This window comes from Microtus oregoni, unplaced genomic scaffold (genome assembly GCF_018167655.1).
Source record: "Microtus oregoni isolate MIOR12 unplaced genomic scaffold, Mior012 000028F_ref0000031, whole genome shotgun sequence".
Taxonomy (NCBI): Eukaryota; Metazoa; Chordata; class Mammalia; order Rodentia; family Cricetidae; genus Microtus; species Microtus oregoni.
The window spans coordinates 4,882,386-5,023,699 of NW_024543087.1; the positions used below are offsets into that span (position 1 = coordinate 4,882,386).

Genomic DNA, 141,314 nt, shown 5'->3' on the forward strand with positions numbered 1-141,314 from the left:
CAGTATGAAATATGCACGTCTTCACACCCATGTGTGAACGCACGCACACACACATGTACACACACACTTTCTTTAAAAAAAAAATGAAAGTTGGGGCTGGAAAGATGACTCAGTGATTAAGAGCACTGGCTGCTCTTCCAAAGAATCTGAGTTCGAGTCCCGGCACCCACAGAGCGGCTCACAACCAGTCGCAGGGACCTGCCCTCTTCAACCTCCTTGGGCACTAGGCATGCACAAGGTACACAGACATACATGCAAGCAAAACATCCATATACATAAAGTAATTTCTTCAAATGCAAATTCCAGCATCATAACAGATATCCTGAATCAAAATCTCAAGGGAGCTGTTGAGAAATCTACCTGTATCTATACATACAAATTTTGGTTTTTTGTTTGTTTATTGGGGGCGGGGGTTCAAGACATAATTTTTCTCTGTGTAACAGTCCTGATTATTCTGGAAATCACTCTGTGGACCAAGCTGGCCTTGAACTCAGAAATCCGCCTGCCTCTGCCTCCCAAGTGCTGGGATTAAAGGTGTGTGCCACCACCCCCGGCCTGTCGTGTGTGTGTGTGTGTGTGTGTGTGTGTGTGTGTGTCTGTGTATACACACATATACATATATATTGTAGAGATGAGGCGATCAGGCTGTGTCCCGCCACCCAGCTAGCTTTACCCCCGAAATAATTACACAGAAACTGTATTCATTTAGACACTGCCTGACCCATTATATCTAGCCTCTTACTGGCTAACTCTCACATCTTGATTAACCCATTTCTATTAATGTGTGTAGCACCGGGAAAGATTCTAGCCTACATCCGTCTCGGGTCGAAGAATCATGGAGTCTGTCCTGGAGAGGAGAGCTATGGCATCTGCCTCATTGCCTTCTTCCCAGCATTCTGTCTGTCTATTCCACCCACCTATGTTCTGACCTATCAGGCCAAGCAGTTTCTTTAATAATTAACCAATGAAAGCAACACATAGAAAGAAGACCCACCTACATCAATATATAAATCAAGTAGATAATTGCTTTAGATCAGTGGTTCTCAAAATTTCTAATGCTGTGATCCTTTAATATAGTTCCTCATGTTATGGTTATGATTAAAGTAAAATGGTGTGTCCCCGAGAGTGGCCCGCTGGCCCAGCAGGTCCCAGGCAGGAAGCCACGCGGGTGAGAGACAGAGACACACCATGCAAAAAAGTGAGTATTTATTTAGTGGGTTATGGAAGGCAAAGGGAACGGGGGTAAAAGGAGAAGGGGGAAGAGCAGAGAGAGGCACAGAGAGAAAGAGAAACAGAGGGGGGAAGGGGAGAAGTGGGGAGAAGGGAGAGAGGCAGAAGCTGCATCTTCAGGAAAGAGCTGGAAAGGAAGCAGAAGGAAGATCTGCTTGCCTCAGTGGGTGGAGGGGGGGAGCTTTTCTCTTAAAGGAACAGGACAGACCATTACAATGGTGGCCCCAACCATAAAATTATTTTCATTGCTACTTCATAACTATAGTTTTGCTATAGTTAGCTGGGCGGCAGTGGCGCAAGCCTTTAATCCCAGCACTCGGGTGGCAGAGGTAGGATCCCTATGAGTTCGAAGTCAGCCTGGTCTACAGCCAATGGCTACAAAGAAACCCTGTTTTGAAGAACAACAACAAAAAATTGCTACTGTTATGAATTGTAACATAAATATCTATTTTCCAAAAGTCTTAGGAGCCCCTTGTTGAAAAGGTGGTTTGAGCCCCAAAGGGGTCATGACCCACATATTGAGATTAATTAATCTAGATTAATGAAATACAACAATATGAAACTTCAAATTAAAGCCTATGTGTATAAAAGGTATTTTGGATAGCTTGGCAAACTTTAACAGGAACTGCTAGATCCTTGATAAACTTTCCTTCTCCCAAACAGGATCTTCTTATGCAGACAGGCTGGCATGACCCTTGTACCCCTGCCTAACTGCTGGGATTACAGACATGCACCAAACCTGGCAGGAATTTCAGTAATGTTCTTAGATTCAATAACATAGTTCAAAAATATAATAGAATGTCCTTAATCCTAGGCTACATTAAGTTCAAGTATTAAAAAGTGACTTCCCATGCCTCAGCTTACTTTTTGCGGGGGACAACAAATCAATTTTCAATGGCTCCAGGTGGAGAGGAGCCGTTGAGACAGAACACTGGGGAAGGGACAGTCACCACACTCTTCTATATTTCTGCAGGCTGGACATGTCTGAACACACGGTTGAGGGACAGTTACTAGGTTTCTGTGGAGTAAAGCATGAAGCCTGTTGGATGAGGTAACCTCCGCTCTCCTGACAGGCCTCAGGGCTGCCGCCGGCATATCAGACATTCTGTGGGGCTTTGGTGGCACCACAACTGCTGTCCCAGCCCAGCCCAGATGGCCCTTGTGGAGAGCAGGCCATACTGACCCCTAGAGGTACTCTGGACACTTGGGCCAGAGCAACCCTAGCCCCACACTGCCTGTGCCCATAACCAAACCCATTACATGGGGTTCAGCTCAAAGGGCAAAGCCCCGTTTGGCCTTTTCTGGTAACTTGACTGAATACAGGAAATCTACCTCTGTGAATCCAGCTCCATCAGCTCCACCAGGACAAACTAGAGTGAGGCTCAGGGGCTTAAAGACAGAGGTGTGTTGTAAAGACTCACAAGACAGAAATAGGCAAAGTGCTGAGGGCCAAGCAGGAAGGAGAACCATTGTCGGCAGGGCTCAGGGCTAGGGTGGGCCGTGTCCTGCCTGTCACTGACAAATCCCTGACAGAAGGAAGCAACTTCAGGAAGGGCTTCTTGAGCTTTACGACTGCAGGAATTTCAGTCCACCATGGCCCAGAAGTCACGGCAGCAGGAATGGCTGTCTGCCTCTCCTGCAGGGCCCTAATCAAAGGCCTGGAAGGAGGACAGAGGTTCCGCTGTCTAAAGTGTAGGTGCAGAAACGGCAGCACAGCACGTAACTCAGGGTCTGGCTCTCTCTCCCTAACCTTAGTAACTTAGCTTTGGCCAAGTGATCTCAATCCGGAGACCAGAACTTGAAGATGTCACAGGAAACTGAGAAAGACTAAGGATTAAATCCCCTCCCTTAGCAGAGCCCTCCCAGTCTACACATTCCTTCAGACCAGGAGCTGGAAGGGTAAAAGGTATACAGGGCAGCGGCCCAGGCTCAACCTGAGAACCCGAGGGAACCCACTAAGGTAACAAATGCTAAACTAACCCCCTCAAGTTTGACCGGTCACAACGTCACGTCTCTGACTCAAGTGAAGCCCAGGAATCTACTGTAACGGAATCCAGAAAAACTGACGGCTACACTGAGGGCCACAATGACCTGATCCAAAGGGGAGTTCTAACCCTTTGTTTTGGGCCCTCTTAATGAAACACAACTCAAGCCCCGCTGTTGTACACATAAAAAGTGAGGTCAGTGCTAAAGAGCACGGGCTGCTCCTGCAGAGGACCCCAGTTCAGTTCCCAGCATTGACACGGTGGCTCTGTAAGTCCATTCCAGGGGGTCCAGTGACCTCTTCTGACCACTAAGGGCAACAGGTGCTCACGCTGCGGGCACAGATGCATATGGGAAAACAGTCATAAAAAGGTTCAAAAGGAAAAAGAATGAGACCTGGCACACTGTGATGTTACATTTTTATCTCTATTTTTCATAATAACCAGGAAATACTTCATAGGAAATAAATACTGATATAGTCAAGATTCTTCACCATCCAGGAGGAGAGGCAGGAGTGAGGGAAGAGACCCAAGACCACCAGCAAGTCGTGCCAGCAAGCAGAACAGAGAGAGGCTCAGCTGCATGGATTCAAGCAGGGACCCAGGACACAGCCCATTGAGTGCCGCCCCTGGGGCTCCTGGAGAAACACCCAGGCCCCACCATCACCTCTCTTCTGAGGAGACAAACTAACAGATTTTTTTGGTCACAGTGACATTTTTGCTTTTTATCCTTAGCAGGACTGGCACAAGCTAATGGGGAACAGTAAGATAAAACAGAATGGCATTAATCAGCTGGAGTGCCCTACCCAACTTTTTCTGTTTACTCAAATGAAGGAGCAGAACAGGGTCAACCAATGCCTTATCTTTATTGTGAATCTGGAGCATTTCTATCAGAGGCAAACAACACATCAAAGATCTCCCCGGTTCCACTGCTCGGAACACGGCAGCCGAGTGACAGAACCAGACATGTCCTTCCCCTGGAAGCCACTGGACTATCTACACCTAGGACAGCTCAAGACTGTAACCCACGACAGCTGCCCCCTCCCACAGGAGTGGCCCAGGATCTACCTCCTATGGTGTGCTGGCCTGGCAGACAGCAGGACCATAGGCACCTGGTGACTCAGCACACACCTTTCTTGGGCTCCTCTGGAACGCCCTGAGTGAAGGAAGAAACAAGCCTATCTGGCCCCATGGGATCCCTGGAGGGAATCGCAGGCTCTGGTTAAACCCACAAACCATCTCCATCTTTGCTCTCTTCTTCCCAGCTCAGGTATTAAAGTGTCCCTGCCTGAGGAGACAGCAGAGACAGAGCCTTCTCAGCAAGCAGGGCCTCGGCCCAGGAATTTCCCATGGACACAGGTGATGTGGGATTCCCCTCCGCATGCTGTGAATAACACTGGTTAATAAAGAAGCTGCTTTGGGCCTATTGCAGCGCTCAATAGGGCAAGGCGGGAATTCCAAGCAGATAGAGGAGAAAAGAAGGCGGGCTCAGGGAGACGCCATGTAGCTACGGGAGGAGAAAGACACGGCACACCGGTACCGGTGAACCACAGCCTCGTGGTAAAATATAAAATAATAGAAATGGGTTAATTTAAGATGTAAGAGCTAGCTAGAAATACGCTTATGCTATTGGCCAAGAAGTATTGCGATTAATACAGTTTCTGTGTGATTTCGGGGCTGGACGGCTGGGAAACAGACAAGCAGCCTCCGCCTACACATAGGTATATACTTGAGTCAAACTCCATCCGACCTGTCTTAGCTCGGAGAGCACTTCTGTAGAATACCAACAGGGAAGATCAGTTCTCTACGCCTCAACATCCCCACATGTAGAATGGGAACAGAGGATTCTGCACAGAGGCTCAGTCAGACAACGCAAGCAAAGCACTGCCTACAGAGCACACTAGGAAAGGTTTCAACAGACAGACAGAAGGACATCAGGATCATGGGAGGAGAAGCAAAAAGTACATCCTCAGTGTATTTGGACAGGATAGGAGAGGAATTCTAAAAGCCACCTCCACCAACTCAGATCCTAGGGAAAGAAAACCCTGAGTTTTAAGCTCTTAAGTCTTTGGAGGGATGTTTAGTCAGGATTCCATCATTTCTTTAAAATAAGTCTGCTAAAATACGACTGCCTAGAGAGGGAACGCCTGTTCACTCATTACAGGCGCTCAGCGTACACCCGGACTCTAGGACAGGTTTTCCCGCTGGGGATCCACCTGTTCCTTAGCCTTCAGTTCCTCTAGCTTCTTCTCATAGCGACTCAGAAAGTAATCGTCAGGTTCGACCCCCGAGTTCTTCAGAGTTTCCAGGACCTTCTCCAGTCTGGCCACAGAACGGGCCCCGTCAATCTTCCTTGTACTTAGGTACAGAGTGAACTCCTGGAAATCCAAGAGCTTACAGGTATCCACAGAGCAAATGTTCCGGATGTTGGTGGTTCTGTCCAAACGGGGGAAAAACACCAGACCTGACATCTTCTCTAAGTCCTGCAGGCTCACCTGGAACTCAGTTAACTGGGACTGGAACCCAATAGCTGTATTTGGCACCACAAAGGCCCCCAGTGCCAGTGGTTCCGTAGATTCCGGGCTTCTGCGAGCCAGAATCACCTTGTAAAGGTGTGAAGGAACTGCCACGTTGTCCTCACCGATCACCTAAAAACAAAGCAGCCCAATTAGTGGCACTGATCTATGCCAATAGTTCCCAAGGTTTTGTTCCTACGTCTTAGATGCATTACCATAAAACCTCTTGTGAGCAGCCTCAGTGTACCCCAGTGCAGAGCCCAATGCTAAGGAAAACCAAGAGATTCAAACAAAGACAGTTCCAACGAGTCTTTAAAGTAATGCTGCCCCAAAGATCAGGACAGAGGAGGAAGGGCACTAATCATTAAGTTTTCAGGGGAAAATGCTGTTATTTTCTCTTTATCTCCAATTCAGAGTTTTTGGCCCTTTACATAGGAGAAGCCAAAGCTGCTGGCTTCAGAGTCTCAGCTCCCATAATAAAAACGGCCCTGGCTTAGCAAACTCACCAGCAGCTGCCATGTCAACAGAACTTTCTAGATCACTTCGATCGCAGCTCACCTTTTCACAGTAAGCACATGCAACTGCTTTTGCTTAGTTTTAAATGTTCCTGGACTACCAGACATTGAACTTGTAAATTATGCTGTCGTCAAATCAGACACAATGAGGAAGGCCGAGGAGAAAACACGTTGGCTGTGTAGGTTGGCCGTACTAATGAAATAACATTATGAACCTCTTCAAATGTCCTCCCAGTGTGCTTAAAAGCCTCATCTGTTGCCTAAAAAACAAAAGCTGAATGTCCATTTACTTAATGGTCCCCGATAAAATTACACAAGCCAAACAAGCATGCCTGCAGTGTGCCTTCCAGGGCCTCCTTCGGCCCGTATCTCCCCCTGATCAGGCAGTTCTAGCTGCAGGTTCCCTGTCAGAAGCTCAAATAAGACAGTGAGATCAGAGCCAAAAAAGGGTTCTTCTCTGATTTTTATAAGCTCCTATTCACACCGCACACAGCCCACAACTCCACGGCCATCTACTGTCTGTCACACACTGCCACAACCAACAGCAGGACTTCAGGGAAGACCGAGCCACAGGAATGACATCCACAACCAACAGCAGGACTTCAGGGAAGACCGAGCCACAGGAATGACATCCACAACCAACAGCAGGACTTCAGGGAAGACCGAGCCACAGGAATGACATCCACAACCAACAGCAGGACTTCAGGGAAGACCGAGCCACAGGAATGACATCCACAACCAACAGCAGGACTTCAGGGAAGACCGAGCCACAGGAATGACATCCACAACCAACAGCAGGACTTCAGGGAAGACCGAGCCACAGGAATGACATCCACAACCAACAGCAGGACTTCAGGGAAGACCGAGCCACAGGAATGACATCCACAACCAACTGTCTGTGAACATTCTGAAAGTGGTGGGGGGCTCAGTAGGAGTGAGGTTTATGCAACCACGCGGTCCATAGATTCAGATTTCTTATTCCCAAGAGTGACTTGTGCCACTAGACAAGTGAGCTCGGAAAGCTACTGCATGTTCACACCAGGCTTACAATCCCCAGTAGCATCCCCTAACAATGTTCAGGGGTCCTGAACCTGGCCACGAGCCTTTAATCCTAGATCCTAGCATTCAGGTGAAGGCATGAGGATCAGAAGTTCAAGGTCACCCTTGGCTGCTCACTTAGGGAGCTCTAGGTCAGCCTGGGCCATGTATCTCCTTTTAAAAGGAAAAGGGAGGGGCACCAGCAACTCCTGAAGGGGAGCCAGTGCCCACAGATCACCCTAGAGGCAGAACGTGGCCAGATACTAAAATATGACGGATAATGACGATAAGGGGGCTTGGGGGCCAGAATTAAGGGCATAGTGACTATGGAGCCATATTCTCAAAGGGGTATAAATTGAAATGAGCTTCAAACGCTATGTATGGTGGTTAGGGACACAGTTGGTAAGCAAATTACTGCTGCCACCTGGTGGGCTTTCCATATCACTGCAACACAGCACAAGAACCTCCAGCTCCTTGGAGAACCTTCTACACATCCACTTCACAATTTCTACCTCAACGGCTCCTGTCCACAGACAAATGGCTACTTTCTAAAATACTTAACTGGCCATGTACACTGGTTGCCAACCAGAACTTTTAACTGAGTTCCTTACATACCAGCAAAAGGCATAAACGTTTGACATTTTACATTTCATGGTCTCACTGCATGGAAATGTGCCATTTCTATAGTTCTGGATCTCTCAAACGCACACAAGCTAAAACAGCTCCGATGCTGCAGTCTTGAGGGCACTCCCAATCATTCAGATCCATCTCAATCCTGACACTGGTCATGGTCAGAGCCATAACATGCGACTCTTCTAGTCATGGCCTTCCCTACAAGCAGAAAATGAAATCAGGGTGGCGGTGGCGCACGCCTTTAATCCCAGCAGTAAGGGAGGTAGACTTAGCTGGAGCTCTGTGAGTTTGAGCCTGGTCTACAAGAATTAGTTCCAAGACAGCCCGGGCTGTTACACAGAGAAACTCTGTCTCAAAAAAAGCAAAAAGAAAACAACTACTGACAGACTCCAAAGCTCCAGAGAAATCCTGTCTTGGAAAACCAAAAAGAAAAAGAAAATGAAAGCAACTTGTTTTCTTGTCCAAGTCAGTCTACTTTGTTCTCAGCACATCTAAAAGAGGCTGGGCCTGTTTGGAAATTCAAAAACCTACTGTTTCTTCCAAGATTTATAAGCCGCGTAGTGCCCGGAGCTTGCTTCCTCCTTCTAAGACACAGAAATAACAACCTAACCCTGTCATAACCACAAAGAACCCCCCAGTTCCAGAAGAAATTGGCAAGAAACAACACAGGCTCAGCCTGCTATCTGTACTGTCACAGAGTTGCTGTGTCTTGAGTAAAGTTCTTAAGATAAATGTATTTCCTGACATCATTCCCGAGAAGACAAGAAAGGAAGACATCAGACCAAAAATAAAACTACCACAACACATCAAGAGACCACACCCTCAAAATGCCAATCACATGAAAGAAAGGTACACGGTAGTCTGGAAAACGGACTCAATCCCTACCTAGGACAGGAAGAACACGCGAGGAGACAAGGAAAGTGAAGTCACAGAAATATTGGTGCCCTGTGTCACGGCAAAGCTAAAAGACACCTGTTGGTAAGGCAGCTCAAACTAAATAGAGCCTCCACTTACGGGACACTGCTCCAGGCAGTGGGCAGATACGTAAATGACCAAACTTTCCCTGGACTTCCAGGTTCCAGGAACAGATTTCTGATTTGCTTCCTTCCTAGGAGGAACTGGCAGAAATCTGGGTTGCGGCTGGCAGGGAAGGGCAGACTGTTAGACACTGCTCACGCTCCACCTCGCATCAGGTCATTTACAACGTTCCTGCCCAAATCCTCAGGTATGGTCCACTCATCTGGACTCAGGCTCTCTTGTAACGGACACCTACCTCAGAGAAAGCACATGGCCAGCTCAGCTCTGCTAAGGATGACTCTGATTCGAGCTGTCAGATGGGTCACTTCTCATAACATCACTGCTACCAACCTCCCTGAGGCTCACCCGGACTCCCCCAGATTCTAGTGGACATTTCTGCCTGGCTGTAAGGAACCCTCTTGGCCCATTTTGTTATTTCTGCATGCTAGCAGATACCTCTGGCCTCCGCCCACAGCAGCTTCCACTGCTGATGGACTTAGCTCTGCAGCAGGCGCTCAGCTGCCCCGTGTCACTGCGAGAGCCTCCAAAGACGCCACTGAGTGAGCCTCAAGTGTCAGAGATCCAGGTCTGCGTCTCCCCATCAACCTCAACCGGGGAGGCCTGGGTTTGCCTATCATCCTGTTTCTTGTGTGGAAAGGAACAAAGCCTCATTTTGGTAAGGGCTGAAGTGAGGACAGACGGACGGCAGGGGGAAAGGTCCTCCCAGGACGCCAGCTCCTTTGCTGCACCTCTCCAAAGTTTAAGCGCATACATGTGCCAGTGCCTGCACTGCAGACCCAGGTACCCCACGTTCCCGAGGCAGAGTGTGTATGGCTGAAAACAAGTAGCAAGCCTTACACGGCCATGTGATCCAGAATCGTCAAGCACCCCTTGGAGACGGAGCTCAAGGTTCACACTGTTCCTTCAGAGGAACAGGCTGCTCTCAAAGGCTGCTCAATGTGTGTCCCCTTCCAAACAGCATTAAAAGACACCACTGGACCACAAATGCTCAATTGGAATTGATGGTTCTAATTGAGGGTTCACATGCTAGAACTGTCTGAATTTCTTGTCTGGACATTCAGGCTTCTGCCACCAGGCCCAGCCCTTCATCTTTTCTGCTTCTTCTACATAGACGGACTGTTTCTCAGCACAGGTGCCTCTCCACTCCCCCTGCCACCCCTACCGCCCCTCCCAGCCTCACCTTCCTCAAATGTGCTTTCCTTAGTGAAATGCTCACATATGCTTCTATGCGTGCACACAAATGCATTTTTTTTACTCAGTTAAATTCTTTTTTGGTGTTTTTTTTTCCCTTTTATTGAAAATTACTAGCAGGAGGTAGTGGTGCACACCTTTAATCCCAGCACTTGGGAGGCAGTAGCAGGCGGATCTCTATTAGTCTGAGGCCAGTCTGGTCTACAGAGTGAGTTCCAGGACAGCCAAGGAAGGTGGAAGGAGGGAGGGAAGGAGGGAGAGAGGGAGGGAGGGAGGGAGGGAGGGAGGGAGAGAGGGAGAGAGGGAGGGAGGGAGGGAGGGAGAGAGAGAGAGAGAGAGAGAGAGAGAGAATAGCTTTTTCTCACACAGCACATTCTGATTATGGTCTCCTCTCCCTCTACTCCCAGCTCCTCCCCACCTCCCCTCGCAGTCAGATCCACCTCTTTCTGACTCTCATTAGAAAACAAACAGGCAGGGCTGGAGACAGCTTATTGGTTATAGCACAGGCTGCTCATCCAGAGGTCCTGAGTTCAATTCCCAGCAACCACACATGGTTCACAACCATCTGTAATGAGATCTGGTGTACTATCTGGCCTGCAGGCAAAACACTGTACACATAATAAATAAATCTTTAAAAAAAAGAAAAACAAACAAGTTTCTAAGGAATAAAAAGATAAAACAAAACTATATGTTGGAATAGGCTGCTTAGTTAGGTTTCTACTGCTGTGAAGAGATGCCATAACCAGGGCAACTCTAATGAAGGAAAACATTTAATTGGGGGCTGGCGTACAGTTCAGAGGTTTAGTCCATTAAGGTCATGGTGGCAAGCATGGTGGCACACAGGCAGACATGGTGCTGGAGAGGTGGCTAAGAGTTCTAAATCCGAATCCACAGACAACAGGAAAGCAAAGTGAGCCACACTGGGCCTGGCTTTAGCATCTAAGGCCTCAAAGCCGGCCCCCAATGACACACTTCCTGCAATAACACCCACCTACTCCTAATAGTGTCACTCCTTGTGAGCCTGGGGGCCGTTTTCTTCCAAGCCACCACAAGGACAAAACAAACAAACAGAAGGAAGAGTCCAAGAGAAGGCACAAGAAACAGATTCAGAGTCACTCATTCTCACACTCAGGAATCCCGTAATAACACAAACCTGAAAACACACTATATATGAAAGAACTTGAGAGTTAAAAAGAGAGAGGAAAAAACATAAATAAAATTTTAAAATGAGATGATTTTTCTAAAAGCCCACACATGACATTTCGGGACAGTTTTATTCCTGGCTGGCCACTACCCCTGGGCATGCAGCCCACCCTTACGAGCAGTTTGTTTCCCCAGTGAACTCTGTGGAGAAAACTAAATTTTCATTTGCATGTGGTTATCAACTGAAGATACCCTCTGTGTTAGAGATGAGGGCCAATTAAATTCTTAAAATAGCAAAATTTTCTTTCCCTAATTAAATTATTAACAGACGATATCCTGCCCTCATGCTAACAGATACACTAAGGAGTTTCGGGTTGAAATTTTTAGTTGGAATCAAGTTTGATCTGAAAAAGAACACCCAAACTAGCTAAACCTATGTTATTATAGAGAAATCCACTAGTGAAAACAAGAAGTCCATTAAACTAAAGTCACAAGGCAGGTCTCCGAGGAAGACAAAAACTAGATGACCAGAGGATGGAGTCTTATCAACACTCAACTTCCGTGTATACATATGACGCATAACGGTGACCAAGGATCACACACACCCTCCTCAGAAGACACAGTGAAGAAAAGCCTCCCATGTCAACACTCAACTTCTGTGTATACATAAGACGCATAACGGTGACCAGGGATCACACACACCCTCCTCAGAAGACACAGCGAAGAAAGGCCTCCCAAACAGTGAGCTCTGAGGTAGAGAATTCCGCTCTACTCTTTGGGGCTCTCTCCACCCACTATAAGTGCTGAACACACACAAGCAAACAGCAGCAGAAAGCAGACTTGAGAGTCAGCTTGTCATCAGACCTCAGAAGCAGGGCTCCAGGGGAGACGTACTGTGTCACAAAGCAATGGCCTTGTTCTGTTCCAGGATGAAGCTAACAATCTAAAGGAATGCTTCTCAAACCTGCCGGTCCATGTAACGCTCCCTAGGGAGCTTGACAGCTATGCAGATTCTGGAACCATATTCCTAGAGTTTAGGATAAGCAAAGACTAGAAAGTTTACCTACATTGCCTCTTCCAGAAACTGAGGCTGAACCCCAACATAACACAAAAAAGAATATCAGAAAAGGGCCTGGGGAACTTAAGACTAAGTAGATCTAAGCTAAGTGTAAAAAGCACACAGTAACAAAGACTGTTCTGAGTTTACCAGTGGCGTACCCATCACCAAACTACCATTCCCCTTGAAATATGCCATCAGCTTTGGGCCAGCCTCCTGTTTTTCCTCCCACCTCCTCTCCCACTTTCTGACTCGTGATCACATTCATCAGACCTCTGAGGCCTGACTGTACCAGGGTTCGGACCTCCAGCCGTCCCTCCCATCTATACTTAAACATCTCATCATTTAAAATGTGTATGCTCACGACTTCCAAGCTGATCTAGACACCAAGCCTGACCTCTGAGGTCCAAACTCACTCATCCTGCCTACTCAGCATCCCTGAGTGGTCATCAAATCTCAAAATGACAAAGTGTACTCTATCCCTGCTCATCTCGGACTGAATGTGACTAGACTCCTTCCTCCTCCCCTGAGCAGCCCCTGGGAGCCTCTGCCTCAGCACCCCTGCACGGAGCAATTTTCTCTCAGAGCTCCACTAGCCCCTCACTCGACTGTCAACTCCTATTCTCGCAAACAGCCAGTCAAACTAGGTTTTGCGAATGTAAACCAGATTACACTACTCTCCTGATGGAAACCCTGCAGGCGCATCCTGCATCCACAGTCCAGGCTTCTTCCCATCTTCCCTGGCCCACAGCTGCTGTCACACTGCCCAGAGTGCCGTTCCCTGACTGCCAAGCTCGGCTTCTCTCTCACTGTAATTAGGTTTCTGCACAGGTGTTACTCACCCCAAGTGACCAACCCTACCTTCTCTCCCTCCTCCACCATCCTTTACCACTCGTTCTTTAAGGTCCTTGTTTGCCTTTTCACTCTGGATGAGAAGCACCCTAGAGCTGTCCCAGGTATACACTGGAAGCTTAAAAAGACGTGGAATAGCTTAGGTACGTGGTGTGTACCTGTAGTCCCACCTGCCTGGGAGGCTAATGCAGGAGGATTGCTTGACCCCAGCAATTCCAGAACAGCCTGGGCAACACAGCAAAACTGTCTTTAAAGGTAAAGCAATAAATAAACACACTGAATGAAAGGAAGAGGAGGAGGAAGCTGGGGAAGGAACACAAAGTTAAAGGGGTCCAAGAATAATATCTTAAAAAGTTGATTTCTCTTTTTAAAGAGTATGACACTAAATGACCTGAACCATCTGAAACAGAAAATGAAAGTGCGTCACACATTCTTAGAAGCAGCAGCTGTGGCTCCCTCACCTCCCATTCTGTTTTTGTCGTCTGTCTTCAGGGGGGCACAAAATGGCACAGAATTATACCTACTTCCTATAGATCCAAACACATGACTCACACACACATGCAATGCTGTAAAAGCTGGTTTTATATTCTCATCAGACCCGAACAACAGGTCTAGATAGGAATGCAAAAGGAGAAACGCCAGTGGTGTGGAAAGTCCTTCAGTGTAAATGTTGCTTTTATTGGTTAATGAATAAAGCTGTCTCGGCCAGAGGCTTAGCAGAATAGGGCAAGGCAGCAATTCCAAGCAGATAGATGTAGAGAAAGAATAGGCAGAGTCAATGAGAAGCCATGTAGCTGCTGGAGGAGACAGAGGCCGAGACTTTGCCCAGTAAGACACAGCCACAGGTTGATACACAGATTAATAAAAATGGGTTAATTTAAGATATAAGAGCTAGCTAGAAAGATGCTTAAGCTATCGGCCAAACAGTATTGCAAATAATATAGTTTCTGAGCGATTATTTGGGGTCTGGGCAGCTGGGAATGAATGAACAGCAGCCTCCACCAACACCACCAACACGCCACAAAGTGCTGAAGCTGAGATAAGAATATGCATTCCTCCAGGCAGTAGTGGAGCAGGCCTTTAATCCCAGCACTGGAGGCAGAGGTACCCAGGTCCCTAAATTCAAGGCCAGCCTGGTCTACAGAGTGAGTTCCAGGACAGCCAGGGCTGCACAGAGAAACCCTGTCTCAAACAAACAAAAGATCAGTAGGCCCTATAAACTAATAGAAACACGGAATGATACAAGCTCAGAAGCCCAAAGAAGGACAAATAAAGCTTTAAGATAAAAACAAAAACCAAGACCATCACTCAAAATCCACCCTTTAGGAAGTTGACCCTGACTGACCTCACGAATCTGATCCCTGGGCAGAGAGGAGTCTCTAGAAACTCTTCAGGTGACTGACCACCCTAAAAGTCATCCACTGATAAACGAACAGCCAACTCCAGTGTAACCAGTCACTGACGGTGCATGCACTCCAGTGTAATCACAGTCACTGACGGTGCACATACTCCAGTGTAACCACAGTCACTGACGGTGCACACACTCCAGTGTAACCACAGTCACTGATGGTGCACGCACTCCAGTGTAACCAGTCACTGACGGTGCACACACTCCAGTGTAACCAGTCACTGACGGTGCACGCACTCCAGTGTAGCCACAGTCACTGATGGTGCACACACTCCAGTGTAACCACAGTCACTGATAGGAACACACTCCAGTGTAACCACAGTCACTGATGGCGCACACACTCCAGTGTAACCACAGTCACTGATGGGAACACACTCCAGTGTAACCAGTCACTGACGGCGCACGTACTCCAGTGTAACCACAGTCACTGACGGTGCACGCACTCCAGTGTAACCACAGTCACTGACGGTGCACGCACTCCAGTGTAACCACAGTCACTGACGGTGCACGCACTCCAGTGTAACCACAGTCACTGACGGTGCACGCACTCCAGTGTAACCACAGTCACTGACGGTGCACGCACTCCAGTGTAACGACAGTCACTGATGGCGCACACACTCCAGTGTAACCACAGTCACTGATGGGAACACACTCCAGTGTAACCACAGTCACTGACGGCACATGTACTCCAGTGTAACCACAGTCACTGATGGGAACACACTCCAGTGTAACCAGTAACTGACGGCGCACGCACTCTAGTGTAACCACAGTCACTGACGGTGCACGCACTCCAGTGTAACCAGTCACTGATGGGAACACACTCCAGTGTAACCACAGTCACTGAAGGTGCACACACTCCAGTGTAACCACAGTCACTGAAGGTGCACGTACTCCAGTGTAACCAGTCACTGACGGCGCACGTACTCCAGTGTAACCAGTCACTGACGGTGCACGCACTCCAGTGTAACCACAGTCACTGATGGCGCACACACTCCAGTGTAACCACAGTCACTGATGGGAACACACTCCAGTGTAACCACAGTCACTGACGGCGCATGTACTCCAGTGTAACCACAGTCACTGATGGGAACACACTCCAGTGTAACCAGTCACTGACGGTGCACGCACTCCAGTGTAACCAGTCACTGATGGGAACACACTCCAGTGTAACCACAGTCACTGACAGCGCACGTACTCCAGTGTAACCACAGTCACTGATGGGAACACACTCCAGTGTAACTAGTCACTGACGGTGCACGCACTCCAGTGTAACCACAGTCACTGACGGTGCACACACTCCAGTGTAACCACAGTCACTGAAGGTGCACGCACTCCAGTGTAACCACAGTCACTGACGGTGCACGCACTCCAGTGTAACCAGTCACTGACGGTGCACGTACTCCAGTGTAACCAGTCACTGCGGTGCACACACTCCAGTGTAACCACAGTCACTGACGGTGCACACACTCCAGTGTAACCACAGTCACTGACGGTGCACACACTCCAGTGTAACCACAGTCACTGACGGTGCACACACTCCAGTGTAACCACAGTCACTGACGGTGCACACACTCCAGTGTAACCACAGTCACTGACGGTGCACACACTCCAGTGTAACCACAGTCACTGATGGTGCACGCACTCCAGTGTAACCACAGTCACTGACGGTGCATGCACTCCAGTGTAACCACAGTCACTGACGGTGCACACACTCCAGTGTAACCACAGTCACTGACGGTGCACACAATCCAGTGTAACCAGAGGCACAGCAGCATCCTCCCATGTTTTCAATTCTGAATTTCACACAGACTTTGCAAATGCTCTAAGAGCTCCATCCACTGTCCACCTATGCCCACCAACTGTTAACAAGTTCCTTGATTTCTTTATCATTCTCTTGTCTGTTATCCCTAAACTTATTTAAACTAAGTCACAGACCCACTGCTTGATCCACAGGACATTCTGTCTTACAGAGACATTCACTCACACAGTCACAGACCAATGACCAAAACCAGGAAATTGAGAACCAACCAGTCTCCAAACCTCAAACGTAACCGGCTGTCCCCAAATACTCCTCGGTAGCCTTGTTTTCTTTCTCTTTCTTTCTTTCTTTCTTTATTGATTGATTGTTTAAAGATTTCTGTCTCTTCCCCGCCACCGCCTCCCATTTCCCTCCCCCTCCCTCGTCAGCCCAAAGAAAACTTCCCACAGGGTAGCCTTGTTTTCTGTCTCTAAGACCACACTATAGGTTTTGTCTTTACATCTCAGTCAGGACTCCTGATTCAAGGTCAGTGGATGGTTCCCCAACTATGACATGGCCCCTCTCTGTGACGAGCACAGTGTGTTTTATAATGTCCTCCCCTGGGCTCCACCCACTATTTCCACACCATGGGAGTGAATGCCCCACATTTTTGCAGAATTCTCCAAATGTCACCCTGAAGTGCCAACTTCTCTAAGTCCCTCTGCTAGAGATGCTAGCCGTGGTCCTTGGGTTAGGAAGGTAAAGTTAACACTTCTCACCTTTTGACCATTGAGTGACTAGGGGACGGGAAGTGTTCTGTTCCTCACAGAACTGCTGCCCACGCTCTGGCATTCACAGATGATTTCCGCTTCAATCACTGGTTGCTGTGATGGCCGCACTCCGGCCAATTCCCTGGCTGACACCAGTCAGGAATGTCCCCTGCAACCTGTGTGTTTACTCACCTGTGGTATTCTGACCTAACCCCAAAGGGTTACACTCCTCTTGGCTTTCCTATTCAGTCAGATATGGTAAGCAAGCGCTCCTTCCAGCTCATTCCTGTCCTCCTGATATGCCCGTTTTCCTGAGCACTTCCTTGGCTGAGGACGAGATGTTCCATTTTTGTACTTTCCCCTACGCAGACTCTGAGGGAACCAGCCACTTCGCCAAAGTGCTGGGGCCATTTACCAAGAGGTGATTTTTAGAAAGCCAGATCTGCTGGTGGCTAAAAGCCTCTATCACTGCTTCTAAGACAGCTCGGCACAAAGTAGGACACACGTTTTTATAAGCTGTAGTCTAGAAAGTCATATTCAGTAAGAAGAGCAAAACATCAAACATTGATGCATCTGAACAACACAGGTCACAGAAACACCATGCCACTGTATATGCATATTTATGGGTTCCATTTGCTTTTTTATCTTCTTGGGTATTGTCTTGGTTTGGGAAAAGGAGGGTTGTTGTATTAGATTTTTGTCTGTTTGAGAACGAACTTAAAGTCGGGTGGATAGAGAGGGGGAGATGATCTAGAAGAACTTGGGGGAGGGAAAGACTATGATCCAAATATATTTAAATTTAAAAAATTGTTTTAAATAATAAAAAATGTCAAAAACTACATCAGACACTGATTAAAAGTTAATTTTCCTTTTATATTGAGTAAAAATTTTATTACACAGCAAGCTATTTATATAAATCTCTCAATTTCATAAATCAAAACCTAAGTAAAACTGTAACTTAATTTCAGGTTTACAGTCACCAAACTTTTTGGTGGTGAGAGTAAAAGGATCTAGGCAAAGACAAGTATAATTATATCAAAAACAAAAATAACAGGCAGTTCTAAGCATTTTGGTTCTAAGATTTTTTTTTTTTTAAAGACAGTTTCTCTGTGTAGCCCTGGCTGTGCTGGAACTCTGTTGACCAGGCTGACCTCAAACACAGCAATCCACCTGCTTCTTTCTCCTGAGTGCTTGGATTAAAGGTGTGCGACACCACTGCCTGGCAAATTCTAAGATTATTGTAGCCGCCTGGTCTACAAGAGCTAGTTCCAGGACGGGCTCCAAAGCTAGAGAGACCCTGCCTCAAAAAAAAAAAAAAAAACCAGCAATAAAAATAAATAAATACTAAAATTAAATTAGCAATTTGGTCAGAAGAGAAAACTGAAACAAATTAGTCTTTCTTTTTCTGGTTTCTCAGTAGCTTTGGAGCCAGCCCATCTCTGCCTCCCAAGTGCTGGGATTAAAGGCGTGCGTGTACCATCGCCGCCCTGCACGGATTAGTCTTAAAGAATGAATTTTTCTGCTTTCCTTCATCACCAATAAGAATGACTGGGCATAATGACCAAAAGAAGTCCCCAGCGTAACTTTAAGGAGAGTGAAGCAGGCTGTCCCAGGGACCTACGTGAAAGCACATTCGGTGCTGAAACCGCACGGCACATCTGGTCGCAATCACAGATGCATGCAGACCACACACCCATCCTCCTGGCACAGTGCATGAAGAGCTCCAGGCACATGGTGTCAGCAGAACACTCAGCCCTGCTCCTGCACTCCTGTAAGATGCCCACAACAGCAGCTACGGTCTCTCGTGTCTCTATGTCATTAGAACTTCTCACACACGTGGTCTGCTTCCTGCAGTCCACAAGTGTCCTGTGTCTTCAACATTAAAAAAAGAAACTCTAAATAAAGCTGAACAAATGAAATTAAAAAGCAGAGCATCGAATGAGATTACGAGTCCTTGGAACAACACAAGTACGAATGTTACAAGTCCCTACCTACCTGGTAACTAACTGTTTTCTTCCCATCGCTAGTATGAGGTAAGGTCAAAGGTCCTGATACTATCCAAACATCTTCAAATCTCTCCGTCAGTTCACGACAATACATTTCTATCCTGAAAAACCATCAAAACATGTTATATGTTTACAGGCATACATGTAAGAAAGCAACAAGTCTGGGCTGGAGAAATGGCTCAGAGGTTAAGAGAACTGACTGCTGTTCCGGAGGTCCTGAGTTCAATCTCCAGCAACCACATGATGACTCCCACCCATCTGTAATGAGATCTGGTGCTCAGAACACTATAAATAGATTTAAAAAAAAAAAAAGAATAAAAAGAAAGAAAGCAACAAGTCACCCAGTCCCTAGGAAAGACACCAAGAATCTATCTCATTTAAGAAATTAGCTTAGGAATACCTATAGTGGCACACACCTTTAGTCCCAGCACCAAGGATGCAGAAGCAATTGGATCTCTTATGAGTTCAAGGTTAATCTGGTCTACAAAGAGTTCCAGACAGGCCGGGGCTACACTGTGAGACCCTGTCTAAAAAAAACAATTTAAAGCCAGAAGGTAGTGGTACACATCTTTAAACCCAACACTCGGAAAGCAGAGGCAGGCAGATCTCTGAATTCGAGACCAGCCTGGTCTACAAAGCAAGTTCCAGGACAGCCAGAGCTATACAGAGAAACCCTGTTTTGAAAAAAAAATTTAAAGCAGTCTTTTGAACTTCAAACTATTAAAAAATATATCAAATCGGGCTTGATGTTGTACACCTTTAATCCAGTACCCAGGAGGCAGAGGCAGGAGGATCTGTACAGGTTAGAGATCAGCCTTGCCTACACCGTATCAAGACTGCAGCTATGCAGGCTTATCCCATCTGAAGCTGAAGGTCAGACTTACATGGAGACGCTTCTCAGACTGTCTCCAGCATTACCTGGAAAAGTCAAAAGCTAAACCGCAATTCCCTAAACCACGGCTGTTTCTAGAAAATCAATCCTGAAAGACTGATGGAGCCAAACGGTCAGTTTAGTAGTGGCACTTGTCACCAGAATGTATCCTAAAACACTAAAGAGACGAGAAACACAGACTCCTTTACCTAGCTTACCACAGGAACTGTTAGGTTCTGGCCGCCCCAGTGGAAGCCATCTACACAGCACAGTGCTAGGGACAGAGACAGGTTCACAACACAATCAACATGGTAGGGATAAGCACTTTTTGTTTTGTTTTTTGATTTTTGAGACAGGGTTTTGCTGTGTAACAGCCCTAACTGACCAGGCTGCCTCTGCCTCCGAGTGCTGGGATTGAAGAAGTGCAACACCACTTTTTATAATGCACTAGGCCGGGATCTGAAGGAGATGGCAGCTCTTGTCCCCATTCCTCTCCGTTGCTTTCACAGTGCAAATGCCCAGCTACAAGGTGAAGCTCTCCTCTCTACAAAGATCTCCCCAGGGAAAAGAAATGTAAAGGGCCCCCACAGGTGTGTAATCAGCAACACAACATGGGAAGGGGGAAGAACATTCCAGAGCTTCAACAAGCTGGAAGGAAGAGCTTCACAGAGGAGTGAGAGGATGCACGAGTTAACTCTGAACCTCAGCTGGACAACCCAACAGCAGCAAATACTCGGGGGAACAAGCACCGTCAAGCTGGTACCAGAGATACTGCACATTTATAAGTGCAATTGTGGGTTACATTTTAAACCAATTCTTTTCTCCTAAAAATACAATGTATGATGGCATATGTTATAATCTGAGCAGGTGGGAGGGGTTAGGATACATGGATGCAGCAGATGTGCGCTGACTGGAAACTACTGGTCTTTACAGACTCCTCTCATGGTTTTTGTGAGTCTGTGTTTGCATACAAGCACATGAGTGCAGGTGCCACAGAGCCCGGCAGAGGTGTTAGAAGCCCTGGAGCTGGAATCTCAGGCAGCTGTGGGCTAGCTGGTACGGAAGCTGAGAACCAAACTCCTGTCCTCTGCAAGAGCAACGCTGGCTCTTAACCACTGAGTTGCCTCTCTGGCCCCTGGGTTTTTAAGTATAGGGCATTTTCTTAATGCTTATTTTTTAAAATTTATTTATCTTTTTATGTGTGTGTTACCTGCATGTATGTAAGTGTACATGTGAGAACCGGAAGAGGACACTAGGTTTCATGGAACTAGTGTCACAGGCAGCTGGGGCCATCACGCTGATGCTGGACACTGAACTCAGACCCTCTAGACGAGCAAGCATGCTCTAAGTGCTGAGCCATCTCCCCAGCTTTATTTTCTTTCTTTTGTTTGTTTGGTTTTGGTCCTTTGGGGCTAAGGATGAAAGCCACGGCACCTACCCATTTGAAGCAAGTAGTCTGTTGATGAACTACACTTCTATCCTTATTCTGAACCGTAAAATACAAGAAAAGCACACCTGCCTGAAACAACCTCAACCAGTGTTAGTCCCAACGCCTGCTGAGACCACAGGACAGATGTAACAATGTTAAAAGAAAGCAGAAGGCTCAGATGTTCTGGTTTCTACAACTAAAATGGTTAACGGCTGTGCTGAACTGCACCACACCAAATCTTTCTCTCACAAAGTTCAGAAACAGGCAGTATGCTGGTTCACCCCTGCCACCCCAGAACTTTCAAGGCTGAGGAAGGAGAAGCCCAAGCAGGTGGCCAGCCTTGGCAATTGACAGTGCCTCCCCCAAAAAGCTTAGAAACTTAAACAAAGAGCCTTCCCTGGACACATGGCTCGCTACTACCAGGAATGTTACTTTGAGTCACTTCTCTCAAAACCTGACTTGAACAGAAGTGAACAAAGACAAAGAGGCAGGCTATCTTCTCTCAAAACCTGACTTGAACAGAAGTGAACAAAGAGGCAGGCTATCTTTTGAAGTCTGCTCCCACACAGCCAAGGGACGGGCCTTTCAGCCAGGAGAGCATCTGGAAAGCGAGAGACAACGCATACATGCCCCAACAGTCTCATCACACCACGCTCATCCACACCTACCTATTCCAGTAGCCAGAATTGTTATCGAAATCCTGAGGCACAATGTTAGAAAGGTAGAAGGTCTCCGCCATGGCCTTCTGTGAAAGAAAAGGAAACAGCATGTTATTCTGGCATGCCTTCCTTTCAAAGGCTCCACAGCAGGTGCTGATAGCCCCAAATTAACACCTCATCTCTAACAGCTAGGACCACAGGACCACTCATCAAGGCTGGAATCCGCTGAGGCCAGCAGCCACTCTGCCACCCATCCACATCCCAACCCACAGAGACTTGCTTAGATAAACAAAGGCGTAAATATTCTAAGACAGAGAATTCTGTCATTTATGCAATATAACAGCTCCAGGGTCAATGAGATTGCTCAGCAGGTAAAAGTGCTTGCCCCATGAGCTTGTTACCCCAAATTTGGTGCCTGGAACTAACAAAAAAGTGAAAGGAAAGAATTCTACAAGTTGTCCACATACAATTCATGCACACATACACGCACTATATGCAGAATAAATTTAACTAAAAAAAAAAAAAGACTAACCCTTTCTCAAAAAAAAATTAATTAATTTTTTAAAAGACTATAAGATGGATACAGTGGCACATGCCTATCATACCTGCGCTTCAGAGGTGAAAACAGGGGATCAGGAACCCAAGGTTAACCTAAGCTACATAACGGGCTCCAGGACAGCCTGTACCACATGAGACTGTCTCAAATAATAAAAGTATCAACTACAATAAAAAATAAGAACTACAGCCGGGCGGTGGTGGCGCACGCCTTTAATCCCAGCACTCGGGAGGCAGAGGCAGGCGGATCTCTGTGAGTTCGAGACCAGCCTGGTCTACAAGAGCTAGTTCCAGGACGGGCTCCAAAACCACAGAGAAACCCTGTCTCGAAAAACCAAAAAAAAAAAAAAAAAAAAAAAAAAAAAATAAGAACTACAATGTAAATAGTTTAGTGTGCCTGGCTTTCCCAGCATTTGTATCATCCAAAAGCATGTTCATGAGCTCCAGTGACTAAAAGTCTCCAAAGAGAGCTGCAGAGTAACTTCTGGAGGAAAGGTTAACTTTCTGGGATTTTATTTAAGGTACAAACAACAACAACAAAACATTTAATTCAAAAGTGGCAGAGAAAACGTCCTTTTCTCCCAGTTTCTAGCCACCACAAACCCATTCACGTGGCATGTCTGTCCAACGTACACAAAGCTGTTTGAATGACCGCAGTCACCAGCTGCCATCACCATATCCATCCATTCAAGGGCGGTCCCAGCCTGACCAGCATGGTGGTCCTGGCCGCCACTGCAGTTCTACCCTGGCCACCACTGGGGTCCCAGCCGCCACTGTGGTCCCAGCCTGGCCGCCACTGCAGTTCTACCCTGGCCACCACTGCGGTCCCGGCTGCCACTGCAGCCCCGGCCTGGCCGCCACTGCGGTCCCAGCCTGACCGGCATGCCGGTCCTGGCCACCACTGCGGCCCCAGCCTAGCCGCCACTGCTGTCCCGGCCGCCACTGCAGCCCCGGCCTGGCCGCCACTGCGGTCCCAGCCTGACCGGCATGCCGGTCCTGACCACCACTGCAGCCCCAGCCTAGCCGCCACTGCGGCCCCAGCCTGGCCGCCACTGAGGTCCCAGCCTGGCCGCCACTGCGGTTCTAGCCTGGCTGCCACTGGGGTCAGATGCACAGCCACTTTGTCTCAGCTTTTCTAAAGCTCTCAAACTTTTAAAAAGAAGAATGAGTAGCTGAGCCCCTAGTGGCTTTTCTGCCCCCTTTACATTTAGAATTTAGTTTTCAGAGGCAAGAGACAGACAGACAGACACGGACATCCTCAAGCTTTATGTTCCAGTCCCTAGACCATCAGCCACACATCCTCATCCTCTCAAAAGTGTGCCTACACTGGAAAACTTGTTATTTCCTGCTGGGGCCATGTGTCCTCGTGACCAGCCACTTCCAACATAGTCCTCATTGAGGGCACTGAAGGCTGAAGGGACACTGGGATCAGGCTTGAATTTACAATGTTTTCTGTCCGCGTCACCTGAAGAAAAAACACACAAAATGCTGATCAGTGGGTCTCTAAGACAGGCAAGTGGGCTTCTGTGAGACGGTACTCCTTCAAGTGGCTGTATTAGGGACCACATGTCTTAAGCTCCTAAAATAGTTGATCTATTTCATCTGAGTAAGCCTTGGTCTAGGACAGGCTGATTCTCACGCAGGGACACTAACTCTCACACTCAGACTCTGGCCTTTCAGTGAAGAAACCACCCTGGACAGCAAGCCCAGTGAAAACAAAGGTGAGGGGACAGAAACCACCACGGAATAAACGTGAAAAGGGACCATCAGGTCAAGACCTGCACAAGCTCAAACCAGACAAAGACCCGCAGAGGGGCGAGGGGCATCACAAAGCTCCACTTCTCACTGAGGGCTACTGGGAGAGGACAGTGGGAGGTGGTGGTGCACTCTCAGGAGGCAGAGGCAGGTGGATATCTGAGTTCAAGGACAGCCTGATCTACAAAGTGAGCCCCAGGACGGCCAGGGCTGTTACACAGAGAAAACCCTGTCTCGAAAAATAAATAAATAAATAATAAAAGAATTAAATAAATAAGATGCCACAGGACTATAGACCATTTACTCTAGTCATGGCTATATGCCCAGAGCTTCGTACCACTGTGCGACACTTAGTGGGTGTTTAAAAAAAGACCTGTTGAGGACAGGCTCCAAAGCCAAAAAAAAAAAAAAGCCCTGTTAAGGTAAAGATGGTAAAGATGATGCTCACTGCGTGAATATTTAGGATGGGGTCTTGAAACTCAACTATTGAAACACGGATGTTCTCAGCCCCTGAACCAGCTGGAAAGGATCTTGGGCTCCTTGGAGACTAAACTTGATCCATTTAATCAGAGAGGAAAAATAAGCATCATATTCAGTGTGTGCTGTGACAGGCTACAGTTGAAAATATTCTCAACCATCCCCTTACTCTAAACTTGGAAACCCTTTCATCAGTGCCTGCACTCTGTTCCAAGAACCCACCTACGATCTTGTCCTTGGATATATGCTCAAGGACCCATCTGGGCACCCGCTTTGCCTGATCATAAGACAAGGCATGGTTAGTGTAGCGCCTGGTCTCCGTTCCGGTCAGAGGAAATCCAAACTGTTCCAAGACAACTTTTTCTGCAGATTCTAAGAAAGAAAAAGAAAATAAATTAAAAAAAAAAAGAAAGAAAAAGAGGGGGTGAATAAAATACAAGTAATTAGTGACTCTTACTAAGAACAAACGACTACCAAGACAGCGGTACCTAAAAGCAAACGGCTCAAAGGTCTCAGCAGGAGTGATTCCCAAAGCTGAGGGGCAGGAGGCTCTAACAAGACAGACCTCATTTGTGCAGTTATTCAGTCAGAGAAAACGGCCAGCAAAATCCCCTGCCTACGGCCTGCTGTGTACTCATCAAGCCTCAACTCTAGGGGGTGTGTATTTGGTTTTGGTGCTGGGGAATGAACTCAGGGTTCTCACTCGTGTTAGGCAGAATTCCTGAGGGCCACATTCCCAATCCTTCCATGTTTCAGTCTGACAGAGGGTCTCGCTGCATGGCTCCGCTAACTGTGAACTCGCTCTGTGGTCCAGGCAGGCCTTGAACTTTTGTTCCTGCTTGCTGCCTCCACCTACCACAGGTTGCTGAGTTTACAGGGATGCGCTGCCACCCTCAGGACTCTCAAATAAAGGCCTGGCAAGAGGTGTGCAGGGTGGAGGCGGGCACAGCTCAGTGACAGCGCTGGACAAGTGCTAGTCAGTTCCTGGTGCCAAAATAAACAAGGACCGGATCTTACTAGCTTCCCAAATCCGTCTGCACCTCAAACTATAAGGAGACCTCAAAGGAAAACCATCACGTCACCGCTATCAGTCACTGATTAAACTGGATGGGAAAGAGGCTTCTACTTAAGGAGGCAAAAATGGCCATAACTGTAGTTTCTCATCACCATGGTATCCCATCTGCCTGGCTAAATATTCGTTTTCATTTTTCTAAAGACCAAAACTCCAGGAGTGGGAGCACACACCTGTTACTCCAACAGGTTTGATGCCTGGCTGGGTCAAAAAAAAAACCTAAACAATCCCTCACTGACACTTCCACCATGTTTTAATCCAAGGAAAGACTGGGAACCCAGTACTTTCTCCTAGTGGGAGAGAGATAGAAAGAAGAAAAAAAACCAAAAAACAAAACGAGCTCTCGCCTAACACCGAGCCAGTTACTTCCCAGGCACCAACCACCAGAGACGTCCTCCGGCACAGTGGCAAGTATCAAAGAAGCTGGTTGTTCAGCACATAGCACATCCTGGGACAAGCGGGGCCTGCAGGTGCCCCCGGGGGAACGTAAGGACTTACGTACTCTGAAGACTGGGTAGTCAGTCTTCACAGAAACTCCTTCAGACATGCGTGCTGTGAGGGCTAATGTCAATTTGATAGAATCTAGACTAAATCACCTGAGACAGGCCTGGGTATGCCTATGCAGGGGTGTGGGGTGTGGGAGGGGATCATGGTTGCACTCAGTGACCTGGGAACCCCCAGCTTAACTGTGGGCGGGGTCATTCCCTGGCTGGGAATCCCACACTGTATAGAAAGGGGCCTAGCAGCAGCGGGCATTCATTCCTGCCTCCTGATTGTGGAAGCGGTGTGGCCAGCTGCTTTAAGGTCCTTCCCCGCCATAATAGGGGCTGCACCTCGAACTGGGAGCAAAAACGAACCATTCTCTTAAGCGGCTTTCGTCGGGTATTTGCTTGCTTGTTACAGCTACAGGAAAAGAAACTAAGACACTTACTGAAGGCCAGCTCTGTACCAGGTACTGGGCTGCACCTAAGGTGGAGAACAAACAGAGTCTCAGCTCGAGCTGGCGCTTAGGACAGAGGGCAATGACGTGGAGGCCGGGGGATGGCGCCCGCCCGCAGACTCACCGTGCGGCTCGCCGTCCCGACGCCGGAGGAGCTGCAGCGCCGTCAGTCCCGCGCCCGCCGCGCCCACGACGGCCCCGGCCAAGAAGCCATTCAGAAACCGCAGCGAGTCCCTGTGGCGGGAAGCGAAGCTCTGAGCAGCCATCGCTCCAGAGATGCCAGCGCGCTGCCTCTGCCGCGCCTGCGCACAGCGGGGGTCCGAAGCCTGAAAGGTCCAATCCCAAACCCAGAAACGATGCGCGCACGCGCGGTCTGGAGCCGCCTCCCAGAAGTCTTCGCCGCAGGGGGACTCGTGCGCCCCCTGGTGACCAGCTGGGGCAGACGCGCCTGTCTCCATCCCTGGTCCGGGCCAGGTGATGATGATGGATGAGTTGAAAGCGTCGTGACTTGCAGGCTTAATCGTGTGTGCATGGACTGTCCTCAGAAGAAAATACCTTTAGACTCCTTTAATAGTGAGTAAATGCGTTCTCATGATCCAATTCGTTGTGATTCCGAAACCTATACCACATTGGATCTGTTTGCAACACCTGGCTTCAAAGTCAAAATACACACACTTAACTTCTTAAGCTATGGTGCTTGTACCTCCTATCGAGTTTCTTGGCAAAACAGTACTTATGGTAACCCAAGACTCTAGACCAGCGCTCAGAAGTTAAAATCCCTGCCAAACTACTCGGGCGTGGCACCCCATCATGTCTCCTCTTTTGTGTCTGAACCAGCAAAACTGCTTATCTGGTAAAAGTACTGGCAACCAAAACTGACACCAACACTCAACCCTTGGAGTCTACTAGATGGAAGGGGAGAACTGACTTCTGAGAGCATCCTCTGACCTCCACAGCTGTACACCTCATGACAGGGAGAACTGACTCCTGAGAGCATCCTCTGACCTCCACAGCTGTGCACCCGATGACAGGGAGAACTGACTCCTGAGAGCCGACCTCTGACCTCCACAGCTGTGCACTTGCCCTCCTACATGCACAGGTGTGCACAGCCAGACAGAAACAATTGAATGTGATAAGATTATAATCGGGTTTGGTCGAGCTATCCATAATCCAAGATCTAGGAAGGCTGAGGACGGAATGTCTGAGTTCAAGACCAGCCTACACTACATAGTGAGCTCCAAATGGATCTCAGCTACACAGCCACACCTATTTCAAAAAAGAAGTTAAAATCACCGTTCCATCATCATCACCTTAGACAGGACTAAGACTGAGGAGGTAACACATAAGATGTGTGCCTTCAAGCACACTGTAAATGTTAGCCTATTTTATGACACCACTATTTTTGGTTTTAGAATATGAAACTGGTGGGGGCTGGAGGGATGGTTCAGTGGTCAAGAGCATTGGCTGCAGCAGGGCGGTGGTGGCGCACGCCTTTAATCCCAGCACTTGAGAGGCAGAGGCAGGGGATCTCTGTGAGTTTGAGACCAGCCTTGTCTACAGAGCAAGTTTCAGGACAGGCTCCAAAGCAACACAGAAAAACCCTGTCTCCAAAAACAAAAGCAAAAACAAAAAGAGTATTGGCTGCTCTTCCAGAGGACCCAGGTTCAATTCCCAGCACCCACATAGCAGCTCACAACTGTCTGTAACTCCTGTTCCAGGGGATCCAACAAGCTCACACAGGCATAGATGCTGTCGAAATACCAATGTACATAAAATATAAATACATTTTAAAAAACGAATTGGCAAATGTCCACTGATAAAGGAAGAACATCTATTTAATAGGACTACACTCAGATGAATGGGTCCTCGAGGACCTTGCAGCATGGCCTCCAGCCTCTGAGGTGGACCTAAAGTCTTGTTACAGTACACTGCTATTTTCCGCCTGGAGACAGGGACTCACATATCCCAGGATAGTCTTGAACTCTATGTAGCTGATGGACTTGAATGTCTGATCCTTCCGCCTCCACCTCCAGAACGCTGAGATTCCAGGTGTGTCCCACTATGCCCAATTTAGTCAGTTCTGGGGGCTCCAACCTAGAGCATGCTAGGCAAGCGCTCTACGAACTGACCACATCCCCAGCCAATTCCCATTTCTTCACTGGAAACCCAGAGCTTTCATCTGACCTCAAGGGCAGTCACTCAGCAGGAGGCCATCTCTGTGACTAACCGAGGAAATTGAAGCATGGTCTTCAAAGCCTCGCACAGACAAAGCTGTCTGAGGAATTTCTCCCGAAGAATACCTCTGGTGAAGTCGCGTATGATTCCATAGGTCTCTGACCCTGACTGCTTGAGCTGGCTTAGCCGCCCTTTCTATGGAGCCAGAGGCCGAGTTCTCTCTCCAAGTAGTAGCCTGTGATTTACCCACCTCCGTCCATCTACAGACTAGTTTCCAGCCCAGTAAACACACAGCAACTGTATCTGGTCCCCCCACAGAGCAATTACAGAACAAATGCTTAAGTACAGGTCTGGAGACCTTGCAACTCAATGGCCCCAGCTCTTAAGGCTCTTGAAGTCCACTTCCTGCCTTTTCCCAAGATAGGTGGCCACCTCACAGGTCTCCTTCCAGTACAGCCCCTTTTAGCCTAGAAATTTCTGTCTTGTGCAATGGAAAACCCTGATAATACAACCAAAAAAAAAAAAATACTCGTCAGTGGCCATGAAGGCTACTTTGGAAGCTGCCATCAGAACTTGTTACAGTCATCCAAGTGCAAAGATGAGGTAAGTGAACCTACAGGGAGGCTCACAACAGGCTAGAACTCCATCCCAGGGAATCTGACGCCCTCTTCTGGCTATCGTGTGCACAACACACAGTGCACAGACAGGTGCCAGAAAAACACCCGCTTTTTTTTTTTAAAGATTTATTTATTATGTATACAACATTCTGCCTTGATGTATGCCCGCATGCCAGAGGAGAGTGCCAGATCTCAGTACAGATGGTTATGAGCCACCATGTGGTTGCTGGGAATTGAACTCAGTACCTCTGAAAGAGCAGCCAGTGCTCTTAACCTCTGAGCCATCTCTCCAGCCCACCCACTTTTTTTTTTTTTAAGTACAAAGCACACAGGTGAGTTTTTCGTCATCTGGATCTTTTACTTGAATGTCACCGTACATGCCACTTGGCCCCAAGAACTGGAAGGACCGCTGCTCTGGGACAGTGAAGCATCCTGGGGACCTGCTTGCCCACCTAAATAAAAGGACTGGACCAGTTTTTAAACTGTCCAAGGGAGTCCTAGTCTTCCCTGGGATGCTTGAGATTTATCAGTGGGGTATAAGGCGGTAATTCTTGAGTTCTTTTCTACTTCTCAAATTTATTTTAACAAACTATTCACAGTGTGGTTTCTTTTCATGAAAGTTCCTTTGCTATAGGGAAGCAGCCAGGTAAGCCTTAAAAGCCAGTCTTAAAGATTTTCCAACTCCTTTGCCAAAACTGTGAGTTTTGCTGGACCTGGCGGCACATGCCTTAATCCCAGCACTGAGGAGGCAGAAGCAGGCCAGTCTCTTAGAGTTCAAGGCCAGCCTGGTCTGTGTAACAAGTCCAGACCAGCCAGGGCTACATGGTGAATCACAGTCTTTAAAAAAAGAAAAGGTTTCTCTAGATGAACAGAAAAAAAAGAAAAAAGAAAAGGATTCAGTTGTTGGTTTTTTTCAAGACAGGATTCTCTTGAGTAGTCCTGGCTGTCCTGGAACTCACTCTGTAGACCAGGCTGGCCTCAAACTCACAAATAATTACCTGCCTCTAGCTCAGAATTCTGGGATTAAAGGCGTACACCACCAGGCTAAAAATCTCTTTTCTGCACTCACTGATGAAACATTATCTGAGAGACTAGAAAGGGCCAGAGGTTGCACAGCAGGCCTGTAAAGGCCACTGAAGAGTCTTCCAGCAGATGCTTACTTAAGAAAGGGTGACTTACAAGGCAGCTACCGCCTGGCCAGAAGCAGGACTCAAAAGTAATGCTTCTCCACTTAAAACCGTGTCTGCAGAGAGCAGCAGGCTGGTTTCCGAGGCTGTGTTCTCTGCAAGGCAACAGAAACCAGTGTTGCTCTACTCCTTCGGGGATTTGGGCTCTCATTTGGTGCTGATTTTCTCAGTGGCTCAGCGGTTACCCCACACCTAGCCAGGTCTGGAGGGCAAGTCTCGTGCACCTGAACCTGGGCTTCTCTGACCCACTCCTAAGAATTCTGCTCAGCATGGGCTGCAAAGCAGAGGAAGGCTTGAGGTGGCCTTCCTGGCACTTCCAGAAAACATCCTCCTATCTTTCAGGAACTCACCCTTACTCGCAGAATAGTCCATTTAGGGGATGACCCCAAGGCCCTGGCCATTTTGCTTCCATCTGCCAAGTACTCTGCTGGAATGTGGTGCCACTAGCTATGGGGCTGTGGTTGGTTTTTAGTTTTAAAAGTTTCATGTATGGCCGGGTGGTGGTGGCGCATGCCTTTAATCCCAGCACTCAGGAGGCAGAGACAGGTGGATCTGTGTGAGTTCGAGGCCAGCCTGGTCGTCCAGGACAAGCTCTAAAACTACAGCAAAACCCTGTCTCAAAAAAAAAAAGTTTCATGTATGATTACTAGTGTGTCTGTGTATGCCCATGCCATGGCATGCATGTGGGGGACGGAGGACATCTTTGCTGACAGCAGTGGCTCAGTGGTAAGAGCACTCACTGCTCCTGCAGAGACCCCAAGGGCCATTCCCAGCACCCATGCTGGGCAGCTACAGCCACCTGGAGCTCCAGTTCCAGAAGATGTAACATCTTGCTTCCTCAGAATTGCACTCAGATGCAAATACTCCCCTGCACCTCACACACACACACACACACACACACACACACACACACAGTTTAAAAATGAAAAATACCCAGGGGGTAGTGGAACACGCCTTTAATCCTAGCACTCAGGAGAGGCACGTGGACCGGAGTACAAGGACAGCCTGATCTACAAAGTGAGTTAGTTTCAGGAGAGCCAAGGCTACACAGAGAAACCCTGTCTTGGAAGAAGGGTGGAGGGGCTGGAGAGATGACTCAGTGGTTAAAAGCACTTGCTGCTCTTCCTGAGGATCTAAGTTCAGTTCCCAGCACCCACATGTCAGCTCACAACTACCTGAGTAACTCCAGCTCCAGGGGATCTGATCACCAGTTTTGGCCTCCCTAGGCATCCATACACAGCATACAAATACACATATACAGAGATACTCACAATTTTTTAAAAAAAAAAGAAAAGAAAAAAGACAAGTTTACTTATTTATTATTATTTATTTTCATATACAAAAAGATAAAACTTGAAATAGTTCTAGATTTTTCCTCCTATTCTGTTGGGGGGTGTGGCTGCTCCTTCACACAGGGGGAAAAACTACATTCACATCGGTTTGTTTGAGGACCCAGTGCAGTATTCAAGCAGCAAAACCCCAACTTAGCAGATCTAATTTCAAACTTGACACTCGTTTCTAAAATTACCACAGGAAAAAGGAGCAAAGATCCACTGCAAATGAATGAACTATGATACAATGTTCTTTCCAAAACATTTGCATTTCACAACTGTAATTACATGGATGTCTGCTTCAGGCCATTGTGTGTGTGTGTGTGTGTGTGTGTGTGTGTGTGTTATATATAGATATATATAAATCAGCACACTTTTCAAATCCAGACAGGGTAACAGCAACAAGCTTAACTCTGTATATATATATATTTATATATATATATATTTTTTTAAAGACATGATACTTTAGTATAACTTTTGTTAATTCAGTAGTACAAGCTATTTTCTGATCTACAAAATGTTTGTTTTATAGCTACAAGGGTGGAAAGTGTCCCGCTACATTTACACCTCACAGATTCTGGCAAACAAACAGTACTCAATTGAACTGGAGCCCCAAGCTAGAAGTTTTTAGTTTCAGCACTTGAGAGAGCTTCCTCGTCTACACAGCCTGAAATCATAGACTAGTCACACTTGCAGACTTTGCAATGACTCGTCGTTTTAAACTGTGAGAAACAGATGAATCCAAGCTTTTGATTACAATTCATATATACAAGTTAGATAACACAGCTCAGTGAGACTTAGCTACCCATCCTAAGGGCAGCACACACATTCTCCACTAAGTTAGACAAGTCTTAAGTTTTTTTTTTCTTCCAAATAATGTACAAATTTAGAAGTAGCTGGTAAAACTGATATATAAGATGGTAAATAAAAAGTGACATTTTCTGTTGGTTCCAACACTGTCCCTGCAAAATTCGATGCTCTGCTCTATTTCCAGCTCACTGTCTGTCACATGCCAAATGCTCTTCTCCACGGGAATGGACATCAAACTCGACGCAAGGTGAGTTTGCAGTACTGCACAACACTAAGACAGATTCAAGGGCAGTTGTGGAAAATGAGCAGCGGGTGAAAATGTGGCCTCTAACGTCACCGTTGGGACCATGTCGCGTTCATAAGCAGATTCTCTCGCACAGTTGAAAATGGCATCGTGTGGATTTGTGTCATGGCACTGAAATCTCCAAGTTTGTTGCTAATCTGCAGTAACCCTCGCCTTCAGTTCTCAAGTACCACCCAACTGTCTTTGCATTTTTATAGAATTCTGGAAAAGAAAAGTGAGGGAAAGCAAGCTGCTGGCATTTTAATAATTGCGTTCTTGTTGGTGGGCCTAGCATTTCAACTGAGGTCTCTGCCCACGTGACAACTGCTTGCTCCCAGGAGGCCTCTGACAACTTGTGTTTCCTACTCTGGTCTCTGTCACGCTTTTCCCTTATAGAGAAATTATTTGGCTAAACTCATACACTTCGCTCGTGGCAGTGCTCTGGGAAAACCCCACTAGGGCTAAAGCACTTGCAAGGACTGAAGTCAGCAGTCCGCTAAGCAGGGCAGACACCAGACACCCGGAGGGCTGAGTTGAAACCCACCAGGTGCAAGCTGACCCTAGTGTCCCATGGTCAGCGGGACAGCAGGGCAGCCCAGGGCAGGCAACTCATGGCTGAGTTACCTCTTTTAATCTCACCCTGCCGTCTGTGCCCCAGAGACAAAAATTCAGGTGATGACAGCTGGTTAATTAAGCTTTCTGAACTGGTAAAAAAGGCTCTTTAAAAATATATATATATTTATTTATTTAAAATACATCAAAATGACAAGCAGCCATATCCCACAAGGCCTAATTCCACAGCAACATACACTACAGACATCTTCCCAGAACACACTGTGGCAGTGGATGGGGTGGGGGTGGGGCTTCTACCCTGCTGTTTGACGGAATGTTCTAGGTCTGAGCTCTGGAGACTGGAAATGAGGGCGTTACGAAGAGCTGGTCTTTGGAGCTCACTTGCGTGCGAGACCAGCTAGTTAGGTTGCTCTGCTTATTCAGACACGGGAGAATACTGAACACGGCAGAATGCACAGGACACAGGAAGCACCATTCGGATGACATGCCCAACCAGTTCCCCACTCCCCCCCGCAGCGCCAGGACAGGCTTGCCAGGAGCCCCTGGTCCATTTGGGAAGAGTTTTGCTTTAAAACGAGTCAGTGCCCACACTCAGTGGGCCTCCTGCACATGTGGTAAGAGTCGGCAGTTATCAAGAGAGCCCAGGTGGAGACACCGTTCAATGTGAGGTCTGAGGTAACCGGTTCTTAAAGTACCCGGATCACACAAGTGCATCCAGAAATCAGGGCTGGAAAGGGAGGCAGGGAAGGGGCGGGGGCTAGAAGAGACAAGTAGAGAAAGCTTACTGCAGTTGCTTTTGAGGAGTGGGTGACAAACCAAGGCACAACAGAATTACATTCCGAGACAGGCGGCTGGAGAGCACAGAAGTCTTCTTTTATGGGGAACAGAAGCAGGGGAGCTGGCTTCCAAAATGCAGCTAGAGCTGGGACTAAGTGTCCCTAGCAGAAAGGGGATAGATAACACGTAAAACAACATTCTAAATCAGGATGAAGAGACCACGGCTGGCTTGAAAGAGCACACTAAGGCTCTCTTAGCGGGAGCACCCATCCAGTGCAGTGCTCTAAGCAGCAGGCTGGAGCCAGCAGGCAGGGTATAGGGAGGAGGTCTTCGGTTGAACCTCAGAACTGGCCATGGGACATGATTTAGCTGAATTATCCACCTCCCCATCCCTATGCAAAGTCCCACCCACTCTCCCCAAAATCAAAAGTTGAGATGAAGGCCAGTTAGGCCTTGCCAGAAACCCTCTGCGGGCATCTGAAAGACACCCCGCTCTGAGATTGGGGTACTGAGTTTCCTCTGTTGGTTCCTGCTTCACAACAGAGCAGAAAGCAGCCCTGATCAAAAGGGACAAACCGTGCCTGGGAACCCTCCACTTAGTTCCTGCATTATATCCATGAGCCCCACCGTTTCCAAAGAATTGCTCAGTATGGTCCTAGATGGTTCTGGTTAGCGGAACTCAGGCCACCAAATCCCATTAGAATGTTTTCTGTGGCTCAAATCTTTCTCTAGATGCGTCCTTCGGGGCTTCAGGTACCTTCCATGAAAGGAGCAAAGTTTCAACCTCAGAACCCCTTGTTCAGCATAAATTAAACCCACTACAAGCTCCTCCCTTCGCCCGGCCACTGTTCCCTCCACAGGCAGGAAGCAGGACCGAGGCCTCACTGCCCTGAGTGGAGCTTGGGCAATGGGGACCCGTAAATCGACTCCGGGCTGCCAGGGTATCCAGGAACCCATGCAAGCGCTAAGCTCCAGCCCTCGTACTCCAGTGTGCGCACGATCCTGAAAGTAAAGCTCATCGGCTTGGATTACAGAAGCGATCTCACTCCAACTCACTAGTTTATAAAAATAATCTGTAGTACAAAACAATCTCCACACTGCGTGGAGGCTACCGTCACGTGACAGAACTAAATAGATGGGTGGAGCTACGGACTTTGTAAGGAAAACTTCAAGTGACGTCTCTTAATAGAACTACTCTTATTTACAACACTATCTACAACACTGATGCAGAGTGGTCAGGAGTCAGGGAAGGGTGGGCGCTCCAGAACTCGAGGCAGTGTTTGTTCACTCACATAAAACCCACCTTTGCTTGCCCCTCCCCAAAAAGACTAATGGGGTCGCTCGCCTCCTAACTGTAAACTCAAACACGCAGGTTACAAACGAATGTAGTACGTCTCAGCTGCAGGTGTCCAGATCTCCCCGATCCGACAGCAGCCACGCGCACCCATGCGGCAGCCTACGCTAACTCAGCCTACACAGTCCACGGACAGAGGCCTGGAGAACAAGAGGCCGTGCAGAGCCCACTGCTCCATGCTGGCGTTTTAATTCTTTAGGGAAACGTTGCCAGGTGCTTCCGTGGATGGGGAAGTGGCACTCGCTGGCCTGGGCACTAAGGAGACAGGCATAGCACCGCAAGGTCAAAGTTTTCCTTCCTTCATGCCTGGAAGACGCCAGCATGAAAATGCTAAACTTGGTTTAGAAAAAAAGATGTAGGCGTTCCCGATCTCAGTTCAAATTGTCAGCCCAACAGTAACTTACAGCAATCGCAAAGAAGTCCAAATAGCAATATCCCAAGAGCCCACCAAAGAACTTGGGCTGATTTATTGATTGAACTAATTTTTTAAAATGTGTTGGAATCAACTAATTGATTCCCAAGGAAGTGTTTTAAACTTAATTTAATGTTCTATAAAACTAAATCATTATCCCAAAACACTTCCCTAAACCTCCCAGAGCAGAGGTCTGGGGTACATTCCCAGTAGAATTGCTGGCTACAGAGCTACCCCAAAGCACACATAAAGAACTACACATTATAAATCCTGGGTGCACGGAAAGTTTGGCGTCTAGACTGTAAAGGACTCATCGGCTGAACTACTCAGCCTACTTATCTAAAACAATGTTAGCTGGGATTTAAGCTCAACACCAGGCCAAACAAGCCAGCTGGTGAAATTTAGCCTTTACAAACAGCCAGTGATGAAGGGGAGGTCCCGTCACCCACGCTGAGAGGAAAGGGACACCTTGCCGTCACCCTTTCTGGCCCAGTTCCCCAGTTAGCAGAAGGATGGTTGGACGGCACACAGCACTTCTGGGAAAGGTGTCGCCTACTGCTCCGGAATCACCTCTCCAGAGGCGCCACCAAGTCCAAAAGGATGAAACAGGCGATGGTAAAGCTTGAGCTGAATGAAACTTTCCTGTGATCTGGGACGCATCTACGAGCCAAGTTCTTGAGAACAGTGGCAGGAATTCAACTATAGTACAGTGAGCTTTTGCTGTATTAATTATTTAGGAAAAACAAGACATCCTCCTACCCAGCAGTATACACTAAACTTCACACACTACAAAAGTGAAACCCTGGGAGTGAGAGAGAACCAGCCAATCCTCTAGCTCTGGGTGGAACAGTCACTTCTTTGCCTAAGCAGCTAAGGAACCACCACATGCCAGGCTGAGCCAAAACGCATGGCAAACATTAAATAGATGTAGGCTGGCCACCAAGAAAATTCCTTCATAAAGCCCAAGGCCTAGGACAGAGTAGCAAGACAGAGAGGGTCACGGGTGTTGTCCAGGCAGGCAGGGAGGACAGAGCATGGCAGGATCATACACTATGCTAGAAGCACAAGCCTTGTCAGGAAGGCTGACCCAGCTGCACCCAGCCAGCCTGGTAGCCTTGTGATGAGAAGCAGGTCTGGCCTTTGCTGTGGAGGTCTGAGCAGAAGGGCCAGCACGTCCCCGTGCATCTGGTGTTGGGGGCACCAGGCCAGCCCATGTTAGCCCAGACGCTAATGGCTGCCTATGGTCTTCCTTGCCATTCACGAGGGTCTTCTGCAGGGCCCCACGACACGGCAGCCCTGTCTTCATTTGCTTTGTCCTTCTCTGACACAGCCACAGAAGTCTCTGGCAACGGATGACTGCCTGTTATCACAGGGATTTTCAACCAGAACATTCTCTGCCAAAGCCCACGGCCACAGGAGCCTATCTGGACCACAACATACAGTGAAGGGAAAAGAACTCTCCAGCTGCTTCTCTCCTGACTGATCTCATCCCTCTGAACACACGGGGACTTCCTCAGGCTTCCAGAAGCTTAGGGACAGGGGACTAGAAGGAAAAGTGACATAAAATCTGTGAGAGAGTGGAAGGCAGAGGCCCCATGACCCCACTGGACACAAAAAGAAAAGGAGAGAGAGAGAGAGAGAGAGAGAGAGAGAGAGAGAGAGAGAGACAGAAATGAGGGCCACTCTGGAAGAGCACCTAGCTCCCATGAGCAACTGGGTGTGTTACCCGAAGGCTCAAGGCGGTCTCCAGCCCCTATTCACAGACACCACCACCCCGACTCTCCCTTCTCCAGGCCACACCGAACAGGTACCCCCTCGTGACACTCCATTCTGGTGCAAAGCCCTGACAAGGACACTGTTGTGGCTGGACACAGGGTCAGCAAAGTGGGAAGCCACCCACAGAAACGGTATCAGGCCTGCCCTGACTGGGATGTTCTACACCAGAGCTCAGCCAGGCCAAGATGCTATGACAAAACCAAGCCAGCACACAAGAGAAAAACACCCAGGGTCACAAGAGCACACGGGAATCTAGGTTTAGTGTTTGGCACAGTGTGTGACTGGTGACTGGGTCACTCCCACAGCGAAGGATCTACATTTCTTAGTGGTTTGTTAAGGGTCAAAAGTAGAGCTCTCCACTGCCTGAGAAGAAAGCTAAAGAAAGCAGATATGGCACTTTTCAATAAATATTTAAAGCTTCTTAAAGAAAGAGGTGGGAAGGAAAAGCAACTGCTGTAAGACCTGTTTCGCCAGGAAAAGGTTTTCTGAGAGAAGGAAATCCCGAAGCACAAAGTCAGGCGGGGGAGGAGGGGACACAGACAAACAAAGTCCATGTCCCCCCAACTACCTGGCCAGACCACGGTGATTCACAGAAACGAAGACCAAGGTCTGAGAGGGAAGTCAACTGGCCTTCCTCAGCACCCTGTACACAAACACCCACAGAAAAGAACAAGCCCAGGCTGCCCCGGGCACCACACACCACAGGCTGAGGGAGCAGCTGCCCAGCTCTGAGCTGCGCCCTCCCAGACTTCACAGCATAGTCACAGGCTGAGCCGAAGGAATTAACCCTCCAGTTCTACCTCACCTGGGCCTGAGGGCTGTGGTTCTGCCAAGTGAAAGTAGGGGTGTCATGCTGAATACTACCCAGGGGACTTAAGGAACAACACCTGGCCCTCTAAGCAACCAAGGAGGAAGTGGCTACCCTCAAGACAGAGATGTGCTGTTTAAATCCAGTCTAACCCAACGCGACGCATGCCCAGCCAGCTCAGACAGTGACCTACGGCTGATGACTGCTATTTACAAGAAGCTCCTAGCAAACAAAATGGTAGTGCTGGCTAGAAGACACAAGCTTTTTTCTTTTTCTCTATTTCTTTTAAACTTCCTTGTCATAAAACCCAACTCACATTAAAATATACTTCCTACAAGACAACACAACTAACAAAATATATAATTAATAAAACATACACAAGTAGAAAATTCTGAGGTATTTCTGGTTTGAGGTGGTCTGTGGTCGTGAAGTTACTTCCTTTACATTTTAAAATTTAAACCTCGGAAGCCACACAGCAAAGGATGTGTATATATGTGGATGTGTGTGTTCTGTCTGAAAAAAAAATTTAGCATGTTTCATAAATAAAAAAAAAATTCCAATGTCGAAACAGCAGCATTAGGAACATTCACCGCCTGGAGCAAGGTTATGGCGTAAGAGAAAACAGTTTTAGAATATGCACCATGCACCGCTTTAAAGGGTCCAGAGAAAGCCGTGTCCAGGAGCCTCAGACAGGAGCCAATAATGCTGCTGCATGGGGCCAAGCCAGAGCTGCAGGCCAGCAAGGCCCCCACCCAGGGATCCTCTGGGCCACTCATCCCATGCAGTGGGCCCCACAGGCATCTCCCCAAATTGCCAACAGGAAACTGCAGTTCGGTGTCTCTTCCATAAAGATCCACAGTATCCATCATGTCTAACGAAGAACATCCACTAAGCTGTAATGCCCCCACCTAGTCTTAAGACGCCAGCAAGGTAGTATTTCCTCCTGTGGGCAAGCCCAAGTTAGTATGAAGAAAACAGGCAGGCAGAGCAGCCTGGCCCCGCTCCCGGACTTTCCCAGACCCTGCCTGTGCTTGCCATTATTACTGCTCGGCCCCCAGAAGGTCCTTGCCCTCGATCCCTGGTTACCTGAGAAAACAGCCTCCATAGCCAAGGGTGTTGCTCCAAATGTGCCCAAGTCCAGTGTAGCTCCGCTCCCAACCCGCCCCAGAAACATCCTCCCTCCAACTTCGGTCTAGACCATCCTCCTTCATCTCTGTTTCCCTCTGCTGGGTCAGGATGACACCCATCAGATCCATGAAGACACATCTGCCATTTCGTAAGCTCACTGCCTGAAAAGGGAGAAACACAAAATAAAGGGGTAGGGGGACCCTCTTCTGAGCAAGGGTATGTTCATGTAACAGTCTTCAAAGGTTCCTCTAGTAGAGATTGCAGCATTGAGGTTCCTAGGACAGGAGATGGGTTTCTTTGTGTTACAGACGCTGAGACGACAAAAAGAATGCTGGGGGAACAGATCCCGAAGGACAGGAGGTGGCTGAGGCTCTTCAGCACGGCGCTGGTTCTGCATTCACAGCTCAGCACCTCAACGCCTGCTGACGTGTCCGCTGTTTGCGATACAGTAGAACAATATGCTGGTAAAAACTGATCCAATCCAAAAATAATATTATTAATAATAATTATAATAATAATAAAAGTCAAGGTAAAATAGCAGCTGCATTTTATGTGTTTGTTGGTTATATGGGATTTCCAAAACAAAACACAACTTTTTTCCTTTTGTCTTCAGATCCACTGAGTCTGGAGAGACGCTCGTATCCTAGGCTTAGATGCTGGACTCTTTAGGGGGCAGATCCACATTGGTGACGGAGGTCACCAGAGAGACTAGACAGTCCGAGGTAGTGCCGTTGACCGACCTCCTGATGAGGGACACCCGCTCCTCCACGCAGCCCGCAGAAAGGCGAGCCTCGGCATCGTGGTCCCAGCACTCCTCAATGGTCACACAGAGCTGGGCCAGGCCCTGCAGAGCCGGGGGGGGGGGGGGGGGATCCTTGTTAGGGCAGCAAGTGACGATGTGTCGGGATCAGGCAGAGCCGATGGCCCAGCCACGGCCACTGCAGGTCGATTAGAAGGCTACACACTGTAGGCCTCCATAGTCCTGCCCTCCTATCAGTCACCTCACTGAGTCCAGGCCTCCCTTAGAGACCCACAAAACTGTGCGCTAAACTTCAACACAGGAAGAAGAGGAACTCCTGTTCCCCCGGAGCAGCTGCGGCACTAAACTCAAATCAAATGGTACACAAATCCAAACACAAAGGCCCAACATTTAGCAGTTGAGCCACAGTGGGGACAAGAAGGAGGTCAGGGTCTACCTTATTCCCCACAACCTCAGAGATACATCCCTAGGGTCCAGGGAACATGGCGCCCTTTCCTTGTTCCTACGCTCCTAGGCTCCTGTCATACAAGGCAGGTCCCTTCGCACACACCCCCAGTCTCCTGAACCCCGCTCCCTCACCGGATGCTTCAGCCAGTGATCCTTAATGGTGGGCCTCATCTTCTTGTGGACAACCACCTCCTGCAGTTCCTCCAGTGAAGGGTGCTGGCCAATCTCCTCCTCAAAGGGCAGCATGTACTCATCGACAGGCCCTGAGAAGTGAGAGGCTGGTGAGATCACTCGACGTCCAGCTCCCAGTCCCCAGGCCAGGACGACAGAGTTACCACCCACTCACCGTCTGCAGCCTTGCAACGAGAAACCAGCTCCCACAGCACCAGCCCCATAGCGTACATGTCGATGCGCAGGAAGGCATCTCTCTGGAAGTTGATGGCTCCCTCCAGTACCTCAGGGGCCATGTACCGTCTCGTGCCAACCTACAGGAACACAAAGGAGGGCAGGGTCTCCAGAGACCAGCTACACTCAAATACATACTCAGCTGGGAGAACCGCGGCCTGTGTACACCAGACCGATTAAGACAGAAAGTCAAAGCATAAAGCCCTGCTCCATCAGAGTTAAGATCATAGCTGATGATAACTGTAGAAACATCACCAAGTGGAAACAGTACTGACAAACTAGCTACACGGGTCCCAGAACACCCCGACAAGCTACTCCAAGGCTTTGTGCTCTACCGAGATTACTACTTGAAGCAAAGCCAGGCACTAGGAAGGTGAGGCAAGAGATCCAAGTTCCAGCCCCGCCTGAACAACACAGAGACCCTCTAACAAACAAGGAGATGGAGAGATGGCTTAGCTCCTATGGTATTTGTCACTCAAGCATGAAATGAGTTTGGATACCTAGGACCCGCATAAAGCAGCTTGCCTGCAACACCAGCACCTGGAAAACAGGGCGAGGTCCCCAGAGCAAGCTGGTTAGACTGATGCATGAGATGCCGGTTCAAGGGAAAGACCAGCCTTCGTATGCAAGGGGGCAGGTGATCAAGCAAGACACCCAGTGAGTACCCCAGACTTCCCCAAAACTGACCCCTAAATAAAACATGCATGCATGCACGAACGCGCATACACACACACATGCACGCACACACACGCATGCATGCACACACATACACACATATACACATACACACGCACACACATGAAATGTATTTTTGAAAAATAAATAATTACAACAGAAAAAGACTAAAATACAGGAGTAGTGGCCGAAGCCCAAATGGGGATCCTGGATTGCTCAGCTGCCTGGTTAGAGGAAGCTTCGCCAACCTCCAAGCCTTGGTTTCCCCGCTGGTGAGACAAGAACCCCGGTTCTCTGAGTTCCCAGGCAGCTCCACAGTCAATCTGGCTGAGCGCAGGAGCAACAGCCCTGTGCCGGCTCCTAACTCCGCTGTCCAGACTCCTTACCTGCCCATGGGTGTCCCCTGGAGGCTTCCCCGGCTCAAACCGAACAGCCAGGCCAAAGTCTGCCAGCACAGCAGTGAGGTCACTCTTCAGCAGGACATTCTTGCTTTTGAAGTCCCTGTGGAGGCCCAGAGTCTAGCTGAAGCTCATCAACACCCAGCCCGCCGTGAGCTGGAGGGATCAGGACCCTCCTCCCACTATGGCTCTCACAGTGCTAGAGCGTGGGTGTGCAACTCCCATCTTAAACCATCCCCAACTCTCCGGGGGAGGGAGGGAAAGCTGCTTGGGAGTCCTGCACTGCCCCCTCCAGAAGGCTTCTGCCAGAGCCTGCAGAACAGGCTGTGGTGGCTGGGCAGATCCTAAAAGTCAGTCCAAAGATTCTCAGAGGACACGGCACACGAGTCTTCCGAGAAGTTCTCAATGTTTGGAAAGGAACAAGAGTCTAAAAGCTGCTTGCCACAGCTGCACGGCGGGGCAGAGCAGGGAGTGTGTGGCCTCAGCTCTGCCGCAACTCGGGGTCCTCAAGCCCCCAGTCTCCCCAACTTATCTCTCAGCCTGGCTGTGAGGATTAAACTGAGGACCACACAGACGCTTCAGGCCAGCCCTACATGTACTAGGTGCTGCTGCTAGGCTGAACCATGTGAGCAAGCGCCAACCTTTGCCTCACACACAGCCTTCTCTCACTACTATCAACACCATCGGGAACCCTTCAGCTTTGAAGCCAACAGTCAACAGGGAGGCTCATCCCTCCCTCAGTCACAGGGCCAGACTGAAGTCGTTCCGGGGCCTCCACGAAGTTGCAGTCTCTGTGCTACTGCTCCACCCACAGCTCCACCACCTCTACGGTGGGACTGACAGATCAGCTTCACCTCACCCGACTGGAACAGGGTTCAGGGAGGTGACATTTTTTGAGTGTTTGGAACAGCTACTGCCAGAGTCTTCTTTTGGGGGTGGAGGGGGTGAGAAGGGTCTCATTGTGTGGCCTTGGTTGACCTGGAATTCACTGTGTAGACCAGACTGGTATTAAACTCACAAAGCTCCACCTGCTCCTGCCTCCTTAGTGCTGAGATTAAAGGTGTGTATTATCCAGCCTGGCCCCAGTGAGTGCCAGTTAATTGCACACAACAGTGCCAAGTTAACTAGGTGGCTCTTAAGGTGAAATTCAAGGCTGGCATGATGGCTCCTGTCTATATGCCTAGAGTCTGGAGGCCATGGAGTCATGATAGCCTGAGCTATATAATGAAACGCTAACTTGAAAAAAAAAAAAAGGATGGTTGAGTGATGGTGGCACACACCTTTAATCCCAGCACTTTGGAGGCAGAGGCAGGAGGATCTCTCTAAATTCAAGGCCAGCCTGGTCTACAAGAGCTAGCTCCAGAACAGGCTCCAAAGCCACAGAGAAACCCTGTCTCGAAACACACACACACACACACACACACACACACACGGGGGATGGCTCAGAAATCCTAAAAGATCCTAAGACAGTTTTACGAGCCCTGTATCATTTCTGTAATAATCTATCGTTTGCCTTTTTAAGCTCATCCTGGGAGTAAAATGCCATCGCCATCATACATAACCAAACACACAAGCTATATACCAGCAAGCATCAGCAAACATAACCTACACAGATTAGATAAATAGAGTCCTTCTAAGGATACAAAATGCTCTTGACCAACATCTGAGAACTAGAAAGGCCAGCTCTCCTAAGCAAAGGAGTCAGCACTTCCTCATGTGCCCAGCAGAGGGCTCCAGAACACTGGCCTGGAGAGCTAGCTATCCTGGAACACAGGAAGGCCAGATTTGCTCTGACACACCACAGGGAGGCGCCTCTGGTTTCCAACACTAGCCCTCTGGGCAACCCAGCACAAGAGCAGGAAGAGCTCCTTAATCCAGGTACCTGTGGGCAATAGAAGGCTTGTGGCCCTCGCCACGGCACCAGGGCACATCCTCGTGCAGGTACGAGAGGCCTCGTGACATTGTCTCTGCCACATGACACAGTTCGTTCCAGGTGATAATGTTCCCCTTGAGGTAATCCGTGAGGGAGCCCTAAAAGAAGGCAGCACAGACTGTGGGCAAAAGCTCCAAATGCAGGACAAGATGCAACCCAACCCAGCCTCTGCAATACGCAGAATGCAGGACAAGATGCAACCCAACCCAGCCTCTGCAATACGCAGAACGGGCAAAGTGATGATTCTTGCCCCAGAAAGTGGCCCAGAGTAACAGGTGCACCTGGTACAGGGGTCATCTACCCTAATCACAAAACCACCACGAGACCCATCTGTCCGCTGGGGTCTTTCCGGCGGGGGGAGCTCACCTTGTCGTGGAAGGCTGTGATGAGCCACAGCTCCACTTCCAGGTTGGAGCCTCGCTTCTCGGCAGCAATGAACTGCAACAGGTTCTCGTGCTTCATGCCTGGCGTGCTGAAGATCTCCCGTTCGCTCTGCCACGACTGCTTGTCCTGCGGCAGGGAGGCAGCTCAGTCCTGCCCCTCGGAGCCCCACGGCAGGACAGCCACCCAACACACCCATCTCCATGCCCAGTCCCTGGCTTCCCCACCTCAGCAGCTGTAAGACACATCTGGAGAACCAGGCCAACGGCAACCCCTGAGGAGGCTGACACCAGCACCCCGATCTACAAGTGGGACCACAAATGCTGAGGAGGTACCCAGGGTCAGTCCGCAAGCACTTGATTTGCTAAGCAAACTGGGCAATAGCTACTTGGGTTGCCTGGTGTCTGAAGCCTCTGAGGAGATCATAAAGTCAAAAACCAAACTCAGGACCCAGGGAGATAACTCAGGAGGTAAAGTCCTGCCTGACAAACACGAAGACCCAAGTTCGGATCCCCAACAGCTACACGCCTTTAATCCCAGCACTCGGGAGGCAGAGGCAGGCGGATCACTGTGAGTTCAAGGTCAGCCTGGTGTACAAGAGCAACCCCAGTGCTGGAAGCAGGAGGGGCAGAGATGGAGGATCCCTGGGACTTGCTTGCCAACTGGCCTATCCAATCAGTGAGTCCCAGGCTCAGTGAGAGTCCTTGTCTTGAAAAAAATTAAAAAGTAAGACGCTGGAGAGATGGCTCTGAGGTTAAAAGCACTGGCTGCTCTTCCTGAACACCCAGGTTCAACTCCCAACACAACATATACAGGGAGGCTCACCACTGTCTGTAACCCCAGTCTCACGGATCCAACATCCTCTTCTGGCCTCCACAGGCAACAGGTATGCATGTGGTAAGCAAAGACGCATGCAGACAAAACACCCATACACATAAAAATAAATACTTCTTATTAAAAATAAAGCCGGGCGATGGTGGCGCATGCCTTTAATCCCAGCACTCAGGAGGCAGAGGCAGGCGGATCTCTGTGAGTTTGAGACCAGCCTGGTCTACAGAGCTAGTTCCAGGACAGGCTCCAAAGCCACAGAGAAACCCTGTCTGGAAAAACCCAAACAATAAATAAATAAATAAATAAATAAATAAATAAATAAATAAAAATTTTGTGAAGTCTACGGAGAAACCTTGTCTCAAAAAACCAAAAAATAAAAAAATAAATAAATGAATAAAAATAAAAAAATAAATTTGTGAAGGGCAGAGAGCCAGGCATGGTGGTACACACTTTTAACTCCAGCACTGAAAGTGGGAGTGGAGGCAGGTAGATCTCTGTGGGTTCCAGGCCACCAGGACTACATACTGAAACACTGTCTCGAAAAAAAAGGTGGGGTGTAATAAAGGAAAAACTCAGTGTCAAACTCCAGCTTCCACACACAGACCTGTGCAAACATAAACATGTAAACCACATACATAACATGGAAGTAAAAGCGAAACCCCAAACCAGCATGGGTCAAAGTTTGGACCACGGAGAGAGAAGATGGCCTGAACACTCACCTGCAGTGGGAAGATCTTTACAGCCACGAAGTCATTCATGAGCTGAGCCTTCCAAACACAGCCAAAGCGACCCCGAGCCTTGATCTCCAGCAGCTGCAGCGGCTTCAGGCCCACCAGAGGGGATGGGGGTGGAGGTCCGGGGTCCTGGGAAAGCAAGGACTAAAAGGAGTCTGTCCAGCAGTCCCTCCTCCCTGCCCTGCCCCCACGCTGACACCGGCTCACCTCATGGACATCCACGTGGCCGTAGGGAGGCTTGCGATGCCGATACATCCAGAAGGCCAGCAGGATAATGAGGGAGAGGCCCCCAATGGGCAGCAGCGAGTAAGCCAGTACCGTGAGCAGGGTGGGGGCTGTCGGGGGTGGCTCGTAGGTGACTGGGAGACACACGGAGCCCTGTGTCACACAGTCCGCCCATTCCAACACTCCAGTAGGTCCTGTAGCCACTCCCCACTGGCTCCAGGGTGCCCCACTTAGACCCCTCTTCCCACGGGCTCCTCACCTTCTGGGCCTCCAGGCTCCGGCAAGTGGGTGAAGCGCTCGTTGCAGAAGTTGCCTTCACAGCAGCAGAAGTACACCTGGGGGTTTTCCTCAGTGGCCACACACTCCTGCCTGAAGGCCCAGAGTCCACATTACAAACTCTGGGACAGGGAAGGCAGGACTCTCCCGGCCCCTCCCCACAGACAGAGCAGCTCCCGGGAACACCAGCAAGCAGGGTTCACCCTCTTCCCTTGTAGAGCGACCCAAGTCTAAGAGGGACAGCCAGGTTAGACAGACACTGAAATGCTGCCTGAGTTCATCCTGGGCACGGCAACACAAGCCGTTTTCCAACTCAGGTACCCTGAGATCAGGGGGTGACTTCAGCAGCAGGAACGCGCCCCCTCGCATACCTGTCGTAGCAATTGAAGTCATCCAGCCAGCAGCCCTTCTTCACGAGTTCGATAGTGCCCGAGCTGTTGCGCCAGGAGGCGTAGCAGTGCAGCCGCTTGTCCTGCTCGCCCTCACAGCGCTCCAGGCCGCTCTGGTTGGTGCGCTCTAGCTCCCAGTTGGCGTTGTAGTAGATGCACTCCCGAGTCTCAGCCTCCCCGCGCCCGGAACCTGCGCCCCCCAGAGAGAAGCTGAGCACTGGCCAGTGACACCTGGAGAAGACAGCAACCCACCCCTCTGCCCTGACACTGGACCCTCACCACCCACACCCAGCACCTGGAGGACCAGGCTAGGGTTTTCTTCCTCCATTCCCTGCCCACACCAGCCCATAACCACGGAACTCCCCGCACTCGTTCTTGTCTGGTACTGCAGAACATCTAAGCTTATCCGAAAAGAGGAAAGCTCCCGGGGTCACTAGGGGACATTTTTCTCAGACAGGAGGGCTAAGCTGCAATCACAGATCAACTTTGCAGCTGGGTTTGCCACACCCACCCACTCTTACACATTCTTTCCCCAACAGGAGTTCCATCCAGATAGCTGAACACTCCTCCACATAGCCTATTCACCCAACCCGTCTGTCATCAACCCAACCAACCAGTCACAGCACCCACAAAGACCCCATTAGACTTTGGGTGCAGGATGAAAAAGAGTACACAAGAGCCAGAGGAGGCCGGCCCTGTCTTGGTCCCTCATGACAAGGGGGTGGTATTTACTACCTCACTTCCAGAACCCTGTGAGGAAACCCTAAAGGAAAGTGTATTAATTTGGCCTGTCCACACCCCGCTTCCTCTAACTGCCAGCAGACCTGAGGGCGGCAGCACGATAAGCTCCTGATTGAATTCCAGGGCCCAGTGCAGAGAGGGGGGTCCTGACTGGTTATTCACAGAGGAGTCTTCACTACGGCAGGTCAGGTCGCAGCCACCATCACATCTCCCAACCATGGTAGGAGGCTCCTTCCAGGGTGTCCCAGACTCGGGCAAACAGCCAATCTCAAAGTGTTAGGCAGGACCCACAAGTTCAAATGGTACCCAATCAGAATGGCAGTACCCAGCCTAGCCCAGATAAAAGGTCTCAGGATCCAGAACAGGGCTCAAATAAAGGTAGGCACTGGCTTCTCCCAACCAGGACCTCACTCACAGAGACACACGCTAGCGTCCCCAGTCAGGAATCTGTTCAAGCACAGGGCTTACATCTGTGAGCAAGATTCTGAGGGGGAGAGTGCAGGCTTTAAAACAAAGCCTGAACAAGTGCCCAGAGCCTGGGAGGCATGTTTATTGCCGACATACCCCAAGCTACTTGTGGCAGTAACTGGCAATGGAGCTCAGTAAAGTACCCAGTCCAGAGAGAGCTACTTCTCTCCAACCTGGACGAGCAGCCACGTTAGCATGGAGTTCCTGACATGTCCAAAAAGCGTGTGAGTAAAACAGTCCAAACAATGCCCAGGAGGAAGTGAAGTGTTGGCGCCACGAACACTTGGACGAGGAGAAGAAACTATTATTATTAATTATTTGTGTGTGTGTGTGTGTGTGTGTGTGTGTGTGTGTGTGGTCTTTTGAGACTCGGTTTCTCTGTGTAGCACTGACTGCCCTGGAACTCACTCTGTAGACCAGGCTGGCCTCAAACTCAGAGATCGGCCTGCCTCTGCTTTTTCTGGGATTAAGACATGCGCCACCATGCCGAGCTGAGAAGTAGAAGATTGTTCATTTGTATGTGTCCTCAGCCATTGCTTCCTAGATGCTCAGCTTCCCCCACAAGACTGGAAAGCTGACCCCGAACACATGGGTAGGCGCACATGGGCCGAGTTCTGTGGGTACACTGGTTAAGGACTTTGAAAAGAAGTGGCTAACAAGGCTAGGTGGCCTCAGTGTGAAGCACTGCCCCTGCAGACGCTGAGGACAGACCACGGGCATCGTGGATGTGTGGCTCCATGAAGCCTAGGCTCAACCTCCAACTCCGGAGGGCATCCACCTCCACTGTGACAGCAATCAGCCCCTTCTTCAGGGTCGGGAGTCACAGGGGAACAATACACACAGAGGGGCCTGAGGCTGCTCCAGCTCCTCTCTCCAGACCACGGTCAGGCAGGAGTCCCTCTGGCACTTCCTGGGAAGTCCACCCAAAGGCTCAGGATGTCACCTGAGCAACTGACCAGACCCCTCAGACTCCAAATCCCGCTCTGCAGCTTTGCCTGCTCTCCTAGCCACTCTGTGGAGCGGTGACCGACAGCCCCTGCCTCCTAGGGTTGTGGTGATCCTTCCAGTCCAGACCTCACACCAAGCCAGCCTGCAAGCCTTGCAACCCATGTGACATTCCACACCCCTCCCACACCACACCCAGGTTGCTGCCAGCTGGAGACCCAGGGGCCTCCCACGTCCTCTCTCCTCCTAGGCGCGCTCTCTCTCTCTCTCTCTCTCTCTCTCTCTCTCTCTCTCTCTCACACACACACACACACACACACACACACACACACTGGCTATTTACAGCCAATGGCAGAATTCCAACCACAAGGCCACCTAGCCTTTTAATAGATGAAGGCCTCCCGCCCACACCCCCTGCAGTCAGGTCAGGAGTCTCTTCAACTGGCCTTCCCTGCTCACCCATCCCACCAGTCCCCAGGACCACAGCCAAGGCAGCTAGGGATGGGGAACCTGGAGGAAAAGGGTGGGCGAGGCTGCAGCATGAGAAACACACGCACAGTGCATGTGCATGAACACTGTGGGGCAGACACTGGGGAGGAAAGCCCAACAAGTACCTACAGTTTACCTTAGAATCCACCACCCAGGAGCTGAGGACACAGCTCAGTGGTTAAGAGCCCTTATTCTTACAGAGGACAGCATCCACCTGCAACTCCAGTTCCAGGGGACTCCAATGCCCTCTTCAGGCCTCCATGGGCACTGCACATACATGGTACACATGCATGCAAAATAAAAATACTCAAAAAATAAAATCTTTTTTTTAAAAAAAAAACTAGGCAGATCTCTGTGAGTTCTACCTGTAGGTGTGTGCCAAGCAAACACCCACTTGGCACTTAGCTAGCTCATGCCACACCCTGAGCACTCTACAGATCACAAGAACCCCAAGGGGCCACCTCACAGAGGCAGAACTGACGCACAGTGGCTCTGCAGCTACTCCCTTAAAGTCCCGTGCTTCAGTAGGCCCGCCAGTGTGATCGCCAGTGTGATCTCACCCTAACTCCGCTGTCCTCCAGCTGGACCCTCAGGCTATGGGCAGCAGTGACGTAAGCACCACAAAGCTGCCCAACCTCTGTGGGCATTTCCTCTCAGACACGCTGCGACATCCTTCTCCAGAATAGCTACACCGGTTTGTGAGCAGCTTCCCTGGTCAGAGCCTCATCCACGCTCCCGTGACACTGATGGCACCTGCCCGACTACAAACCTTTCCAGGGAACCATTCCCATTTCCCTCTGTGTGGAAAGGCTGGAGAGCTGGCTCAGCAGTTAAGAGCACTGCCTGCTCTCCCAAAGGTCCTGAGTTCAACTCCCAGCAACCACCTGGAATGTGAGCTGGTGCCCTCTTGAGAAAGCGACCTGGTCAGACTTCTCATTAACTTAGACGATGAGACCCAACATGGACAGGTTCAATAGAACTGCTGTATACCTTGTATACTTCAGCATTGCCAGGGCATAAATTTCATTTTCTAACTTTTGGAAAGTCTATGTTCTTGGGAATACCCTGCTGATAACTGCATCCCACCCCCACCCCAGCTTGTCACGTCACAAAGAAGGATGCCTGTCTGGTGCTAAGACGCCTAGGACGTTTCCTGTGTTTTCCCAGGTTCTTTTCCTGCCCACTTCTATTTTCTACAATTCAATCTAATGCTTTCTTAAAACCAGACATGTGTTCTAACAGTCATGATTTAATTTTTTTTAATTCTTTTTCTTTTTTTCCTTTCCAGTTCTGGAGATCAAACAGCACTTCACGCAAGCTAACAAGCTCTACCACTGTACTGCGCTTAAAATGTCCTACGTTGCCACTTTGACCTGGAAGGGAAAGTTCACTTCTAGTAAAGTACCTAGTCTGAAGTGTAGCGCTTGGGCTGTAAGTCTGAGGCAATCAGCCTTCCTGCCATCTCTCCCTGGAAGTGGTTTAACTCCAATACCTTTCCGTTTTCATTAATATTTGATCCTCATGGGAATAAAATTTTAATGTTTTATATTCAGTATTTAATATTTTTGCTGCCTGTATCTATCTCCAGAACATTATTTGTGGTTTTTACAGCCAAGATTGCTTTTTTGCTGCTACAATGGGATCTTGAGACTAGATATATTAGCTACTTCAGGATTTATTCTAGCTTATCGCTTGAGGGGAGGAAGTCTGCAGGGATGCTTGCATCAGAGGCAGGAGTGTGAGGACGCTTACAAGAAGGGCGGGGGCATAAGGATGCTTGCAGCAAGGGCGGGGGTGTAAGGACGCTTACAGCAAGGATGGAGGCGTAAGGATGCTTGCAGCCAGCATGGGCACAGGTGTGAGGATGCTTGCTCACTGGGATGGTCCAAGAAGTAGTGACAAGGTTTAGAAGTAGGGTTGAGCTACCAAACCTTAAGGCCACCTTCAGTGACCCGCTTGTGGCTAAGCTGTGACTCCCAAGCGCTCCAGAACTGGTGAAAACAGCAGCACTAGGGAATAGGAAACAGTATTCCAACACATGAGCCTACAGGGGACAGGTCACACACCACAACGAGATTTCTTACTGTTTGGGGATTCAAATGCTACAAACGTTTTGCTTGGGCTTTTCTTTTTTTCCAGGATACAATCTTATCTCTGGCTGGCCTCAGACCTGCGATCCTATCCTAACCTCCCTGGATGAGTTGTGTGCCACCACCTCTAGACTTGTATCGGAAACTTAATCCTCGATGCAAAAAGGTTGAGATGAACGGGGGAGGGTGGCGGTGGTGGCGCACGCCTTCATCCCAGTACTTGGGAGGCAGAGGCAGGTGGATCTCTCAGAGTTCGAGGCCAGCCTGGTCTAAGGCTCAAAGCTACACAGAGAAACTGTCTGGAAAAGAAAGAAAGAAAGAAAGAAAGAAAGGAGGGAGGGAGGGAGGGAGGGAGGGAGGGAAGAGAAGAGAAGAGAAGAGAAGAGAAGAGAAGAGAAGAGAAGAGAAGAGAAAAAAGGAAAGGGGGATGGGTCATGAGGGCCCTTACTTCATAGGTGGATTAATTAGCAAGAGTGGGTTGGTGATCATGGGGTAAGTTATAAACAGCCTCCTCACTCTCCCGCCATGTGACTCCTTCTACTGCATGAAAGATCGCTAAGGCTCCCATAAATGTTAAAGCCACGCTCCTCACCTACTGACAGACTGTCCATGTGTGGTACTGCTACAACAGCAGCAACGGGCTAAAATACCCACGTTAGCTTCTTTCTCATCACTGCGACCCTAACAAACAACCTAAGGGAGAAAGGGATTGATTATTTGGGCTCCTGGTCCATCACAGCAGGTGAGGTGCTGAGCCTGGAAGCCAGTCCATAGCTAGCTTTCTCCTTTTCTCTTTTTAATTTAGTCCTGATCCAGGGTGGGCCACCCGAGTCCAACCTCCCTGGAGATACCCTCAGACACATCCAAATGTGTGCCTCCTTAATGGTCTTGGTTGCCTCTTAGCCCAATCTTGCTGACGGTGGAAATTAACGATCACCTACCTGCCCCCCTTTCATATTGTCCAAGTCATGTCTCTTGGTAATTCTTTAAGATCTCACTCCCAACCCACCGTTTCTTCATTTCACTGTCTAATGTTTCTCACTTTCTTTTTAATTACTTATTGTTTCATGTGCACTCGTTTGCCCGCAGGCTTATCTGTGTGAAGATGTCAGATTCCCTGGAACTGGAGTTACAGGGAGTTGTGGGCTGCCAGGTGGGTGCCGGGAACTGAACCAGGTCCTCCGAAGAGCAGCAGTGCTCTTAACTACTGAGTCATTTCTTCAACTCCCTTATTTTTATTTTGTAAGACACGGCTTCTCTCTGAAGCCCAGGCTATCTTGGAAGTCACTAGGCAGAACAGGCTGGCCTTGAATTCAGAGTTCCACCTGCCTATTCCTGTCAAGAACAGTACCAGGCTTGCAAAGTATACACAGAACCCAGGGTTTGATGCCCAGCACCTAGAAAATAAAGAATAAAATAAAAAAAAGCCCCACACCTGTGTGTGTGTGGACCAGGAACAGAATGCAGGACTCCGGGACGGAGAGCAATGCCCTGACACCAGACCATCTCCACAGCCATCGCCACCATCCTGGGCCAATTCTGATACTCTGCTCTTTGGTCACTTCCAGATCCCCTCTCATTTATTTTTTACTTACTTTTATTATTTTTAATTGTGTGAATAAGTGCAAATGAGTATAGATGAGCTTCAAAGTCAGAGGCATTGGGTTCCCCTGGAGCTGAGTTAGATGTGATTATGAGCCCTGCATGGTGCTGGGAACTGACCTTGGGAACATCTTTAATTTGATTTAGAGTTTCCCAGAACAGGATGATAGGAACTTTTCTAACTTCCAGTTCATGCTTAGAGTGACAGATTCTTAGAGGAACTGCTCATGCCTCCATCCGCTCCCCTTTCGCCCTAGGCTGAGACAATATATGATCTCGCTGCTTTGTCAGCCACAGGCTGCATGGTCTCACTAAAGGCAGGACGCCAAGGAAGCTTAAGGCAGGAGGCCCCAACCTCAATTCAATGTCTACTGAACCCGTGTCTCTAATTTATGGAAATGGGCAAGATTACAGGAATGAGCAATTTTTAGCAAGGTGTGTGTGTCTGTGTAAGAGTATATGCCCGGGGCTGGAGATCTGGCTCAGAAGTTAAGAGCACTTGACTGCTCTTCCAAAGATCCTGAGTTCAATTGGTGGCTCACAGCCATCAGTAATGAGATATGGTGCCCTCTTCTGGCCTGCAGCAGACATGCAGACAGAATACTGTATACATAATTAATAAATAAATCTTTTTTAAAAAAAAAAGAGTAGGGGGCTGAAGAGATGGCTCAGTAGTTAAGAGCATTGCCTGCTCTTCCAGAGGTCCCAAGTTCAATTCCCAGCAACCACATGGTGGCTCACAACCATCTGTAATAAGGTCTGGTGCCCTCTTCTGGCCTTCAGACGTACACACAGACAGAATATTGTATGCATAATAAATAAATAAATATTTTTTTAAAAAAAAAAGAGTATGGGCTGGAGAGATGGCTCAGCAGTTAAGAGCATTGCCTGTCTTTCCAAAGGTCCTGAGTTCAATTCCCAGCAACCACATGGTGGCTCACAACCATCTGTAATGAGATTTGGTGCCCTCTTCTGGCCTGCAGGGATACAGGCAGGCACAGTACTGTGTACATAATAAATAAATAAAATTTAAAAAAAAAAAGAGTATATGCCCTAAAACTGGGCGGTACTGGCGCACGCCTTTAATCCCAGCACTTGTGAGGCAGAGGCAGGCAGATCACTATGACTTCGAGGCCAGGCTGGTCTACAAGGAGAGTTCCAAGACAGCCAGGGCTACACAGAGAAGCCCTGTCTCAAAAAAACAAAAAAGAAAAAAAAATCAAAACAAACACGTGTACCTGCTGTGCACACGAGTACCATGGAGGTCAGGGGTGCATGTAAGATTCCCCAGAGCTGGTGTTACAGGAGTTTGGGAGTCATAGGATGTGGTGCTAGGAACAGAACTCGAGTCCTCCGGAAGAGGCAGAAGTGATGAACAAACAAGGGACCACGTCTGCAGCAGAGGACAAACAAGCGAGGCTGGTGGAGGGGCACGGCGTGTCCAGCATCTTCATGCTCTTCCCTCGCGTTCCCACGCACGCAGCTAGCTACTGCTCTTAGCTTTTCAGACTTTGCCACTCATTTGTCCACTATAAATGCCACAGAGAACCCAAGAGCATTTCCCAAAGCGACAGGAAAAAACCAGGACACCTCACATCACCTCTAGACCAGACTTCATCAACAAGTCCCTGACAGCACTGTTCCACAGAACAGGGTGTGGTCCAGGGCCTTCTGCCAGCCCTATAATTCCTGAAGAACACTGGCATGTGCCCGCCCTACCAGGTGAACACCGGGACTACAGGAATACATCCTGACTCCGCTGCACAGAGAGCTTTACACCAAAGCTGAACCCACAGAAAGGAAAACTCAGAGCTGGGGAGTGGACAGAGAAGAGGAACTGACCACACAGACCCCCCGACTGGCCATGGACAAAGCTGGGCATCAGGACTCCTCCACCACAGAAAACATCCAAGCCTTGGCACTCATGGCATCAAATGTCACCGTAACAATTAAGTAAAAAGGAATTCAAAGACAGAGGATGGGCCCGTTCGGGCAATCAGACCCCGACCCTCATGGCTGGAGGCTGCCTTGCCCAAACCGGTAGAGACGACTAATTCCTGGAGGCATATAACAGACTCTGGGCCAAAAGGAGCAGGCCACCTCAAGCCGGAGGCACACTGAAACAGAGTGAAGAGGGCACAGCAAACATAGGCACTTAGCTCTCATAGCTGAAGCTCCCAGGACCCAGCCTATCACCCTCCACACAGACCAGAAGGTCCTCCTCAGCAGAATCTAACTGGCTCCCCAAACTATCTAATCAGATCTCCACCTATAGGCTCAGCGCCCTCAACCTGCATTCTAGCCCATCCTTAACCTAAATGGCACATGCTAAAGAGCAGGGATAGGAAACCAGAAGGGCAGGGCTGGAGAGATGGCTGAGCCGTTAAGAGCTCTTCCAGAGGACCCGGGTCCAATTCCCAGCACCCACATAGCAGCTCACAACTGTCTGTAACACCCACAGACAGACATGCAGGCAAAACACCAATGAACATTAAAAAAAGAAACCAGTAAAGAAAACATTTTACCCCTATAAAAAGTAGGATAGACAGCAGTGTGTGTCTGTGTGTCTGTGTGTGTGTGTCTGTGTGTCTATGTGTACACAAATGTCTAGTAAGAAAAAAGTGCTGCCTACAACGGGTAAGTAAGCTGACTGACTGACCTTCCAACAACGAGTACCTGCAAGCTAGAAGACAATACAGTAAGACAAAGCTTCCTACTCACAGATCCACACCCAGGTAACTATCAGTGAACTGCAGAGGCAGAAGAGAAAAAAGAAAAAAAGATTCGAGGTTGGGAGATGGCTCAGTGATTAGAGTACAGGCTGCTCTTGCAAAGCACCCAGGTTCTATCCCCAGCACTCACATGACTGCTCACAACCATCGGGAACTCCAGTCCCAGGGATCCGATGCTCTCTTCTGACCTCTATGGGCACCAGGCATGCATATATACATGCAGGCAAAACACTCATTAAAAAAGAAAGAAAGAAAGAAGAAAGAAAGAGAGGAAAGAAAGAAAGAAAGAAAGAAAGAAAGCCGGGCAGTGGTGGTGCACGCCTTTAATCCCAGCACTCATGAGCCAGAGGCAAGCAGATCTCTGTGAGTTCGAGGCCAGCCTAGTCTACAAGAGCTAGCTAGTTCCAGGCAGGCTCCAAAGCTACAGAGAAACCCTGTCTCGAAAAACAAAAAACAAAAACAACAGAGAAAGAAAGGAAGGAAGGAAGGAAGGAAGGAAGGAAGGAAATCTGCCTCCACCTACCTTTTATCAAAATGTACTGGCACCTAGTTGGGGGGGAGCATGCGTTTAATCCCAGCACTCGAGGCAGTTGGATCTGAGTGAGTCCAGGACAGCCAGGGCTACAAAGACCCTGTCCACAAACAAACAAACAAACATAGTTCTGAAGAGCTGGGGAATAGCTAAAGTTGAGGGCGTGTACTGCTCTTGGAAAGGACTGGAGCACAGATTCAGACATGCACACACACATAATTAAAAAAAAAAAAAAAATATATATATATATATATATATATATATATATATATATATATATAGTAATAAAGGGTAGACGCCACCAAAACCAGGGATAAAGCAAGAAGGAAAACAGAAACAAAACTTCAAGTTGCAAACACAGATGTAACTGATGAGTATGTTCTGGGTGGTGGTGGTGAAAATCGCAGGATGAGAAACCAGGCGAGGATGGGAACCCTCTAGCTGAGCCCAGAACTATGCCGGGTGGAGCAACTCCACACCAGCAAACAAGCCCCAAGGAACTGGTCAGGTATGTCAGCGGCTGCTCACCGCAGAGAAATTCATTCCGTCAATAGAATTACCTGTTGTAACAAACTCAAACAGCAGCAGGTGGCACCAGCAAAATCAATGTCTTTGAGAGGAACAGAGCAGAATCTAGAGTCTCTGTAGCTGCCATTCACTACATGGATATTATCCCCATTTCAGTGGCTGTAGGCCAGCCTTAAGACAACTGATGCAGGAATTAGCAAAGAGGCTAAACTAACACATTTCCAACGCGCAGAACAAATGCATCTGGGGGCTGTGGGGCCAGCCAGCTCAGCTGGGAGAGCTGCCTAGTCCTAGCCTGCAAATCCACACTCTTCCTAGCTACACAACACCTGTCCTTCAGTCCTTCAGAAAAGGGACTGGCCCTGGTTAGCAGAGGAGGAAGGCCCTGGTTTAATTGTGTGTGTGTGTGTGTGTGAGAGAGAGAGAGAGAGAGAGAGAGAGAGAGAGAGAGAGAGAGAGAGACGCTTAATTTAAAATTCACAAGGGGCTAAAACTTTATGACAGTTTGGATCTGAAGCTTCCCCTGCAGAGGTGGTGGCGGCGGGGGGGGGGGGGGGGGGGGGGGGGGGGGGGGGGGGGGGGACGGACGGACCATCCCCAGCTGGAGACAGACACTCAGGAAGCAGAGCTCAGCAGCCCTGGGTAGTGCTCAGAGGGAAGTGCCCTTGGGGACGAATCTCACTGGCCCCTTTCCCCCCTTCTTCCCTAGCTCTCCTGACCGCTCTGAGGTAAGCAGCTTCCTCCCACCCTTCCAAGTCACTGCCTCCTCACAGACCTAAAGCATCAGCGCCAAGCTATGTCAGAAGGAGCAGCGTCGCTGTTGAACAGGGATGTGATGACCCCAATCTGCAGCGCACCCAGGTCGGCTTCTGCTGGTTGTGTACTGAAAGCCATTGCCGGTCACTAAAACTGGGCAACAGTAGAAACAAACTGAGGCCTAGGAGGCGGTAAAGCCTCCAGAAGGCATTGCTGGGTGCTTCTGGCTGACAATAAAGACATTATTAGCCTCAGAACATTTTAATTCAACATTAGGATTTGTCTGGCTCTTTGAATAACAAATTAAAAAGGGCTGACTGTACCCAGCCCTTGCTCAGTACTGGGCCTCTTGTCTTCCCAGTCTCACAAGACTGTCACGCTCAGCAGCAGCCTGGGCTCTTGACTGCCCCAAGGGATGACAGAAAACAGACCCTGAGGCTAAAGTTATCTCTCACCCGAGCTGTCTTAGCTCCAGGAATTCTCTGGTCTGTTGCCTTCTGCAAACGGACTGCACCCGATTAGCAGGAGAGAACCCTACATCTGCTTTTTACCCATCTTCTAGACACCCCCATTCAGAACCACCATGTGCCCCAAGTGCACAGACACGCAAACAGCCTAGATTCCTAACTTCCTTCCTTCCGTCTGTGTGTTTCAGATGTGTTGGGCACAACATCTGGGTATACTTCCAACACTCTAGGCCTTCTCGTTTGTCCTCTGAAGCGCTACCTTACCGTCTGCCCTGCATGCATGGCTTTCTTGCTTCCTCTCATCTGTCTGGATAGTTCCAGCCATTGCTAAGATTCACAGCATGAATTCTCACACCGCAGTAAAACTGTCTTGGGACTTCAGAAAGCAAGAAGGCGAGGGCCCAGACAGACAGATAGACAGAAAGACACTGGGTTCACCATTGTAACCCATGGAAAATGTTAAGTAGCTTCCAGCTGAGCTTAGCATCTTGGGCCTTTACTTCTGGTATAGTGCAGAGGCAGGCAAATCTCTGGGAGTTCCAAGAAGATGCCCTCCCTCGAACAACAACAAAATAAACAGATGGGCAGCAGAAGAGGTCACGAACCATCGTTTTTAAGAGGAAACTCCGAGTACACGCAGAGCAAAGGGTACAGTGGCAGGCAGCACTGCAGGCCAATAGGAGGGAGGGGCCTCAGCCAGCCAGTTGGCACCTGACTCTTGAACTTGAGTCTCAGTGCCGTGATTTTCCACTAAGGCCACTGTGCAGACAGAGGCACAAATAGTGTGTGTCACCAGGACAACGTCAAAGGGCCAACTGGGACATTATGCATACTAGAGACATTGCCACAAGTACAGTGTCATCAAAATCCACAAGCAGGGCCTGACAAGTGGGCCCACATCAGGACAGCTGAATCAAGGCACTGAGAAGCCGGACTTTGGAAATCACACTATCCCAAAATGCCTTCCCTACTATTACATGTGATCACGCCAGAGGGCTGTATAAGGGAACCAGAGACATACAGAAATTCCCGAGGCCCTTCCATTACGAGATCTCTATTACCGCATGTACAACCAGAGTCTTGACATACCAACATTTTGTCAAGCACACTGTGCTCAGAGGCAGTGCCCATTACCACCCTGAGCTCTTCAGTCACCCTCAGCAGGTGGCACAGTCCCTAAAGAGGGCAGGGGCGACACACAGCATGGTAAGTGGCACATAAACACACATGGCTATCACAAACTCAAGCCCACGCATCCCGCCAGACTGTGGCCATGTCCCTTGTTAGCACTATAACCATGACACCCAACAAGGAGCAGCTGCTGATGCTGGTACCTTCACCAGTGTGGCTACTACATTCTCTGCGGTCCATCCTTGTGGTTGAGGCTGAAATCCAGAACCCCAGGAATCCACACGCTGCTATCTCACCCAGCTCCGGCGCCTACTGCACCACTGGCCATTTTCAGTGCTAATCTAAATGGGAACTGCATGTCAATAGGTAGGGCAGGGACTAGACCACCATGGCTTGTGTTCATTAATTTACTAAACGATATATAATCAGAAAGCCCACCAACAGGAGGCTAAATAAAACATAGTCTATATCCATACTTGAGAATTTTGCATGGCTATTAAAGGGTAAACCAGGTATGGTGGTACACGCCTTTAATCCCAGCACTTGGGAGGCAGAGGCAGGAGAATCAGTACAAATTTGAGGCCAGCCTGTGCTACACAGTGAGTTCCAGGCCAGTCTAGGCTACAGTAAGACTTTGTCTCAAAAGTCAATCAGTCATTTGGATCTAGCCCCTGCCCTATTTAAAAAAAAGGGGGGTGTATATGTATTAGAATGGCTGTGTACATGGATCTGAGTTTAAAAGACGTTAAAGTCACAGCGAGTACGATGGATCCACACACAAACTGTTCAGAGCTGTGAATACGGTCATGTAAAACAGAACAAGCCAAGCTAGGTATACTGCTGAAGTCTAGAAAGCGGCACCCTTAGGAGACGGGTGCACAATGAGAACAGAACGAGAGGCTTCAGAACACGCTTGGCATTCTCCAGGCCCTGACTGCAATCCCAAGAGTCACTGGGACAGGTAGTTTGGAGAGACACGGACTACTTGTAATGTCTAATGCTTGATCACAGGGCAAACTGCACAGGTGTATCCACGTCCGTGGAAACGCATCAAGAGCTAGCTTGTGGCAACTGCGCATTCTTCTTCAGATAATGTTTAAATCATTATCTTATGGGCATGGCTGCTTTGCCTGAATGCATGTCTGTGCACCACGTGCACTGCCTGGTGCCCACAGAGGTCAGAAGAGGGCGTGCGTTGGGTCCCCTGGAACTGGGGCTACAGAAGACTGTGAGGCACTGTGTGGATGCTGGTACTCAAACCTGGGTCCTCTGAGAATAGTCAGAGCTCTAACCACTGAGCAATCTTTCTAGCAGCACCCCACCCCTCCCCCCACATTTCTAATTTTTGGGCTGCGGCTCAAGCGCAGAGCCCTGCATATGCTGATTATCTTCTACTCCCGTTTCTATGGCACCAGGCTTTGCTCCAGCCATCACCAGTCCTCTGCATGTACCTGACACTTCAGCCAATGTCCGCAGCAGTGAGTCCGTGTTCGATCCCATGAACTTAGATGACAGAAAGAGCCAGCTCCTACAAGCTGTCCCTGACCTCCACATGCGTGCCACGGCACCTCCCACACATGCTAAACATTTTTAAAATGTAAACAAATAATAAAACTATTTTCTAAGTATTGCCTATATCTCTGGGGGGGGGGGATGCCTGAAAGAAAATGTACCAACCACAAAACTCACCTGAGACGAGAAGGTGGCTCAGTTGGGACAGCCTTTGCCTAGCATTCATGAAGCCCTAGGTCCCATCCCCAGCAGCACAGACACTGGGTGCAGTGAAGCACAACTGTAACCACTGCACCCAGGAGCTGGAGGCTGGAGGATCGATCGTACGTCAAGACTCCAAGGCAGTTTACACTACATGAGACCTTGTCTCAGAAAGGGTGCTGGGGACAGGAGCAGGGGAATGACTCCGCAGGTAGAGTGCTTGCTGCTCTTGCAGAGGACCTGGGTTCCAATCCCAGCACCACATCACCAAGCTCACAACCACCTGTGATTCCAATTATAGGAGATCTGAAGTCTTCTTCTGGTCTCCATGGGCAATGCATGCACACAGTACACAGAAACTTACAGGGTCTGTACATGCAAACGTGCGTGCACACAAACATATGTGCATAAAAGTAAGTAACTTTTTAAGGAGGAGAGCTTACTCAGGAGACACCAGGCTTTTGTTTTCCGAACTCCCTATTTTTGAGACAGAGTTTCCACAGCCCAGGCTGACCCCGAACTCCTCATCCTCCTGCTCCTCCCAAGTACTGGAATTATAGGCACGTACCACCACTCCCAACTTGAGACCCCGGCTGTGCCTACTAGCAGCTTTTTCTGCGACTGAATATATGTGTTCCTTGAACGGCTATACACTTAATAAAAATTAAAAGGGGGGAATAAGGCTCATGTGCTCTCTCTCCCCACAGTGGTTAGCCACAAGACACTTGGATAAGAGAAGGTTTGGGTACAAAGGTTTTCAGTGTAGAGGAAGCAAGTCCAGCCCCACCCTTGGGCAGGAGTCACTTGCGTTTCTCAACTAAGCCTGACTCCCTGGAACTTGTAAGCCACTTGGCAGATGAACCTTGCCCCACGTGTTCTGTGCAGTCACTACATCTCCTGGGGAGCCTGGGCCAAACAAGGCTCCCACCAAACCCCACTTCAAATTCACATACAAAGGAAATCCCTCCAATACACAAAAGAAAAGTTTCCTAAAGCCCAACTGCCAGCCCCAGGGCTTGAGAACTCATTAAAACTTTCTGCATTAATGGACAGGTAACAGGTTGGGGGTGGACGGTGAAGAGAGCTGACAGTAACAGGACATCAGGCGGCACTGTCTCCATACCTGGAAACACCGTGCACCGCTGCACAACCAGCAGGAAAAACCGTCCCAGCACGAACACTCCAGTCAGCCTTCGGCTGTCTTTACTGGTTCAAGTTTGGAGGGCAGTCAAGCATCCCTCCCTCTACTTAGATGGACAGACGACAGCTGGTCTGGTCATTCTCCCAAATACCGGGCCACAAACATGGAGAAGCAGCCTCCTCCACCTTCCAGCCAAGAGCTTGGGTTTCCAACAGCCTTCCCTTTCCCTTTCCTCCCAGAACTAATTTTAGCCTCCTTGGTTCTCAGAGGTAGAACCGAAATAGTCTGCTGAGGAACACGTTTATAAACAAGAGCATTGGCTTAGCCTCACAAAACACCTCAGCTGTAGCCCAGAAATTAGCCAGGGAGAGGTCCCATTGTCCAGCAGGCCAGGCCCCTCCAGAACATTCCCAAGGGAGAGGGGCGGCAAACCTGCCCAGCGGGCCAGGCATTCTCTCCAGCCCCAGCACTCAGGAGTCACGTGTCCATGGATGAGAACACCAGGCTGAGCTGTCAGTCCCCAAGAGGATCTGAAAACCCTATGTGTGCACACAGCAAGAGGGAAGGAGTGGGGCCGCCCAAGGCCAGAAGCCATGACTAGCCTCATGCCAGGAGGAGGCACCCTTGACCCTGGGACGATCCAGTCCCCACAACTGTCACAGATGGAGGTATTCTGCCAACCTTTAGGACCAGGTTGGAGGAAGGCGGCCGTGTCTCCCAAACCAAGAACCTGGGTACCCAGAAGCAGCTCCAGTGGGCCTGCCATGAGCAGCCACCTCTGAGCTAGGGCTCATTTGTCAGAGCAGCCCACACTGAATCGAAAAAGAAGCCAAGAATAAGGGGTGTCTGACCCGAGCAAAACACTGGTGACTGCATGGGGGGAGGGGCCCAACCCAAGAATTCTAGGAAAGCAGCCACACCTTCATGGGGAGACAGCCTAGGTCTCACCTCAGCACTCGCTTCACAGGGTAATGTGAACGCTTGAAAGGCTTGTGAGGCCGGCTTGAGTCCACCCTGCCTACCAGGAAGCAGCTCTAAGCACAGTAAGATCTTACTGAGTGGAGTCAGAAAGGAATGCCCCCAATCCTCGGCAGAACTCTGCATAAAAAGGAGCCTGAAACACGGCCCAGCCACAGGAGCTTGTCGGTCTGCAGAGGCCAACATACAGAGGTCTCTGTGGAAACCCACCAGGTCTGTCACAGCTTATAGCACTACACCTTTCTGAGGCAAGGCTTGCCCCCCACACACCCCCCAAGCCCAGTGGGAAAAAAGACAAGCCCATACCTTTGGGGCGAGGCTGCCCCCCTGCCCTGGCGTCCTGGGCCTGGTCATTCCAGGCCCACAGTCGCTGCGGCTCCTCTGAGCGCCACAGGGCAGACCCACTCGGGGGGAAGGGCATGCCAGGATCCTGCTACAACCCCCTGGGCTCGGCAGACAGGTACAGCCTGGGTTCACCCAGCTCCCAGGTGAACAGAGAGGGGGTGTCGGGCAGGCGGAGCCCCAGCAACAGGCACTTCCTGACATTCTGTACTTGCGGGAGGGAGAGGCAAGAGTGCCAGCCTCAAGGCAAAGGCCAGAGCAGGTGGGCGGGTGCAGGCGGGCAAGCTGCCCGGCCACCCACAACGGGCCGCCTCCCTGAAACCCGAACCACTTCTGGGAAAACTCAAGGACGCCAGGATTCTCCTTAGTGGCAGCCGGTCCGTTGGAACCATTGATTCTGAACCAAATGCACACTCAAACAGGCTCGGCTGGGCAGGAATGGCCTATGAGGGTGAACCCAGCTCCTTCCCTGACTCCAGAGGGAGAATGACAAATGGCACTGTTGAACCAGAACCCCATCTCCTCCCACAACTGTTTACCCCCATAGAAGCTGGACGTACTAGAGCACTGGTTCTCCACTGACCTAAGTATGATTTTGTCCCTACCACTTAGCGATGCCCGGAGTCATTTTCACTTGCCATGTTCAGAGATGCGATACTGGAATTGGCCAGCAGAGGCCAGAGATGCAGCTAAGTAGGCATCTTCAATGTACGGGCCAGCCGTTCACCTCCACTGTCCCCATCCCTCCCCATGTAAACAGAGAAACCACAGATAACAGATGTTCATGGTGAGCAAGGCTGGGAAACCCTGCTCTAGAGAGGCCCATGCAGCCAGGAATGTCCATCCAGGCTGCCTCCTAAGTGTGGTCTAGGGGACTGGGAGACAACTCAGCTGGTAATGCATGCCATACAGGCACAAGGACCATCTGGATACCCAGCATCCCATAAAAAGCCAGGCAGTGTAGCAAGCATCTGTAATCCTAGCTTTAAGGGTGAGTTCCAGGGTTAGAGAGATCTCAGATCTCAAAAATGAAGAAGGGACCAACCAGTGAAATGTCTCTGCAGAAAAGCTTGCCTGCTGCGAAGCCCAGCACCCGGAGTATGAGTCCCAGGACCCGCTGTGGAGAACCAAGTTCCACAAGTTATCCTCTGACCTCCACATACGCACTGAGCTGTGGCACATGCCCACAAACTAAAACAAAATGCTTTTAAAAGACAGAAAAAAACAAGGGGAGGAGTAATGTAAAAGAAGTTAATGGTGAAGCCGGGCGGTGGTGGCGCACGCCTTTAATCCCAGCACTCGGGAGGCAGAGGCAGGCGGATCTCTGTGAGTTCGAGACCAGCCTGGTCTACAGAGCTAGTTCCAGGACAGGCTCCAAAGCCACAGAGAAACCCTGTCTCGAAAAACCAAAAAAAAAAAAAAAAAAAGTTAATGGTGACCTCTGGCCTTGACGTGCACCCACGTGCACAGGCATACACCTACACGTGTGCACGAGCACACACGCACACACAGACACACACACACAAGCCTGGGGTATGGATAACTATGAATGGTCCGTCATGGTCCAGATTAGCTCTTTTCCCTTCATCCACTGCATCCCAGGCCATGGCAACAGGTTAGCATCTGTGAGTGGCTCTGAACTCAGGCTCTGATACCCCGTGGGTAGGTCCCATCTGCCCTACTGACCTCCCAAGTAGAGAGGCTAAGTACATAGGCACTCAGAGAGATGGCTTCCTGAATGGAGAAGAAACCAAGGAAATAGAGTGATGGGCAGAACCACGAGTAGCAGCAGTAAATGCAAGGACATGTTCCAGACCGGAACAGGGGAAGCAGAGGTACTGAGAGAAATAATTCCAAGGTACACAACCTCCTACGGACAGGCTGCCCCTCTGCCCCTTGGGAGGGTTGACTGCGGGGGAGTCAGGATTTTACGGAGTCCAGAAAGGCACGCACATACACCTGTACAAATACCCATGCAGGCACTGGTTTATATTTTCTCTTCAGTTTTCTTAGATTCTCAGAGCAACATGGCAAAAAGCAACGGGTCCTCCAGGGGCTCCCTTGGGTAACTGCCAGGGCAAGGGCAGAGGCTTGTAGGTCTCTGGGTGCCAAGAAGAACAGCAGAGGACTACAAAAGTCCACCTAGATAGGTCGCAGGCAAAGGGGTCTACGTGAAGTTTCCACCCAGCTACAGGGTCTGCATGGAAAGCCTCTGAAGGCTGAGAAGGGCACCCACTCCTTCCAAAGGGCGTGCCCGCCTGATAGGCAGGCAGCATGAAATGACCACCAACAAGACAGAGAACAGGGGACTTCCTCTCTGGGGAGGGACTTCCATGACTCTGTAGCCCTTGGCCTTGGCCTCTCCCACTACAGGGACCAGAAGACTAAAGGTTACTCCCTCATACAAACCTCCACCCACGAGGAAATGGCCGAGAAAGAAATCTCTCTGTGTCAATGGTCAGTCTATAAGGATGCTTTGGGGCAGTGAGGACCTGATAGGAGCCTTCTCAGCCCCTGGCTCCGGCTATGCTCTGAGCCCCAAACACAGAAACAGATGTCGAGAACAGAATGTGCAATGTTCCCTGCAATGCAAGAGCCAAATGCCGGGCACCCAAGGATGGAGGGGCCAGGCAGAGCCAGGAAGGCTTCCAGAGGTATCCGCTGGTTGAAACATCACTTCTGTCTTCCCTCTCAGCCTGTGCTGTCCGATACAGCAGCGACTAGCCGAGTGTGACTACAGAGAGCCTGGGGTGTGCAAACGTGGAACCGGCGTGCTCACACTGTATTTTGAAGTTAAAGAAATCTTTCAAGTCTCTTTAACTGTTTTAATGGTGATTGCATGTTGAAATGATCAATTTTTAAATTAAATTAATTCCACCAACTATGAAAAAGATCAAGTCTCTACCCCCAAATTCATATAGAAAGCCATAACCACCAGTAATGGGACCTTGAGGAAGCAGTAACGTTTGGGCTGGACCATGAGGGTGGAACCCTCACTGTAGGACTACAACTCTTAGGGCAGACCCGACCATCCCAGCACCCCAGTCTGGATTCTAGAACCAAGTGAGAACGAGCACTGTTGACTTTTAATTACATATGTAAGCATATATATCTATATCTACAAGGCTGTTTTAACTTTATTTATGAGTTACCTCTGTAGTTATGTCTGTGCACCATGTGTAGCCTGATGCTCTCAGAGGCCAGAGAGCATGGGTCCCTGCTGGAAGAGGGGTCCCGGGTGGTTGTCATGAGTCACCATGTGGGTGTCAGGACTCTGCAATAGCAGCAAGCACCCTTAACCACCCGGCTACCTCTCTAGCCCCAATACTGCTGCTTGAATCACAGAGTCCTGTGGTATTAGGGAAGCCAGAACACACTAAGACACAACTATTTCTTCTTCCTTTTACTAATGCGATTATTGGGAATTTTTAACTTAAATATACCTGTCCATGTTCCTAGGCCCTTGCGAGCAGCACGAGTATAGCGCTCTTCTTTACACCACAGGGTTGATCATTCTGAAGACAGAGCCAGGAACATGAAGGAGAGACCGTTTTGAAGCCAGGAGGGCCAGTTCTGCCCCACCAGGACCTGGGGAAGCTCTCCTCTAATTCCTCAAAAGACAGAGCAGTGGCCACTTTGAAGTGTGACAACAGGTGACTCTACCTTCCCCGGGGGAGGAGGCCAGGTTCTGACACAGAACAAATGCCTCTCGGCATTCTGCTACACACTCACTCGCCAAACAGTGCAAAGAGAAAGTAGACACAGCGCAGGGGACCACCTCTCACCCTGCCCCAAGATGGGAGGTAACTGATGAACTCAAACTGGGACTAACTGGTGTCGTGTTGTCCGGATTCAGAGTCTGAGGTGCACTGTCCTGAGAGCACCCTTTCAACAGGCCTGGACTTGAAAGGGACAAGGCAGATCAGGAAGCTTTCTGAAGCAGCTAGGGGATTGCTATGTACCCTTGGATCAGTCCTCCCCAAAGCAGGCAATGTTTTCCGTCACTTCCAAGCCTCCACTCTTGGGGAAATCCTGAAGAGCAACACTTCAGTGAATGGCAGAAAGAAACAATGTTCAACTTGAGACACCGCTTGCTTCGCCTCGATCACTCCAGCACAGCATCGAAACCGCTTCCCAACAGTGTGCTCCGGTAGTCAAGAAGTGGTCTCTAGCCTCTGGCTCGTGCACTCACGCTCCACCGCACCCAGATTCGTGCAAAAACTCTCAGGGTCGGAATTAATTGCTAAGCCTCACTACCTTGCAATAGAAGGGAGCAGATTGAGGGTGGGGATCCCAGTGGAGAGTGCAATGGCCATCTGGGATACCCACCCCCGCAACAGCATGGGGGGGGGGGATCCCAGCCCCTCCCCTGCACTCCGGGCCCCGCCCCTCGCGGATTTCCCAGACTCCGCGCTGCTGCCACCTCGGGCGGCAGGGGACCCGAGCTGCATGTGTAATGGGGGTTGGGAACAAAGACGCGCAGGACCCAAAGCCCCGGCCACCGAGCACCAGCCGTCCCAGTCACCACTTTCTTTTCTCTGGAGTCTCAATGCCCGACTGTCCGCGTTTCCCAGGACTGCCCCAAGCCCGTCCGGGAGCTCCTACCAGAGTTGGGCATACTTCAGCACCACCGGGACAGAGAAATCCGTGCCTGAGCTTTAGGGGCGAAAGCGCTTTCCCAGCACAACTTCGCGCGCACACACCCACACGTCCCGTTCCCAAGCAGACGCGCACCAGTCACCCTCATCCCGCAGCCGCCTGCGGGCTGAGCGCAGGTCACTCACGCCCGCCACGTGCCAGCCGGAGCGACCTGAGACCTGTTGGTTCGCCTCCTCAACCTCCTCTCCACTCCCAGTAGCCCAAAACAAAAGCGGTCCCACGAGGGCGCATCTGTAGCCCGCTGCAAGGAAAGCGGGTGCAGGTAGGAGCCACTTGCAAGAGGATCGCGACGCAGAGTGACGGGACGGAGTGCAGAGGGCTCCGAACAGGCTGTAAAAAGCCGTCCGCTTTGCTTTGCGACACTGCCTCTCAGGGGCGAGCAGCCTCATCCCAGCCACCCGCGATTAGATGCCCGGCCACCCTGGCCGCTTTCCCCACGCTCAGGTTTCCCTCGCTTGGTTCCTGGGGTCCGCGAGCCCGCGGAACCTGAACCCCGACCCTGACGCTCCAGGTTTCCCCATCCCCGAGCGCCTCCGCGAGCCAAGCTCCCCGCGCAACCCCGAATCCCAGGCAGGTGGCGCAGAGCCGAGGCCGCGGGGCCGCCCTTTGTTGGTAAACACCGCGCGCCCCGGGTCCCCGCACCCCCGCGCCGCGCCGGGTCCTTACCGGCGCACAGCGATCCCCAGAGAAGGGCGAGGGCCGCCCAGGGCGCCGTCATGTTCCGCGGCGCCGCCCCGCGGACACCCGGAGCCCGCGGGCAGGGCCGCGCTGCGCTCCCGGGGCGCGCAGGGCCCGGCGGCGGCTGCGCTCTGCTTCCCGCTCCTTCTCTGGGTCTCGCTTCCAGGCGCGCTCGCTTCTGCGCTTCGGTTCCCAGGCAGCGTGCAGGGATAGGGGCTCAGGGCCGCTGCGGGCGGCTCGCAGTGCGGCCCGGGCTATGGGGCGACGCGGGGGCCGGGGGGCGGCGGCGGGGCGCGGGCCAGGGCGCGCCCGACGCGGGCATGGCGCAACGGGGCTGGGTCCGGGCCCCGGGCGCAGGGGCCGAGTCCGGAGGGGCCATGAACGGGGGGTGGGGGAGGGGAGCTGAACCGAGTCCAAAATGGCTCCTGAGCGGTGGCCACGGAGCCGAGCCAGCGGGGAAACCCGGATGTTGGATACAAAGAGGCGGGCAAGCTGGGCGGGGAGGGGGAGGGGAGGCGGGCCCTCCGGCCGCGTGGTCCGCGCCCCCCTCTGGGGCGGGGCCGGAGAGGAACAACAACACCGAGGCTCCGCCCCCAGCCCGCGCCCTCGGGAGGCAGTGCGCGTGCTGCACAGGCTCTAGGGACAGGCAGGGCGCGCGCTCGGAGCTGGTGGGATTGGACTGCGGCCCACTTGGCTGCGGACTTGGGACAGCCCATAGCCATCCTCCTTGATGCCGACCCCAAACTGTGGCGCCCACGCTGCGGAATGCATACTCCTCTGAGACCCCTGAATGAGTGGGTAGCCCCCGGACCCCATAGCCCGGACAATTCTGTCCTCCAGCTCCCGCGCATCTTTATTGATGGACTAATTAACTGGCAGAAAAAAGCAGAAGCCTGAATTGGCAGCAGTCCCCCAGAACACACAGAGAGCTATCTCCAAGCAGAGGAAGACCCACAGAGCAGCTGCAGGTGGGAAAGAGCTGTTGGCGACCTGCTTCCTCAGGGGTCCTCAGGAGTTGTCCCACCTCCTCCGTCTCCCCTTTCCAGGGTTACCTGCAACGGTCCTCCCACCCATTTCAGGATTATCCAGAAAATGCACGTCTCTGCTCTTTTCACGTACACACACACACACACACACACACACAGAGCAGGTTCCTCCATTTCAGATTACACATTCCTTATTACACAACCAGAGCTTGTGTGGGTAGCAGGGCTCCCAGCTAGCCTGGGAAAGCTGGTCACAGCTCAAAGAAAAGGCTGCGGTGGAGACCTCAGATACCTGCCACGGTTAGTCCTGGCAAGGGCAGCGGGGAGAAAGGTGGCACCAAGGAGTCTGGGTCCTTTCAACTGTCTGAACTTCAGTTTCGCCTTATGAAAGTGACAGCGTTAGAAAAACTCCAAGGTTTGTGTAGGTTGTCACTACTGTGGCTTTGTCTCTGAGTCGGGGATTCTCAGCCTCCCAAGTTGCTAAGACCACGACCTGCCCTGCCCACATCTGGCCGCCTTTGCCCCTTTTGTTTTGTCTTTTTCCTCTGCCTGTGTAAACGCCAGATGACCTCAAGCTATCCTCCATCCTTCTGTGACTTTCCTTTTTTTACTTATTTTATTTTGTGTGTTTGCCTGGGTGTATGTGTATGTACCCTGTGTATGCCTACTGCTAGTTTAGAAGAAGGCAAGCGTCAGAGCCCCTGGAACTGGAACTAGAAATGGTTGTGAGCAAGCTTATGGGTGGTAGAAACTGAACGTGAGTCCTCTGTAAGAGCAACATGTGCTCTTAACCGCTGAGTCATCGCTCCAGTCCCACAATTTATTTTATTATGATTATGATGATGATTAGTCATGGTAGCCATGTCATGGTGGTGGTATTCTTGAGACAGGGTATCACTGGCTGTTCTGGAACTCACAAGACCAGCCTGACCTCGAACTCACAGAAATCTGCCTGCCTCTGCCTTCCAAGTACGTTTATTTTATTTTTAATCGTATGTATATATGTGTGTGTCTGTGGGTATGCCCGTGTGCATACAGGTGCCCAAGCAGGCCAGAAGAGGACATAGGATCCCCTTCAGCTGGGGCTAAGTGGTTATGAGCTGCACCCCATGGTGCTGGGAACTGAACTCAGGTCTCTGAAGGGACAGCTAAGCTCTGTTAACAGCTGAGCTGCTTCTGCAGCCCCAGCTGTGCACTTCATAAATAAATGGTAGAGACTCAAGCAAGCCTACCATGATAGATCCAGTGTATTAGGGAAAGCATTAGTTATCTTTTCCGTATTGGAAAAAGCTATCATCCATATGCCAAAAATCAGACTGGCTGGTTCTAGACTTCTGTTTTGTGACTGAGGGAGAAAGAGTTGTTGGGGACGGGTACGGAACATAAAGGGTCTCATGTTAGCCCAGGCTGGCCTCCTATACAGTACACTTCCAAGAATGACCTTGAAGTCATTCACTCTCTGTAACGTGCTGTGAGGATCAAACCAGGGCTTTCTTTTTTTTTGTTTTTGTTTTTTTTTTTTTGTTTGTTTGGTTTTGGTTTTTCGAGACAGGGTTTCTCTGTGGCTTTTGGAGCCTGTCCTGGAACTAGCTCTGTAGACCAGGCTGGCCTCGAACTCACAGAGATCCGCCTGCCTCTGCCTCCCAAGTGCTGGGATTAAAGGCGTGCGCCACCATCGCCCGGCAAACCAGGGCTTTCTATACGTTAGGAGGACGCTGCCAACTCCACTACACCCCAGTTTCTGTACCACACCAGGTTATATGTCACATAATTCCAAGGGGTCCAAAATCTCCACACACCAAAATGTTGCTCTGGTCTTACTGGAAAAATCGAAATTCCTATCTAAGCTGTTAGCTTCACAGCTGCATTCGACAACCTGTCTGGTGTCCTGAGTTTGACTCAGCAGAAAGGGAACTCCCATGTTTCCCCTCAAAACCTGCTCCTCCCCACCCGTCCCTGTCTGAATCGATGGCACCATCAGTTGTTCATACCAAAGCATTCAGAGTCACCCTTGAATGTCCCGTGTCCAATCCATCAGTAAGCTTCAAAGATACAGCGAACATCCAGCTGTTTTGTTTTTCATGCGTGCTGTACCATATCAGCCTATGTCTCATATCTGGACTGCTTCAGCAGCAGTGAATGGAGCCTTAACTGGTCACATGCACCCATTCAAGTTGCTAGAGTATCTTCTATTTCTTTTTAAATTGTGTTACATTTTACTCATTTATATAGTATGCTTATGTAAGAGAGAAAGGGAGAGAGAGAGAGAGAGAGAGAGAGAGAGAGAGAGAATGCACTGAGGTCAGACAACAGCTTGCTGTTGGTTCTCTCTTTCCGCTGTGTGGGTCCTGGGATTCAAACTCAAATCCTCAGGGTAGGCATCAGGTCCCTGCACTCACTGAGCCATATCTCTGGCCTGAGTATAAACAGTCACTGAAGTGAATCTTTAAAAGAGGGAACTCTGGGACTGGAGAGATGGCTCAGTGGTTAAAAGCACTTACTGCTATTGCAAAGACCTGCATGTGGTTCCCAGGGCCCAGATCAGACAACTTACGCATCTCTATAACTCCAACTCCAAGGAATTTGATGCCCTCTACTGACCTCCACAGACAGCTGCATTCCTGTGTGCACACACATGTATACACTATACACACGCACACACACACGTGCATAATTAAAAATAAAATATAAGTAAAAAGATGCTCATATTACATTATAGTAATTCCCCTTTATCTTGGTTTCTCTTTTCATTTTATCAGTTACTAACAGCCAACCAAAGCTGAAAATATTAAATATAATTTTTTTATAAAGTCAAACTTTAAAACAGTGAACTAACCTGGGTAGCATGCTCACTTCTAGCCACTGAACCCCGACCCTGCCAGGACAGGGTTCCTGCATGCTACCCACTCACTCCTCTCTCTTTTTTATTTCTATGTATGCACATTTGTGCGCATGTGCCTGTGAAGACCAGAGGCGGGCCTGGAGATAGAGTTACCGTTGTGAGCCATCCTCTGTGGGAGCTGGAAACTGAACTCTGGGCTACTGCAAGAGCAGCACACACTCTTAACCTCTGAGCCATCTTTCCGGTCACCCATTGGTATCTTAATGACCATCTTGGTTATCAGATCAACCATCGTGGATTCATGGAGTTTGTTTTCAAGGAACCTGCATTTCACTAAATAATGGTCCCTATTCAGAGAATAATGCTGGCAGAAATTCAGATATGCCAGAGAGAAGGCAGGAATCATGTTTCGTTTAGCACGCAATGAGAATGAGCGCTCTCTCTCTCTCTCTCTCTCTCTCTCTCCCTCCCTCCCTCCTCTGAGACAGAGTTTCTCTCTGTAGCCCTGGCTGTCCTGGAACTCACTCTGTAGACCAGGCTGGCCTTGAATTCAGAGATTGACCTGCTTCTGCTTTCTAAGTGCTAGAATTTAAAAAATAAAAAGAAAGTGCTACCTCTCTTAGTTAAGGTTTCTCTTGCTGTGAAGAGACACCATGACTACGGCAACTCCTATGATAAAAACAGTTAACTGGGGCCGGCTTACAGTTTCAGAGGTTTATCACCATGGCAGGGAGCATGGCAGCATGCAGGCAGACATGGGGCTGGAGAAGTAGTTGAGTGCCCCATCTTGCAGGCAACAGGAAGTCAACTGAGACACTGGCCAGCATCCTGAGCATCAGAAACCTCAAAGCCCACCCCCACAGTGACACACTTCCTCCAACAAGGCCATACCAACTCCAACAAAGCCACACCACCTAATAATACCATTCCCTATGAGATCATGGGGGCCAATTGCATTCAAACCAACACATACCTGACTCATTTAATTTTATTCTTTCATATTTATCAGTATTCCATATTACAAGCTATATTTTCACTTACTGCCTTAGTTATGTGCCATAGATTACATTTGTTAATTGTTAATTACATTTGGAGGGTTATAGATTTTTAAAGATTTATTCATTTGTAGTGCAGTGCATGTGGAAGCCAGAAGAGGGCATCAGATCCTCTGGAACTGGAGTTACAGACCATTTTTAGCCGCTGTTTGGTTGCTAGGAATCAAGCCTGGGTCCTCTGGAAGAGTAACAAGAGTTCCTAACTACCAAGTTTTTCTGTTGTCTTAGCAGCCACACCTGAATCTATTGATATTTTAACAACTGTCAGCACCCCATGGCCCTTCAGTCAGCACCCAGAGGCTCAGATCTCAGCCTGGTGGAATTTCCAATCCCGCCAATGGTAGCACTGGCTCAGTCATGGCTACCAAATGTAGGTTTTAACTAAGTCTCTATCATTCTATTTACCAATACTCAAGAGTCAGATATTGGGGTGAAAACCTACCAGATCAGAGACGCCAAGAAGTGACCAGCTGACCTTCCGTTTTGGCCAGGGACCAAACAAGAGAAGCATCTCTCCACTTCTCTCTAACCAAAAAAGACCGAGAATCTCTAAGTCCCTCCCTACTCCTTCCTGTGTGTCTCTCTATTCATGTTCCTGGCTCCTCCGCCCCTCTATGGCTAATTCCTGTCAACTAGTCACAGACTCCACCCCCTAATCCAAGGTTAATTTTATTAACAGTCTCAAAGGTGTACACTGAAATTAAATGTCCCACAACCACCAAGCCATCTCTCTAATTCTGAATTTGTTGTTTTGTTTTGTTTGAGATAGGATCTCACTATATAGCCCTGGCTGTCCTGGAACTCACTGTGTAGATCAGGCTGGCCTGGAACTCATGGAGATCCACCTGCCTCTGCCTCCTGCAAGTGCTGGGTTGAAAGCATGTACCACTAGGCCTGGGACTTGATTTTTTTTAAATCTATCTTGTCCTAGGAGTTTAATAAAAACGTTTTTCTCCAAATTGGACTTTAAAAAAGAAGTTTTGTTCTAGCCAGGTGTGATGATCATTTCAAGTTTTCTTTATGGTGTAGTAAATGGTGATTTTAATAGATTTATTTACCTGTGTCTCTATGTGTGCACACATGCAACTGTGCTTCTGTGAGAAACAGAAGACAACTTTTGGGAGCCAGTTCTCCTTCCATCATGTGGGCTGGGGGTCATGCTCAGGCTGCCAGGCTGCGTAGCATGTACCTTTACTGTTCAGCCATCTTGCCTACTCTAAAGGGTAAATTTTTATGCATGAGAACAGGCATATTGCTATTTTAATGTGGGACATTTGTGCTGGGGATAACTTAGTTGGTAACATGCTTGTCTCACAAGCATCAAAACCTGAGTTTGATTCTCAAGAGTCATCTTAAAGCTGGGCAGGGTGACTTGTGCTTGCAATCTGAGTGACAGCGGCATGGGAGGTGGAGGTCAGTGGATCGTTGGAAGTCTAATGTCCGGTCCCTGTCCAAATGGAAAGTAGAAGGCATCTGAGAAATGCTATCCAAGCTAGTCCTGACTTCCACATGTGCGAGTACACAAACATGCATGCACCTATCCATGCACATATATACCCGTCTACACACACATGCACCCATCTACACACATCCATGCACACATGCACCCATCCACAAATCCCCATCCATACACACATGCACCCATCCACACACATATACACACACACACATGCACCCATCCACAAATCCCCATCCATACACACATGCACCCATCCACACACATACACACATACACACACACACACACACACACATGCACCCATCCACACACACACACACATACACCCATCAATATACACATACACCCCCTCCATACACACACACACCCATCCACACACACACACACACACATCCCACACACACATACAAAGTGGAACAGACAATACACAGTTAGGTCTACTTTGTAGGAACAACCTCCATATAGTTTTGTCTTCCTTGGCCTTGAATAAGAGAGGAGCGAGTTAAAACTGTTATTTCCAGCTGTCTGTTTTCCCTGCTGCTACTGCACAAATGCCACATGCTTTGACAAGGCCCAGCTAACGGGAAAGGAAGCTAGTGCACAGACAGGACTCCGGCGCAGGCAGAGGATTCCAGAATGTCATTTCAAGCTGACAGTCCAAATAGCTGAGCCTGTAGCACTGGCGATTAGCATATCACTGTTGCGGAGTGTGGTCTTTGTGCCTCTCCGAGAACTCTGCCCCTTTGAGATGGGCATTGCCATCTCTGCTTCCTGTGGCTTCTGTGTTTGGACTGTTGCTGTCCACGCCACTCTTCAGTCTTTCCAAACCACTGATTTTATGTGTGTCTCTTCTAAACATGACAGGAACACGTTGTTTGGAAATTCTTTTTCTTTTAGTAGGTGGATTAAGGCTCTCATGTTTACCGACTGGACTCATGCTAGAACTTCGTTGACTGTGTGCACAAAGCTACAATTACCATGTGTTGCATGTTATATGATCGGGTACCTTTCCTTTGAACACTGGGGGACGTTTGCATTTTATATGTATTCATTCATGCATTGTGGACATATGACAGTACTCATGAACCTGTCATGAACCTGTGTGGGACCAGAGGACAACGTGTGGGAGTCAGTTCTCCCTTCTATCATATGGGTACCCAGGGATCGAAATCGGTAATAGAACCTGGCAGCAAATACCTTTACCCACTGACCCATCTCCCTGATGCCAAGATCTTCATTTCTATTCATTTTTAAAATCTTTTTATTATACTGATTGTATAGTTTTTTTAATACTAATGCCCTTAATGTTACAAAATAGTTCTATTGTCAGTTCGCCTTTTTCAATATTTAAGCCTCAAGTATTTGGTTTGCAATTTCTTTTTCTTGGTTTTGTTTTTTTGAGACAGGGTTTCTCTGTGTAGCCTTGGCTGTCCTAGAGCTCACTCTATAGGTCAGGCTGTCCTCAAACTCACCTGCCTCTGCCTCCTGAGTGCTAGGAGAAAAGGTGCATGCCACCAACACCCAGCTAATTTTAAGTACTTTTGACTCCTCAAAATTGCAGGTGCAACAATGAGTTCTTTGTGCTCTTTTCTCCTCTCCTGTCCTGGCTGGCTTCAACTGTCAATCTGACACAGTCTAAAGTGACCTGAGGGACTCTCAGCTGAAGGACTGCTCGGATCCACTCAACCGGTGGCCATGTCTGAGAGAGATTGATGGTTGACCCGGGAGGGACTGAGCGACTGTGGGTGGCATCATTCCTAGGCCTGTGTGCCTGAGTCTGTGCTGGAGCCAGTTGGCAGCGATCCTCCGTGGCTTCAGCGACAGTTCCCGCCCCGAGTTCCCTCAGGGATCACTGTGACCTGGAACAGTGAGGTGAAAGTAACCCCTCCACCCCACCAAGCCACCTTTGATCGAGGACATCTCTCTTCTTCCTGTGCTAGTGGGTAACCTCGTCCAAGCGGTGCACTTGACACTCGTCCACGCCAGCATGCGCATGTCCTGCTCAGGGTCCCCCATCGTCTCCTGGTTGGGTGACAGCTGTCTTTTAGAACGCTAAGGGTCTGTGAGTCAACCTTAGCTCTGGCACAGCTAAGACACTTGCATATCTTAGCCAGGTACAGACCTGGGCAATCTCTGTTTTCCTTTCCTTACATGGTGTGGGGTGCGGGGAGGCATGCACATCGCCACAGCACATGTGTGGAGGTCAAAGGACAACTTGCTGGAGTTGGTCCTCTCCTTCCACCATGTGGGTTCTGGGAATTGAACTTGGATCATCAGTCTTGGCAGCAAGCCCCTTCACCCACTGAGCCATCTCACTGGTCCTCATATTTTTCTCAGTTCTTTGAAAATGTTCCAGGACACAGGAGTGCTCAGTGACCTCGCCCCATCTTGCAGAGTCCGGTGTGGCCTGTGGCCTTGGCCCTACCAAGATGCCGCAAAGCCTGAATATCTGGGTCACCATGAAACCCTTCTGTAGCCAGGTTTACTGGGACGTTTGGGTAAGAACAGGACTAAAGACTTTTGTCCTTGCAGCCAAGCTGTAAAAGGCTCAGCCCTTCACCTGCCCAAGTTCACTCAAGATAAACCTTGCAGGATAAACTTAACCTCACTGTGTTACAATGAAATATGGAACATTGCTATACACCTGTCTGAGACACACCATGGGAAAGAAAGTTTTGTTCCATTGCTCTCTTCTTTGCTGAGAAATCTGACGCCAACCTGATCTTTCTTTTGTAAGAAAGGGCATCCTTCGATCTGGACATTTTACTTCCACTTTCAACACAGAATGTTGCACTTTATCACACAGTGTATGCTGGAATGTTGAGTTCAATTTTTTTAATCTTTATTTTATTTCATATGTATGACCGCTTTTCCTGCCTGTATGTCTGTGCATCACATGGAGTATGGAAGAGGCCAGAAGAGATCATCAGATCCCTTGGGGCTGGCTGTGGATGCTAGGGATCGAACCCAGGTCCTCTAGAACAGCCAGTGAAATCTCTGAACCATCTCTCTGGCACCCCACCCCCTCGGTTGATTGTTTTATGTTCTAAGAAAGCCTTTTTGATGCTGGGTCAGTGATATAAAAATCCCAGACCACTGCTAGAACACTTCTAAATTACAAGGTGGACGCTTAAGATACAGTTGGTGGAGCTGGTGGTGCACCTCAGTAAGAAAGGGCTGGCCCAGTACCTTCAGGGTGACAGATCCAAGTCCCAACACTGGTAAAAGGGGTGGGGAGGGAGGGAGAAAAAGAGGTTGATGAGAGGGAGGGAGGGAGGGAGGGGAGGTAGAAGGGAGAGAGGGAGGGAGGGAGGAAGGAGCAGAGGTTGGTTTTAGGTGTTTTCAAAGTTGTGTTTTTATTTTGGGTAGTTCCAGTTAGCAACAGGGATCTTGTCTTTTGTTGCTGAGAGCACTAATGTTACCCGTGTTGTCTTTTTCTTTTCCCTTCTTTTCCGGTGCCTCACTGATTTCCTGCCATATCTGCCTCCTCTTCCATACGCTGTAGCCCAGTTTCTAAATCTGTCATGACACTGTTCTTCTGTCTGATCACTCTCTTCCCCCATAAGCTTGCTGCATTTGCATTTGGATTTGTTTTTGTCACCCATGGCATCTTTTTCTTCTTCCACGATTGTCTGATTTATTGTAAGGAGGATCTATGTCGGAATGTCATCTTAGTTTACTGTTTTGTGGTCCCAGATGCTGTTGCTCAGGGTTTAAAACAAGAGGCTCGGCAGCGTCTCCTCCAGCTTGGGTTTGCTGTGGCGATGATGGCCACCTGCAGCTTCTTTGCCCATCACACACCGAGCCTTCCCTTCCAGACGGAAGATGCTCTTCAAGTCTATGCTCTGTCCTTCAGACTTCCCAGCAGTCACTGCTCTCTGACCACGTGATCTCACACCTGTCTGCAACATCTTGCCACTGTGGTCTGAGTTTCGTGCAGCCGTGTGGCCAAGGAAAACCCTGGGGTTTTCACAGGAGTGAGGTCACAAGGGGCTTATCTGAGCAAGGAGCAGGGAAGTCTAAAAAGGAGTGAAGAGGAAGGAGGGAGGACTCAGCATCTGGACAAATATAATAGGATATGTGGACATGAGAACAAATAAAAAGGAAATTCAGGCTGGGGGTGTGGCTCAGCTAGCAGAGTGTTTGCCCAGCACACAGGGGCCATGGGATCCCCAGCACTACATAAACCAGGTGTGGTGGCACATGCCTTTAATCCCAGCACTTGGCAGACGGTGGCAGGAAGATCACAAGTTTAAGGTCACCCTCAGCTGCAAAGAAAGTTTGATGGTGGCCAGGCTGCAGGAGACCGTGCCTCAAGAAAAAAAATCCAGAATTTCGCCAAGAAACACACAATTTTGCCATTGTGTGAATTACAATGAAACAGGGCGAACCCTAAAGTGTTTAGCCTGGGCGATGGCCCAGCCGGGTGACCCCAGGCACCTAAAGACACAGGAGGGTGGAGACAGCTGGGAGGGTGACATGGGAGCTCCAGAATCTGGTTTGCAGGGAAGGATGGAAGGAGTGGTCCCAGTGTGGGCTGAGGAGGCTAAAGGCGAGGACCAAGGAGGTGTAGTCATCCAGGAAGAAGGCTGTTCCCTATTCTGCTGAGTTTGGTCCTGAAAGAGAGCTTTCTTTCCGACTTCGGAAGGGGTGTGTGTGAGCATCTTTGATGGCCACACCCTACACTGTTTTCCTGCCTCCTGAAAGACAGAAAGGAGAGATGCAGTCCCACCCGGGACATGGCGCATTCCCACCCTGGGACATGGGCAACCACATGTCTCCAGGGAGTCCTGGCCAGCTTCGGGATGGTCCAGGACAGGACAAGAGCGTGCCACTGAGTCAGCACAGGCAAGCGGACAAGTGGGAAGTCTGGGCAGGTGGGAGGCAGCAGGCTGCCAGGGTACACAGTCATTCCAGAGGTCCCCGGGCCCGAGACAAGATTCTCTGTTCAAGTTGAGCATACCGAGGAAGAAGGGCCTCATAGACCTACAGGGGCAGAAAGAGCAGTTCATAATGAGAATGGGGCCGGGGGATGGGAAGGGAAGTGCCTCTTACATGAGCTTGAAGCTTGCAATTTAAAAGTGTAAAATCTGAGCCTGCTGCAGTTGGTGCATGCCTTTAATCCCAACACCACAGGGGAGGCAGAGGCAGGTGGGTCTCTATGAATTCAGCCTGGTCTACAAAGCAAGTTCCAAAACAGCTAAATCTGTTACACAGAGAAACCCTGTCTTCAAAAACAAATAAGCAAACAAAAACAAAAAACAAAAAAAAGTAAAAGTAAATTCTGAGGCTGGAGAGATGCCCCATGGTTTAGAACACTGGCTGCCCTTCCAGAGGACCCAGGTTTGAGTCCCAGCACCCACATGGCGACTCACTATGGTCTACTCTAGTTCCAGGGGGTCCAACACCCTCTTCTGGCCTCCTCAGGCACCAAGCAGGTGCATGGTGCATAAACATACATGTAGACAAAACACTCATACATATAAAATAAATTAAAATTTAAATAAATAAATACATATATTCATAAAACTTATTCCAAAGTTCCAAAACCAATGTGGATTATGACATCAGTAATTCCTCTAAGCAGTTATGTACTAAAATGATGACAATTTGGATACATTAGATTAAGTGAAATATATTATTAAAATTAATTTTGTTTCTATTTTTACTTCTGAAAAATGAGAAGCTGGAGAAATGGTGCAGTGAGCACATATTGTCCTTGAGGAGGACCCAGGCTCAATTCCCAGCATCCTTGGTGTCCTTGTCAGCCAAGATGTAATTCCATTGTCAAGTGCCTGAGACCCTTGGCTGAAACCCTAGGATCAATCCCCAGGTTCTAGGGAGTGGGGGAGGGGCGAGGTAAGATTTCCCTCTAGTTAGGCACAGCAGGTTTAATGTAGATGAGAAAGAAAACCTTGCCTTTCAAGAGAAGAAAAAAGACCTGAGCCAGACCGAGAAGGCAAACAACAAGAGAAAATCCGATGGCTTCTCACCTGGGAAGCTCCGGGGCTGGGGGTGGCAGCCAGGCTGGGATGAGGTGCTGACTTCACAACCTCTGAAAAGGCCACACCTGTCCCTCCTGCAAGGCCTAGAGGGGAAAGGTCATCTCACATTCATGCCCCTCACCAATGAGGCTGACCAGCTTGTGTGACAGCCACAGCTACTGTGACAAACACTGACAGGAGGACAGGGGAGTGCAGCTCAGCAGCAGGTGCCACCTCAACACGCGAAGACCATGACTTCAACCCAGCACCAGAACAGGAAAACCCACAAAGCGTTTAAGCCGGATTAGCACAGTTCAGACGAGTTGGTAAAAGTCATTGGCAGCAAAACAGCTAAATACTTAAAATGCGTGTTTGGGTTTTTTTTAATTTTGCATATTGGAGAATGGCAAGTTCAAAGCCCACTTGTGTGAGACCTCACCTCAAAACAAAAAAGTATATATAATAGAGAGAAAGAGAGAGAGGCTTGTGCTATATAGCTTACCAAGCACAGACTAGCACCAGGCCCTGGGTTCAATCACCAGTACGGGGTAAGAAGTTAACATTCAGGCGTAAATTCCCCAGTGTTCTAGCTCCATGAAGTTGCATGAGGTGATGGAAAAAGGGGGAGGAGGATAAAAGGGTTCACTCCTAAGCAAGTCACCCATTTGCAGTGTTGAGAGAAGCATCAAGTTTAAGGAGATGTGTTGAGAAGCGGGGGGAAAGGGTGGAGCCCCAGATGAATCTGACAGGCGTTCCCTAGCAGGCAGATGACAGGGAAAAGCAACCTAGCTGAGGGGGCTAACCTTAACCCCGAACTCAGTCTTCAAGCAGTCTGAAGTTTCAGGCAGACAGCATTCAGAGCCGGGCCTCGAGGGAGCTGTCCACGGTTCTGGACTCCCTGGCTCTGAGCCTTCACCATTGTCCTGGTTTCTTGCTGTTCTGGACTTCATCCCTAGCACTACCTTCCTCTCTGCTAGCTGCTGAGACCCAGACCCACGTCTTGTGATGCCCTGTGGCCTTTTTGGTCCTTCTCTGATGGGCTTGACTCTGATCAGGCCTCATCCAGTTTGAATCTACCTCCCTTTCTCCACTCTCACTAGACAACACAGGACAAAGGGCATGGGTTCATTTTTGCCTGCTGGGAGGGACAGAAATGAGGCTAACACTCCCGAGACCCCAGGTCCCTCACCCTGGGAATGCCATCTGTGGTGGTTTGAAAGAAAATAGCCCCCAAAGGGAGTGGAACTATTGGGAGGTGTGGCTTTGTTGGAGTAGGTGTGGTCTTGTTGGGGGAAGTATCCCTGTAGAGGAGGGCTTTGAGGACTCTTACTGCTCAAGATCATTATCTCAGTGTCAGACAGTGCCCAGCTTCTTGGATCACTTCCTGTTACCTGCAAGATGTAGGACTCTCAGCTACTTCTCCAGCACCATATCTGCCAGCATGCCACCATGCTCCCAGCCATGATAATGGACTAAACCTTTGCAACTGGAAGCCACCACCTCAATTAAATGTTTTCCTTTATAAGAGTTGCCGTGGTCATGGTGTTTCTTCACAGAAATAGAAACCCTAACTAGAACAACATCCTCTCCCCTGTCCCCTCTTCTCATGCCCAGTGGTGCCTAAACACTTCCAGAGACAGCCACGCCCCATCCATTGACCTACCATGAAAAGCTCGGTATGCAGAGCCCACACAGGCTGAACTGGTGGTGTCTATGACATACACAGGGGCTCCAAAAACATCTGCGAGCACCTGGGAGAGACAGAGGGTACAGTGGGTGAGTGGTCACTCAGAGAGACCATTGAGAACCTTCCAGGCTCTGCTCTCTTTCCCATAGCTTCCATTCGACCACAGCTATCTTTGGAATGCTTAGCAAGTGGAGCCGGTGACGAGACAAGATGACCCAGAGGAAGGCCCTAGGAAGGGCCAGTCTCCAGTCTGTCCCTGTACCTTTTAAAGGACAAGACCCTACCATATAGCTCCAGCCAGCCTGGAATTTACTATGTAACCAAGCTAACCTCAAACTCACCATCTTCCTGCTGAGTAAGTGTATCACAAGTATGAGCTACCATGCCCTGTATTGTTTTGTTTTGTTTTTTCAAGACAGGGTTTCTCTGTAGCTTTGGAGCCTGTCCTGGAACTAGCTCTTGTAGACCAGGCTGGTCTCGAACTCACAGAGATCCGCCTGCCTCTGCCTCCCGAGTGCTGGAATTAAAGGCGTGCGCCACCACCGCCTGGCATCCTGTTCATTTTTTAAAGACACCATCTTACTATGTAATACTGGCTGGTGTAGAAATCATTATTTAGCTGGATGGATGGTGGTTCATGCCTTTAATCCCAGCACTCAGGAGGCAGAGGGAAGGGAATCTCTGTGAGTTCGAGGCCATTCTGGTCTACAGAGCAAGTCCCAGGATAGTCAAGGCTACACTGAGAAACCTTGTCATGCAAAACAAAAACAAAAACTAACAAACAGGGGTTGGAGAGATGGCTCAGAGGTTAAGAGCATTGCCTGCTCTTCCAAAGGTCCTGAGTTCAATTCCCAGCAACCACATGGTGGCTCACAACCATCTGTAATGGGGTTTGGTGCCCTCTTCTGGCCTGCAGGCATACACACAGACAGAATATTGTATACATAATAAATAAATAAATAAATATTTTTTTTTAAAAGTAAAAAAACTAACAAACAAAAAAGAAATCACTATTTCGATCAGGTTGCCCTAGAACTCACAGATCCACCTGAGCACTGGGATTAAAAGTGTGCACCACCATGTCTAACCCCTGTGTGTGTGTGGGGGTGGGGGGCGGTTTCTCATGTGTGCAGGTACAACAGGAGGCCAGAGGTTAACGTCAGGTGTCTTCTTCAATCACTTCACCTCGCTGTTTGAGAGCCACCAGCTCACAACCGGCTAGAGTGGTAGCCAGCACTCCCTCTTGTCTCCACTACCCCGGTGCTGGGATTGCAGGGACACAGGACCAAGACTGACTGGGGGGGGGGGGTAGGAATCTGAACTCAGTTCCTCATGTCTGCACAGCAAGCACTTTGCCAGCTGAGTCACCCCCAACCCTGTCCTAAACTTTTAGACTATTTATATAACTATTTTGTTTTGCTTTTTGTTAATTTGACCCAAGCTAGAGTTATCTGAAAAGAGGGAAACAGGGTTGAGAAAATATCTCCAGGAGATTAGCCTGCAGACAAGACAGTGGGGCATTTGAATTTTCTTAATTAATGATTAATGTGGGAAGGGAGGGCCCATTCCATGGTGGGTGGGGCCACCCCTGGGCAGGTGGTCTTAGGTGCTATAAGAAAGCAGGCTGAGCAAGCCATACGGAGCAAGCCAGTCAGCAGCACCTGTCCATTCCTGCATTAGCTCCTGCCCTGACCTCCCTCAGCAATGGACTTATAAGCTCTAAGGTGAAATCAACCCTTTTCTCCCCAAGTTGCTTTTGCTCATGGTGTTTTATCACAGCAATGTAAACACCCTCACCAAGTTTATTTATTTATTTTCAGTGCTGGAAATCACACCCAGAACCTCAAGCGGCACAAGACGAATGGATGGGAGAAGACGGCTCATTCAGTGAAGAGCTTGCTAAATATGCACAAGGACCAGGTTTTAAACCCTAGAAACCCACGTAAAAACCGCTGACTGTGCAGCACGTGACTATAATCCCAGCCCCGAGGAAACAAATCCCTCAGGCTGGTTAGGCAGCCATTCTGGTCAAATCTGTGAGCACCAGGGTCGGTGAGAGACTTTGTTCTCCCAAATAAGACATCTAGTACCTAGACGCAGTGACACAGAAGACGTTGTGGTACAGGGCCACCACCACACGTACCTGTAAGATGTCTTTATTGTGAGATGCTCCCCCTGTGGCCAGAATCTTTGTTTTGGGCACTGTAAAACAAAAGATGAAACAGAACTGACGTGGTGGTAGCAATTCTCCCAGCGCAGAGAGGCCTGCCCTTCAGTCGTGGACGGCTTGTGGTGGATCTACGGCCCCTGCTGATCTCCCAGGGCTGTGCAGAGACACAAAGCTTGGCTTGTGGTGGATCTACGGCCCCTGCTGATCTCCTGGGCTGTGCAGAGACACAAAGCTTGGCTTGTCCGAGTTAGACCCCTCATATGTGATCTGCAGTCCGTCTGCCCTGATTGTCTTTATCAACTAAAAAAAAAAATAAAGTCAGAATTTGGGGTTGGGAATGTGGTTCAGTTGGCAGAGTGCTTGCCTAGCAAACACAAGGCCCTGAGTTCAACCACGAGCACCCCACTCTGCCCCACCCCCCAAAAAATAGAAAAAGGGGGAAAAAATCTCCCATCATGTCAATAACAGAACAGAATTTTCTTCATTTGATAGGGGCCTTCGTGTCCAAACCGTACATTTCATTTTGTATGTATGTATCTGTGTATGTGGTTGTATGTATGTATCTGTGTATGTGGTTGTATATATGTATCTGTGTATGTGGTTGTATGTATGTATCTGTGTATGTGGTTGTATGTATGTATCTGTGTATGTGGTTGAATATGTGGGAACGTGGAGGCCAGAAGAGGGCACCGGGTCCCCTGGATCTTGAGTTACACTTGGCAAGAGTGGCAGGGACTGAACTCCAGTCTTCTATAAATGCAGCAGGAACTCTTAACCACTGAGCCATCTCTCCTCCACCACCCCTTGGAAGGGATTGAAGTAGGATTTATTTTCTTGTTTGTTTAGGTTTTTTGTTTGCTAATACAGGGTTTCTTTGTAGCTTTGGAGCCTGTCCTGAAACTCGCTTTGTAGACCAGGTTGGTCTCAAACTCACAGAGATCCTCCTGCCTCTGCCTCCCGAGTGCTGGAATTAAAGGCATGCGCTACCACTGCCCGGCTTGAAGTAGGATTTCATGTAGTCCAGGCTGGCCCCAAACTCTCCATGTAGTAGAGGATGACCCAGAACTCCTGATCTACCTGAGTTCACCTCCTCCCCAAGACTAGGATGACAACTATTGCCACCATTCACCCCAGCCCGACAAACAGCATTTTTTTATACTTATTTGTTTAAGCGTGTGTGCCTATTGTTGAAATGCACTTTTTATTTTTAGACACTATTAAAACTAAGCATGATGACCGGCCAAGAACAAAACCTGATCTGGCCAATACACCCAACAAGTACACCTCCATGGATGGATCTTTTTGTTTGCAAGCAGAGCTTGTCTGGGAGCTGGAGCTATGGCTCAGCGCTAGAGGACCTGCCTAGCAGGACCCAAGTTCAATTTCCAGCACCCACACGGCAGCTCACAACTGTCTGTAGCTCCAGTTCCAGGGGCTTTGATGCCCTTTTCTGGCTTCTGCAGGTATCAGCCACACAAGTGGCACACAAACATCTATGCAGCCAAAAACATTCATATACATAAAATTTCATTTTTGAAATGAAAAATAAAAATAATAAATAAAAAAGGAACCTGCTGAGAGATGGCTCAGCAGATGATGGCGCTTGGTGACAAGCCTGACATCCTGAGTTCAATCCCCAGGGCTCATGTTGTAGAAAGAGTGATCTGACTCCCAGAGTTGACCTCTGACCTCCACCTTCATGCTGAGTCGTACATGCCTGCCCCGTACATAAATAATAAATGTATTTTACAAATAAAAGGAATGCCCCCATCCTCACCCCCTCACCCCCCAAAAAAACCCAGGATGTCTTGTTTAAGAGGAACCCAGAAGAGCTTGCAAGGCAGGCTTGATTCTACTTTTCAGCTTGCTAAGAAAGTAAATGTCTTCATGTCCTACAGGAATTGCTTTGACCACACACCCCTCCCAGCCTCTCTGCCCTGCCTCCCCCTGCACCCTGGGCTGCTGGGATGGCCTTCCAAGCCTAGATGTTCCCTACTTATGATCCAAAGACCCCTGCTGGGCAATTAGAGCCAGCTTCTGTGCCCTGATCACACAGCCTCATTTCTCAAAGACTACGTTCCCAGGATGGTTAGATGAGGGAGTACATAGAAATTATTTTACTTATTTTAATATTTGTATAAAAACTCAGGTATTGGCACACACTTCTAACCCCAGTACTTGGGGAAGTAAGAAGGGTCAGGAGTTCAAGGTCACCCTCAGCTACAGAGCAAGCTCAAGAAATCCCTAGTGGTGGGATTGCACGTATGAGCTGGCATGTTCATTTCATATGGTGCTGGGGATGGAACCGAGGCCTTGGGTTAGGCAGGCATCTACCACCCGAGCCACACCCACCTCCAACTATCCTGGTTTAGCAGCAGTGGGTAGTGTCTGCACTGGGTCTGAACACCATCTTCCTTTGCTCAGTGCCAGTCTGTGCCACCAACAAGAGTGTAATTAAGGGGGGTCCACTCCATTTCTGTGTGGTAACCTATCCTATGAATACACAAAAGGTCTACATTTTTTTTTTGTTTTCTTTTGATTTCTGTTTTGTTTTGCTGAGACAGTGTCTCTGTGTCGCCTGGCTGGTCTAGAACTCGGAGATCTGCCTGTCTCCACCTCTCAAGTGCTGGGATGAATGACAGACGCCCCCACACCCCGTCATTCTGTCTATTCTCAATAGATACTAGATTGTTTTCATTTCGGGGCCTAGTAAGAGAAGGGCCACACTGAATGTTCTCACAGATACTTTCTTTTCATAATGAACATACATGTATGTTGCTGTGCGTGTTTACATAAGAATAAAATTGTTGGCATGGAGTATATTCAGTTTAAGTAGATGCTGTCTTTCAGGTTTCCCGAGGCTCCTTTTACTTGGTCGGTTCAAAGACAATAAAACATTCTACACAGAACCTGAACTGGTCACGAAACCCTCCTACGGGCACTCCTAAACAGAGAGGCTTCATGGGAATTTTGTTATTGCTATTGTTTATTTGTTGAGACAGGATCCGGCTATGTAGCCCTGCCTGACCTCGAACTCACAGATCCACCTGCCTCTGCCTCCCTAATGCTGGGTTTCACCTGGACACTAGTGGGCTCGTACAGTTTTGTAAAACCCTTATAATAGCCCAACTCCATCAGCAGTGGGGAATCACTGAGCCCTGGGACCCGCTTGCTCTGCAGCTAAGTTCTTAGGAATCCCTTCCCCAAGCCGTGGCTCTGCCCTCTCCAACCAGCCCTGTGAGTGTTGGCAGTGGTACTACATGACCATTTTTCCTGGTCCAAGCTGTCACAGCCCCAGAACACAGCCCTTCTACCTGTACTGTCTTAATCCCCAAGTTCAGAGCTCAGGATGTGTATCTGCTGGTAGGACCTGGGGGGCCCCGGAGGACCTCTCCTAATGCCTACAGCGTATGACCAAGAGATCAGGTAAGCAGTGACAGAGCAGAGAAGCAGGTCACGTGACCTGCTACTGCACACCTGCTCACGCATGGCTGGATCACTCCCTCACCCTACCTTCTCCTGACCGCATTCGGTGATGACTTGATCTCTTGGCCTCAGCTCTTGACCTCAGCCCCTCCCCAGCCCCAGAATGTACCCAGCTGGCCGCTCACTTACTGACTCGGTAGCCTAGCCCTTCTGCGTGGATTCTTTTGGCCATGAACTGTCCTTCGATCAGTGCCCGAATCTCCACATCCCCAGGGAATGCTGAGACCTGTTTACAGAGAGTAGGCACAGTGTGAGGGACTGTGAGCGTTCTTGTGTATGTACAAGTGTGCTCGTGTGTGTGTGAACGCACGTGCATGAGTGTGCATCATGCACAAGCGAACATTCACACATGTGTAAGTGATCTTACTTTAACCACCAATTTCATCTGTCACATCTTCACACGGGCACAGCCCTCACATGCACGCCTCACCTGTGTGCCACTCTGAGGTGTCCGTGACATCACGGTGCTTGATTTCAGGCAGCCAAGGGCACAGCTTCTGACTTAAACATTTCCCCTAGACCTCGACGAGCATGTGGATCTTCTTGTTTCGTCCTCTTTCCTAACCTAGGGCTACAATGGTGGAACCTAGTTTTCAGGTCACATGAGCAGATTAGGTTGTCGGGGCCAAGGATTTGGAGTTAATGGCTGATGAGTGACAGCCGTAAACTTATCCTGAGTATCCACAATGACAACTGTGAAGCATCAAGACAGCTCTGATGGGAGTCACCCCAGGCTGAGGCCTGACCTCCAGCCCCTCGGATCAAGAAGTAAATCTGCGGGGCTGGAGAGATGGCTCAGCGGTTAAGAGCATTGCCTGCTCTTCCAAAGGTCCTGAGTTCAATTCCCAGCAACCACATGGTGGCTCACAACCATCTGAAATGAGGAGGTCTGGTGCCCTCTTCTGGCCTTCAGGCATACACGCAGAAAGAATATTGTATACATAATAAATAAATAAATAAATATTTAAAAAAAAAAGAAGTAAATCTGCCATTCTCTCTCACTGCTCTTGCAGAGGACTCAGGTTCAGTTCCCAGTACCCACAAGGCAGCTCACAAACATCTGTAATTCCAGTTCCAGGGGATCTAGTGTCCTTTTTTGATCTCTGAAGTCACCAGGCACACATGATGTGCATACATCCACGCAGGCAAACAGAAAATAAGCAAATATAGAAAAAAAACACTAATAACCGACCAAGTGAATGAATGAATGAAGAACCCAAGTTTTTCCTTGAGCCTCCAACCTGATGACCAGGATGAACTTCCTCTGCTTTTTGTCTGTTTGGTTTCTTTTTTTTGAGACTGGGTCACTCTACACAGTCCTGGCTGTCTGGGAACTCGCTCTACAGGCTGGCCTTGAACTCACAGAGATCCGCCTGCCTCTGCCTCCCAAGTGCTGGGATTAAAGGGGTGCACCACCGCCCTGAAAACTTTCTACATCCTACCCAAAGCATTCTATGGAATGTGTAAGACTTAGTCTGCAACACCGAAGCCGTGTCCCCTGACTAGTACAGCATTAGAACATCTCACACCAAGGTTCCCCGACAGCCACTGGGTTCACAAGCATCCTTCAGCTCCTACCTCCAAAACATGGTGTCAACTCACGGTAACAACCAGAAAAATCCATCCCAAACAGGGACTCTCCCAGGAGGGGCCCCATGAAAATGAAAGAAAAGTGGCTTTTGTGACAAGAAGGGCCTTGGTTTGAGCTTCCTCCACCACCCGTGACCTTGTGACTTTGGGAGGGCACTGAGGCCTCAGCTTCCCCTTCTGTAAAAAGGATTCATCATCCCTTCATTACAGAGTTGCTTAGAGAAAGAGGATGATGCTGGGAAGCCAATGGTGCTCAGCGAATGTTCCCGTTTGCCCCTCAGGCTCTTCCCACCAGGAAGAAACTCCTGCCTTCAAGACCCAAGGGCTACTGGGAGGCAGAGGGTAAGGCCACCAAGGAGATACCCAGTGACACCAGTCTGGGAGCAGACAGTAGATCACAGCGTACTCTGGTCCCCTGCATTCCTCCTTGGAGGAGGGACAGGGTCTGTCAACCCCTGCTGAGCCCGCAGCCTCAAGAATGGACCTGAGCACACATGTACGCAAGCAGATGAGTAAGCCCTACAAACAGGATGCTCTGAGGCCAGCTTTTAAACAGAGCACTGACACCGGAGTCGATGGAAACCCACAGCGTATAGGGCTGGGGTGTTAGCTGAGCACTTAGAGGACCTGCGGTGTGAGCAAGAGGGCCTAAGTTTGGAACCATAGAGCCCTCAGATACGCGAGGTGGGCAGGGTGGCTTGCCTGTAGCTCCAGCCTCAGAAGGTGGAGACAGAGAATCCCCTGAACGGTCTCTGGGGGATCGTGGATTGAGAGAACCTGTCTCAATGAATCAGGTGGAAGAGCAACTCAGGGAGATTCCCAGTGTCAACCTCGGGCTGCCTGCCACATGCATGCACACCCAGCAACACACATGCAAACATGCATGCACACCACACATATATACACATGAAAAGAAAACCAAAAACATAAGTACCTCAATGTTTTCTGCGTTAAACCTATGACGTCCCATAATTCCAGGGGTGATCTCCATTACATCGAAATAGAAACCTGACATGGAACCAAGAAGGGATTAGCTGTCAGCGACCCAGAACAAAGAACAACTTCTCACAAGACTTCACAAAGGACGAGGCAAAGTTACCTCAGGCCTCTCTGTCCCCTCAAGGAGCCCTGCGGTATCCTCAATCCTTTCTCTCCAGTAGAACAGAGGGGACTGGGAAGGCTTAGCTGTCCTGAGGTAACTCTTCCCCCTTTCCCTTGGCAGCTCACTAACCCCAGCCCCAACCGAGGTGTGCTCAGGAGACGTGGCCCTTCCTTCCTCAGGAGGTAGCCTGGGTGTTGCATCCTATCTCACACAGCCTTGTATCTGGAGCAGGAAGCTGCACACTGAGAAGCAGCAGGGCACAGAAGACCCTGGGGCGGCCAACTCATTCCCTAGGGGCTTTGATGGGGTGGTGGATACAGCTAGAGACTAACCTTTCACAGCCAAGAGCAGCCTCATGACCCCACCCTCAGAACCTGGGGCCCACAGTAGTATAGGCAGAAAGGACCCCCCCAAACCTCTCCAGGCCCCCAACTCATGGCACTCTAAGTCTTCCATTCCCTGTACACAGGCACAGCCTACCCAAGTTGCCCTTGTTCCCCATCTCCGTGGACTGCAGGGCTTTAGAGAACTTGTTCCAGGAACCGGAAGCGGACTCATCTCTGATCTTCTCTCTCATAAGGGAGCCATTCTTAAAGCTGCAGAAACACACACAGGATGAGTCCTGGGCTCTTGTGGTGGTGCTTGGACCCAAGTTCTCCATGTGCTAGGCAAGCGTTCTACCGCTGGACTTTATGTGCAGACTGGATCCAGGGATTTGGAAGAGTCCCGGGCAGTGGGTCTTCAGGTCAGGCTAGACCACAACCTCTGGGTTTGGTTGTGCCTGTCTGCACCTCCCTCCCCTGATGGAGGAAGGTCATTGGTTAATTAAATAAAGAAACTGCTTGCCCTGATAGGTTAGAACATAGGTGGGTGGAGTAAACAGAACAGAATGCTGGGAGGAAGAGGAAGTGAGCTCAGAGACGCCATGCTCCCCTCTCCCGGGCAGATGCGATAGCTCTGCTCTCTGAAGCAGATGCGATGGAGCAAGCCGCCAGGTCAGACAGCTGAATCTTTCGGGGTAAGAGCACCTAGTGGTGCTATGCAGATTATTAGAAACGCGTTAGGCAAAATATGAGAATTAGCCCGTAAGAGGCTAGAGCTAGTGGGCCAAGCAGTGTTTAAAAGAATACAGTTTCCGTATAATTATTTCAGGTAAAGCTAGCCATGAGGGCAGCCGGGTGCCGGGAAAGTAGCCCCACCGCTCCTACTACTACACTCCCCCGACCCAGAGAGTCCAGGATTACCACAGAAGTGCCATGTAGTGTTGTACATCGACGGGATTGCAGAAGATGTGGCCTTCCAGGGCAGGCGTGGGCTCTTGGAGCCAGAGAAATAGGGTGTCGCTGGTGCCCAGGCTGACCTGAGGAGAGCAGAGCAGAGGGTGAGGTGCCTACGGTGGCTACCAATGCTCCCTTTCTGCCAGGGATGCATGCCACATCCTGCCACCCCTTCACCCAATCACTCCATTCCTCACACTGCAGGTGACAACTGCCACTTCCTCAGAGACACTTCTTCTTGACTCTCCCTATACCAGATGAGGTAAAGTTACAACCCAGATCCAGGTTCTCATGAGCACCATGACTACCTTTCTAGAACTTAATACAAAATTATCAAAATAATGGTTCCCCAAATGGCTTCCCTGCTAGGTGTAGAAAGCCATAGAATAAACCTTCCCATGTACTTGGGAGTCCACAGCCAGGCCCACGTCCAACACTTTCACACCATGCCCAGCAGGCAAGGGCCATCTTGACATCAGAGAAGGGCAATGACTAGCTAAGGTTAGACTGTGGGACACCATGCTCTTTAGAGGGAGCAGCCCCTTTGATGTGTAGCAAACATGTAGCTGAGCACCTTGGCCCCCAGGACAGAAAGTCTAGGAGTGAGGAGCTGCCTTACCGCAATGTCACCTTCCTCTAGCCTCATGCCCGCCAGCGACGCTGAGGGTGGGAGGGAAATTCCAGGTTAGCAGGAGTCACGTGATCCACAGAGCAAACTGCAATAACCACCCAGACAGCAGCACAGACATTAATCGACAGTTCAGCAAGCTGAAGGTTCCAGGAGCCCCAAAGGTGGCAGGGGTCAAAGGATGAGCTGCTCTAGCTAAGGCCCCCAATTTGGGTTGAAAAGTCTGCTTTCTCAGGGATTGAAACCCCACCCCTACCCGGTTCTCCAAGAAGTCCAGAGAACCAAGCAGACCAGACATACATGACAGGGAAGCCCAAGGAGAGGCTGACTCTATGAGGTCTTCCAGGATGAAGGAAGGGCTGAGGTCATGGTGACTGCCCTACCCTCAGACACAGGATCCCCAGCAGCAATCTTTCTGTGCCCCCATTGCTGATACACCCCACCTCTGAAGAAGACATGGCACAGAGCTGGTGCCCACTAAATGTCAAATGAAGGAGAAATGGGACAGGGACAGACACACGTGAACTCGTCTAGAGGGCTGGGCTTCAAGGCTGTGCGCATGTCCAAGCACTGAAGACAACAAGGCAAAGCTTCCTCAAGGCAAAGCGTAGGTTTCCCTGTGGAGCACACAGCATACTCCTCAGAGTGGCCTACTGGTCTTTCTTCAGAGACCAGAGCAAGGCGCGATTCTCCTCTGTATGCTGTAAATATGTTTGATTGCCGTTGGTTAATTAAGAAGCTGCTTTGGCCTATGGCAGGGCAGAATAGAACTAGGTGGGAAAACTAAACTGAATGCAGGGAGAAAGAAACTGGAGTCTGGCAGACGTCATGTAGCTGCCGAAAGAGAAAGATGCCAGAACTGTACTGGTAAGCCACAGCCTCTTGGCAATACACAGATGACTAGAAATGGGTTAATTTAGATATAAGAGCTAGCAAGGAATATGCCTGAGCCCTTGGTCAGTGTTGTAATTAATACAGTTTTTGTGTGATTATTCAGGTCTGGGTGTCTGGGAAATAAAAGTGAAGTCTCTGTCTACACCAGAGGTCTTGAGAGTCCATGAAGGAGAAGAGGCAAGGTGTGTGTGGGGGGGCAAGAAGTAAACTGTGTTTATGGATCTAATGACCTCAAAACAGTGCCCTCGGAGAAGCTGAGATAGTAGTCGGAATAGGAAGGAGAAAGGATAGAGAGATATCTGCCTTTTTATTATTATCAACATTTCCCTTTATTTTACAGACCAACCACAGACTCTCATCTACCCCTTCCCCATCCACCCACTCCTCTTCCATCTCCACTCAGGAAGGGGAAAGCTTCCCATAACTACCCTTTTTACACCCACCAACCTTCACGGAGACAGCACAGGCCTGATCTCATGCCCGAGCAGGTGGTCAGGACCAGGCTGGGGTTGAGACAGAGTCAGATTTCAGAGGGAAAGAAAACACCACAGAAGGCTTCATCAAGAAGCTGGACTGTGGGCTGAGCATGGTGGCATGCCTTTATACCCCCAATGTTGGTCCCAGCGTTGGAGAGGTGGAGACATAATAGATCTTCGAGACTCTACCACAAAGTGGCCTACTCTAACTGAGGGTTCCAGGTTAGTGAGAAACCTTACTTTAAAAAAGGAAGGTAAGCAGCATATGAGGCATGGCAGACAGCAGAGATTATCCTCTGGTCTATATATGCACACACACACGTGCACATGCATCTGCACACACAAGTGCACCTGAACACACAAGTGCACCTGCATACACACATGAGAGAGACATGAACAAGAAGACGAGTGTAATTCTTTAAAAGTCCAGTATGAACAAGGTGTGGTGGCTCACATCTGTATTCCCCATACCCAGGGAGGGAGGACCGATGAGGACCTGAGGTCAGTCTGGGCTACACAGGAAGATCCAGGCTTTCAGAGGGAGACCCCATCTCAGTTAGATATCTATGGAGAAAGGCAGGAAGTCCAGCAAACCAACAGTCACTTGGAGAGCAACTCCTCCTGAAGCACTTACCTGGGTTGTCCCCAGTGAAGGCCACCACTTTGCATGCCGGAGGGAATCCATAGCGCTGGACATAGTAGGAAGAAATGGCTCCCTAGGGAGAAAGAGAACCTGTGTTCTGCTGATGTAACCACAGCCTGTTCAGCACAGCCATGGAGACCCCTGGCTCCAGGTCACTGGAGCTGAAGAATCTTCTCAGGCCATGAGGATGCTGTGAGCATCTGTGGCAGAGCCTGGAGCACCATCATCCTTCCCAGCCACACCCAGCAGAAGGAGCCCAGAACAGGTATGGAACCACAGGCCTGAAGTCACCTAGAGAATCATGGGAGTCTGAGATTGAGGGTAGTTAGAACATAGCGATCTCTAACTTGTACCTACTTTGTGAACACCAAATTCTGGATACAATGTTGAAGAAAGTAACAGAGCATTGGGAAGCAAGCTCACAGATACAGCAAATGCCTTGCTTCCTTGTTTATTATGCCAGCAACCAGACTAGAATAATCAGATAGGCAAGTACATAGAACAATGTTCTAAAAAAAAAAATAACCTCAGGGTTAGCCTGGGCTACAAAGCAAGTTCAAGGCAAGCCTGAACTAGATAGCATACTCAAGGCCAACCTGGACCACATGAGACTGTCTTAAGAAAAAGGGGGTAGATTAAGTGTGTAGTTAATCTGTCAGAATGCTCAACTAGCCTGCATAAAACACTGGATTTGAACCCCAGCACCCTGTAAAACCAGGCATGACAAGGGGGCTGGAGAGATGGCTCAGCGGTTAAAAGCACTTAGTGCTACAGCAGAGGACCTGGGTTCAGTTCCCAGCACCCCATGGTGACTCACAACCGCTCATAACTCCAGTTTCAGGGAATCTTCTGACTCTGTGGGTACTGCATGCACATGGTGAATGCACATACATATAGACAACCACTCTCACACGCAAAATAAATTAATCTTAAAAAAATTTTAAGACAGACATGGTGCTGTACATGTAATCTTAGCTCTCAGAAAAGGTTAAGGCCAGCCTGGGCTACACAGCAAGTTCTGGGCCAGCCTGGGATCCCAGAGGTCCTGTCTCAAAAATTAATAATAATAATAATAAAACTAAAGAAAATTAACCAAAAATTAGCAATTTATGGTAGGGGACTCCTTTAAAACAAGAGCAGAGATCATCTCTTCCCAAAGAGATAAATATTATATAGAAAGAAGTTAGAAAAGGCAGGGCATGGTGGTTAATGCCTATAATCCCAACACCTAGGAAGCTGAGACAGGAGGATGGTCATAAATTCAAGACCAGTCTGGACTACACAGCATTAGGTCAGCATGGGCTACAAAATAAGATTGCCTCAAAGAAACAATATTTTTTTGTTTTGTTTTTTGAGACAGGGTTTCTCTGTGTAGCCCTGGCTGTACTGGAACGTACTTCATAGACTAGACTGGCCTCAAACTTACAGAGATCTGCCTGCCTCTCCCTCCCGAGTGCTGGGATTAAAGGTGTGCACCATCACCACCTGGCAAGAAACACGTTTATAAAGTATTTTCCCCCAGTGTAGGGGAAGACATCTTGGTTCCAGCCATGTTTGTTTCCATCACAACAAGTCATCCCCTGGGAAAAGAAATATCTTGACCTGGGTTGCCTCAGAAGCCAGGGAGTGATGGGCCTGCAAGCAGGTTACCTTGGAGGAGTGACCTAGGAGACTAGAGAAAACAAGAGTCCACTGTCCCATTGGGCACCCCAAAGGCCACAGAGGCTGAAGCCACAGAGGAATCTCTGGAAGCTGGGATTGGTCCTGAGGATGGTCTCTCTGGGTACAAGTCAGAGGCAGTCACTCACCACTGGTTCCCATGCCTCTTTGATATGGCTGCCCTACACACTCATAGGACACATGAGTCAGGGACGTCCAATACAGAAAGTATGGCTCCAGCAGGGGTGACGCCTGCATGAAGCCACCATGACTTTTGATGCAGGTTAGTAAAAAAATGCATTCTTCAGAACTGGTTCTTTCCGATTCCTCCAGCACTCACCTCTGAAAATGACTCCCTTAGATGCATTCTTGGTGTAGGGAGAGCAAAGCCTTAGACAAAGACTTGGTCTCCATTTCACATAAAACAAAAGGCCACGGATCGCAGTAGCATTCCAGGGGCTCAGTGTACAGACAAAAAACAAAAAAAAAAGCGAAATTTCCACACTTCAACAATCAGGCCACATCCACTTACTTGGGGCTTGACCCCTCGTGAGCCATGATATCTTATATATAACTGAAGCCTAACTCTCTAGTTGTTTGTTTTTGGAGACAGGGTCTCCCTGTGTGGCTCTGGCTGTTCTGGCACTTGCTATGTAGACCAGGCTGGCCTGGATCCACCTGCTTCCACCCTTCGGTGCTAGGATCAAAGGCCTAGGCCACCACCCCATGCTTGAATCCTACTTTTTTTTTTTTTTTTTTTTTTTTTTTTGAGACAGGTTTCTCTGTGTAACCCTGGCTGTCCTGGCTGTCTTGGAACTAGCTCTGTAGACCAGGTTGGCCTTGGATCCACCTGTCTCTGCTTCCATTAAGGCCCAATGGAAGCCTAATTCTTAATGAACATGGCATGTTACAAATGCCCCAGTCTCGAATAAAACAATGTATGCTGTAACATTCGTTGCTCAGCAAGGTAACTTGGTATCCGCCTGTCCACCCTGATGGGGACCCCACACAATGGGACAAGAGCTAACTCCCGCTGGCTGCAGTCTGAACTCCCATAGTCTTTCAGCAGCGGGATCCTATCAGGACACTGGGCCTCTGTATTTTAATTAATTCTCCCTTGGTTTATGCCTTGGTAATTTTTTATGTCCGCACCGCTGTCTGGCCTTCTGTGCTGTTTCAAACAGAAGCTGTCAGTTATCTGTTTGCCTTTCCTGTCCTTTTGGCTTGCGGTATCCATGCCTTTGAGTCTTGCACTGTAGGCTTCTCTGGGCAGGATTTCTCTCCCTTCAGCTCTGCGTACTGGCTTCACAGAATACCTGGGGAACAGTGGTTTGGCGTTCTGTCCATGGTAACAAGTCAGTGAGAATCTTACGGGAAAACAGTGGCTATGCCTGAGTGTGGTAACAGCCCATCTTCCTGGTGGCCCGTGACGGTGACCCAAGGCTCCTCCTTCCTTCACTATCAGCCATCTGTCCCATATGGGATTCTTTTTTATTGTTCTGGCTTCATATGTGTGTCATGTGTATCAAAAGACACCATGGACCCTCTTTACTCCCATGTCTCCTCTGTATAGGCAAGAACAGGGCTGCCCAACCGGATCACACTTGGGTGTTCAGTCCATATCCACTCCAAATGGGAGGCACTATACTCGTGGTCAAGTGCCCTTAACTTACTAGTGTGTCCAACCACCATCCAAATACACTATGTCTCATCTCACTTGCACAGGAGCCTTGTAAGAGAGACAGGATTATTCCCAGATGAGGAAGAGGGAACACTGATTAAACAGAAGCAGGCTGGGCTAGGTACGGTGGCACACATCTTCAACCTCAGCACTGGGGGGCAGAGGCAGGTGGGTCTCTGCGCACTCTAGGCCAGCCTGGTTCCAGGCCATCAAGGCCTTTATAGAGACCCTGCCTCCAAACAAAACAAAGCAAAACCAACAATGAACCATAAGCAGGCAGGCCTGAGCAAAGCCGGGGTTTAATCTCGGTCAGTGTGATGCCAGGGCCTGTGGTCTATCAGGTCCTTAGCGCTTATGTTTTCCAGAGCCTGCCCGCTGCCCTCTTCCATGCCAGTGCCCAGAACCTCAGCACGGTGCACTTTTACCCCTAGGTGTGCAGACCCAAAAATCCTTCTGAGAGTTTGGAAATCTATCTCTGCTATGGACAAGTCCCTAATCCAGATAGTCAGATATTCTGACTAATGTCAAATGTTGAGTTTAGGTTTAAGTAAAGTGTGTGTGCATGCACGTGTGCATGCACGTGTGTGTGTGTGTGTGTGTGTGTGTGTGTATGGATGTGCATGGATGTGCACACCCTCCTAGGCTCCACCAGAGTGCCAGTACCCCGCAGGTGCCATCACTGAAAAGAGGACTTACCACAACTGAGCATGAAGGGACTGGTGAGCCGAGTTTCTCCTCCAAACGGGGGGCACAGGCACTAAGGCAAGCTTGGGACCAGACTTTTTCCTGGATCTTCAACAAATTCATTCCAGAACCTAAGCAAGGACGGAAGAAGGAAAGAAATAAAAATAAAAACATCTGGAGAGCCGTGTGTGTGTGTGTGTGTGTGTGTGTGTGTGTGTGTGTGTGGTAGTGGTGGTGGTGGTGCACGCCTTTAATCCCAGCACTTGGGAGACAGAGGCAGGCAGATCTCTTGTGAGTTCGAGGCCAGCCTGGTCTACAAGAGCTAGTTCCAGGACAGGCACCAAAGCTACAGAGAAACCCTGTCTCAAAAACAAACAAACAAACAAACAAAAACAAAACATCTGGAGGCTGGGGCATTGGCGGAGGTGGTGAAACTGGCAGAGAGAGCTAGTTCTCTAGTGTAAATGTATGGCCGGGTCTCTTTCTTTGTTTTTGCTTTTTAAGATTTATTTACTTGTGTATGAATGTTTGCCTGCATGTATGCCTGTGCATACACATTTGCAGTGCCAGTGGAAGGCAGAAAAGATGTTATATGCTCCTGGAACTGGAGTCACAGATGGTTGTAAGCTGTCATGAGTGCTGGGAACGGAGCCCAGGGCCTCTACAGGAGCTCTGAGCCATCTCTCCAGCCCTGTGGCTGGACCGATTTCATCGCAGAAGGAAGGCAACACACTTTGACCCCCTTGGACCCAAAGCCAGGAGGCAGCAGGGTCCATGTAAATATACCATGTCTCTACCTCCTCCAAATACTCTCCGCAGACACTTGTCACATGGAAGCCTGAAAATCTGCTGTTCTGAGGCCCCCTCCCTCCCTTTTTCCCTCCCTGCAGGTCCCTCTCTCACTGTCCCCTCCCTTCCTCCCTGCAGGCCCCTCTCTCATTGCCCCCTCCCTCCCTCTCTCCCTCCCTGCAGGCCCCTCTCTCATTGCCCCCCTCCCTTCCTCCCTGCAGGACCCTTTCTCATTGCCCACCTCCCTCCCTGCAAGACCCTCTCTCCCTCCTGCAGGCCCCTCTCTCATTGCCCCCTCCCTCCCTGCAGGCCCCTCTCTCATTGCCCCCCTCCCTCCCTCCCTGCAGGCCCCTCTCTCATTGCCCCCTACCTCCCTGCAAGCCCCTCTCTCATTGCCCCCTCCCTGCAGGCCCCTCTCTCATTGCCCCCCTCCTCCCTCCCTGCAGGCCCCTCTCTCGTTGCCCCCTCCCTCCCTCCCTCCCTCCCTCCCTGCAGGCCCCTCTCTCATTGCCCCCTCCCTCCCTCTCTCCCTCCCTGCAGGCCCCTCTCTCACTGTCCCCCTCCCTCCCTCCCTGCAGGACCCTCTCTCATTCCCCCCTCCCTCCCTCCCTGCAGGCCCCTCTCTCATTGCCCCCCTCCCTCCCTCCCTACAGGACCCTCTCTCACTCCCTGCAGGCCCCTCTCTCATTGCCCCCTCCCTTCCTGTCATCAACTACCTTACAGAGAGACTTTAGAAGCCTCCTGCCAAAGGTCTTGTACAAGATTCTGAAGCAGATCCCGCAGCTCCAGTGAAGCCTTCAGATGCCTGCAGCCCTGGCTGCCAATTTGCCAACAATGGGAGTGATCTTGAACTAGGACCAACCAGTCCAGCTACTGCTACATTCCGGACTAAGGGACCCTCAGGTAACAAGGGAGAACTTAAACATTTGCCATCTTAAGCCAGTAAGTGATGGGGACACTTGTTATACAGCAGAAGATAACTAATACTCCTTCCTTCTTGGAATGATAAGACAGCTGCCTGACTGGCACCCATCCAGGCTGGATGAGGCGTGCGCAGTGCCCATGGCCGCCCTGCATGTGAACAGCATCTTTACACGGGCTGAAGCTTACCATCACTGTAGTCAATGGGCGAGTACCCACCCAGGAACAGCGAAGCAGCAAAACTACTGACCAAGGAGATCCTCTGGAAGAGAAGGGAGCAGGGTGAGAAAGGACTCGCTTCCACACACCCTAAGCCACAGTACGCTTTCTGTGCATGCGTCCGTGTACACAGACACACAGACAGAGAGAGAGGAGGAGGAACGGAAGCTGAAACTTCAGCAGGGAGTGATAGAGACCGAGTATCCATTCAGGCCACAAAACTATCATGATTGATAACAACAAAAGTCAGAGCCCTGTGAACATGTCGCACGTAAGGAGGCTAGTTTTCCACCTGGAATCCATTCGTACACCCTCAGTTCCTCACTCCACTTCCATGTCTTTGGCATTTGGTCACAGAGAAGTGGATGTGTGGCCACAGAACACAGAATGAGGCAAGGTTCTCAAGACTACCACAAGTTTAAAGACAAAATGACACCCCACCCACCAAGAAACTACAACACCCGGTCACGTCCCCAAGAGAATCACCGATGAACTGTAAGCATCAGCCTCAGAATCTTTAGAGAGGGAGTCACCAACTCTAGTCCCCATTGGGACAAATGCCTTGATCCACACCTACACCTTCAGGAGGGTTTTTATTCCTCAGTGGCTAACGCTGCAGAGTAATCTGGAAGCTGGAATCATTAAGTAATAAACTGCAGCCAGGTATAGTGGTATCGTCGTGTTCTTAGCACTAGAAGGGAGAGGCAGGGGTTTGAAGGCAACCTGGTCTATACAGTGAGTTCAAAGCAAAACCCTGTCCCAGAAACCACACTCAAAAGAAAGTAAATAAGTAAAAAGAATGAGCCGGCGGTGGTGGCGCACGCCTTTAATTCCAGCACTCGGGAGGCAGAGGCAGGCGGATCTCTTTGAGTTTGAGGCCAGCCTGGTCTACAAGAGCTAGTGCCAGGACAGGCTCCAAAGCTACAGAGAAACCCTGTCTCGGAAGAAAAAAAAAAGTAAAAAGAATGAATGTTTATAACTCTTATGAGTTTGCCAGACTTGTACAAAAGCACAGTATGTAGTTGGTTGTGGAAGCCAGGCTTCAGGATGGTCCCTGATGATCGTGACTGACCCACGTGACCACTCCAGGTACCAGCAGCACTGCCCCTGAGCTGGAGCTCTGGACTGAGCAGAGAGGAAAAGGTGATCTGGGCATCGACATTCATCTCTCTCTGCTTCCTTTAGGGTTCCTTATCTTATGTATCCTTTATCTTATGTATCTGAGCCTTTGTCTGCAGGCATCTATGCTGGCACCACACAGCATATGTGTGCCTGGTGTTCACAGAGGCCGGAAGAGGATGTCCAAGCCCTGGAATTGGAGTGACAGATGGCGGGAAGCTGCCATGTGGGTGCTGGGAACTAACCCCAGGTCCTCTGCAAAAGCAGCCAGTGTTTCCAACTCCTGAGCCACCTCTCCATCCTTCTCTCTGCTTTCTGACTAGAGACACGGTGTGACCCATGGCCTCAAGCTCCTGAGGCTTCAGCTGCCCTGACGTGATGGATTTGCACCCTCGACAAGTGGGCCAGAGTCAACACTTTCTCCTCGAGCTGCTTCTATCAGCTATCTGTCACACGAAGAAGAGAGAGAACTCCAACAAGGAGCCCAGCACAGAGGGGCACACCTGTAACTCCAGCACTCAGGAATCCAAGGCAGGAGGATCACACGTTCCAGGCTAGCCTGTAATACATAGTTAAATCCTGCTGCCGAAAAGACAAACAAAGAAAAAATAAGGAAGGATGGCCAGCAAGATGGCCCAGTAGGTTAGTGGACTTGCTACCAAGCCTGAAAATTTGAGTTCCATCTCTGGGCCCCGTGTGGTAGAAGGAGAGAACCAGCTCCCATAAATTGTCCTTTGATCTCCACACACACACCCAGACACACAACTAAATAAATGGGATGATGTTATTTTCTTTTAATAAAATAATAAATTTAGGAAAGGAAAGAAAGGAGGGAAGGACAAAGGAAGAACGTCCTAAGCAATTTTATCATCATGAAAACATCATCCGGAATGTTTATATAAATCTGGACAGGAGAGCCTGGAGCACACCAAGGCCATGTGGTGCAGCCTATGGCTCCTGGGCTCCTGGACCAACTGCCGCAGACAACTGTGGCACAGTGCCCTCTGCGCATCTACAGTTAGAAAAGACCCTGTAGGTCGTGGGATTGAGCTCAGGCAGTCAGGCTTGGAGGCAAGTCCCTGAACCCTCCAGCCATCTCAACAGCCCCTCTCTGAATCACTTAACACCTGCTCACCAAAGGCCTCAGCCAATGTATACGAGGTGTGTCTGCGCTGAGACGAGTGTGAACAACAGGATATAAGTGTGACTTTGATGGAACACGAAGGCTCACCGACCTCAGAGTGCGAGTAGGCCTCGGGGTTTTGCTGGAAGAGCTTTGCTATCTGGTTGCCTGTAAAGCGCTGGGGAGAAAAGAGCAGAGATTCTTAGAAACTCTTACCCTACACAGAATAATCTCAAAGTGCGGTTAACATAGCACCATCTGGATGTGGTGTAGAGTACCAATAACTTTGAAAAACCCACAGATCCAGACATGCTTGCTACCAGCCAAACACGGAAGACGGTGTATTTGGGCCTTTGAGTTCTGAAAATGTTCTTAGTAACGAGCTCTGGGGCAGTCAGCAATCCTTCTGCATCCACAGTCAAGGCAGTAGCCTTGACTTCCTGGGAGAGCGTCTCATGTGTCAGTCAGTTCTGTGACTGGCCCTTACTGGAAATGTCCTTAAAATATATTTATTTATGTAATTAATGTGTATGGGCCAATGCCTGAGTCTGTGCGTCGTGTGTGTGCAGGAACCTACAGAGTTCCGAAAAGCATTAGATGGCCCTGGAGCTAGCTAGAACGAATGAACTGCCATGTCGGGGCTGGGAACTGAACTGTTAATCACAGAGCCTGCTTCCCAGCTTCGTGAGACCAGAGGTGGGGACTCAGATAGTCTCCTTGTGGAAACCGTACTGTTAGTGGTCTAACTAGACTTAAAATGTTTTGCCTTTATTTTCACTTTGCTTATGAGGGAGGTAAATGTGTGGCTTCCTCACATAAATAAAATGGACATGTCTGTGTGTGTGACTGTCCACGTAGATGCCCGAGAAGGCCAGAGTGAGTGTCCAACACCCTGGAGCTGGGGTTACACGCAGGTGCTAGTCACCTGGTGCCCTGGGAACTGAACCTCTGCAAATCCAGAGCAATCTCTAGACCTCCATCACCTACTTAAGCCATAGTCATGTGACCCTAGATACCCAATCACAACAAACTCTGGGGCCGTGGCTGAAGCCTTTGGGGCCCCTTGAGTTAAGTCTGCTGGGCTCTAACTTCTTTCAACCTCAAAAGCACCTCAAATAGACTATGCTCCGCTTGCTATCACGAGGTCATAGACCACGAGTCTGAGGCAGCCACTCCTCCCCCTACACAGTAGTTCCAGTAGGGGTGCAGTCACGTCCATACCCCAGCTCTGGCCAGGGACTACATAAAAGGAAATGCCATTGCCTACTAATGAGACAGGGCAGCCTGGATTAGAACCCAGGGCCAAGCTGGACATTGGTGGCGCATGTCTTTAATCCTAGCACTTGGGAGGCAGAGGTGGGCGGATCTCTGCGAGTTCGAGGCCAGCCTGGTCTACAGAGTAAGTGCCAGGGCAGGCTCCAAAGCTACACAGAGAAATCCTGTCTTTAAAAACCAAAAAGACCCCAGGGCCAGCATGAAGCCTGGCTTCAGGACCGACATTAGCATCAGTTCAGACGGTCCCTGCACATCTGGGAGGCTGGGTGCCCACTACACCCTCCCAGAGCCTTACTCCCCATCCCGGCATGGGTGTTACCTACCTCATAGGCCCGAGAGCCTGTGAGGCAGCTGAGAGCCCGGGCTCCGCCCACGGCAGCCTCCAGCTGGCGGCACTGGGCTGTAGTGCTGGAGTCCATCCATATTGGGCAGTCGCTGATGGAGAAGCAGGCCTGGAAAGAGCAGAGGAGGTTCGGGTTTCCCTTCTACCACTAGACTAGAGGCAACCCTGGGGCTGGCAGTCACACTGAAGACCCTGGGGACAAGTCTTCTGCAGGACCAGCGAGGTCTCTCAAGGAAGCCCAAGGCTGGATGATCTCTGTTAAAGGTGCCAGGGCAAACCAGGCTGCAGGAGACGGGCAGAGGGCAACAGTGGCACCAGAGCGCAGGTCAGCTGGGGCTTTGGAAACAGGAGGAGAAGGGAAACTGGAGACCTCACCTCCCGGCATCACCAAGGGCCCACCGCTACTCCGCGAAGGAAGGGACTCATTAATGAGAGGCCATCTGAACCTCTGGGCAACGCCAAGGAGACGTCAGCTTGGGGACGAGGCAGACCATATTCCACCTCCCACTCATGATGGTGCAGAGATGTCCCAGATTGCTGGTCTATTAGATTCACAGCATCTTCACCTGCAGCTGCTGGTGTAACGGGAGAGCTGGTGACAGGCTCAATAGTGCCAGGCTGGCTCCAGTCTTCCAGTAAACGCTCCCGTGTTGCTGTTGAGGGGAACACAAGCACATGTTCATGTATCACGCCTGGAGCCACAGCCTCTTGCAGACGCAGAGCCAGGCCTCAGGCCAAAAAGAAACACAGAAATGAAAGTCTCCAGGACTATCTTTCTCTTTGTCACATAGCTCAGTGCCTTCGACACGAGGTTTCCACTATCATAAAATGAGAAGGAGCTCCTTCACATCACCTCAAAGCTTGCGGGAAGGGTTCTAGAATCATCAGTCTGTATCTTGGTATCTTTTGTCAAACTGTAATAATTTTTCAAATATCGTCTCATGCCATTTATTCACCTAACAAACATACTGGGCAGCAAGACCATGCCAGACATGAGTTCATAGGTTATTACAGACCCTGATGTCCAGGACAATGAAATTGAGTGAGGGAAGGATGCAAAAATGCAATTACAAAACCCCATAGCGGGCTCAGGAGATGGCTTAATCATCACAGTGCTTGTCTCGCAAACATGAGGGCCTACGTTTGGTCCCACATTTAAAAAATAACCTGGAGCCGGGCGGTGGAGGAACACACCTTTAATTCCAGCACCCAGGAGACAGAGACAGGTGGATCTCTGTGAGTTTGACTGAGATCAGCCTGGTCTAGAGAGCGAGTTCCAGGACAGCCAGGGATGTTATACAGAAGAACCCTGTCTTGAAAAACCTAAATAAATAAGTAAAATAATCTGGGGGGAATGGAGAGATGGCTCAGTGGTTAAGAGCACTGACTGCTCTTCCAGAGGACCCCGGTTCAATTCCCAGCACCACATGGCATCTAACAACTGTCTATAACAACTCCAAGATCTGACACCCTCACATAAACATGCATGAAAGCAAAATAACTATAAAATAAAAATAAATAAATTTTAAAAAAGAAAATAACAATAATCTGAGCACGGTGTGTGCTTATAATCCAAGTCCTGGGGGTGTGGGAATAGGCAGATTCCTGGGGCTCACTGGCCAGTCAGTCAGCCTAACCTACTCTTGAGCTCTAGAACAATGAGAGACCCTGTTCTCTGACCACCCACATGAACAGACGTGTATATATGCACCCTCTCATACTGTGAAGCCACAGTGATGAGAACACAGAGAACCCAGCCAGTGGGTGTACAGATTGGGAGCATGGACAGGAAAGGCAGGAGAGAACTCCAGGCTAAGAGAAAAAGCTGGAGAGAGAGCTGGGCACCTGCTGCCAAGCCTGACAACCTGAGTTTGACCCCTAGTGTCCACATGGTAGAAGAAAAGAACCAACTCGCAGAAGCTGTCCTGAGACCTCCACCCATTTGCTCTGGCATAATGTCATGAATGCACACATACTTTAAATAGCTTTTTCATTTTAAAAAAAGAGTAGCTAAAATGTAAGAAAGTGTGTTATGTTCCAGGCACTGTTTTACGTATTTAACAGTCACAGTGACCCTCTGCCAGATAAGGATGTGGAGGCCCGGAAGCCTGGGTGATGACTTGGGTCAGGCTTCTGTGAGGCAGAGTTGGGCATGCCCAGAGCTCCTTTTCTGGTTGGCAGCGCCACCACCAGCTCCGAATCTCCACTGGGACTAGAGAACTCGAGGACTGAGCACAGGGTTTGGCACTCCCTCACTACCTGATGCTCTCAACAACAGGATACTACAGCTCTCTACTGAAAATACTCTCAGGGTGGAGAGATGGCTCAGCAGTTAACGGAGCTGGTTGCTTTGGCAGAGGACTCAAGTTTGGTTCTCAATGCCCACAGCAGCGGGGCTCACAATAGCTTGTGATTCTAGCTTCAGGGGAGCCAACATCCTCCTCTGGCCTCTTAAGGCACCTGCACTTACGTGAACAAACCTACACACACACACACACACACACACACACACACACACACCTAGAAATAAACACATTGCTACTATCACTTCTTATTGTTTTTCCTTCCAAGAACTAGAAAGCCATTTTAGTACCACTAAATGGCCATAACAAACCCACATCTAATGCTCCTTCCATCCCTTATGGGGCCTGTACATAGCTCCCCTATCAACTGCCCTATTTCACTGCTGTTTATTGAGTACTAAAGAGTGAACGTTGGGCCTCATGCCTGCTAGGAAAGTATTCCATCACTGACTTATAGCCCTAGCCCTCTGTTTAACTGATTTGAGAGAGCATCTCATTAACTTGCCCAGGATAGCCTCAAACTTACTCTGTAGTGCAGGTAGGCCTTGAACTTGCAATCCTTCTGCCTCAGCCTTGTAATTAGCTGGGATTACAGGCCTACACCACCACACCCACCTAAATGTCCTATTTATATCAAGTAGGAGCATCTCAGATCCTTTAGCAAGACCAGACATAGAGCCCTAAGGTGAGAGAGCTGGAGGTACTGTCACTACCAAAACATGCGTACTCACATTTGAGGCTAGCCTGGTCTACAGAGCCAAGTTCCAGGACAGCCTGGTCTACAGAGCGAGTTCCAGGTCAGTCAGGGCTACACAGAGAAACCCTGTCTTGAAAATCTAAAAGGAAAAAGAAAGAAAGGGAGGGAGGGAGGCAAGGAAGGAAGGGAGGGAGGGGAGAAGGAAGAAAAGGAGGGAAGGGAAGAGAAAGAAAGAAATGTGCACCCCACAGGAAGCCATGAGCTCAGCCCCCACCCGCTGCTGAGATAGCCAAGTTCCCAGGGCAGATGTGGCTGCTGTGGACAAACCTGGCCTGCTCCAGATAAGGCTACAACTTGAGAGAAGTCAAAGCCCGAAGCCTTCATCTTCTCCAGGATCAGGTCCAGAGCCTGAGAAGAAGAACAAAATCCACCATGACTCAACAGAACCACTGAGTCCTCTAGACCACAAACCTCAGCACAGAAACGCGGAAAGCTCTGCCGAGGGGGTGGAATCATCAGTGTAACATCTGTGTCAGGAGAGTTCATTAAACAAGCCGCATCAGTCAAATGAAAGGGTCAACTTGGCTAAACACAGTATTTTTGTTTGTCTGTTTTAAGCACTTATTTTTTCCAGACATGGAAGCACACGCCTTTAATCCTAGCACTCAGGAGGAGGATCTCTGTGAGTTCGAGGCCAGCCTGGTCTACAAAGGGAGTTCTAACAGTAAGGGCTGTTAGACAGAGAAACCCTGTCTTGAAAATCCAACAGAAAACAACAACAAAAACCCCAGATTTATTTGTATTTGTGTGTATATGTGTGTCTATGTGTGTGTCCCATGTGTGAGGTGCCTGAAGAGGCCAGAAGAGGTCATGAGATCCCCTGAAGCTGGAGGTACAGGTGATTGTGAGTTGTCTGACGTGGGTACTGGCTGCTAAATTCAGGTCCTCTGGAAGAACAGCCAGCATTCTTAACCTCTGAGTCATCTCTCCAGCCTATTTTTGTTTTTTTAAGAGAGGGTCTCACGTAATCCAGGCTGGCCTCCGACTCACTACGCAGCTAAGTGGAGGGGGGTCCCTGTAGGTGTCCAGGAAGGGAAGCAAACCACTCACAAAGACAAGAATGAAAACCTGAGCTGGGTGGTGGTGGTGCACACCTTTAATCCCAGCACTAGGGAGGTAGAGGCAGGTGGATCTCTGAGTTCTAAGCCAGCATGGTGGCCAGACATATAGAGAAATCCAATCTCAAAACAAAAGAAGGCAAAAGCCAATGCAGATAGCCTTGATCAACCTGGATCAAACTTGGGGGAGACTAACAAGAGGCGGTGTATTCCCAATGTATTTAAGCACAGCGTAATTTGGAAAAAAAGTTTCCTGGTGTAATACAACCCCTGGTGCACAAGGAAGCATAATCACATTGAGACTCAACTCAGGGTACACGTAATTTCTTCCAAGAAGAGCACTTCTAGAGATAGGCTACCTGTACTAGCTTAATAGAGGTCACTGGGGTATTAGCCACTTCCTGTCTTGGTTGTAGGAACTTGATATAGCCTGGCCCAACAGATAACACCAGCTTATCAATCACTTCCAATTCTCAGGTTTCTGGATGGAAGAACAGGTTTTTCATCTTTCCCGTTGGAAAGACAATCCAGTGTGTTTAACAATCAAGGTTTTTCTGGAGCCACAGGGTCACAAGGACCTCCCGGTAAGCTAAACACTCACCAGCTAACGATGACCTTGAACTCCTGATCTTTCTGCCTCCACCTCTGGAGTCCTGGGATTCCAGGTAGGCACCACCAGGCCTACTCTGGCCACATAATGTTAAATAAATGAAATCATAAACCGTTAATCCTCAGGATTTCCGCCTCTACTTGGCACCCCCCAAACGCAGGGGAAGAACCAGAGCAAGCAGCTCCAGTTTGTGTTTTCCTGCTCATACTTCTGCTTCATTGCCTGCCTGAATTACCCAAGGACAACACGGAAGAGCAAAGCGAGGCAGATGTCGCCATCAGGAGGGTGCAGGTGCAGACTCTGTACCCAGGAGCACGAGGCCACAGGACTGAGGACAGCCAGTGGTTGTGCTGTTAAGTGTCCATCTAATGTTCTTGATCTGGCTGGAATCTTTTTCCAGAAGTGGGTGAGATACATGATGGTGTCCAGCAGAGTCTTACTGCTAAGACCTCACGGCCAGATGGGCTGGGATGCAGTTTAATTGGTAGAGCGCTCACCTACCATACATAAAGCCCTGGGTTCCAACCCCAAACCACAAAAATAACAGCGTGGAGATAGAGATACAGAAGATAGAGGCAGGGGGAATCAGAAGTTCAAGGTCATCCTCAGTTACACAGTGTTTGAGGCCAATCTGCAATACATGAAAACCTGTCTCAACATGTATCTATTTCATGGAAGATGACAGACAGACAGATGCATGAACATTTCATGGCAGGAATCTGAGACTCATCCCAGCCTATATCTTCTGAGGAAGATAACCCCACTCCATACTAAGGTCACTCCTGGCCCTTACAAGGCCGCTTGTTAAACCTCAGACAGGAGGGCAGGAACTGGCAAACCTTGAAATAAGTCCAGCCCCAGAGGCTGCCACAGCCCAGTGACCACCCTGGCTCCACATGCAACCCCGGATCTGCTCCCACCTACACTGACACAGCCCTTAACCTAATGTCTGGGACCTCTTGACCCTTGCCTCTGACCTCCCACTACCACCGCTGATCCGGCTGTCTTCTGGGTGCCTTTCAGCCAACCTGTCTGGTAGAATCCATCCTTAACTCTTCAGTGTCTGACCCATGATCAGGCAGACAAAACAGATGGTTCAACAGGGAAGAGAAAATGCAGAAAAACTTTCGGCAGACACACAGTGCTGCCTTTGGCTTTCAAGTTAAAGGACTTTGTTACCATCAGTCACGAGGCAATCCAGGCCCTATCACGTCTGTGTTGAACAGATCCTTGCATAGGTCACCACATCTGGCCAGAGGTGGATCATGGTGGATGGTCCTAAATAGGCAGGTTTAGCTTGGGGTTGATCTCAGCCTGACTAGTTGACTATAAGACACTGCCATGGGGACAAACACTAAGACACCAGGGACCATGCTTGGACTGACAGCAGAGACTGGGAAGCCTGGCTCTCCGTCCCTTTAGAGGCAGCTTGGGTTGGGGACACAGCTCATTTGGTAGAAGCTCCAGGACTGCATGCTGGGCATGATGGTACACACCTATAACCCCAACGCTTAAGGAGTAAGACAGGAGGAGCAGAAGTTCAAGGTCATCCTTGGCCACTTAGTGAGTTCAAGACCACCCTGGGCTAAGAGACCACGCTTTTAAGAAATAAATAAACAATCTTTGTGGCTCTGGTACCAGGAAGTCCCTTGAGAGTCCTCGCAGATAAGTACACGCACCAGCTAAGGCTGGTCTGCCTCAGGAACCACGCAACTTGTTTTAATCCCAGCTAAAGGACGCCCCCATGAGATGCCACCTTGGGGCCAACAGTGACACAGGCTGGATACGGGAGAAGGAAGGGAGCCTCCCTGTGCTTACCTGGACCCACATCAGGACTGGAGAGGTGACCGTCAGCCTGTCCTTGTGTACATGGACACCGCCCTGAGTTCTGCAGGGAGAACGGGTATGTGGGACGAAGCTCCAGGGCAGGCTGAGCTCTGAGAAGCTGCCCCGTGGTGATAGGAGATCGCCAGAGAGAGGACACTATCCCGTAAGTGCCAAGCAGACACTATGTTCTGACTGGGGAAAGGTGTGAAGTAAAGGCCTGGAGTCTTTGTTCATATGAAACTAACAACTCATTTTAATTTCAGTTCTCATTTTATCTATATACATGTTTTGCCTACACGTATGTCTGTGTACCACGTGTGTGCCTCGTGCCCTGGGAGGTCAGAACAGGCTATAAGAACTGGAGTCACAGAAGGCTGTGAGCTACTGTGTGGGTGCTGGGAATTGAACCCAGGTCCTCGGGCCAGTGCTCTTAACTGCTAAGCTGTTTCTCTAGCCCTGCAAAAGCATTTCTTAGAAGACACCTCAAAGAGAAAACCTTGCCTAGAAGGCAGGGTTGGGCCTATTGACTGAAAACTGGTTGCTTCCCCAACTCCCAGAGTCTTACATTGTAGCTCAGGCTGGCCGGGAATCAGCCCTGATTGCTGAGAAAGCAAGTATGTACCACTACACCCAGCTGAGCCAGGAACTTTAGTTGAGACTGTTAATATGTACAGAGCCTCCTTCTCTGGATCCCCAGGACAAAAAGAAAAATGAACAAAGTTTTCAAAAGGAGCAGTCAAGTGTGGTGTCACACTTGGCTGCTGCTCCTGTAAATCCCTGCACTCAAGGAGTCTGAGGCAGGAGGGCTATGAGCTGGGGTCTAGCCTAGGCTACAAAGTGAGTCTCCGTCTCAATGACAACAACAACAACCAGATGTGGTGGCTGTAACCTCAGCCTCTGAGAAGGAAGCAGGAGGGTTTAAGGTTATCTTCAGTTACACAGTGAGGTACATGAGACCCTGTTTCAAAAAGGGGGTGAGGTGCCGGGTGGTTGTGCACACCTTTAATCCCAGCACTTGGGAGGCAGAGGTAGGCGGATCTCTGTGAGTTGAAGGCCAGCCTGGCCTAAGCAGTGAGCTCCAGGGCAGCCAAGGACACACAGAGAAACCCTGTCTGAAAAACAACAAAAGGAGAGGCAGAGAAGATTCACTCAAATGCAACACACATGTACACATATGCATCCCTTCCCTTTCCTCTTGCCAAGTACAAAAAGAAAAAGGAAGGCCCACCATAGATGTAACCTGGACTCTGACCAGAGCATGAGGTCATGCGAACCTTTTTTGTTTTGTGTTTTGAGGCAGGGTTTCTTGTGTAACAGCCTTGACCATCCTTGAACTAAGCTCTCTAGTCCAGGCTGGCCTCAACTCACAAAGTCCGCCTGCCTCTGCCCTCCCTGCTGGGATCAAGGGTGTGTACCACTACAGCCTGGCTTTGTGAACATTTTTCTTTCTGACTTCACCAGTCTGTTGTACTCTCTCATTAGCTACAGAAGATAGCCAAGGACAACCATCAGAGTGTAGCGCCCAGTACGGCCCAGCAAAAACACATCTCAAATGTCTGAGTGAGTGAATGACTTGAATTGGGAAAGAAGAGGGGAAAAGTCACTCTCTGTATGGAAAGAAAAGATTCTCGGGGGTTGGAGAGATGGCTCAGGGGTTAAGACCTGGGTTTGATTCCCAGCACCTTATGGTGGCTCACAACCATCTGTAACTCCAGTTACCGGTGTCTGATGTTGTCTTCTGGCCTTTGTGAGCCCCAAGCATGAATGTGGTGCACAGACATAAATGCAAGCAAACGCCTATACATAGATGATGATGATAACAATAATAATAATAGAAGGTGATCAAGCTCTACATAGACTTCCTCTCTGGCACTGGGTTAAGCCAGAACAGTATAGCTAATAGCACAAATGATTTAGAGATCTCAACCCACCCACTCACGCACACCAGGTACATACCCAAATTCAGGAAGGTCTCTGTCAAAATGCACACTGTCCTCATAGAAGACATTCAACTCTGCATCAACAGCAACGATTTTTACCTGGAAGACATTTATGAAAATGGTATCTAGGGTTTTCTCAGCCTCTACTTTCCACCCAAGGGGCTCCTAACTTCAGTCACGGTTCAGCAGCATTGTAACCACAGCAACAGAAGTTTCATGGGCCACATGTTCAAGATTCAGTAATAATAATAATGATAATAATAATAATTTTTAAAAGAAAAAGAAAAAAAATTAAAGAATGGGAAAGCCAGCTGAAACTCCTACTGTTTACAAGAATCTATTCCCCAAGCAGTGAAGACCAGGTCCAGACCTGGCAAAGAGGCGTGTCTCCAGGGGTTGTCCCCAGAGCCATGACCACAGTCATGACCACATGACATCCTAGTGAAGCCTTTCCAAGCTCATGCAAGTTGGGGAAACAGGTCTCATAGAGTAAGGAGACTGAGTCCTACGGGATGCTCCCCCCAGAGACCGGAAAAGCTCTGCTTCTTCACCCATCTGAGTAGTGGGGCTCCACAGCCGCGGTGCTTATTCCCCAAAGATGCATGTTGAAACCCCCTGGGCGTCCCATGCCTGCTTGGCAGCCAGGTTTTGATTCCACCCAGCTATCTGCTGGAAACACCAACCTCTGACCAGCAGCCCTAGAATCACGGACCCTGCCAGCCAAGAGAGGTCACCGGGGTAGGAGGCAGGGGGTACGGGGGCAGGGACGGGCAAAGTCCGTTTACACAATATGCCATTTCACTTTTCAAAGATGCCCGTCCTGGTGGCGCTCTCCTTTAAATCCAGCACTCAGGAGGCAAAGGCCGGTGGACCTCTAAGAGTTCAAGGGCAGCCTGATCTCCACAATGAGTTCAGACCAGCCAGAGCTAAACAGTGAGGCCTTGACTCAAAATATGAAATAAAATAATAAAAACAAAGTAAAGGTACTTGGCTGTGAAGTGGATCTAGGTTAGCACGCGCGCACACCGCCGCCAGCCTGTGGGCTCTGCGGCTTTCGCTGGGTGTCCTGGGTCCCTGCCACCCACAACCCTGACTCCTCCTCCGCGTGGACCCCTGGGGTCACTTCCCCACCCCCGATGCACGTCCACGGGGTTCCGCGAGGAGGCACCCGCGGTTTCCGGGAGGGCGCGTGTGGCTGGCAGGCATCGCCAGGCTCCCACTCCGCGCCCCGCGCCCCGCACGTACCTGCTGCGTGCTGAAGTCCCAGCCCAGGCAGCAGCAGCGGCCGGCGCGCTCCGTCATGGCCCTGGGGGTTCCCTTGGCGGGTCCCTGCGTCCGTCTGTTCCTGTGTCCCGCGGCGGCGAGACTACCGCCTCGCTCCGACACCCAGAGACGACAGGGCCCGCCTCTCGCCACGCCCCGCGGGACTCTGGCCTGGAGTCACGAGGCGGGTATACACTCTGGCGCCGCCTGCCGGAGGACGCTAGTGGGACTGCGGCTGGCTGGAACCCTTGACGGTCCCCAGCAAGGCAGGTTCCCACCCTGCAGTGCAGCGGCTTCCCTCCAGGTTCACCCCACTGCCCTAAGAAGCTTTCTTTCCTTGGAGACAAGTGGGACACAGGAGGGAACTCTGGGGTGACTAGTTCTTGCAAGTTCCTCAGGCGGTTCTGGGCCAGGCAATCCTTTGGGGTACGTGGATTAGGTGTTCCACCTCATGGTTGTGACTTAAAAGTCACAAGGAAATGGGGCCTGAGGTTGGAAGACCTGGGCCTTGGCAGGCCTTGTCCGTACCTAGCACATCAGTTTGTTACCTAAATGGGTCGCATCTCACCTCTGGATTTAAACTCAGTGTCCTTGGGTCTGTGAGATGGTTCAGAGTGAAGGCACCTGCCACCAAGCATGAGAATCTTAGTTTCATCCCCAGGATCTATGTGGTAGAAAGATCCTACGCATCTTAGAAGTTATCCTCTGACCTCCACATGCACAGCTTGGCACATGTGCCAACACACACCATACACAAACAAAAAAAATAATGACAACATTTGAAAACAAAGCCAGAGGCTGTGATGGCCCCTTGGATGAGACTTATTCATCCCTGCGGCCAGCTAATGTATTGGTGGTCTAATAATATCTTAGGCATGGCAAAGTCAGACAAGAGCCCAAACCAGCCTGGCGGTGGTGGCGCACACCTTTAATCCCAGTACTTCTGTGAGTTTGAGACCAGCCTGGTCTGCGAGTGAGTTCCAGGACAGCCAGGACTGTTTCATAGAAAATGCTGTCTCGAAAAACCAAGCCAAATGAACCAACCAAACAAAAACAAAGCTAAAACAAACAAACAAACAAAAACAAAGCCAAACCAGATGTGTTTATATTGCTGAAGGCACCTCCCCCCCCCTCCCCCGTGACATCTTTCTAGAAATTCCATGACATCTGATGTGCAGACTATGTTCAGCCTTGCTACACTCCAGCGCTTGGAGCTCTGCTTGAAAAAGAAGGTTCCTGTCCTCCAGGACACTCACCACACATTGCGGACACGGGTCCTCAGCAGTCAGCACTCAGCACACCAGTGGTCAGACATGGGGACTGCTCGAGAGCAAGCGTGCCTCACAGTGGTTTGACCAACTCCGTTCCATCTTTTGTTTGTCTGGGCCTTGTGTTTTATTTATATTAATTCCATTTAAAAGGAAGGAAGAGAAGGAAGGAGAGAGAAAGGGAAAGCAGTAGGAATGAAATGTTTCCCCAGTCATGGTGGCATAGACCTGTAATCCCAGCACTTGGGAGGCTGAAACAGGAGGATCTCAAGTTCAAGACCATCCTAGGTAAACTATTAAAACCCTGTCTCAAAATAAAATTCAAAGGGGACTGAAGAGGACAGCACCCTTTAATCCCAGTACTCTGGAGGTAGAGGCAGGTGGATCTCTAAATTCAAGGTCAGCCTGGTCTACAAAGAGAGTTCCAGGATAGCCAGGGCTACATAATAGACTGTCTCAAAATAAAGGTGGATGGGGAGCTGAATGCCCATCCGGGTGTGTAGGTGCACACCTTTAATTCCAACACTAGAAAGGCTGCGCTGATGGATCGTTACAAGTTTGAAGTCAGCCTGATCCACATAGCTAGTTCCAGGTCAGCTACATTGCAGGGCTACATTGCAAACCTCCCCCAAAAAAATGAAAGAAAAAAAAAGGAAGTGGGGGCTGACAAGCTTTTGCCTAATCTGTGCCCTGGAGTCAACCCTTTGTAACTACAAAAATCAAAATCTTAATTAAACTTGGGGTAGTAATTTACACTGTAATCCAGTACTTGGAAGGGTGAGACAGGTAGACCATTAGTTTGTGGCCAGCCTTGGATACGATAATAATCTTATCTATCTATCTATCTATCTATCTATCTATCTATCTTATATCATCTGTCTATCATCTATCTATCACCTATCAGATCTATCTATCATCTATATATCTGATATATCTATCTACTTATCATCTATCTCTCTATCTATCTATCTATCTATCTACTATCTTCTATCTATCTATCTATCTATCTATCTATCTATCTATCTCAATTCCTTCTCCTCCTCCTCCTTCTTGTTTGACAGTATTTCAGTTTGGATTTACTAAAATGTCTGGACTCAAAAGATCTTTATGCCCAGATTGCTCTTGGATTTATACTCCTCCTGCCAGAGCCTCCCAGTAGCTGAGCTCACAGGCCCGTAACACCAGGTGTGGTATGACAGAGTCTGTTTTATTTTAAGACAGGATCTCCTGTGCCCCGGCCTGGCCTTGAACTCAGTGTATAGCCAAGTCTGGCCTTGAGTTCCAGATCCTCTAGCCTCACCTTCTCAAATGCTGTAATTGCAGGTCTATGCCACCACACCCTCTTTGAAATGATCTTAAGTTGTCACCCACGGGTCAGCAGATTACCTGGGGGTGAGCCCATTCATGAGCCCATCTAATCCTAGCTCAGTTGGGGTGGCTCTGCTCCACATGACTCCTGTCCTCACCCTGAGCTCAATATGCTGACTGTGCACTTGTGGGATAAAGAATGGGGCCAAGGTGGGGCTGGAGAGATGGCTCAGAGGTTGAGAGCATTGGCTGCTCTTCCAGAGGTCCTAAATTCAATTCCCAGCAATCACATGGTGGCTCACAATCATCTATAATGAGATCTGGAGCCCTCTTCTGGTGTGCAGGCATACACATAGGCAGAACACTATACATAATAAATAAATCTTAGGAAAAAAATGGAGCCAAGGGCATGGTGGGTCAGGCCTTTGTATTCTAGAGGCAGAGACAGGCAGGTCTCTCTGTGAGTTCAAGGCTAACCTAGTCTATAGAGAGAGTTCCAGGACAGCCAGGAATACACAGTGAGACTCGGGTTCAAATAAACAGACAAATAAACAAATAAATAAATGGGGTCAATGATGAAGTCCCCAAGAGGCTATTGCCAGATCTGGGTTTCATACTCTTTGTTGGAGACAAGGAAAGGAACTCAGGCTGATTGGTGATCTCCTATTTAGCTGGAATGTTTGAGGTCCTCCAGAGTATCTAAGTGGAGATGTCAGGCAGGCCAGGTTGGATGTGTGTCCTCCAGCTCAGGACAGAGATCTGGATTGAGAACAATGATTTGAGAGCTGTTGTCTCACAATGGATGAGAGCTCAGAATAGCACAGATGGAGTGAATTATGAAGAACACATCAAACAACACAGAGAATCACGATAGGTAGACAATAGACGTCATTAGAAGAACCTTCCAGGAAGGTTAGGTTTTGGCAGTTCCATGCCACCGGAAGTCTGTTCTGTTGAACAGCAGAGAAACAAATCTCATGAATTCAACAAGAGAAGAATCAGTGAGTCCCCAAGGACCTTACCGTGTGTTGTCACGTTACTCTGGCCAGTGTCATGGCCTAAGCAGCTAACACCTGTTTCTCAGTTCTCAGCCTGGGAAGTCTAAGGCCAAAGCCCTGATGGTCAGCTCCTGGTGAGTACTCTTTCCCAGATTTGCAAATGGTGGCCTCGTGTGTGTGTGTGTGTGTGTGTGTGTGTGTGTGTGTCCCTAGAGAAAGGGGGAAACTCATAAACTCATGCTGTTGAGGGGTACAGGGAAGAAGGCAGAACCCCACCCCGACACTCACAGGAGCTTCAGGAGTTCCCTTAATCCTTTAATTACCTAAACTGAAAAGCCTGGCTTCAACACTGAAGAGAATCTCAGGACTAGCCACATAAAGCAGAATTAGATTCTAGTTTTTTGTTTTTACGTTTATTATATAGCGTGCGTGATGAAGCGTGTAGCTGTCAGAGGATAGTGTGCAGAAATGGTTCATTTCTTCTACCCTGTGAATTCTGGGGTCAAACTCAAGTCAGAAGACTTGAAAGATAAAGCCCTTACCCACTGAGCCATTTGATGGCTCATGATATTTTAATATAGACTTTAAGCACAAAGACTATGGCATTCTGGAGAGATGGCTCCATGGTTAAGAGTGTAATGATCTGTCCTGTCCCTTTAAGGGACAAGCCTCGCCTCTTCCCTCCCCAATCCCTGCCCTATTCCACAGAGGCAAGCTGATCTTCAGCTTCCAGCCTGAATCCCTTCTCTCCCCTGAAGAGGCAGCTTCTGCCTCACTCCATTCTCCCTACTTCTCCTCCCCCCTCTCTCGTTCCACTCCATTTCTCTCTACTCTTCCCCCTTCTCCCCTTACCTACTCCCTCTTCCCTTCCCTTCCCTAACCACTAATATCCAACCTCACTCTGCATGGCGTGCCTTCTCCATGTCTCTGTCTCTCGCCCACTGTGTGGCTCCCTGCCCAGGACCAGCCGCCTTCGGAGACCTGCAGTGTAGTCTCTTGGCGTGCCCATCTGTCTGTCTCTCCTCTTGGTCCACTGCAGCCACTTGGGGAACTATGCTGTCCCTGCCTGGGACTGGCTGCTCTCAGGACCCTGCTGCCCACTGCTACTGCTTGGGGATCCGCAGCGTTTTTACTTGATCCATTACAAAGAGCACATACTGCCTTTGGAGAGGAGCTGAGTTTGAGTTCCGAGCACCCACTTCTTCTAACTTGGTCTACAGAGTTCATGACCATCCTGAGCACTTTAGTGATCTCTGTCTGAACATTAAAATGAGTGTTGGGCAGGGTGGTTGTGGAACATGCCTTTAATCCCAGCATTCAGGAGGCAGAGGTAGGTGGATCTCTACAGATGAGGTCCAAGACAGCCATGGCTACCCCCAAAAAATTCCTGACTCAAAAAAAGCAGAACTAATATGAGGGCCGAGAGTGTAGCTCAGCAATAGAGTACTTGCCTAGCAGGTGGAAGGCCATCTTCAGTCTATTGTGACTCAAAAGAAAATTAGTCTTTAAATCAGCGGGAGGCTATTATGAGTGAAGATATTTTGACCAACCATCCCTATCAGGGCAGGAATTGCATAAGCCCTGGTCCCAGTGGGAGGGGTTGGACCTGCCTTCTGTTAAATGAGTAGCTTGTGCAGCTGACATTAATATTTTTGAAAAACCTGAGTTAGTGTTTGCAGCTGGAGAGATGCTCGCTCAATGGACTTTGATGTTTGAGCAAACAGAGCTCTAAAGGGAAATGTGTTTATTTTCCCCAAACAGGGTTATGCCTGCTGTTTGTGTTTGTATTCTCTTTAAAAGCAAATTGGCTTAGGAAAATTAAATGTTAATTTCCTTTCTGGTTTTACACTGTTTATACCCTGGGGTCTGCGTGCCTACTTTCCTTCACTCTGAATATTCGAAGCTAGCATGTCTACACACATGAAAGAAAGGTCTGGACAGACATATCCCTGTGTTATATCCATGAAAATTATCTATGAAAATGAGATTCAGAAACTAGTGGTTAGGAGTGACTTTTACATTGTCATTTTCTTTATATGTGGCTTATAATTTTTAATTTATGGACTGAAATGATACAGAAAAGGAAAATGTACAGAAAAATAAAATAGCCCACTATCATCTACGGAGCCATCTCTCCCATCCTGCCCACATCTTTTGAAGGGACATACTGTCTCATGCTTCAGACCATGCTAGCCTAGAATTATATAGACCTCCAACTCACAGTGATCTGCCTGCCTCAGCCTCCTAAGGGTTGAGATTATAATCTGATTGATTGGGATTTTTTTATTGGAACTTTAAAAAAAACATTTTTTAATTATTTAAAATTAAAAATAAAATAATAAATAAAATTTATGTGCATGTGCATCTGTGCATGGAGACGGGAGTGCAGATGCCCGTGGGGTCCACAGAGGCTGGCATGACAGGCAGCTGTGCGCCACCTGATGAACGAACTCGGGTTCTCGAATGGAGTCAGTTGCACTTTTAACGGCCATATCCATCTCTCCAGTCCCTGATTAGGACTTTTAAATCCTTCCCTTTATGAGATGGGCTCTCTATTTTTTCCTTTTATTGAAAATAAGATTTTTTTCTCACATAATATGATTTTTGTTGTTTGTTTGTTTTTTGAGACAGGATTTTCTCTGTGTAACAGCCCTAGTTGTCCTGGAACTAGTTCTTGTAGACCAGACTGGCCTTGAACTCGCCTGCCTCTGCCTCCCAAGTGCTAGGATTAAAGGCGTGCGTGTGCCACCCCCCACCCCCCACCCCGCAATATTATCTTCATTACAGTGTTCCCTCCCTCTGTTCTTCCCAGTTCCTCCTGCCCTCCCCTTCCCCAGATCTACCCACTTTCTGTCTCTCATTAGAAAACAACAGGCTGCTAAGGAATAATAATAAACATAAAATAATAAAATATAATAAGATAAAGAAAAAAATTAACATGCCAAAATAGGACAAAACAAACAGAAGGAAAAGAATACAGACGCCTGAGAAAAGGCACAAGAATACAGACGCAGAGATACAGATGCAGACATACAGATGCACAGATACAGACACATAGATACAGACGCAGAAATATAGACACAGAGATACAGACGCAGAGATACAGACGCAGAGATACAGACGCAGAGATACAGACACAGAGATACAGACACAGAGATACAGACACAGAGATACAGACGCAGAGATACAGAGATACAGATGCAGAGATACAGACACAGAGATACAGATGCAGAGATACAGACGCAGAGATACAGACGCAGAGATACAGACGCAGAGACACAGATGCAGAGACACAGATGCAGAGACACAGACGCAGAGATACAGACGCAGAGACACAGATGCAGAGACACAGACGCAGAGATACAGACGCAGAGACACAGACGCAGAGATACAGACGCAGAGACACAGACGCAGAGACACAGACGCACAGACAGACGCAGAGATACAGACACAGAGATACAGACGCAGAGATACAGATGCAGAGACACAGACGCAGAGATACAGACGCAGAGACACAGACGCAGAGATACAGACGCAGAGATACAGACGCAGAGACACAGACGCAGAGTAACAGACGCAGAGATACAGACACAGACAGAGAGCCACTCACTGCACACTCAGAAATCCCATAAATCTCTAAACTGGGAGCCATGCTATATACAAAAAGAGCCTGTAGGGTAAAAAAGATATAGATTTTTTCTTATTTCATATATATATATATATGTATGTATGTATGTATATAAAATTTTCCTTTTAGCCGGGCGGTGGTGGCGCACACCTTTAATCCCAGCACTCGGGAGGCAGAGGCATGCGGATCTCTGGGAGTTCGAGGCCAGTCTGGTCTACAAGAGCTAGTGCCAGGGCAGGCTCCAAAGCTACAGAGAAACCCTGTCTCAAAAATCCAAAAGAAAAAGAAAAAATAGAAGCTGTAGAGTTAGTTCATTTTCTGTTGGCCATCTGCTGGGCATGCAGCCTACTCTTAGAAATAGCTTGCCGGGCCAGTGGTGGCCTATGCTTTTAATCCTACACTTGGGAGGCAGAGGCAGGTGGATTTCTGAGTTTGAGGCCAATCTGATCTACAGAGAGTGTTCCAGGTCAGCTACAGCTATACCGAGAAGCTCTGAATCAAAAAACCAAAAAACCAAAACAAAACAAAAACTAAATTTTCATTTGCATGTGGCTATCAATTGAGGATGCCTTCTGGGTTAGGGATGGGGGCGTGTGCCCAATTCTTTTAGCTCTAGGACCCCATCTGGCAGGCCTGTGCATGTTACCTCAGTCTGTGAGCTCATGCGTGTGCCCATCATATTGACTAAGAGGACTGTGTTCCCCTGGTGTCCTCCATCCCCATAGACAGAATTCCCTGTAGGTCAGGCTTACCCCAAAGTCTGGGGAGTTGAGAACAACCTTCAGCGAACGCCTAACTCACCAGCCTCTGCCTCACTTTGCAAGTGCTGGGCTGACAGGCTCACACTGCTCTGCCTGACTTAAATCTTTCCTCTTGATAACTAGAGGTTTCTGCCATGAGTGGAGGCACACGCCTGCAGTCCCAGCACTTGAGAGGAAGATGTGGGTCAGTGTCTGCTTTGGCCTGCGTCCTACCCTGTTTGGCGTGAGTGCACTCTGGTCTGCTGTTCTCAGTCCGGAGGCACTGTGGGAGGAAAACTACCTTGGATGTCCCGTTTCAAACCCTAGCAGGCCTCTCACATCCTTAGGATAAAAACAAGTCTCTCAAGCCGGGCGGTGGTGGCGCACGCCTTTAATCCCAGCACTTGGGAGGCAGAGGCAGGCGGATCTCTGTGAGTTCGAGACCAGCCTGGTCTACAAGAGCTAGTTCCAGGACAGGCTCCAAAACCACAGAGAAACCCTGTCTCAAAAAACCAAAAAAAAAAAAAAAAAAACAAGTCTCTCATCCACCCAGGTCACCCTAAGAGAGAAGAGCAGTTCCCTTGCACTCTGTCCCTCAGGCCTCTAACTCCTGAGGGCAGGGAAAGCTGTCTTCTGCCCTGACCAGAGCAGGTGCGTGGAGACCAAATGCACCAAGAGGAGGCACTACTGAGCCATGTGCTGGGCGGCTGGGCCAGTCCAGCTGGAGAGACTGCCCCACTGAGGGCCAAGCAGGATATCCCTGGACCTGCAGCAGCCACTAGTGGGAAAGCAGGGGACAGCTTCAGAAGGAGCTTGCCTTCAACAGCCTGGATGACACTGTCCCCATCTACTGTCCTACCAGAAGTTCCAGGCTTACCAGAGGGGACATTCCACAGACTGAGAGATGGCATTTGCTCAGGAGTCTGCTCCTGGAGTGTCCCGCAGGGAGGTGGACAGCACTGGCCAGGCTGTTCCCAGGCCGGCCTTGCTTAGAGAGTGAGGGGCTGGAGGGTGGAAAGACAACCATTCTCCCTTGAGATTGAAGATGAAACCTGTGTCTAGTATACTAAAGGGAAATCAGAGGATGGCCTGATGGGAGGGGATGGGAACGCTGAGCTCTCAAGACAGCTGGGAGGGATGTTCTGTTCCAGGCCTGTGGAGCTCCTGGGTGAGCTTCATCGGCAGGTTGGCATGGAGCTGAGTTAGTCAGAGTACCTGGCTTGAAGGCCAGCGCCAGGGAAATGCCAGAGAACAGAAGAAGAGGCAGAGCTTGCTAGCAGGTCCCAGGCAGCCACTGAGGCCAAGGGAAGGAGCTTAACCATGGTGATGAGTGAGCACCAGTGATTTGGGAACTGCTGGGGTGCCCAAGATGGAAGAACCCGCCCCACAGTGCAGCGCTAAGGAGCTAAGGCGGGGGAGCCTCAGCACCTGCTGTGGAAACTCCGTCTCCCAGGCAGCTGGCCTCCTGGACACTCAGCAGTTGTGGCCCCAGAGAGCTACACAAGATGGGTACATTAACATTCCATCCTGGAGGAGAGAGAGGGCTAGTGATGTGGCATCCCTCTCTTGAGGATAAGGAAGGGTTAACCATTTCTAGGGAGAGGAGGGGTGGAAGGACATTTTCTTTGGTGGTGTGACCAACCACAAGCTGCCCATGCTCTTGTAAGGAAGCCCTGATTTAAAACAAACAAACAGGGCTGGAGAGGTAGCTCAGTGGTTAAGAGCACTGGCTGCTCTTCCAGAGGTCCTGAGTTCAATTCCCAGCAACCACATGGTGGCTCACAACCATCTGTAATGAGGTCTGGCGCCCTCTTCTGGTGTGCGGGCATACATGGAGGCAGAATGTTGTATATATAATAAATAAATCTTTTAAAAAAAAATAAAAATACAACAAACAAACAAAAAACTCTTTGGTTCATTAAGTTGGACTTGAGTGGAGTCAGCTTTGATCCCTTGTTGGCTTCCTATCTGGAGGAAGAGATATTTGTTCATGTTTCATTAGGAAAGATCACATGACAGCTCCACAGAAGGGAGGAGGGAGGAGGCAGAGGGTGAAGGTCAGATGCTGACTGAACCTGCCAGCCTAGGAGCAGAGCGCTGACAGCTCCGCTGGAGCCTAGCAGCAGGTGCCCTCTGACCCAGCTCCCCCAGAATGCCACATGCACCTCTGGCTTTGGTGGCAATGTCAACTCCCTGCTGTCTGCTCTCCTTGGCTCTGCTCTGTCCCAGGGACCCCAGCTCACAAGCCCACCCCAGCAAGGATGCTCCATCCCTGAGTTACAGCCTTGGGCTCCCCAGAGTGCCCCCTGCCCCTGTGGGCTTTCTGTCTGTGTCAGCGCTGCAGCTCTCTGCCAGCGGGGCAGACCTCAGAATCTGCCTCGTGACTGAGCAGAAAACCCAGGAGATCTAAGACAAACTTCAGTGGCTTCTGGAGCAACCGGATCAGGTGAGTGAGTACGTTCTGCCTTCACAGGGGTCCATTGCTCCTGGGTGGAACCAGATAAGACACCAAGGAAGGTGATTGAGTACCTGGCACTCCCGGAGTCTGCCAGTCCTCCAGTTCCCGGTTGCCTTGCCCTGAACTGCTGGCATCCGTGACATCCGTGGGACAGGACTGGTCTGAGGGCAACACATGGAGCGGTCTGTGCCCATGAATGCCCCTTTTTTTCCTCTGTAAAGGACATGGAAGCTAAGGCTTTGAAGCACACCCAGGAGTTCTCCACTTTTGCAGGTTTTCTTTGCTGACAGGTAAAAGCTGCCATGGGGCACCACCCACAGGGCCTGGGCACCGGTTGGGGCTGCCTAATATCACATATCCCCACCACCGATTGCCAGGAGCAGCGGGCTATCCTGAGTCCAGGTCTGCTGGCTGCGGCCGTGGGGCAGAGGACATTGGGATGGTGCAGCCTTCCTATACATGGCGCCTTAGCAGCTCTAAGGCATCCAGCACCAGCCTCAGCCCCAGTTAGAGAATTCAACATGATCCAACCAGATGGGCAGCTGGACGGTGGCTGAGGGCTGGGATGGTCTCTGGGATGAGGGAGCCTCTTCTAGGGCAAGGGTGTCAGCTGAGGTCCTGCAATGACAGGTCTCCGGAACTTGCACATAACTAGATCACTAGGGAGACCACGGCTCTTAATCATGATGCAGATCACACACAATGATCCCTGGAGGAAATGACAGCCACTAAAATGAGACAATATACATTTATTACGTCCATCCGGCCTCAAGGGAGGCACCGTCCCTCAGACGTCCACAATGATTTTGCAACCTCGGTGTTCCATGCTCACTTCGGCATAGCTTGGGGACCTTGACGGGGCAGTCCCTTCTCTTTGTGCCACCAACGATCACATTATCTAGATTAAAGTTCTGTGATACACCCTCCAGTGCTCAGTGTCCCATGCGGATGGCTTCCGTAGAGTCCCCCTCTGGCCACCACTGTAGGACTCTCTGGGCAGTGCCCGCAGTCAGGGCTTCAGTACCCAGGGTATTCAAAGACAGCAGCGGCTCCCATCCCTGTCCCGATGCACATGGACACCACTCCATAAGCCCTGGGGAAAGAGCCTGCATTGGCTGCACAGCGCCTGCCCAAGCCGTGCCCTCACCAGGCAGAGCTGCAGCACCAAGGGCTCATGGACAGATGAGCAGAGCAGATCTGTGGGAACTGAGCCGTGGACAGACACAAGCCAGGCGGCAGACACTTCCACAGGTTATGCTGCCTTTTAAGCAAGCCATCAGGAAGGCAGGTCTCACCCCTCCATCCCTACATCAGAATACCTGTGCATGCGTGCGCACTCACCTCCCCAGGCCCCAGCCATCAGACACCCCAGCTCCAACACCCCCCACACCACTCCACAAGGAGCAGCCTTACCGTTTCCCACGGCGCTTCAGTTCATTGAGAAGTGTGATGACCTGCCTTGCACCGGTGCAGCCCAGGGGGTGGCCCAGGGCTATTGCACCCCCCAGGGGGTTCACCTTCTCTGCAGGAATTCCCAGCTTCTCCACACAGTAGAGGGCCTGGAAGGAGCCAGAGCAATGGCTGGAGCCTTCATCTGCTCTGAACCATGGGCCCAATTGATCCCACCAGACACCCAGACTCACCTGACTGGCAAAGGCCTCATTGATCTCAAAGACGTCTATGTCATTCACAGTCAGCCCTGCAGGCAAGATACAGAGCAGAGCTGACAGTCATGGCGGGACTCTGGATTTCCTCTGGGCTCCACCCCAAGCACAGCTCTCGTGGTCCACTGTGTGCCAGGCGTGTGGGTCCCAATGGTACGGTAGGGAGGCCTTGGCTGTGGGGCACTAGCCTGACCCACCTCCATTCCAGAGCACCCACAGGTCAAACCCAGGACACTCCAGTCCCAGATACAGGTAACAAGGGGTCCAGGTACAGGATGAGTAGGGGCCGCTCACCTGCTTTCTGCAAGGCTGCAGGGATGGCATAGGCAGGACCGATGCCCATGATGTCAGGAGGGACGCCGACCACTGCATAGGACCGCAGGACCCCAAGGATGGGAAGGCCCAGTTCTTCAGCCTTGGACCTCCGGGCCAGCAGGATGGCAGCTGCTCCATCACTCACCTGACTGGAGTTTCCTAGGGGAGGAAGGGTGAGATGAGGAGGCCTCAGACTGAGCTGAAGAGAGCCAGCCCTCCACCATCACCTTGCTAAGTGGTCTGGTCAGCTCCACATCTCAGCCCTCTTCCTGGCCCACGCTCACCAGCTGTGGTAGAGCCTCCATCCTTGAAGGCCGGCTTCAGCTTGGCCAGGCCCTCCATGGTGGTGCTGGGACGGACGCCCTCATCCTGGGACACCGTGATGGTTTTCTTGTTGCCCTTGTCATCAATGACTGTGGCTGTCACAGGCACGATCTCAGCTCGGAAACAGCCCCTGCTCTGGGCTCTCGCGGCCCTGCCAGTACCATGGACAGTGAGATACAGACATGTATGAGTTCCCTTTTTGTCTGTCCCTAGCTTTTGCCAAAATGTACAGGAGAACAATAACTTCAGGGGCTTAAGTCTGGGAATAGATGTGGCCCTTGGGGAGCTCTGTTTGGAAGGAATTCCTCAGGACCCTCATCTACTTCTTGGTAGGGACAGCATGCCTAAGGTCATCCATAAGCTCTTCTTCATCTGCCCCACAGCTCTGGATCCCTATCTCAACGGGGAGCAGGGAGTTAAAATGAAACTTAATTTGTGTGTGAGCGTGCACACACACACACACATATATATATACACCACAGCATGCATGTAGTGGTCAGAGGTCAACTCTGGGGTGGAGGTGGAGGCCATCTGTTCGTTTCCCGGCTGCCCAGACCCGAAATAAACAGACAAATTAATATATATTACTTACCGAAATAAACACACAGAAACTGTGCTAATTAAAACACTGCTTGGCCTACTAGCTCAGGCTTCTTATTAACTAACTCTTACATCTTAAATTAAACCATTTCTATTATTAACCTTACTGGTAAACCACAAGCCTTGTGGTAAAACACAAAATAATAGAAACAGGTTAAGATGTAAGAGCTAGTTAACAAGAAGACTGAGCTAGTAGGCCAAGCAGTGTTTTAATTAACACACTTTCTGTGATTATTTCGGGTCTAGGCGGCTGGGAAATGAACAAACAGCCTCTGCCTATACTGGGGAATCAGTTTTCTCCTTTCATCTTGGTAAAGGTAGTGTCTCATTCTGTTATATTGAGTTCAGGTAGCTGGACCACAGACTTATCACTGCTTCTCTTGTCTCCACTAAGTCCCCTTCTTGAGCAGGCCACCAGGCCCAGACACTATGTGTCTCTTTGCTTTCTCCTCTTTGTGTAGCTGGATTGATCAGCCTAGCCTGCCCAGAGAGCTAAGGCTTTGTATTTCTCTGATGGCAGCCCAGCTTTGCCCACACTCAGGTCAATTACCCACACTCAGGCCTATGCCCTAGCCCAACTCATCATGATGCTGGCCACTGCAGCCTCCCAGCTAGAGATAAGAGTTTTGTCCCCTGGGAAAGCTCTACCTGAAACTACTAGGTTGGCCCCATGACCTACTCTCTGCCCCATCAATAGCCCACCCCAGCCGCACTCACTTCTGCTGGGAGGCCAGAGCAAAGGCATCCTGCTTCTGCCGTGAAATGCCAAACCGCTCGGCCACGTTCTCCGAGGTTATCCTAGACACAAACAGCAAAGCAGGAGGCTGTGGGTCTGCTGGCCCGAGGGCCAGGGCCGTACTGAAGGCCTGTGCTTGCACCTCTGGGCATCCAGGCCAGAGTTTCCAGTCCATGCTCCAGGGACTCCTGGCTAATCACTGATATTGATCACCCATGTCAAGAGATGCTCACAGGTTCACACTTCAAAGACACCCTCTTACAGGGTAGAGCAGCCTAAATGTGGGGTCTACAAAGGAACTGTCCCCTGGGTGGGTTGCCTCAGCCAATAAGACAAGGGCTGGGGGTACTACCTGGCCTGTTTACCTGTGGCTTCCAGGCTACTCTTGGAAACACAGGATGTAGACACAGCCAGGTCAGTTTGGAGTCCTCACATAACCAGCCTCCCCAGAATCCTTTGCCCTTGACACACTATGGAGAGCTCATAGACATGGTTGCAGGACTAAAGCACTGGAGAGATGGAACCGATTCCCCAGACTGCATCTCCCAGGTCCAAGTCCCTCCCGGGCATGCATAGGAACCCAAGCTTCCCTTGTTCTCAACTCTTGAGGCCTACAAGGCTTTGGGGTCTGCTACCACTGCCTTCCCTGAGACATAGCATCTCAGTGACATGCAGGATGAGCTACATTAGGAAACTTGTGTAATCAGAGAGGAGTGTGTGTGTGTGTGTGTGTGTGTGTGTGTTTTGAGTGGGTGGAGGAAAGGCAGGTCTCAGGAAAGGGAAGTCAAGGGCAGCGTTGATCCTCTATCCAGTTCCCAAGGAACATATGACACCCAGAGGAAGAAGACAAAGCTAAGTACTGCCAGCCACAGAGGAGAAAATCCCTGGTGTCTGGTCAAGGACAGGCAGAACAGTGACTGGGTGCACACACACACACACACACACACACACACACCTGTGGACACTCACCCCATAGGAATCAGGCAGTCTCTGGCCTTCTCGTTCTCCAGCAGGCGTGAAGAAATGTTCCCAGGGTTTCCTCTCTCAGACAGGGACATGGACTCCACCCTGAGGAGAAGGAGTGGTCTTAGCCCTAATAGGAAGCCCCAGGGAGGGCTAGCTGAATAGCAATTTCTGGGCGAATTTCAGGCAGTCCAGGGAGTGTGGTAAGCTGTCTAGGAAGCCTAAGGAAGGCATATGATAGCCATGAGGCAGGTGGAGCTTTCGGAGCAGCTGGGCCTCTTTCCCTCAAGCCCAGTCACTCAGACATGTTTCAGACTGGCCATGGCCAGTGAGGCAGCCCCCAGGGTCCCCTCCTGGTACCCATCCCCACCCCACCCCCAGCTCAAGGCATATGCCCTGAGTTAGGCCAAGCTCTCCATTATGTCCAAGTCAAAGGGGGAAGGGAGGAATTCCTTAGGTTAATGCCAATCAAAGGGAGACCTCGATGGAGTAGGCAGGGAGGATGGACAGGGATTAGGTGTACAGGACTCAGAAAAGGATTGTGGGGGTGAAGCTTCAAGATGATAGCAGATGGCCTTAGTTGAGTGTTTGTCCTTCCCCGGTCATTAGCTCAAACTCTTCCCAAACAGTGACACCACATGACACAGACCCCATGGGGTTAGCTGGTTCCATGGCAACATTCACAGGGCTGAACTGGTGTCTCCTTGTAAAGATGACGACAGTGAGGTCTGAGTGGGGAGGGATTTGCCCACAGCTGTCCAACCTGGGCCACAAGCTGCCCTCTCAAAGGCTAGGGGATAACTCTCAGCTAGGAGGCCCCGGACAAGCTGCCCTCTCAAAGGCTAGGGGATAACTCTCAGCTAGGAGGCCCCGGACAAGCTGCCCTCTCAAAGGCTAGGGGATGGTCAGGACCACTGCTTTGTCTCCACTACTAGGGTGATTGAACTGACTGGGACTATAATCCCAGTCTTTCCCTCAAGTCACCAAATCTGCTGTCCTCATTATGACAAACATAAAGAACAGCAAAAGGCAGGCAGGCTGTGACCCTTGCCCACCACGGTCTCTGTTTGTGGACTTTGGCTGTTGTCCTACTGACACACAGGTTAGGAAGATCCAGTGAAGGGCAGCTAAGACCTGACCATAGGCCCAGCTATGCTTCCTGATAAAAACATTGCACAGAGAATAGGAAAGGCTGTTGACCCCGGACCATGCCAAGGCCTCCCCGAGATGTCTTTCCAGCTTCAGACACCCCAAGTCTAGGCCCTAGACACCGCCTTCCCTTGGAACCACTTCCGAGTTAATTTCTACAGGCAGAAGCAAAACTCTGTAGTCTAGGTGGTGACAGAGAACAGATAGCCAACAATCTGTCCCTTGGAACCCAGCTGTAGCCCGAGTTCCAGGTTGGCGACAAGAGAATGGATAGACTAGTAAAACAGTTATGCAATAAAAGCTGCCCTTGGCTAGAGGCTGGCTTCTAACCTAAGATCCCCTTGCCTGTCTCCTTCTAGCCGGACGGACAGGATGAACCACTGTGCTCTGCTCGATGTGTCTCTGGGTTCAGGGGACCAAAACTGCTATTCCTCTCTCAACAGGCACGGAGAATACACTGAGGGCATCCTCTCTCAGCACGCTCAGCCACGTTTTCAACTCTGGAGGAGTCCCAGGCTACCTTAGACCAACTCTCTCTATGGCTGGTGCTGAGACTGGGCCATTCCCGAGCAGCCCAGAGCTTGGGCCACTCCTGGACACATTTCTGGGAGCCCAACCTAGCCAGCTGCCATGGTGGGCAGGAGAATCATGGCCCCTCAGAATCGAGGAGAGGAAAATTAGTTTGATTGTTACACTGGTTAATAAGGTCCAGCAGGAAGACCATCTTACCCACAGGCCATGCCAATGTCATAAGACCCATTTCTGATGCCACCTGCAACAAAAGCACTTCATAACCATCCTTGGCCAGAGTGGGCCTGCCCTGGAGCAGCACAGCCCGTTCCCTCCCTGCTCTCGGGGTACAGACCCAGGAGCACCCAGAAAGGCTTGGGGTCTGACAATGGGCATTCCTCCACGCCTCTCTGCCTAGGGTCTCTGGGGTCAAGAACCAAGGTCAGAGCCAATAGTGATGGTGCATGTTTTTAATCTTAGTACTCTGGCAGATGCAGGAGGATCTCCGAGTTCCAGGCCAGCCTGGTCTACAGAGTGAGTTCCAGGACAGCCTCACAGAGAAACCCTATTTCAAACACAACATAACGAAACAAAAACCCCGGGCATGCTCATGGGTCCCTGGCAGTCACAACTCACCAGCGATGTTGGCCACTGCCTGTAGCCCTGATGAACACTGTCTGTTGACGGTAGACAATGGGACAGTCTCTGGAATGCCACTGAAACAGAAGGGGAGATGGCAGTCAGCCCTGGACGTGTAGCCAGTCCTGAGCATGCCACAGCCTCATAGAAAACAGGCCCCATGAGGCTCCAGGGCTCCCTTACAGCACAAAACAGTGTGCATGGAGGGATGACAGCTGTCCGTGCCCCCACCAGGGTAGGTATATGTAAAGGAGGGATCAGCTACCTGGCAAACCCTGTCACTATGGCCACTAGCAACCAGGGTCCCCAAGCACATGTCCTGCTGCTTTGTGATTCTAAACCCAGGCAGGGGACGCTTGTTTGGGCCACAGGCATTCTTCCTCACTTTCTGACGACTTCACAAAGGAAAGTAGCCATCACTTTTGCCCACACAGAGGCAGACCACCAGCCTTAGAGCGAGCTCTCACAGACAAGGCCACCAACCATCTCTGCCACCGGGCCTCACTCACCAGCACTCACACACCTGTGTGCCTATGTGGTTCTCTGAGAATCTGCTCTTGCCCGGATGACGAGTGCTTCCGGCATGTTTGTACCGGGCACTCCTGGGGCTTCGACACTGGGCTCAGCTCTGGCAGCAACCTCGGCTGCCCCTCTGGGTAGATAACCCATCTTGGCTAACAGTACAAAGCCTCGTTTCTAGCGCCTCCTTAGACGAGCTCAGGAAGTTCCTTGAGAATCTTGCTGCTCCTGCAATACAGTCAGGCTTGGAAACACTCAGGCCAGGCTCTCACTGACAGCTTTCCAGGCTTGCTACATTCTTAGTTTCAAATTACCCATTCATCAAGCCCCTTCCCGCAAGATACCACATTTTCATCAAATAATTTGTACTGAGCACAAGGTACTGTGTTGAGTTTAAGACACCAGCAGTACTGTGTCCCAGAGGATGCCCAACCAATATGCAAAAAAAACTAATCCACTGTCAGAGATGCAAATTACAGGGCCAGATGGCAAAGCCATAGCACAGGGAGGCTCACAGCAACCCACCGGACAAGAAGGCCATTCTTTTGACACTTGAGAGCCAGTCTCCAAAGATATTTGGGCAGGGGTTGGCTGCCCGGGGACAGAAGGGGACAGAATGGGCAGAGTAGTGCAGACAGGAGGCAGACAGGGTAGATGAAGGAGGGGAAGTCAAAGTGGGCAAGCAGGGAAGCGGTGAGAATGGAAAGTTACCAGAGGGATGGGAAGTCGACCCCAGGCTGTCTGACCCCCTCTAGTCTCTAGAGGTTCTGTTTTCTGCCCTACTCTGACACTGAGCAGTGTTGCTTTTACGTCTCATCCACCTGAGGGAGGGTGGTCTTCAATCTACACACGGAAGTAATCAAGTATTGCTTCCCCAACTGGAAGTCGGCGGGGGGGGGGGGGGGGGGGATTCCTCCTGGCTTCCCCATCCCCACCGTCGTCCTCAAGCTTCTGATCCAGGACTGCACTCCTGAACTCCTCAGGCAGCTCACGTAGGAATGGAAGCAAAGTCACGGACCAAGGTGGTCATGGGATTATTTACCTGACATGTGAAGACAGAGTCCACATGTCCAAAGGCTACGCAACAAGTTGGCTTTGAGAAAAATCAGGCCACCTTTGCCCCGGTCTCAAAGCCCTGGGTGTCCTGGCTGTGGGCCAGGTAACACGCCCTTCAAAGTGGGAGAAGAGTTGGGCCCAAGGATTCCGGTTGATTTGGTATCTAGTGTCCAATCTGATAACCTGTCACCTACAGACTGGTCAGTGGTGCTAGAATCCACCCACTCACCCATCAGAGGTAGAAGGATTACCTCAAAAATTGGCTGATGCGTGCCATGACGGCCCCAGCTCCTGGCTGAAGTACGTTGCCTGTAGATAGAAACCTCACTCAGTACCAAGTTTTGCATCCTGACTTTCAGCTGTGAGTCCCAAAGAGGTCAGTGTACATATATTTCTTCAGGATCACTTCGGGATGTTTCCAGGCTCATGTGAAACTATAGAAGTTAAGAGTCCGGGGAAAGGGGAGCCAGCTACCAACCGCCTGTCACCCAGCAGCCCAGGGCTGGAGGGCCTCCCGCATGCGTGCCAAGGCATGCTCCTCCACATCAGCAAGCTGGGCAGGTGGCCTGCTCGCCTGGCAACAGGAGAGCGCCTCTAGGGTAAGAGGCACAGTGCAGAACCTTGAGCTGAGGGAAGTAGGGCTGTGGGGGAGGGAAGCGAGTCTGCAATGGCTAGCCTCCCCAAGTGTCCTCCCCCAAGCCCTGTGTCACCGCGGGAGGAGGAACAGGCTGGCATCCCCGGATAGAAACATGTCATACACGATGTTGTTCTAATTCAGGGAAAAGCGGGGGCTAGGGCAAGGTCGGGTGAACCCTGTCTACACCTGTAGCCAGGCTGACAGGCAGAATGTCGGTGTAGGTGGGGAACCGTGGCCTCCCACCTCCTGGAGTCTCCAGGAATATCTGGGCTTTAGAGCAGTGGTTCTCAACCTTTCTAAGGCTGCCACCCTTTAACGCAGTTCCTCATGTTGTGGTGACTCCCAACTGTTATTTTGTTACTATTTCATAACTGTAATTTTGCTACAGTTATGAAGCGTAAAGTAAATATCTGTGTTTTCCGATGGTCCTAGGAGGGGTCGCGACCCACAAGTTGAGAATCGATGCTTTAAAGTATCTCCCACAGGGCATTCTGCTTTCCACCGCCACTCAGCTGGCTGCTGCGCTTGGAGGTGGAGCACAGGCCATCAAGGGATCATCCCACTGAAATCAGTGGAGTCTGTCAAGTGTTGCTCTGTGAAACCCGGGTTAGAGGTGAGAAGGGGAGGCCCTGGAAGGGAGGACGAGGAGGACCCGGCGCGGGCCTGGCAGGTGAGCTCACCCACGGAGATGTCTCCCAGCTGCTCAGGCCTGAGGTTCACGTCCTGGAGAACCGCGGTCAACACGGCCGACAGAAGCTCGTCCGGGGTGGTGTCCTGCAGGGCGAAGCGCAGCGGCAGTGAGCCCAGCTGCCGCATCCCCACCCGGGGACTCTGCGGTCACCGTAGCCCAGAGGGCAAGATCGCACTGGCCGCCTTCTGCGACCCTCGCCCGTAGGAGGGGTCTCACCTTGAAGCCGCCACGGCCCGAACGGCCGATGGGGGTGCGCCGTCCGTGCACCACCACCACGTCGGAGGCCGAGGCCTGCGGGAAGCCCGCGGAGCAGGGCGCGGCTTGCAGAGCGGAGCTCGACTCGGGCCTGCCGGCCAGGTGTCCCAGCACTACCTGCAGTCGATGCATCACGGAGGTGGGTCCCGAAGATTTGTCTGGGTTCTGGGTGCAGAGCTCGAAGAATAAAAGAGATCGCCGGCGCAGGCGCAGGACAGCCTCTACCTAGTGAGGCCTAAAAGTTGATCACAACCCTGGAAGAATAATATCGCGAGTGATGGGGTGGGGCTCCCAAGGGGCCCGCCCACTCCTAGACACAACCAATTAGACTAAGGGGCGTCTGCTTGAGGACACGCCCCCAGAAACTCACCCCTCCCCGGAGCCCCACCCAAGGCTCTTCCTGAGACGCTCTTTCCACTAAAAGCCCCGCCCACCAATTCTACGGAGGCCAATCAGAATGTCACCCTTAAGCCTCTCCCAGAAACGCAGCCTGGAAACTTAAGTTTGCGCAAACTTTTGCAGACACGGGAAGGAGGTACCCCAAACTTTTGGTTTCCTAAGATGAACGCAGCCTCAAGGGTTCCCCTCCCCCAAAGCACTGAGCTCAGCGCGCAGCAGCACGAAAGGCGGGAAGGCGGAGCCCGACACACGGCTTCTCCCTTTGCTGGGCGAGCTAGAAAAAACACTCCGAGTCTCCCATCAAAATTTGCTCTGTTCTGTCCGGCGTCCCAAAACCCAGAGCCGAGGACTTAGATAATGTTCCAGCGCCTAGTTCGGCCCCGACGGGGTTGGACTGTCACAGACACTTGCTCAAAAAACAAAGCAATTTTTGTTTCCTGGTTGGTATGAAGAACCTATTTTACAAATGTGAGAAAAAGCAGGCAGGTTCTAACTGTAGCGTGTTTCACATGTCTTCAGCTTAGTTTACATCTGCTTGGGATGATGTCATTAGTGTACACATTCCCCTAGGAATTCTACTAAGACGGTGGAGAGGGGTGGAGAGAGTGGAGACCCTGAGTTGGAGATTGACACCTAAATAGATTAACTAAGTGAATTAACAAAAACAAGGTTCCCTAGGTCTAAACAAGGTTCCCTAGGTCTAAACAAGGTTCCCTAGGTCTAAACTGTACCCTCAGCATTAAAGAGTAAGGTGGTAAGTCCGCGTGGCTTTTTGCAGACCCCCGGAGGGTAGAACTGTATTTGCCTCATACCAAAGGACAGGATGCCCTAAATGCCAGCTTGCGAGTAAGGTTGTGGCTTACCCCTTTAAAAGGCAGTCACCGCTTGCACCAGATGGCTCAGGGCAGATTGTGGCTTCACATTGCCACTTCCGAAGTCACGTCTGTCTCTTCCTTCCCGTTACCAGAATACAGGCTACTGTACATAAGGACTGTAACTCCTTCATGTCCTAAACAAGACAGATTCATCTCACCATGCATTGCCACCACTACCAGATCGACCAGGACAGGTCTGTAGGCCACGAGACCAAAGCCAGAGACCTTTTTCCAGGTTCTCACACCTTCAAAGGGAGTCGAGCAAAGGTTAGAAACACGAGTGGGGTGGAGCTCAGGCCGTGTTCAGATGCATGCGCGCGCGCGCACACACACACACACTCCGAGGGCAGTGGCTGGGCACCCCAACTGCGCTCTTGGGCCAGGGACTCCAGATTCTAGCAAAGGGCGGAGCTTCTCGGAAAGTGAGGGAAGGCGGGGCTGGCAGGAACCTTAGGGGAAGTAGGAAGCTTGGCTGGCGAGCGGACCGGACCTCACCGAAGCTCAGGCTGGCTCGCCATGTCTGCTGAAGGCCCGCGCGTGGGATCCGTGTCCCGGGACTTCTCCAAGTTCTCCCTACCATTGGCCGCGCTCAACGTGGGAGTGCGTCGCCGTCTCTCGCTATTCTTGAATGTCCGGTTGCCGGTGGCGGCCGACTGGACCTTGCTGGCGGAGGAGATGGGCTTCGAGTACTTGGAGATCCGACAGCTGGAGACGCGCCCTGACCCCACCGGCAGTTTGTTGGATGCCTGGCAGGGGCGCTCTGGCGCGACGGTTGGCAGACTGTTAGAGATGCTGGCCACGCTGGACCGTGAGGATATACTGCGGGAGCTGTTGCCCCACATCGGTGAGGACGCGTGCTTTCTGGCTTTGCGCCAATGTTCGAGGATGCTGGCCTTGGCATATCAATCTTGTTTTATTTTTCTGAGTAGTACTGGGCAGGGAGGGAGAGATGGTCGAATTTTCTGTCAATATGCAGGACAGCATAGGGATTGGGAGAGGGTTCAAAAGCCCTAGTTAGGGTGTGGAATGAGTCTAGGCAAAGACCTTGCATTGGGCCTAGGAGTCAAGATCGGCTTCTCTGGGAGCACCCAGTAGTGTCAGGAGCAACAGGGTGGGTGAAGGACTAAAGCCCTTTCTGTGTCTCACAGGCACTCAACACAATGCCCCTGCCCACAGGTACCTTGCTAGATGGGGGTCACCACCCTCACTGAGCACTTACCAGATAGCTGAGCCCTTCAGCGTTCAAGCCCCCCCCCCCCCCCAATGCCCTGCACCCTGCACTATGTCGGATTTGGAGCCATTCTGAAGAGCCTTAGAAACGGGATGCGGGATGATGTGTGAGAGGCAGGTGCCAGCTGTACTTTGTTGGCCTCCCAGATGCCCACTTTGGGAGAGTCAGACAGGATGGCTTGTTTGTCGGATCTGTCCATGACTCCAATGGCTACTAGAGAAGGTCCAGCACCAGTTGTGGGACACAGACAGGGTGTAGATGCTGAGTGTGTACAGCAGCCTGGGTAACTGGGGAGCCTTCTACACCCCATCTCTTCTTCACAGAGAATGACTGCAAGAAATACATAACAAAGCAGCAGATGCAGGAATCTGAGAAGCCCTTACAGGTGGCCAGAGTGGAAAGCAGTGTCCCACAAACAAAGGAGCTGGAGGGGATCACCACTCTTGACGACCCGCTGGGTGAGGGCCAAGTGTTGTTCCCCTGGATAGGCTAGGTGGGCCACAGCCCCCGGATGCGTGCAGAGCATGGACGGACCTGGGGCCTTGAGCAAGTCCCTCCTTCTTTCTGAGTCTCGGTTTCCCCATTCAAGAAATGGGTATAGACGGGCGGTGGTGGCGCACACCTTTAATCCCAGCACTCGGGAGGCAGAGGCAGGCGGATCTCTGTGAGTTCGAGACCAGCCTGGTCTACAAGAGCTAGTTCCAGGACAGGCTCCAAAACCACAGAGAAACCCTGTCTCGAAAAAACAAAAAAACAAAACAAAACAAACAAACAAACAAAAAAGCCCCAAAGAAATGGGTATAAAATCAGCCCTATCTCTGAGTGCTTCTGAGACCGTAACAGCATGCCTCTATCACAGTTAACCCAGCTTTCATCTGGGAGGGAGTTATCTTTTCACTGGTGGGAAGGGCATGTGTAAGACATCACTTCGGGATAGGTGCAGGCCCAGGTTCCCTTGATAGATAACTTCAGGTTGGGCTCCTTCCAGCCTTCCTGCAGACGGCTGACCATTACTCTTGTCCCCTGTCCTCAGGACAAACACCAGAGCTTTTTGATGCCTTCATCTGCTACTGCCCCAATGATATTGAGTTTGTGCAGGAGATGATCAGGCAGCTAGAACAAACAGATTATCGGCTGAAGCTGTGTGTGTCCGACCGTGACGTCCTGCCAGGCACCTGTGTCTGGTCCATTGCCAGTGAGCTCATTGAGAAAAGGTTGGTGAGGCATCTCAGTGGGCAGGTGGGTGAGGTCCAGAGGTCCAGAGGTTAGGACTCCCCTGCCATCTGGACTCTATGCTGGGTAACCTGGGTACTGTTGTCCTCCCAGAGGCTAGCTTCTGGGGTTAAGCTGAAGGAAGTCATCAGGATGCCTGCGTTCTGCCGCTCTCCCTTAGGTGTCGCCGGATGGTGGTGGTTGTTTCTGATGATTACTTACAGAGCAAGGAGTGCGATTTCCAGACCAAGTTTGCTCTCAGCCTCTCTCCAGGTAAGTTTAGGCCTGCTTTTGTCAGGGAGGGGAGGAGAGGTATAGCCTTAAGATTCCAGACCAAGAATGCAGGACCAAAGCATGCCAGATCTCTGAATGAGTGTACCTGCGAAGTTCTTTATGTCGTGGATATGTACCATGGGTACCTAGCTGGTGGGACACTGGTGTTATCCCTTGCTTTGGAGACAGGGTCTGCCCTACCACAGGGCAGGGGCCTGGTCCCAATACCACACCGTTTGGCCTCCAGGTGTCCAACAGAAGCGGCTGATTCCCATCAAATACAAGGCGATGAAGAAGGACTTCCCCAGTATCCTGCGGTTCATCACTATCTGTGACTATACCAACCCTTGCACCAAGTCCTGGTTCTGGACCCGCCTTGCCAAGGCTTTGTCTCTGCCCTGAAGATGGCTCCAGGAGCTCTAGGTCTGTCAGCCTGCCCTTGCCTCCTCTGACCCTGTAGGAGGCAATTTATGGTCCACTCATCCCTAGGGGTTCTAGCTGGACTTCCACAGCATCCAGACTCCATGTGGACACCCTCCCTCAAGTCCTGGATGGAAAGAGTGACTGAAAGTGACTTTATCGCTTGCTGGGTTGTCAGCGAGCACAGTGATTACCAGGGTCAGATGAATCTAAGTAGAGGACCAGCTAAGTTACATCTGAGCCATCTTTGGCCTCAGTTTCTCCACCTGAGGAACAGGATGTGGAGATCGGACAGGAACATGGGAAGACGTTGTTCCGGCTGAAGGAGAGCTGGTTATTATGGGACCACAGGACGACTTCCTCCTGTCTCCTGTCCGCCTCACTTTCCTGTCCCTCCTTTTACAGGGCAATGCGGAGGTGAGCTGACTTTGAGCCGGATTCTCTGAAACTGTCCTATCTGCATCTCTAACCCCCCCCCAGTCTCAGTCCCACCTTTGGTGGTCACTGCTCTGGGTAACTGGGGTTGCTTTTCCCTCCCATGTAGCCATCCCTGTGCACGTATTTCAGTTTTGCCTTGCTTGAAGAGGATCCTGTCCTCTGACATGCCTGTCACTTATAGTGGCCCCAGCAGGGCCACCAGGATGATGTCATCATGGAATCTTCTGGCCCACCAACACCGAGACTTTCTACCAACTTTCTGCACCTCCATTACCTACTTGGTTAACAAGCAGCAAATACAAAAAACGTCCTTTCCCCAGTGCTTGGAGTCTTGTTCATGCAGATGTGTGTAAATACACACATGCTCCTTTACATACAGAGACATCTGCATACATGTGTTTACTTTGGGACAGCTCCCAAGACTGGCTGAGTGGAAGAGTTCTACTGTCAAGGAGGCCTGGCCATCTCCCTGGACAAAAATGGGGTGCCTTTACTACAGGTGGTGCATGCCTACAATTCCAGCATTTATGAGGTAGGGGCAGGAGAATCAGGAGTTCAAGGCTTGCCTTGGCTACACACCAAGTTTAAAGGCCAGCCTAGACTACA

At 49.9% G+C, this 141,314-nt stretch overlaps 5 protein-coding genes across 14 annotated transcripts; 1 reads left to right on the plus strand and 4 right to left on the minus strand.

Annotated features, from left to right (window-relative positions):
- Positions 1–3,607: 3,607 nt before the first annotated feature.
- On the minus strand, positions 3,608–27,189 carry Exog (exo/endonuclease G). The gene is made up of 6 exons (XM_041676710.1): positions 27,000–27,189; positions 25,086–25,235; positions 23,957–24,096; positions 22,086–22,162; positions 19,107–19,218; positions 3,608–5,860 (listed from the first exon to the last, which is right to left on the minus strand). The coding sequence occupies exons 1-6, from the start codon at positions 27,139–27,141 to the stop codon at positions 5,399–5,401; spliced, it is 1,083 nt and encodes a 360-aa protein (XP_041532644.1). The 5' UTR covers positions 27,142–27,189; the 3' UTR covers positions 3,608–5,398.
- A 5,035-nt stretch (positions 27,190–32,224) lies between these two features.
- Acvr2b (activin A receptor type 2B) lies at positions 32,225–69,876 on the minus strand. Of its 5 annotated transcripts, none has more exons than XM_041677118.1 (12): positions 69,541–69,876; positions 47,543–47,750; positions 47,155–47,264; positions 46,878–47,029; positions 46,656–46,799; positions 45,091–45,234; positions 44,674–44,822; positions 42,780–42,894; positions 41,660–41,798; positions 41,446–41,576; positions 40,065–40,950; positions 32,225–34,789 (listed from the first exon to the last, which is right to left on the minus strand). In XM_041677118.1, the coding sequence occupies exons 1-11, from the start codon at positions 69,590–69,592 to the stop codon at positions 40,756–40,758; spliced, it is 1,539 nt and encodes a 512-aa protein (XP_041533052.1). In that variant the 5' UTR covers positions 69,593–69,876; the 3' UTR covers positions 32,225–34,789; positions 40,065–40,755. The 5 variants fall into 5 exon arrangements, with proteins under 5 accessions (XP_041533052.1, XP_041533051.1, XP_041533050.1 ...); XM_041677117.1 differs by lacking the exon at positions 69,541–69,876 and adding an exon at positions 64,180–64,397 and having other exon boundaries at positions 46,878–47,005; XM_041677116.1 differs by lacking the exon at positions 69,541–69,876 and adding an exon at positions 64,180–64,397.
- An 8,551-nt stretch (positions 69,877–78,427) lies between these two features.
- Xylb (xylulokinase) lies at positions 78,428–115,523 on the minus strand. 5 transcript variants are annotated; one of them, XM_041677481.1, is made up of 19 exons: positions 115,385–115,523; positions 114,156–114,238; positions 112,191–112,260; positions 108,972–109,052; positions 106,211–106,297; positions 105,625–105,753; positions 104,139–104,204; positions 101,755–101,827; positions 99,868–99,986; positions 95,823–95,904; positions 93,810–93,850; positions 93,158–93,273; positions 92,394–92,509; positions 91,746–91,819; positions 89,351–89,447; positions 85,709–85,767; positions 83,542–83,629; positions 81,888–81,982; positions 78,430–80,880 (listed from the first exon to the last, which is right to left on the minus strand). In XM_041677481.1, the coding sequence occupies exons 1-19, from the start codon at positions 115,439–115,441 to the stop codon at positions 80,803–80,805; spliced, it is 1,611 nt and encodes a 536-aa protein (XP_041533415.1). In that variant the 5' UTR covers positions 115,442–115,523; the 3' UTR covers positions 78,430–80,802. The 5 variants fall into 5 exon arrangements, with proteins under 5 accessions (XP_041533418.1, XP_041533415.1, XP_041533417.1 ...); XM_041677484.1 differs by lacking the exon at positions 81,888–81,982 and having other exon boundaries at positions 78,428–80,880; XM_041677483.1 differs by lacking the exon at positions 104,139–104,204.
- An 11,013-nt stretch (positions 115,524–126,536) lies between these two features.
- Positions 126,537–137,282, minus strand: LOC121464316 (3-ketoacyl-CoA thiolase B, peroxisomal). Its single transcript, XM_041677201.1, has 13 exons — positions 137,123–137,282; positions 135,822–136,114; positions 135,595–135,688; positions 134,529–134,586; positions 132,700–132,779; positions 132,283–132,325; positions 130,411–130,509; positions 129,423–129,503; positions 128,066–128,256; positions 127,761–127,940; positions 127,446–127,501; positions 127,216–127,361; positions 126,537–126,895 (listed from the first exon to the last, which is right to left on the minus strand). The coding sequence occupies exons 2-13, from the start codon at positions 135,990–135,992 to the stop codon at positions 126,820–126,822; spliced, it is 1,275 nt and encodes a 424-aa protein (XP_041533135.1). The 5' UTR covers positions 135,993–136,114; positions 137,123–137,282; the 3' UTR covers positions 126,537–126,819.
- A 175-nt stretch (positions 137,283–137,457) lies between these two features.
- Myd88 (MYD88 innate immune signal transduction adaptor) lies at positions 137,458–141,027 on the plus strand. 2 transcript variants are annotated; one of them, XM_041677203.1, is made up of 6 exons: positions 137,458–137,978; positions 138,689–138,823; positions 139,399–139,579; positions 139,759–139,850; positions 140,098–140,273; positions 140,676–141,027. In XM_041677203.1, the coding sequence occupies exons 1-5, from the start codon at positions 137,651–137,653 to the stop codon at positions 140,250–140,252; spliced, it is 891 nt and encodes a 296-aa protein (XP_041533137.1). In that variant the 5' UTR covers positions 137,458–137,650; the 3' UTR covers positions 140,253–140,273; positions 140,676–141,027. The 2 variants fall into 2 exon arrangements, with proteins under 2 accessions (XP_041533137.1, XP_041533136.1); XM_041677202.1 differs by having other exon boundaries at positions 140,098–141,027.
- Positions 141,028–141,314: the final 287 nt, after the last annotated feature.

Excerpts from the sequence above, each read along its gene's own strand:
- Myd88 (XM_041677202.1), top strand. The coding sequence starts at position 137,651 with ATGTCTGCTGAAGGCCCGCGCGTGGGATCCGTGTCCCGGGACTTCTCC. Across the intron at positions 137,979-138,688 it reads GGAGCTGTTGCCCCACATCG|AGAATGACTGCAAGAAATAC; the intron begins GTGAGGACGCGT and ends TCTTCTTCACAG. Across the intron at positions 139,580-139,758 it reads AGTGAGCTCATTGAGAAAAG|GTGTCGCCGGATGGTGGTGG; the intron begins GTTGGTGAGGCA and ends GCTCTCCCTTAG.
- LOC121464316 (XM_041677201.1), bottom strand. The coding sequence starts at position 135,992 with ATGCATCGACTGCAGGTAGTGCTGGGACACCTGGCCGGCAGGCCCGAG. Across the intron at positions 135,689-135,821 it reads CGGGCCGTGGCGGCTTCAAG|GACACCACCCCGGACGAGCT; the intron begins GTGAGACCCCTC and ends TTCGCCCTGCAG. Across the intron at positions 128,257-129,422 it reads GCTCTGGCCTCCCAGCAGAA|GGCCGCGAGAGCCCAGAGCA; the intron begins GTGAGTGCGGCT and ends TGGTACTGGCAG.
- Xylb (XM_041677481.1), bottom strand. The coding sequence starts at position 115,441 with ATGACGGAGCGCGCCGGCCGCTGCTGCTGCCTGGGCTGGGACTTCAGC. Across the intron at positions 112,261-114,155 it reads AGAGACCTTCCTGAATTTGG|AACTCAGGGCGGTGTCCATG; the intron begins GTATGTACCTGG and ends TTCTCCCTGCAG. Across the intron at positions 104,205-105,624 it reads CAGGCTCTCGGGCCTATGAG|CGCTTTACAGGCAACCAGAT; the intron begins GTAGGTAACACC and ends TTTTCTCCCCAG.
- Exog (XM_041676710.1), bottom strand. The coding sequence starts at position 27,141 with ATGGCTGCTCAGAGCTTCGCTTCCCGCCACAGGGACTCGCTGCGGTTT. Across the intron at positions 24,097-25,085 it reads ATCCAAGGACAAGATCGTAG|GTGACGCGGACAGAAAACAT; the intron begins GTGGGTTCTTGG and ends TTTTTTCTTCAG. Across the intron at positions 5,861-19,106 it reads AGAAAACAGTTAGTTACCAG|GTGATCGGTGAGGACAACGT; the intron begins GTAGGTAGGGAC and ends CTTTGTTTTTAG.
- Acvr2b (XM_041677114.1), bottom strand. The coding sequence starts at position 64,294 with ATGCCCTTCCCCCCGAGTGGGTCTGCCCTGTGGCGCTCAGAGGAGCCG. Across the intron at positions 47,030-47,154 it reads GGAGCCTGGAGGCCCAGAAG|TCACCTACGAGCCACCCCCG; the intron begins GTGAGGAGCCCG and ends TGTGTCTCCCAG. Across the intron at positions 45,235-46,655 it reads TAAAGATCTTCCCACTGCAG|GACAAGCAGTCGTGGCAGAG; the intron begins GTGAGTGTTCAG and ends TCCCTGCCGCAG.